We start from the raw sequence: 134392 nt of genomic DNA, 5'->3' as shown, positions 1-134392 counted from the left end.
TGTGGCCTGCCCGCATAGACCGCTGTGGCAGATATCTGTCAAGGCATGGTGGGGGGAGGGGGGGGGGGTTAATGCCTCCTGACGACCCTGTCACACAGAGACCACCCCTGATGAGACATGTATTATTACGCCGATATGCTCACTATATCCCACAATCCCTGTAGGGTACACGCACCAATCCCAAGGCTGTGTGCTACATCGGACCCCTGTGTCGCCGTTATCTTCTTTCGGGCCTTGCTAGTGTGACACGCCCCTTGGTATGGTCCATGTGCCCTGCCACCCGGTCACATGACCTGCTGGGTCAGATATCTCTCCGGGTAACCTTAACAGGTATTTCCCTGCCCACTCAATTACATAAAAAATACCCCCTCTCAGAACACATCTGTGCCAGCCAGTGTGAAGGTCGTGCCCCTTTACCACCTCAATGAACATGCCCCCTATTATATGGAGAGCTCGCTACTAGGGCAGCCTTTCACCTGTGCCCTATCGTCTCTTCCATGCCCAGAGTAAATATTAGTTCCATCCTCACCCACCAGTTGAGAGAGATCTCTACACGGGTTGTGTGCGAGTTGAGTACGCCCCTCACATTATCCCTCACAGACGTCTGCTACCTGGCATCTCTGCTAGGGCAGTGAGTGAGCTGTGTGCCCTGTCATACATATCGCACGTAGACCTCCTTCCTGTAGAGGCAGGTCTGTGCCAGGGCAGTGTGCCAGCCGTGTGATGTGCCCCCTGTCGTGTTTAGCCCCCTACTGTAAAGGCAGAATCTGCTGTGGCAGTGCAGGCGCATTCCTTCCACAGGGGCACAACTCTCATAGGCCAATGTTCGAGATGTCTGACCTGTCCATCCTCTCACACAGACCCTTTCTGATTCGTGTCTTTGCGAGGACGGTGTTAAAGTTGTGCCCACACAGATCTTTTTTCAGTTTTGGCTCCGAGGGCAGAGTGGTGCTTTTGTATCACACCGCACGCACCCAGACCCTGGTTATTGCGAAAGATAGGTGTAAAGGCAGGGTGTGAGATATGTCTCCCCCACCCCATCCCACCCAGAGCCCGTGCTGTGGCGAAAGATCATTCTAGGACAGCCAGCGGGGAAAGGCCACGCCTATGTTGTCACATAGACAACACCCCAGGGAAATCTCTGCTAAGGCAGTGTGAGAGCTGTGCTTCCTGCCCACCCTATCACACCGAGACCTCTTGTTTGTGCAGGGTTTCTGTACTGGGTAGTGTGAGAGCTGCCATGGACTCTCCTGCTGAGGCAGATTTCTGATAGGGTAGTGTGGGTCGTGTGTTTGCTACGCTATCGAAAAAGGACCCTCTGCAGCTGTTACACATATTTGATTGGGCAGTGTGGGAGATGTGTCCCACACACTGTCCCACTCAGGCACCCAGCGGCTAGAACAGATCTCTGTTGGGGCGGTGTGGGAGATGTGTGTCCCACAAACTGTCACAAACACTCCCAGCAGCTAGAACAGATCTCTGATGAGACAGTGTGATAGGTGCGTGTCACACACAGACTCCCAGCGGCTAGAACAGATCTCTTATGAGACAGTGTGGTAGGTGCGTGTCACACACAGACTCCTAGCAGCTAGAACAGATCTCTGATGAGACAGTGTGGTAGGTGCGTGTCACACGCAGACTCCCAGCGGCTAGAACAGATCTTAGATGGGGCAGTGTGGGAGATGTGTGTCCTGCCCACCCTGCCACATATAGACAGATATCCGGTGGGGCAGTGTGGGAGATGAATGTCCCACACACTGTCACACAGACTCCCAGTGGCTAGAACGGAACTCTGATGAGACAGTGTGGGAGATGTGTATCCCATACACTGTCACCCATAGACTCCCAGCGGCTAGAACAGATGACTGATGAGACAGTGTGGGAGATGCGTGTCCCACACAGACTACCAGAGACTAAAACAGATTTCTGATGGGGCAGTGTGGGGGATGTGTGTCACACACACTGTCACACAGAATCCCAGCGACTAGAACAGATCTCTGATGAGACAGTGTGGGAGATGCGTGTCACACATGGACTCCCAGCGGCTAGAACAGATCCCTGATGGGGCAGTGTGGGAGATGCGTGTCACACATGGACTCCCAGCGGCTAGAACAGATCTCTGATGGGGCAGTGTGGGAGATGTGTGTCCTGCCCACCCTGTCAGATATAGACAGATCTCCGGTGGGGCAGTGTGGGAGATGTGTGTCCCACACACTGTCACACACAGACTCCCAGCGGCTACAACAGATCTCTGATGAGACAGTGTGGGAGATGCATGTCACACATGGACTCCCAGCGGCTAGAACAGAACTCTGCTGAGACAGTGTGGGAGATGTGTATCCCACACACTGCCCCGCACAGACTCCCAGCGGCTAGAACAGATATCTAATGAGACAGTGTGGGAGATGTGTGTCCCACACAGACTACCAGAGACTAAAACAGATCTCTGATGGGGCAGTGTGGGAGATGTGTGTCCCACACACTGTCACACACAGACTCCTAACGGCTAGAACAGATCTCTGATGAGACAGTGTGGGAGATGAGTGTCCTACACGGACTCCCAGTGGCTAGAACAGATCTCTGATGGGGCAGTGTGGGAGATGTGTGTCCTGCCCACCCTGCCACATATAGACAGATCGTGGGTGGGGCAGTGTGGGAGATGTGTGTCCCACACACTCTCACACACAGACTCCCAGCGGCTAGAACAGAACTCTGATGAGACAGGGTGGGAGATGTGTATCCCACACACTGTCACGCACAGACTCCCAGCGGCTAGAATAGATGTCTGATGATACAGTGTGGGAGATGTGTGTCCCACACAGACTACCAGAGACTAAAACAGATCTCTGATGGGGCAGTGTGGGAGATGAGTGTCACACACGGACTCCCAGCGGGTAGAACAGATCTCTGATTGGGCAGTGTGGGAGATGTGCCCCACACACTGTCCCACTCAGGCACCCAGCGGCTAGAACAGATATCTGTTGGGGTGGTGTGGGAGATGTGTGTCCCACAAACTGTCACAAACACTCCCAGCAGCTAGAACAGATCTCTGATGAGACAGTGTGGTAGGTGCGTGTCACACACAGACTCCCAGCGGCTAGAACAGATCTCTGATGAGACAGTGTGGTAGGTGCGTGTCACACACAGACTCCTAGCAGCTAGAACAGATCTCTGATGAGACAGTGTGGTAGGTGCGTGTCACACGCAGACTCCCAGCGGCTAGAACAGATCTTTGATGGGGCAGTGTGGGAGATGTGTGTCCTGCCCACCCTGCCACATATAGACAGATATCCGGTGGGGCAGTGTGGGAGATGAATGTCCCACACACTGTCACACAGACTCCCAGTGGCTAGAACGGAACTCTGATGAGACAGTGTGGGAGATGTGTATCCCATACACTGTCACCCATAGACTCCCAGCGGCTAGAACAGATGTCTGATGAGACAGTGTGGGAGATGCGTATCCCACACAGACTACCAGAGACTAAAACAGATCTCTGATGGGGCAGTGTGGGAGATGTGTGTCACACACACTGTCACACAGAATCCCAGCGGCTAGAACAGATCTCTGATGAGACAGTGTGGGAGATGCGTGTCACACATGGACTCCCAGCGGCTAGAACAGATCCCTGATGGGGCAGTGTGGGAGATGCGTGTCACACATGGACTCCCAGTGGCTAGAACAGATCTCTGATGGGGCAGTGTGGGAGATGTGTGTCCTGCCCACCCTGTCAGATATAGACAGATCTCCGGTGGGGCAGTGTGGGAGATGTGTGTCCCACACACTGTCCCGCACAGACTTCCAGCGGCTAGAAAAGATGTCTAATGAGACAGTGTGGGAGATGTGTGTCCCACACAGACTACCGGAGACTAAAACAGATCTCTGATGGGGCAGTGTGGGAGACGCGTTTCACACAAGGAATCCCAGCGGCTAGAACAGATCTCTGATGGGGCAGTGTGGGAGATGTGTGTCCCACACACTGTCACACACAGACTCCTAACGGCTAGAACACAACTCTGCTGAGACAGTGTGGGAGATGTGTATCCCACACACTGTCCCGCACAGACTCCCAGTGGCTAGAACAGATATCTAATGAGACAGTGTGGGAGATGTGTGTCCCACACAGACTACCAGAGACTAAAACAGATCTCTGATGGGGCAGTGTGGGAGATGCGTTTCACACACGGAATCCCAGCGGCTAGAACAGATCTCCGATGGGGCAGTGTGGGAGATGTGTGTCCCACACACTGTCACACACAGACTCCTAACGGCTAGAACAGATCTCTGATGAGAAAGTGTGGGAGATGCGCGTCACACACGGACTCCCAGTGGCTAGAACAGATCTCTGATGGGGCAGTGTGGGAGATGTGTGTCCTGCCCACCCTGCCACATATAGACAGATCATGGGTGGGGCAGTGTGGGAGATGTGTGTCCCACACACTCTCACACACAGACTCCCAGCGGCTAGAACAGAACTCTGATGAGACAGGGTGGCAGATGTGTATCCCACACACTGTCACGCACAGACTCCCAGCGGCTAGGACAGATGTCTGATGATACAGTGTGGGAGATGTGTGTCCCACACAGATTTCCAGAGACTAAAACAGATCTCTGATGGGGCAGTGTGGGAGATGAGTGTCACACACGGACTCGCAGCGGGTAGAACAGATCTCTGATTGGGCAGTGTGGGAGATGTGTGTCCCACACACTGTCACACACAGACTCCCAGCAACTAGAACAGATCTCTGATGAGACAGTGTGGGAGATGCGTGTCACACAGGGACTCCCAGTGGCTGGAACAGATCTCTGATGGGGCAGTGTGGGAGATGTGTGTCCCACACACTCTCACACACAGACTCCCAGCGGCTAGAACAGAACTCTGATGAGACAGGGTGGGAGATGTGTATCCCACACACTGTCACGCACAGACTCCCAGCGGCTAGGACAGATGTCTGATGATACAGTGTGGGAGATGTGTGTCCCACACAGATTTCCAGAGACTAAAACAGATCTCTGATGGGGCAGTGTGGGAGATGAGTGTCACACACGGACTCGCAGCGGGTAGAACAAATCTCTGATTGGGCAGTGTGGGAGATGTGTGTCCCACACACTGTCACACACAGACTCCCAGCAACTAGAACAGATCTCTGATGAGACAGTGTGGGAGATGCGTGTCACACAGGGACTCCCAGTGGCTGGAACAGATCTCTGATGGGGCAGTGTGGGAGATGTGTGTCCCACACACTGTCACACACAGACTCCCAGTGGCTAAAACAGATCTCTGATGAGACAGTGTGGGAGATGTGTGTCCCACACATTGTCACACACAGACTCCCAGTGGCTGGAACAGATCTCTGATGGGGCAGTGTGGGAGATGTGTGTCCCACACACTGTCACACACAGACTCCCAGTGGCTAAAACAGATCTCTGATGAGACAGTGTGGGAGATGTGTGTCCCACACATTGTCACACACAGACTTCCAGCAGCTAAAACAGATCTCTGATGGGGCAGTGTGGGAGATGTGTGTCCCAAAAAGTGTCACACATAGACTCCCAGGGAGTAGAACAGATCTCTGATTTGACAGTGTGGGAGATGCATGTCACACATGGACCCCCAGCGTCTAGAACATATCTCTGATGGGGCGCTGTGGGAGATGTGTGCCCCACACACTGTCACCCACAGACTCCCTGTGGCTAGAACAGATCTCTGATGGGGTAGTGTGGGAGATGTGTGTCATGCCTACCCTGTCACATATAGACAGATCTCCTTTGGGGCAGTGTGGGAGATGTGTGTCCCACACACTGTCACACACAGACTCCCAGCGGCTAGAACAGATCTCTGATGAGACAGTGTGGGGGATGTGTGTCCCACACACTGTCACACAGAGACTCCCAGCGGCTAGAACAGATCTCTGATGAGACAGTGTGGGGGATGTGTGTCCCACACACTGTCACACACAGACTCTCAGCGGCTAGAACAGATCTCTGATGAGACAGTGTGTGAGATGCATGTCACACATGGATTCCCAGTGGCTAGAACAGATCTCTGATGAGGCAGTGTGGGAGATGTGTGTCCCAAAAACTCTCACACACAGACTCCCAGGGACTAGAACAGATCTCTGATTTGACAGTGTGGGAGATGCATGTCACACATGGACCCCCAGTGGCTAGAACACATCTCTGATGGGGCGCTGTGGGAGATGTGTGCCCCACACACTGTCACCCACAGACTCCCTGTGGCTGGAACAGATGTCTGACGGGCCAGTGTGGGAGATGTGTCTCCCAGAAACTGTCACACACAGGCTCCCTGTGGCTAGAACAGAACAGATCTCTGATGGAGCAGTGTGAGAGATGTGTCTCACACACGGACTCCCAGCGGCTAGACCAGATCTCTGATGGGGTGGTGTGGGAGATGTTTGTCCCACACACTGTCACACACAGACTCCCTATGGCTAGAACCAATCTCTGATGTGACAATACAGGTTTTGTGTGTCCTGCCCACCCTGTCACATATAGACAAATCTCGAGTCGGGCAGTGTGGGAGATTTTTGTCCCACACACTGTCACACACAGACTCCCAGCGGCTAGCACAGATCTGTGATGGGGCAGTGTGGGAGATTTGTGTCCCACACACTGTCACACACAGGCTCCCTGCAGATAGAACAGATATTTGATGGGGTGGTGTGGGAAATGTGTGTCCCACACACTGTCACACACAGACTCCCTGTGGCTAGAACAGATCTCTGATGGGGCAGTGTGGAAGATGTGTGACCCACACACTGTCACACACAGACTCCCTGCAGCTAGAACAGATCTCTGATGGGGCAGTGTGGGAGATGCATGTCCCATACACTGTCACACACAGACACCCAGCGACTAGAGCAGATCTCTGATGAGACAGTGTGAGAGATGCGTGTCACACACAGACCTCATGTGGCAAGAAAAGATGTCTGATGGGGCAGTGTGGGAGAGCCAAGCATTCCTACAAAGACGCCCTGACAATATACAAAAAGGCTATCATTGCCCGAAAAAGTGCATTTTTCTCGGCTCAAATCGAGAATGCCAGGAACTCTGCTAGAGAATTGTTTTCAGTGGTCACTACTCTGTCCACCCCCTCTACGGGACCTGGGGTTGAACCCTCTCAGTCTCTTTGTAATGCTCTGTCCAGCTTTTTCACTACTAAGGTGGCAGATATATACTCATCCTTTTCAGGGAACGTAGGGACAAGATCCAGAGTCTGCAGTGGTGAAGAACCAGCCACTGACCATGATCCCTTCTCTTCCTTTGCTCCCATTACGCAAGATCAAATCAGCAGACTCATCTCTACTACCAAGTCTGGCTCCCCCTTAGACCCCTGTCCTCCCTCAGTGATGGCTAACCTCAGTGAGGTGATCTCTCATCCACTTATGAAAATTTGTAACACCGCATTCCAAACTGGTCGCTATCCAGATCCTTGGAAGAAGGCCGTGATCAAACCTCTTCTGAAGAAACCCTCCCTGGACCCCACAGCTCTGGCCAGCTATAGACCAATAGCGGGTCTCCCCTTTCCTGCCAAAATATGCGAATCTCTGATGAACAAACAACTCTCAGAGTTCGTCGATACTTACCAACTTCTCGACGAAACGCAGTTTGGCTTTAGGAAAGGGCATGGAACTGAGACCGCTTTAATAAAGGCCTCAGACGAGATCAGAGCCATTATGGACCAGGGAGGTGCGGCTGTCCTGATCCTTCTGGACTTGTCCGCAGCCTTTGACACGGTCGACCATGCTGTTCTGGTCGACCGTGTCACAGCCCTGGGGATAAACGGTACGGCTAGAGATCTTATTTCATCTTTTCTGGCCAACCGTACCCAGACAGTGAAGTTGGGTAACTTCTATTCTCCAGTCTCCGCACTCCTCTGTGGAGTCCCACAGGGTTCCTCGCTAAGTCCAACGCTATTTAATATCTATGTAGCAGACTTAGCGAGGGTAATAAAGGCCCATGGGTTGCGACTTACATCTTACGCAGACGACACCCAACTGGTTCTGGCGATCCACAAGGACGGCCCAGCGGTGGCAGCTAATTTTCAAAGGGCCATGCTTGCTGTCAGTACCTGGATGTCCTCCAATTGTCTGAGGCTTAACTCAGACAAAACCGAGGTCATGACCTTTGGTAAACTCTCCCCGGACTGGTCTTCCACTTGGTGGCCTAATCAGCTGGGCTCTCCACCTGTCCCAGATGAAAAGGCTAGAAACCTAGGAGTCATTTTTGACAGCAAGCTGTCATTTAACCTTCATGTCAACAAGGTTGTGTCATCTGCGTTCTTTATTCTAAAGAAAATTAGGAAAATACTGCCTTACCTCCCCACCTCAGCTGGGAAGACCCTGGTTTCCACCCTAGTGTTTTCCAAAATCGACTATGGGAATGCCCTCTTCCTTAATACTCAGAAACTCGTTCTATCTAAGTTGCAGTCCATACAGAATGCGGCTGCAAGAATTCTTCTTGACATCCCCCGCCGCCAGCCATTCGTCACCTGCATTGGCTAAGAGTAGAGGGCCGTATTAAATTCAAGGCCCTCTGCATCGCCTATAAGGCAGTGCATGGCGTCGGTCCAAAGTTTCTGATTGAAGCGTTCCAGTTGTATAGCCCCAAGAGACAGCTGAGATCCGCCAACACCTGCCTGCTTCCGGTACCTCGCACGAGAACGGCAACCTGGGGAGACAGGTGCTTCTTGGTTGCCACACCCAAACTTTGGAACCTTCTGCCACTCACCATAAAAACTGCCCCCAATCTGATGAGCTTTCGTAGGCTCTTAAAGACATGGTTGTTCAACCAGTAAGCCTGCTGCTCGGTCTCTCTATCCGCCACATGCGCCGAGACACCTTCGGGTATTTGCTTGCGCAATAAAAATCTCGAAAATAAATAAATAAATGTGTGCCCCCCACACACAGACTCCTAGCAGCTAGAACAGATGTCGGATAGGGCAGTGTGGGAGATGCTTGTCCCACACACTGTCACACACAGACTCCCTGCAGCTAGAACATATTTCTGATGGGGCAGTGTGGGAGATGTGTGTCCCACACATTGTCAAACACAGACTCCCTGTGGCTAGAACAGATCTCTGATGGGGCAATGTGGGAGATGTGGGCCCTGTCACCCTTTCACACACTGACTCGCCGACTGTTGGAGCAATGCTTAATGGGTCACTGTGGGAGATGTATGCCCTAACAAAACCGATGCATAAAAACTACCAGTAACTGTTACACATCCCTGACATGGAAGTGTGGGATGTGTGTTTTCTGCCCTCACTGTCACACAGACATCTTGTTTCAAATCTCTGAAGAGGCAATGTGGGAGATGTATGCCCTGCACACCCTGTTACACACACAGTCCCCTGTAGCATATCTCTACACGTTACTATGGGAGATGTGTGCACGCAACACCCTGCCCGTGCGGCTGTTCCCCATATCTGTTGGGGTAGTGTGGGAGACATGTGTCCTGTGCACCCTGTCACATACAGACAGATCTCCAGTGGTGCAGTGTGGGAGATGTCTGACCTACACCCAGAGTCACACAAAGCGCCCTTGTTGTAGGAACGGATCTAAGATGAGTCAGTGTTGGAGAGAAGTGCCCTTACTACCCTGTCATGCACAGGCCCCCTTGCTTTAGCACTCCATGATCAGTGGTGTGTGAGATGCGTGTGTTGTCCATTCTGTTACTCCCACATACTCGCTGATGTAACATTTCTCTCCTAGGCGTGTGTGAGAGCCCTGTGCCCCCTCTAGCATGCTTCATATAGTCCTCACCCCCGAGTCCAACCTCTGTCAAGGCAGTGCGGTAGGTGTGCCCTTCCAACCCTATTAAAGATTGACCACCCTAGGGACAGATCTCTGCCAAGTTATTCAGTGGGCTGTGTGCCCTGCCCACCCTATTCCAGACATCTTCATCCCTGGGAAAGGTGTCTGCCAAGGTCTTCTGGGAGCTATGCACCCTGTCCACCGTATTCCAGATAGCCCCACTACTGGCACAGATCTCTGTCAAGGCATGCAGGGAACTGTGCATCCTCCCCACCCTATAGATAGGACCACCCCTGGCACAGATGTCTGCCAAAGCAGTGTGGGAGCTTATTGCCCTCCCCATCCTATCTCAGTTGGCCCCTCCCCTGGGTCATAGTTCCTAATAAAAAAAAAAATGAAGGGCCCAAAGTACTCTTAGGAGCTCAACACAAATAATGCTGAAGGCCAGGGTTGCTGGATACCAAGACTGTCCTAGTCTTGTTTCCATCCCCTGCCTCTTTCCCCCTCCTACAGTACCTGTCATTTGATCTTACTTTTATGGGTCCTTTTTTTTTCAGTTTTAAATAGTGCGAACTTGACCTAAATCGGGTATCAGAGTGATTTACATAGCACCAGTTCCATTACATGAGGACACATTCATTTTTGTTAGGCACAGGGAGATTAAGTGATTTGCCCAGAATCACAGGATGTTTAGCGTCATTGCCGAGACTCGAACCCAGTTTCCCAGATTCGAGGTAGGACGCCCTAGCCATTAGGCCAACTCCTCTCCCCTTTGTCATCCCTTCTCTATTCCTTTGTCACTGTTTTCCTGTCTTTCTCTTCTGTTGTTGTTCTCCCTCTCCTTTCCTTTCCAAGGCCAGTGATTGAGACAATAGAAAGCATTGGTTCATTGGTTTTGTCTGGTGCAATAGGTCTGGTCTGTTTATTATGCTATAGCCACTAGGCCTGATTTATTTCCTGCAAAAGTCATATGCGAACGCCAACAGGCCTTTAAAGTTGGATGGATATTTCACTGTGTTGAAAGTTGTAGACAGATATTTTGTTACATTGAATCTCACAGGATACGATCCAAGGCGGTGTATCCTACATTACAGGTCGCGGCCCACTGTGGGTTATAGCCGATTTTAGGTTGGACGTGAATGTCTTGTCATATTTCCTTCACTTCAAAGATAGAGGGACTATGTCAGGGTATGTCTTCTGACAAACAATTGCTTATTTTTTTAACATGGTGTTTGATGTTTACAAACTCCTCTCACTTAGCATTCAGAGAAAGAAAAGTAAAGTGAATTATGTGACAAGCTTGCTAAAATACGGAGAGCGTGAATGGAAATGTTACTGGGGGTCATTTTTTGAAATACACAACAAAATGTAAATACCTGTAAATTAAGTGTGCAATTTAAGGAGTTAAGGTTAGAAAAGCAAAAATGAAGTACACACCTTTGTAATTCTGAAGGGTGATGTAAACAAAGATTTTAATGGGATCAAAACAAATAAAGACACTTCACTTAGTGATCCACAAATAATTACTACTGAAACCCAATTTCCACACATAATCATTTGTGTGCAATAGAGTTTAACCAGTAAAGCGGTATGCCTGTAGAAATTTAGCGGCTATTTCAATAGAAAATGTGCTATTGGTAAATGACAGCGCGCTACCACACGATGCTTTCGTTTCATTAAAAAAATGCCGCCTAATGCCCATTAAAGCTTGTTGGGCTGCGAAAGTTTGTTGTTCTAAAAATCGGGCATTAGAAACCACTGGTCTAAAGCAAGCGTTTTACCCCTCTCATCAAAAACGCTGGGTGTAAAAGAGTTTAACCTTAATAAGAACCACCCTCCCCAGCGCCTGGAGACCCCACTCCACAGCGCCTGGAGACCCCCCTCCACAGCGCCCGGAGACCCCCCTCCCCAGCGCCCGAGACCCCGCTCCCCAGCGCCTGGAGACCCTCCTCCCCAGCGCCCTGAGACCCCTTTCCCCAGCGTCTGGGTGATAACTCATGCTTCAGAAATCCCTCTTTATTTATAATCCTTGTTAGGCCTTCATAGGAGAGGTTGTATATCCATGTGGTAAATATTGGTAATTTTATAACAGTGTTACCAATGGCATCTTTGCACGAAATCTTGTACTCTATACAGTAGGCCTTTGCTGGTTATGCTGACAAACCCATGATGAAGGCTAAAAGCCAGATTTGTTTGTTGGGCAGATTTATGTCAGATAGCATGTCCTGATCTGTTTGTTATGAAAACACAAAGGTAGTAGGCTGACTTATTTATTGTGAAAAGTTTATGTTAAAACCAAAAGGGTCTTAACCCGTTTACCGCGGTGTAAAATCCGCCACGGTGCGTGCATTTTCGTGCGCGGGCGGGGCAGCTTCGGCCAACGGACATGCGCAGCACTACGGAGGTAGTGCTCGCGACGGCCGTTGGCCGACGCACGCATTGAAGGGGTTAAAGGTGGAATATTATTACACTGTGTTAAAGTCTGTAGGCAAGTAATTTTTTACTTGGAATCACACAGATTCATGTATCAGGGAAGGGTTTTGGATGGTTATCCCTCCAAAAAATCTCTTGTTCTTTTAATTGATTTGGCATGTTTGCATGTGTTTTTTTGTGGATGGATGAGTGGGTGAATGCAAGTATAGCAGGTGGATCAATGGATGCATGAGTGGAATGATGAGTGACAGAGTGCATGCATGACAAGTAATATAAGGCCTCATTTATAAGGAAGTGGCGTAGGGTGGTGGCTCAAGTCTGCTTGCTGCTCAGCTGTACGCCAATGTGAAAGGGCAGGAATGCACTATATTAATGAAATACAGTGCATTCCTGTCCTTTCCCTCTGTGCTGGTGCAATTTGAGGCCTAGCACCAATATAGGCACTGTTGCACCATGGTGCAAGGGTGCCTCCATTGCAGACAGGATTCCTGCACAAAAACAATTCCAAGAGGTGTTTTCCTCGTTCTATGTGTTCTGCAGAATGCAGCACACATGCAAAGAGGAAACAACAAGGAGAAATAATATATCTCCTTGTTATGCCTGCTCTGGGGAGGTGTAACATTTTGGCGCTGCCCCAGGTTTACGGGATTAAGCAAATCTGAGGCAGCGTCAAAATCCATGGGTGCTGCGTGGGAAACTGCACCTTGACGCTGAGTACAGCAAGGCAGCGAATTGCGCTGCTTTGTCTTACTCCATATCTAAGAGGCCATGCAAAGCCACGCAGAGGGGCTTTGCGCCGCCTCATGGGTATGGTTGAGAGGCTTGCGCCGCCGGAGGGTCATAAAACGTGATGCCCAGGCAGCGCAAGCCTCTCATTAATAAGACCCTTAGGGGCATATTATCAAGCACGGCGTTAAAATTATCATCGATTTAGCGGCAGAAAACTGCCGCTAAAGCGGCGATAATGGGCTTGATAATATGCCGCAGAGAATTCCAATAGAAGCCCATGTTGACACCAGAACATGGACTTCTATGGGAATTCTCAAGGGCATATTATCAAGCCCATTATCGCCGCTTTAGCGGCAGTTTTCTGCCGCTAAAGCGGCGATAATTTTAACACCGTTTCTTGATAACATGCTCCTATGCGACTAAAGTAAGTGAGGAGATACTTTCAGTCAAAAGCCAGAACTATGGCATTGCCAACGCTCATTTCTAATTAAGCAGAGACGTTACTCCTTTCAATAAATCTGAGCCCTATGGAATGAAACTCTCTTTCAAAGTGTTCACAATAGACAAAAACTATTTCTTGGAATATAATGCCAATTAATATTTTGCGCTTAGAACGATTGGGGAGGAGTCGCTTCTTCAAGCAATAGTTCTCTGACAATGCCAATAAACCGTGCAAGGTGTTGTTTTTTAAGGCGCTGTGTAGATTCAAGAATGCAGTTGAAGGTGCAGTATAAGGAATACGGGGGCATATTATCAAGACAGGCGATAATGGGCTTGATAATATGCTCTATGGAATTCCAATTGAAGCTCAGGTTAGATGTCCTTCATATTGGGGCAATTACATCCCACAGAGATCTGTGTGAAACGTTTGCAGTGGCTATTTCATTTGAATGTTATTTTATAGAGCGCAACAATTACCCGAGGTCATCAATACGCTCAGTTCGAACTCGTGCGGACTCAGCCTTTTATCCTGAGATTGACATCTTTTGAGTTGCACAATAAAAATGCGTTTGTAGTGTGTGTTGTACAATTGCTAAATCTTTACTAGATATATTGACACAAAAATACAGGATGCTTTCTTAGGGTATCACCTGTGATGTAACGCTCAGAGGGGCATTGGACGGGGGTGAAAAAAGATCCAATACTGGATGGCCAAACAGACATGTCACTAGATGAAAAGTCTGTAGACTGAGTGAAAATGCATTGATGAGGCTGAGACTGTCCACTTGAAGACTGGATGTCCCTGGAATATGGACTGCTCAAATTGACAGAAGATTCTGCTCTGCCCATATCAGGATCTTGTTGGCCAGAGCTACAAAAATATGTGAATTTGTACCCCCTTGTCTGTTTAAGTATGCCTTAGCTACTTGATTGTCTGTTCTTATTAGAAGTGGTTTGTTGCACAGTAGTGGGGCAAAGACGGTAAACATTTTCCTATCACTACTAACTCTCTCTAATTCTATGAGTTGTGTACTTCCATTGGTAACCAGCTACCTAGGACCTCCTGATCCCCCCGGATTACCCCCCAACCCCAATGACTGGTGTCTGTTTTTATTATTAGTGCAAGAGGTTCTAAAATCAGAAATCCCCTCAGAATATTCTGAGGAAATAGCCACCATTGTAATTGATGGACCACTGTGGCAGTCATTGGAATGTCTGCTTTGTAGTCCAGAGATGCTTGGGATCAGGAATACTCTGAACTATTGGGTTTTGATGGAGTCGAGACCCTGGAAACCCTGAGGTGCAGGAGGACATTAATCCCTGTATCCTCAACCATTGTCTGGCTGGAGCTACAGACTGGTGAAGTTGCTGGATGGGGCAGCGTGAAGTTGACATTCTCTCCTATGGAAGAAAAACTCTGGGCGGCTCTGAGTTGAATAATGTTCCCATGGAATGTCTGTGGAGATGGAAGAAAATGTGACTTTTCTCTGTTTAGTTTCAACTCTAGAGAGGGCAGGACCTGGATGGTATGCTGGTGATTCGGTAACTGGGTTGTCGCATTTTTTAGTAGGAGATTTTTCACTCCCTGATGCATTTCTTCTTGTTTCAATGAGTCTTTGGGTAGTGGTGTCTGAATAAAATGTGGTTCTTGGGAAGAGGTCTCAAATTGAATTTTATAAACTCAATCAACAATGTCCAGAACCCACTTGTGAGTGGTCAGACAATGCCAGGTGTGAGAAATGAGGCTTCTTCTTCTTCCCACAGTGTCTGACTGTTTGTCATTTATTGAGCTCAGGTTGCTGCTTGGATAGCAATTTCAGTCAGGATTTTCCTCCCACCACAGATCCCCGACCATGAGCGTGACCTCGAAAGGGCTGTTTGTGTTTGAAGGCTTGACTATACTTTTTGTAAACAAAAGATATCTTTGAAGTTTATAGTCTAAAAGGTTGCAATACTTTCTTATTTTTGGCTGCCTTTGCCACCAATCCTCTTGTGATGTGAACAGCCTCCCCCACCCCATAAACTTCCTGTACAAAACCTATGCCAGACTCATGCGCACACCCTAGCACTATGGAGCTAAGGAGCTAAGGAGTGTGCATGGCGCTCGGCAGCTGAAATCAGAACTAGGGAGAGAGGAGTTGAGAGCCATTTCTATACAGTGCTTTAAATGGGAAAAAATAAGTGTAGGTACTCATTAGAATGAGCTAGAGGTGTAGTGAGTGGGCGGGGCTATGGGTGGGGCTAAGGGCAAGAAATGATGATACTTAACTACTTCTATAATAGCTGCAGCACACACCAAAACACATGATAAATGTGTGTATATAAACAAAGCAGGTTAACTCATTACACAAAATGAAAGAGAAATGCGATAATATGTTAACATTTCCTTTTTTTGCAATAGTTGCACCTTCTTAATGCCATACTGTTAATTGCTGTTGTTTGGCACACTACTATATATTTTTGAGCATGTGAGTAGGAAGAAACTGAAAATACCCTCACTTCGAACCAAAGCTCTTATGGCACCAAGCAAATGAAGCAAATCATCATGACCCTCCTCAGAAGATATCTCTTGTCTCTTCCATCGATCTATCAATTCATCCTTTCATCCTACCATTTACCTGCTGATGTCCACCTTTTACCCTTTACATTCTGTCGTCTATCCAGTTTTTCATCCATCATTCAGTTTTTCACCATTCCGTCTGTCCACCCTTCATATCCAAACCTATCCATCCATCTATCCATCCATCCAGCTTTAAACCTATCCATTCATTCTTTCACTAATCCATCTCTTTATCCAGCCTTTCACTCATCCATCAATCCTTTAGCTCATCTATCCATCAACCCTTTCACTCCTTTATCCCATCCACTCTTTCATTCCATTCACCCTTTCACTCAATCCCTCCTTTCACTCATCCATCATCCACCCTTTCATCCATCCTCCCTCCCTTTCATTCATCCATCCAATCTTTCACTTATCCACTCATCATCCGCCCTTTTATCCAATCATCCACCCTCTTTCACCCATCCATCCATTCACTCATCCATCCATTCATCATCTACACATCCACCCTTGCTCACTCATCCATCCACTCACTCACTCATCCACCAACCCTCCCTACTACGTTATTTATGAGCCTTTGTCGCCGAGCAGACATGTACACACAAAGTGCCACCCATTTTCTTTAAAACACCTCCTGAGAGTGTCTTCATTTTCTCTCACGCTTTTTTCTTACAAAAAACAGGCATACAAATGCAAGCAAACACACAAACATAAGCAGACACACAAAAGACTCCTGTATGTTAAAAGCCATGTTATACTCTTCACCATGGCTTTTTTAATGGCCACTGCCAGGGGGCTGCCATCATTCTTGTGTTTGCGCAAATGCAGAGGATAGTGGGAGTGTGGTTGACAGCACAGGGCCTGAATGGACCCCATAGCTGCCAAGGTTTCAGATTGCTGTGTGTGACATTTTCATATTTTCATTGTAATTATGAGTGACATTTCAACGACTATGAGTGACACTTTCTCGCTTGCAAAATTAAGCAACGAAGACGAGGGAATCATATAAATATCAGAAATGACACCCATTTGAGTATAGCTTCTACTGTTTCAGATTGCTTATGTGTGACATTTTCATAGATTCAGTGGATTCACGAGAGTCAGGCAACAACTAGATGTGTAACACTTAGAGTGGCACTCTCTTGCGACCAAAATCATGGAATAAGTCAATGGAAATAGACAAATATCAGAAATCACACTCATTTGAGCAACAAGGAAGTCAAACTCAGCAGCAGGCGCTTTTGCAGCTATTATTTAATTTCTAAAAAAATCAGCACCCTCCACCCCAACCTCAGCTTCAGGTGCGGCCAAATCACATGAAACAAAGAGATCTCTGTGACAAAAACAGCAGCTCACTGAGCTATCCACATACAATACAGTACAATACAATGTGCTTTTTTGAAGGAGGCATGATAACCCTCTACGCTACTTAATGGAGAGAGTAAAAACTGCCAGTAGAGGAAACTCTGACCCCTCTCCAGCGGGAACAATAATCACATGACTTATCTCTGACTTAGCAAGTCTAACTGTGCTGAATAAATAAAGGGTGCTGCTTCGTAGTGTCACTGTCAAGCAGGGATGTTAAACTCTTTGCACTTCTAATAAATCAGCAAAACTGCTAGTTTAGACAAAACGTAGCGCGTTTTCAGCACAGACAGACAACTCCAGTGTGCCCATTTGCAAGGCCCTATGCCGCGCTGGAGCCCCCCAATCATTTTCGTAACAAACATTTCAAATGTCCGCAGCAGGAGATTATTAAATTAATATCGGTCTTACCTGAATCTCTTTACAGCTGTCAGAACGATCCACCGAGAGGAGCTGCTGGCCTGGCAACGCGTGGATCTCTAGCCTGTCTCTTCTTCAGAGAGTCAAACAGCGAGCCCTGCTGCAGTGTCTCAGCCTGTGCCATGTGCTCCCACTATGAGACTCACAATGGCGTGGTGAATCTGGGGCAGAAGTTGGGCTCTGCTGGGCTGGGCACAGCAATAGCACATCGTGTCGAGGTCAGGAAGAGGTGTGTAGGTGATCGATTCTCAAACACCGGCTTCCTCCTTTAACTCCATGCAGCAGGGGAATTCCTGGGTGCCCTGGGGCACGGCTGGCAGGCAGGAAAGGCAAAATCCTGCCACAGCATGGGCACGACAGGACATGGCTCCTCCGCAACAGTGTGCCCATGTGGGACCTGACGTTACCCGGGGAACAGTAGCAGCAAGCAGGGTTGGCGGCGCTAGTTTTGAGCTTCTTTGGCATATAAGAAAGCCTTCTATGCACAGACCGGTAATATGAGGCATTTGGCGTAAGGAAGGTAGGTGCCTCAGTGCAGAAAGCAGTTAGATTAGCGCTCCAGGGGCCTCTTCGATCGCATTGTCTGGGCATTAACCCTCCGATCGAGAGAAAGTACGGGAAGTGGGAGAATCCGCCGCCCTTGCCCTATGTTTAAAGTATTACCCTGCACTGACCTTTCACTACCCGAAGTGCTGCGCTTTGAAAATCACACGCGCACACTAGCAGGTAAAATGAATCTCGACCCTGCTCTGTCAAGCACAGCGTGATGGTGAGCACCGGACATTATTCAGATGAGCCCTGCTGAATAGCTGAGCTGGGGCTCAGATCGAGGCTACAGAAGCTGCGCCTTGGCTACCAGACATGTTCCACTCCTGCTCATTAGCACTCTCAGCCAATGAGCCTGCCCTTTCATGAGTACCGGTACTCTCCTCGGCAGTAGAGAAGTGTGGTACTCAGAGTGATAATTTTAAGAAGTGCCGGTACTCAGTACCGGTAAGTACCGGCCCATTTAAAGCACTGCTTCTATGTGAATATGGAGCCCTCCTGCTCTCTTCCTGTCACACAGTGCAGCATCTTTGGGTGCTGCGCTGCCTTGCGTTAGCTATCAGAATCTGGGCCCAAGAGTTAACTACTGATGGATGATCAGGTTTTACTATAAAGTGATTGTGGTCAATAAATGATCTCCATTTTCCACTTTAAACAATCCCCTAAATGCCTTTCGTCTTTTTGCTGCAGTGCCTTGCAAAAATAAGCTATATGTGCACCCGAAAAACAGAAGCCAACGATCTACATATATATTGAATTAATTTTAGTGACACCACAACATACGTTGCTTGATTAGTCAATACTAGAGATGAATCGAGTAAGACCCAAATAAGCTCAAACCTTTAACCAACGCTTCTGGATGTTTCTCATTGGCATATTATCAAGCACGGCGTTAAAATTATCGCCGCTTTAGTGGCAGAAAACTGCCGCTAAAGCGGCGATAATGGGCTTGACAATATGCCCTGGAGAATTCCCATAGAAGCCCATGTTCTGGTGTCAAGATGGGCTTCTATTGATTATCAAGCCCATTATCGCCGCTTTAGCGGCAGTTTTCTGCCGCTAAACCGGCGATAATTTTAACGCCGTGCTTGATAATATGCCCCAAAGTGCTTAGACTCGAAGGTCTATTTATTTAAAAAGGAGTTATCTAAAAGATGCCTCTAAATAAAATTACGACATTGTGTGGAAGGTTAGGTAGTAATAGTCCCTAGTTAATGTGAGAAAGCGTGCAAATGTTGCATACGGAATAGGAGCTTGACTAGAACTTCACCCTTTGAAGTTATCCAAAAATCCACTAGATGTCGCTACTGCCTCATTAAAACGTCACGGACCGCTTGCAAACCCTCTCTCGGCTAGGAAAGCAGGCTTCAATGTGCTGTCAAATTCAATAATGCAGAAAATAGAATGCACAGTGAAATAAAATATTTGGTCAAGCGGGGTCGCCAGGATTGATCTCAGTTTTTCTGGGTTTCACATTGTTCAATTCAACACCCCCACCCCCGATCCGTGCCGACCGCTCCTGTATTTTACATCAAAGGTTAGTGCTTTGTCTGTGGTTATTGGCACGTGAGGTTAGAGCACGGGTGGCAGGCTAAAGTCATATAAAAGCTCAGCTCGCTTGGGGTTTGAAGGTCCAAGAGGATCTTGGGCTGAGCCAGACATCTGACTCGAGCCTGGCCCGAATCTTTAGTGGCTCGCACAGCTCTAAATATGAGGCAGGTTTGCTTTTTGGTTCAGATTGTTGTTCAGGTGCTAGGCAGGCTGTCCGTGTGTGCAGGGGTTGTGCTATGCTGGTCACATGAAGAAGGTCAAACTAATTTCAGTGACTAGGCAATGAATGCTTTATAGCATGGGTGAAGTGGGATTTTCCAAACTACCCTGGCTTGTGTTCCCTTTATTTTTGTGGAAATTGTCTCATTGGTTCCTAAGGATTGCCGCACACCGGATGTTTCAGTAAACAAGGTTGGCTGCCATGATTGCTTGTGCCATGGAGGGCACCTGTGCTTCTTGTTGGGAGTGTCAAATCCAGAACAGCTTTAGATTGTTCAAGTGTTAACAGTAGCAATGCTTGTAACCCCACTGTTGTAATCCTGTCGTGTTTGTGGTCTGCGAATTTCGAGTCTGTTGTGATTGCATGTTGAGGTTAAACAGTTGATGCAGTGCAGGTTGTTTTTATCCCCCCACCCCCCCCCGCCCGTGCCCACAAACACATTTGCAGTATTTTTCAGAGTGATTAGTGAGCTCTGCATGTTTAGGCCTGGGTTGACTGCACAGCGATGAAATACACCTTGGGGCAGATTTACAAGCCCCTTGCGTCACTTTTGCCCCGTTGTTGCATCACTTTTGTGACGCAGCGGCAGCGTAAAAGTTGCGACCCATTTACAACGTGACGCATCTAGGGAGATGCGTCAAGTTGTGAAACCCTGCGCCACATTAAACCTGCATCAGGTTTAATGTATGCAGGGTGGGCGTTCCGTCGCAGGAAGCCCCGTAAATGTGACGCAGTGAAATCTACAAGATTTCACTGAGTCACTTTTACGTCCATGCTGCGTCAAAACCCTGTGCCTGCTTGAAGCAGGCGTGAGGAGTGACTCAGCATGTTAGGCATAGGGCGCCCCTGAGCATTGCTGGAGTTGCGTCACGCTTGCGACACGACTCCAGCAATGCGTGACTTTTCCGTTAACAGATGCGTCAGAATTTCTGATGCATCTGTCAATCCTTGCGCCATGGTGCGCCGTATTGTAAATGCGGCGCATCCATGGTGACGCAAGGATTTGGCATGTTGGCGCAGGGAAAGTGACGCATCTCTACAGATGCGTCATTTGTAAATCTGCCCCCTTTTGCTTAAAATATTCCAAGAGTGGGTTTTGTTTTCACCCCCAACAACCAAGGGCTTTTTGACCAGCCTCTTTCAGCAACTGGTTTGAGACTTTACCACTCAGATCCTAGCTCATCACAGAAGAGTATTTCTTTCTCATATGATACTTTTGCATGTTATGCTGTATCTTTCCACTGCCAATGCGCTGCTTGCATTGAACGTCATAAGGGAGTAATTTACAGGTACACCTCTCTCTATCCTATCCTGCTGACTCCCTCCAATCCCTGACGTGTGTCTTGCCCTTCATTTCTTCTTCCTGCCGCCTCATTTAATTCCTCCTTCTCATCACTGGCTGCTTCACTTGTGTGCTTCTCATCCCCCTGCCTGACACCCCTAATTGTGCCACCAACCATCCTTCCTTTTCGGGGGCTTATCATTAGTGCCACAGAAACTGATCATTTTATGTACCTTTTGGGCATATTAACAAGAGGGAGAGAGAAAATTATCGCCGCTTTAGCGTCCCTTTTCGGTCGAAAAGCGGCGATAATTTTATCGCAATATTAGCAAGGACACGCTAGCGCCTGTTTCCTTGATTTAGCCTTTGCTTTGCATCGCATCGTTAATGAGATGCAAAGTAGGCGTGCCTCAATAGACTACATGGGAAAATATCGCGAAGGCAGCTTCGCGATATTTACAACAATGCCCCGGCTGGTGTAGCGATAAACAAAATTGCGCAAACCGGCCATTAACGCTGGATTTTAATGTCTGCTAAAATCCAGTGTTAGGCATACTTTGCACGGGAGGTGGAATGTGGGGTTACGACCACAGGGTCATATCAGCAAGGTCATCGCTGTTTCGCAGGGAACATCGCTGGTTTTCCAGCGATGTTGGGACATTTCCCTGCTATCGCTGGAATTTTCTTCGCCAATGCGCTATACGTTGTAAATACAGCTCTAGCTTGGCGATGAATTCCAGCGATAGCCAGTGATAGGGAAACTCGCGCTAGGCGCAGCCAGCGATAATTATCGCTGCCGCTTGTTAAAATGCCCCTTTGTGTTTTGTTTTGTTGAACAAAATGGCTGCCGATATTAAAGGCTCGCCTGCCTTTTATACAGTCCTCATATTGTTTAATGTCATACGAAGGGTCTGTTGGAAGGGAGCTTTAATTATAGCTCTTCTTTTCTTAATCTGTCAAAGAAATGAAACAAGGGCTATAATGAAGGATGTATTCCATGCGAGGTATAAGTAACATAGAAACAAAAGCAGGTCTGTGTTGAAATCAAAGATTGATTCGATCATCCAATTTTATCGCTGAATTTGGCTCTTTTTAAGTTGTCTTTGTAATATTTTAACGGCGTAAGACTGTATCTTGTTTTTATCTATTTTTCTTTTAAACTTCTATCCTTTAATGGAATTGATGTAAAATGATATTGAAATGTATTTTATCAAGAAGTTGATATGGCAAGCAATGGAATTGTTATTAGGTAAATCAATGAATGACTTGCGCTGTACTTTTTTTAATTTGTGTTTTTATGGTCTTAATGGCCGAAATAAAGAATTCTTGACTGACTGACTGAAAGAAAGGAACCCTTTAATATATACAATCTGTTTCTCTGGCTTTAGTATGCTTATCGGTGCTGAAAATGGAATGGGAAACATGCACTACAGGGTCACATCAAATGGGGGTCAATGGGTTGGCAGCACAAAGGGGTGGCCATGTCGGGCAGAGTCATGAGGGGCAGAGTTTGACTGTCAACTTTTTTTTTTAACTCTACCCTAAAGAAATTGGCAACATGAGCAAATGTGATATGTTCTGACTCATTAAATAGGTTGCAAACAGTCTGAATTCTAAATTATCCTATACAATATAGGGGCATATTAACAAGGGCTTTATCTCCGCTTTTTAAAGAAGCGGAGATACAAATATTGCCCTATCAACAACATGGTGCTAACATGCAAAATCGCATGTTAGCACTCTTTTTCACTACGCTTCCCTTTGCATCTCTAATGAGATGCAAAGTGGGCGTTCCAGAGCAAAATAATAGGAGAAATGTCGCTAAGTGACATTTCTCCTATTATCAATCTTCACGCTAACCCTGTTAGAGACAAAAAAGCAGCGCTAACCACGGTTAACGCTGCTTTTTTACGTCTGCTAATTTTCAGACTTAGCCATGTAATCCAATGGGAGGTGGATTACATGGCTAAGTCCACCATGAGCTATCAACAAGGATATCCCTATCCTTGTAGTTTTATCGCTGCATTACCAGCGATAACCTCCCAAAATGCCGCTATCGCTGGATTTTTTATCACCTAGGCGGTTAGCGTTGTTAATAACGCGATAACCAGGCGATATTATCCGGCGATAGCGGGCGTTAAAAAAATTAGCGCTAAGCGCCCTTAGCGTTAATTTTCCCTGTTCCTTGTTAATATGACCCTAAGACGCCTCATGTGGGGATTTTGAGTACCGAGCACGGTCCAGTGTGTAATAACAGTAACATAAGTCTGGTGTTTAATGCTCCTACTGCAGAGTTCTGTTTTTATTGTAGAAAGCCTTACGTTACCTGTAGGTTAAAAGTTACAGGTCTTCTGGTATAGCTTAGTAATTTATGACTCAGTGCCAAGGAGAGCAGGGAAGCAGTGAGGCATAAGGTTGAAACCGTTTTTATAACCAGTCTCCAAATTATAGTTTATTTCTTAAGCACTTGTGAAGTGGCAAGCTGTGTGTCTTCGTTTCAGCAACAGCTCTTGCATCAAACTGTTCAGCTTCAGCTAGCTCCCAGCCAGGGTGGGATTCGAGCATAAGGAGTGCTGGTGGTCCTTTTAGGGAGGCATTTTGTTGGGCTTAGATGGAGGTGAAAACAAGAGTCCTCCCTCACCTCCTGCAGTTTGCTACTCTGGGAACAAAAATGAAAAAAACACAGGACCAGATGTTGCTAAACCAATAACTTTCCAGGGCAAACCTTTTTTTGTGCTGGAAAGTTGTCTAAAATTCATGTAAATAGTGTTTTGTGCTACTTTGTGTTACTCTGCATCAACGTAGTATTCCAGGTGGAATACAGGGTCGTACCCATGAAAGCACCATTATTATTATTGCAAGCCCCTTGAGCAAATAAGATAGCCATTTGCAGTCCAGTTGCTTCAAATTTCAGGGGTTATGCACTCATTCCTTAGTGCCTTGGAAGAGATGCTCATTTTTGGTCCATAATTTGCAGATTAACTTTTTATATAAGAACAAAGAAACCATAAACTTGAGCCCCCCTCACCCAAAAACCCCCAACGACCTCCCTCCCTCCCAACCCTGGTGGTGGTGGTTCATGCCTAATGAGGTGGTGTGTGGTATGAATGTTGTGAGGATGGGTATCTAGGTAAGGATGGACCTGACCAGCCCAGAGGGAACGCTTAGGAGTGCCTGGAGACCCTCACGGAGCTTAGAATTTGAAGAGGTGCATATCCCGAAGGGAGGGTGGACAGACCGCTGATAGGAGGCCTTGGGTCAGATAGGTGACTAGAGGGCCCCATTTATGTTCAAATTTCTTATAGTCATCCCGGAAAATGTCAGCTAGGCGTTCCATGGAGAGTATCTGACATAGGCATGAATGCCATAGTGATAGGGCTGGAGCGTCTTTCTTTTTCCACGCAGCCGCAATTGTACGTTTAGCTGCACCTAGCCCACCCCTAATTATTGCCTTATCGGCTCTCGTTGGATGTTCCGATTCGGGATCCCTAATACCCAATAGGGTCCCTGCTATGGTCGTCGATATGGGATATCCTAGGATGTCTTTAATATGGGAGAGAATTTCCTCCCAGAATGGTCGGATGCTTGGGCAATCCCACCAAGTGTGGCGGAAGTCTCCCTGCATTCCACAGCCCCGCCAGCAGAGATCTGAAGTATCAGGGAAAGTTTGTTTGAACTTAGTAGAGTAGAGATACCAATCTAGGAGTGTCTTATAGTGAGCCTCGCGCAGTGCAATAGAGTGATTGTGACTGGAAATGTCTCCCCAAATGTGTTTCCACTCTTCTCCTGTGATGTCTTGACCTATGACCTGTTCCCAGAAGTGCATGTAGCATGCTCGGGGGGCCTGTAAGGTACTCAATAACAGAGTGTAAAGGGAAGAAATGGCCCCTTTCATGGTACCTGCCTTCCGAACTAATCTCTCTAAGGCCGTCAGTTCTCTAGTGGCCGCCTCCTTTAAAGGTGGTTGCGTGGCCCAGTGTTTAAGCTGGAGGTAGTGGTAGTGTTCGCTGTGAGGTAGCTGGAATTCTCTTTTACAGCTTTCAAACATTAATATATCATAGTTGTGGAAGAGATCTGAGTTTAATGCAGCCGCCCTCCTTCCAATAGTCAAATGGCCCTTCGTGTAAGGCCGGGTTATAATGTATTGGTGTGTAGAGAAAAGTGGTCAATCCCTGTCTTCTTGTAATGTGGTCCCAAACGACGAGAGTGGTATGTGTGGGGGTGCTGAGATACGCCTATGCCGGTCTGTCTTTCTTGGGCTTCCATAGGATGTCCCAGATAGAGGGGCCACTACGGCATGGTCCATATGGAGCCAGTGTTTCTCTGATTCCCTTGCAGTCCATTTCAATACTACTCGTAATTGTGCTGCTTGATAGTATAGTGCGAAATCTGGTAGAGCCACGCCCCCTCCTTCCTCGGATGCCGCAGCACATGGAATGGTAGACGAGACCTCCCTCCTTGCCAAATAAAGTTGGTAGTTATTGAACGTAAACGGGACAATAAATCCCGGGGAAGCTCGATGGGGAGAGCTTGAAAGAGATATAAGAACTTCGGCAGGATTGACATCTTGACAATGTTTATTCGCCCAAGCCAAGAGATGAAGAGTGGATTCCATCTCTGAAAGTCTTGTTGCATCTGGGTCAGTAGGGCTGGGTAATTGGCTTTGTAAAGGTCCCCAATTTTAGGCGTGGGATGAACGCCGAGGTAGAGGAGGGAATGTGTTGCCCATTGAAAGGTCGTTTGGCCCCTTAGTCTCGCTGCTTCTGGCTCAGAGAGTGTAAGGTTGAGAATGGAGGACTTGGTAAGATTAACTTTAAAGCCCGCCACTAGTTCATAACGGGCCAACTCACCTTGCACAGCCGGAAGGGTGGAGGCAGGCTCCCGGAGTATTAGCAAGATATCATCCGCAAATAGGGATGCCTTATGGTCCATGCCACCGAAGCGGATTCCCCGGATCTCCCCATTGGCTCGGAGGCTCTCGGAGGCTCTCGGCCAGAGGTTCGATACTGAGGGAAAATAATAAGGGGGAATGTGGACAGCCTTGTCTAGTGCCCCTGCTAAGGGCAAATGAGAGAGACAAATGACCATTGACCAGCACGCGTGATTTCGGGAGATGATAATTTGTACACACCATGTGGAGGAATTTATCACCGAAGCCAAATTTCCGCATTGTCAAGAAGAGAAACGACTAATCCACCCTGTCAAAGGCCTTCTCGGCATCTAGGCCCACTAGTATTATTAGTTTGTCACCCCGTTATAAAGCCTGATTGATCAGGGTGGATTAGGATGGGCATCAGGTTATTCAGTCTGGCCGCTAGAATTGCCGAGTATAATTTTGTATCTAAGTTGAGTTGGGCTATTGGCCTGTACGAGGCGCATTGCTGGGGATCCTTCCCTGGCTTGGGTATGACCGAGATTACTGCTTCGGCCATAGAGTCCGAGACCGGGGCTTCGGACGCAATTGCGTTGAAGAGGATAACAATGTGTGGGACAAGTTCCGAGGCAAAGCATTTATAAAAGTTGGCTGTGAGCCCATCGGGCCCTGGGGCTTTGTGGGGTCTAACTTGGGCAATGGCACCTCTGACCTCCTCATCGATGATGTGGACATCCAGGGACTCCGCGGTCATGGGTGAGAGATGGGGAAGCTCGACTGTGTCCAAGTATTGTCATTGCAGGGCAATATTGGGTGGGGTGCCCAAGTACAGTTCCCTGTAGAACTTGCCAAAAGCTTTGCCTTACAGTCGTCGGCGTGAGTGGTATGACTCTCCCTGTCTACTATACCCCCTATGAACTCTCGTTCCCTCTTTTCACGCAGTTGGCGTGCTAAGTGTCTCCCCACTTTGTCCCCCTGAGCATATGCTGTGTGCTTCAGTTTGAGCAGAGTGAATTCTGCCCTGTTGTTGTATATAGAGCGCAACTTGCCTCTAAGCGCCGTGAGTTGCCGCTGAAGTGTATGCGTGGGAGACGCCTTGTGAGCTTTTTCCACCGATTCCAACTCCACCTCCAGAGCTACTCGTTTCTTTGCTCTCTGTTGGTTTGAAAGCTGCATTAAGCTGCACGCATATCCCCCTTAGCACAGCTTTGAAGGCATCCCAGTTGTTTTGTGGGGAAGTGGCTTGTGGTCTGTTGAGCGTAAAGTATTCAATGATGGAGGCTCACAGTGCTGAGCAAAGGGTCTCATCTCAGAGGAGCGAGCTTGGGAAGTACCAGCGTTTCGTGTCCAGTTTATTCCCACTCCAAGCAAAGCTGGTAGAAATTAGACTGTGGTCTGAGATCGAAAGGTGTAGTATCTGGGTCGCCCGCAATGAGCATATCAGGACCTGACTGAAAAAATATAATCTATCCTGGAGTAGGACTTGTGGACATGTAAGAAATAGGTGAAGTCCTTGGTGGTAGGATTGAGTGTTCGCCATGAGTCATGAAGACCTAACGTGGACATTTTCTGTTTGACCCCTTTAGAAAAACCAGTGGCTGGGGCCCGATGAGTGTGGGAGCTGTCCAGTGCAGGCTGCCATATTGAGTTAAAATTCCCCAGGAGAAAAACAGGGCTGTCTGTGAAGTTTCCTATCATGTCAAGAGTGGAAGACAAGAACGCTCACTGACCCGAGTTGGGGACATAGAGGGAAATAAACGTGCATAGCTTACCCCTGAGTCTCCCCTTTACCATCACTAGTCTGCCCTCCCGATCGGTTTTGAGAGCCTCAGGTTGGAATTTGGCTGTGCTGCGGAAAAGCAGTGCTACCCCATTGTGCTTGGTACCCGCCGAGGATCTATAGATCAGTGGGTATGTTTTGTGGCGTAGCTGTGTGTCATCTGATTTCTTGAGGTGTGTTTCTTGGAGTGCTACAACATCAAATTGGTGATAATTGAGATATTTCCTTATTTTTTTATGTTATTGGGGCGAATTCAAACCTTTGATATTCCATGATGCAATAAAAACCATTTACACAGTGTTAACCCTCCCCCCTCGCTCACCAAATCTCCCCTTGGACCCGCACATGTCAGTCTTGGTGACCGTCCTGGTGGGAGCCCATCCCCCCCTCCCCACCCTATTGTTGCCAGAGCCCATCCCCCCAGTATGTTTGTGTAAACCTACCCCACACCACCACCGGAAACCCCCTTCCCCCCCCGAAAAACCCCTAGTGAAGTTATGCCGAGCTGCCAACGGGCTCCCAGCAAGAAGCTCTCTTGAAGAGACTACCACTATGATGGGGCCCATCTCCCCCGGTCGCCTTGCTAAAGGAACGGAGAAATCTCCCAAAGATGTCTTTGCAGTTGTATACCCATCTTACTGAAGAGGTCAGTGACACATAGCGGAGTCTGGACTTAACTTCCACCTCCAGCTCATGGCCTCAGCATGTCGTCCCTGCCGGCCTTCAAGAGCCACCCTGGCAATCACGAACAAGATCTATTGTTCCCAGATGAGTGAGAATCACTTACCTGGCGGTTTATTCTTGGTGACAGTCTGCCATGCTCGAGACCCTTTCCGCAGTTGGCTCGCATTCTTTGCTTGACCCGCAGCCTCGTCGGATTCAAGATCTGGCAGGCCCAGAAGGCGGAGGCCCTCCCGGAGATCTGTGATATGCTGCGACTTGTTCCTATATAATAACAATAATAATAATAATAATAATGACATTTGTAAAGCGCAACAAATACCCTGCTGACAAATAGAGAACGGAGAAAAAAGAACCTGCTCATTGAGAGAAAAGCCACGTTTTTATTACTTTCCGAAAGGACAAAAGATCCATTGTATTTGTTCAATGGAATGGCAAATCGTTCCAGGCTTTTGCTGCACCATAAATGAAGCTTTTGCCACCCAATCTGGCTTTGTTTATGCACAGCACCAAAACCAGCTTGGCTCCTTTTGACCGCAGTGTTCTTTCAGAAATATACAATTGACGTCTGTGCTTTAGGTAATCTGGACCTATGCCATGGAGAGCCTTAAAAATCAGGCCAAGAGCCCTGAAAAGTACTCGGCTTTTGACTGGAAGCCAATGTCGTTTTTTAATATCATTGGAAACCAAGGAAAATCTCGACGTTCCTGAAAGCAATCTGACTGCAGTGTTCTGTAGCATCTGCAATTTATTCAGAGATCTTTGTTGAACATTTAAATAGAGCCCGTTGCAACAGTCCAGTCTTGCCATTACAAGGGCCGTAACCACAGTTTGTCTGCTTTCCCAGGGCAAAGAAGGCAACACTTTCCTCAGCATTCTGATAACATACATAGTTTTCGATACCACAGCATTCACTTGAGGCTCTAAAGTGAGTCTTTCATCAAGTATTATGCCCAGGTTTTTTACCTTTCTAGTGGGAACAGGGAGAGTGCCCATCGAGTCCGGCTACCAGTTGAGTGTCCAGAAGTTAATGTTGTTACCAAACAGTATCACCTCGGTTATATCCGAGTTAAGCTTGAGGCAATTCTTAGCCATCCAGCTGCCCACTGCTAACATACACTCCCGAATGCGTCCTTCAATACCAGCCTCTTTCCCAGGTGTCAGAGATACCACAATTTGCGTATCATCCGGAGGTAAGGCCAAATCCAAATGCATCTATGACAGGGGCCAGCGCACTGACATAATGTTAAAAAGAGTTGGACTGAGAGATGATCCCTGAGGGACCCCACAAGGCGATGTGAAAGGTTTGGACTGAAAGTCCCCCAGGGCCACAATTTGTTTTCTGTCCGTAAGGAAAGAATTCAGAAGCGAGGCCAAAAGGGTAGGTCCAACGATAGCGGATCCCCTCCTCACCTAGTTTGGCGGTGACAGGCCGAAGTGCTTGCCTACATGCCAGAGTCGAGGGTGCTAGCTCCTGAAAGAGCATGCACTTATAGCCCTGGAAGGCGATTTCTTCTTTCTTCCGTGCGGCGGAAAGGATAGTTTCTTTTGTTTTGAATGAGTGCAGCTTTACCAAAACATTGCGTATCCTGCGTCATTCCCCCGACAGTAAGGGCCCCACTCTATGGGCTCGGTCGATCTTCACCTTTAATTGACAAGGAGATAGGATGTCTGCGAATAGACCGATCACAAACGTCTCAAGGTCGGGACCCTCCGCGCCCTCTTCCATGTCCCGGATGCGTATGTTTTCCCTCCGGGCCCTGTTTTCCATGTCTTCCGCCTTCAAGATCACTTGCTGCAGTTGCGCCTGGAAGTTTTGCTGTGTTTTGTGCATTTTGGTTGAGCGAGCATCCAAGGTTTGTACCTGCTCTTCTACTTCCTGCACTCGGGAGCGACGCCATTTTCTCTGTGAGGTCGGCCTTAAGTTGGTCCATCGAAGCATGGAGGTCTTTTTTTATTTCCTGGCAGAGCTCCTTCTTAAAATCTCGCAGGGAGGCCAAAAGGTCCGCCGAGGTAAAATATTGAGAGACTTTATTTGATGCCTTTTTGGGTGGCATAGGGGCAATGCAACCCATGGAAACGCCGGGGACCCTCTGCTGGTTGTCTCTGCCCACCTCAGGTCTTCCAGACACAGGCTTGGAGCTGACTCGGGCGCCAGGACCGTGGATAGTTGCAAGTGGCGTGCTTCGGCGGGGGTCTCAGGACAGTGCATGGGGACTCACAGCCTCTCTATTGGATTCGTTGGTGAGGCCGGAGCAATACCGTCATTATTGTCTCATTGAAGCCACCATCTTAGGGTCAGGCAGGCCTACTTGCATTAGACTCCCCCCGGGCTGGTTAAATGCTGCAGACGGTTAGAAAATATGAGGCACTGACCCATTGGGTGTCTTCTTGCGTCGGCCACTCGTAGGGTTCTTGGTGCAAGCAGGAATCAGCTCAGCCGCAACCATCCGCGTTGAGCTGCTGCACATGTCAGGGAGCCCGCTGGTGTCCACTGAATCTCTTTGCTTGGGAATTATGCTCCCTGGGGGCCCAGTGCTGGCAGGGCGAGCATCACGCCGCTGTCTGCCCGTTCTGGTCCGAGAGGAGACCCAAAGCAGCACCACCTTTACATGCTACGGCCGTCGCTTCACCAGGGTGCCATTTCGCCAGTCCCGCTCGGGCATGGCCTCCGCACTTCACCTGCCTGTACTGGGTCCTGGAGGCGATCTCGGAGCCGGGTGCCGTGCGTGCGGTCAGTGCAGGTAGGTGATGTCTATGGCCATGCGAGATCCACTACTCCGTCCGTGTTAGAAAAGGGCGATAACGACCAAGGGGGTCTGGAGCTGACACGGATTACGACCGGTCAGCCATCTTATTTGGCCACGCCCGCACCATTAATTTTTAACGCAAATACCTATCAACTTACATTTAAGGACAGGGCATTACACCAAAGAAATACACCTTCTTGAGGCAGGTGCAAAGTAGGAGAAAAGTTTTTCTTCTCCAAACTTTTTTTACTTTGTACTTGTGATGCACTGTGCGGCACACATTCAAAGTGGAAAATTAAGTATTTCTTACCGTAGTGTTTTTACCCTTCCTATAGAAATTCTATGCTAAACATCACAAGTAGAATCCAACGCACAACAACACTATGGTACATAGGTGTGTGCATGGTGCTAGGCAGCCTGAAAATGCACCAGTGCTTGGGAAGAGAGCAATATCTAGGAAAGGATGTGGCCTAACAGCTAGAGTGGACACACTCGAAGCTGGGGAACCGGGTTTGAGTCTCGGCAGGAACGCTCAACATCCTGTGATTCTGGGCAAATCCCCGTGCCTAACAAAATAAATGTGTCCATGTGTAACGCAACTGGTGCTCATTTCAAGTGCTCTGATACCTTCGGGTCGAGTTTGCGCTATATAAAACTGAAAAAAGAATAGCACCATATCTTAGCAGATATGGTGCTGTCATGCTCTCTCCATCTCATGCAGTACAGTGCACCAACTTCATCGGCTGTGCTGCGTTCTGTGAAATATTTGTAAATATGCCACAGCACTGCTGAATGTGTTTCAGTGTCAGAAATAGCACCGGAAAGACTCAGCACATTTCACAGGGCTGGCCCAGCAGCTGCTGAGTCATACCTGCCAGACCTGTGATCTGAAGGGATGCCTCATTTCCAACTCGGATGCTTATGCTGCTTGTGTTAGCACATTAAACCCAGGCCTGATGGCTTTGTCAATGTTCATTATATGCATGAGCTTTTGCAGTGTGAGTAATGGGCTGTGTGCTGTGCTGTTGAGTGTGGATGGAGTGCTCTCTATGATTTGCTGCTGTAGTGTGGCCGGTGTGCTCTATGCTTTGCTTCTTCAGTTCTGTTGATTGTGGTTGTTTTTACAAGCCACCATAGCACTGTTGTCAGGCCTGACTGTTGTGTGCACTATTTGCATTCTTTTGTTGGTGCATGCACGTGTACTTCTGTTCATTGTTGGTAAGGGCTTAGTCAGGGCGTTAAGTGGGATGAATAAACTGGGGAGGGGTCTCCCCATGTGGCGTGGCCGATGTAATTAAGGGTTTGACTTAAAAACACATAAGCTAAAAATCTGTGCTTTGCAGAGTTTTTTGGGGTTTTTTTTGCTGCTTCTATCATTGCATCCAAATATATGATACAACAAGTAGCATTATACCTACAACAAGCTAGGACTATTGGCTTTTTTCATTGGTTGTTAGTTGCCTAAGATAAATAAGCAACAACTATGGCTTCGTGGTATATAATATTCAAAATGCTTCAGTTCTGAAATGATGAGACTGTGAAAGAACTATAACGAGTCACTTTGAAGTTACATCAAAGGCAGTGAAGGGTGCTACTGCTGCAGAGTTGAGATTTTTTTTCACCCTAAGGGAGAGGGCAGAAATGGTGAGCCTGATAGGGCCCCGTCTCAGCACCAGCTTTTTAGAACTGTCGGTGCTGAGCACCGGCAGGACCCGGCCCATTTAAAGCCCTGGGCTTAGTGAAGTGTGGTTTTCCCTCTCCAAGTTTTCAAACTCCAGCTCTTCGCCAGTGGGGTCGTGTAATGCTTGCCTCCTCAGTATTGCTGTTGTGTGTTTGTTCAGTTCTCCTGTTGTTCCTCACCCTGCTAGGACAGTGAATGATTGTGCCCTGAATCCTCCTGCCGCTGGTTGGAGGTTTATGGTTCTGCCCCTGGCACAAAGCGCCATTGTGACCTCCTTCCTCTGTTTACAGAATATGTTTTGTCAGCTGCATCCTGCGTTTATTCTGAGAGTGGTTTCCTTGGGCTTTGTCTTGTGCTGTGGCGTTGCCTCTGTACCCCCCCCCCCACGCCCCCTCAGCTGCACTGGGGCACAGCGATGAGTGCAGCTCTTGTGTGTACACGCACATTCCTTACACAGTGAAGCGGTGGTGCTGTTAGTTTGCTGCTTTAGCACTCGCCGGCACAGTAAAGCTGACTGCGTGTGTGTTACTGTGAGTGTGGTTGCTGTCACTGTGACATGCACAGCACCCGCTGCCTCAGTGAAGTCACAGTGCATCCGTGCTGCAGTGAGTGTGGTTGCTGTCACTGTGACATGCACAGCACCCACTGCCTCTGTGAAGTCACAGGGCACCCGTGCTGCTGTGAGTGTGGCTGCTGTCACTGTGACATGCACAGCACCCGCCGCCTCTGTGAAGCCACAGGCTACCCGTGCTGCAGTGAGTGTGGCTGCTGTCACTGTGACATGCACAGCACCCGCCGCCTCTGTGAAGTCACGGTGCACCTGTGCTGCTGTGAGTGTGGCTGCTGTCACTGTGACATGCACAGCACCCGCTGCCTCTGTGAAGTCACAGGGCACCCGTGCTGCAGTGAGTGTGGCTGCTGTCACTGTGACATGCACTGCACCCGCTGCCTCTGTGAAGTCACAGTGCACCCGTGCTGCTGTGAGTGTGGCTGCTGTCACTGTGCCATGCACAGCACCTGCTGCCTCTGTGAAGCCACAGGCTACCCGTGCTGCTGTGAGTTTGGCTGCTGTCACTGTGACATGCACAGCACCCGCCGCCTCTGTGAAGTCACAGTGCACCCGTGCTGCTGCGAGTGTGGCTGCTGTCACTGTGACAAGCACAGCACCCGCCGCCTCTGTGAAGTCACAGGGCACCCGTGCTCCTGTGAGTGTGGTTGCTGTCACTGTGACATGCACAGCACCCGCCGCCTCTGTGAAGTCACAGGGCACCCGTGCTGCTGTGAGTGTGGTTGTACTGAGGCTGTGAGTGTGGTTGTTGTTTCTGCACTCCCCAGACTCAGTGAAGTTGTGTTGCAGCTGTGCTGCTGTGAGTGTGGTTGTTGTTTCTGCACTCCCTAGACTGAGGGAAGTTGTGGTGCAGCTGTGATGCTGTGAGTGTGGTTGTTGTTTCTGCACTCCCCAGGCTAAGGGAAGTTGCAGTGCAGCTGTGCTGCTGTGAGTGTGGTTGTTGTTTCTGCACTCCCCAGACTCAGTGAAGTCCCGTTACAGCTGTGCTGCTGTCAGTGTCGTTGTTGTTTCTGCACTCCCCAGACTCAGGGAAGTTGCGGTGCAGCTGTGATGCTGTGAGTGTGGTTGTACTGAGGCTGTGAGTGTGGTTGTTGTTTCTGCACTCCCCAGACTCAGGGAAGTTGCGGTGCAGCTGTGATGCTGTGAGTGTGGTTGTTGTTTCTGCACTCCCCAGACTGAGGGAAGTTGTGGTGCAGCTGTGCTGCTGTCAGTGTGGTTGTTGTTTCTACACTCCCCAGACTCAGTGAAGTCCCGTTGCAGCTGTGCTGCTGTGAGTGTGGTTGTTGTTTCTGCACTCCCCAGACTGAGGGAAGTTGTGGTGCAGCTGTGCTGCTGTCAGTGTGGTTGTTGTTTCTGCACTCCCCAGGCTAAGGGAAGTTGCGGTGCAGCTGTGCTACTGTCAGTGTGGTTGTTGTTTCTGCACTCTTCAGACTCACGGAAGTTGCGGTGCAGCTGTGATGCTGTGAGTGTGGTTGTTTTTTCTGCACTCCCCAGGCTAAGGGAAGTTGCAGTGCAGCTGTGCTGCTGTGAGTGTGGTTGTTGTTTCTGCACTCCCCAGACTCAGTGAAGTCCCGTTGCAGCTGTGCTGCTGTCAGTGTCGTTGTTGTTTCTGCACTCCCCAGACTCAGGGAAGTTGCGGTGCAGCTGTGATGCTGTGAGTGTGGTTGTACTGAGGCTGTGAGTGTGGTTGTTGTTTCTGCACTCCCCAGACTCAGGGAAGTTGCGGTGCAGCTGTGATGCTGTGAGTGTGGTTGTTGTTTCTGCACTCCCCAGACTGAGGGAAGTTGTGGTGCAGCTGTGCTGCTGTCAGTGTGGTTGTTGTTTCTACACTCCCCAGACTCAGTGAAGTCCTGTTGCAGCTGTGCTGCTGTGAGTGTGGTTGTTGTTTCTGCACTCCCCAGACTGAGGGAAGTTGTGGTGCAGCTGTGCTGCTGTCAGTGTGGTTGTTGTTTCTGCACTCCCCAGGCTAAGGGAAGTTGCGGTGCAGCTGTGCTACTGTCAGTGTGGTTGTTGTTTCTGCACTCTTCAGACTCACGGAAGTTGCGGTGCAGCTGTGATGCTGTGAGTGTGGTTGTTGTTTCTGCACTCCCCAGGCTAAGTGAAGTTGTGGTGCAGCTGTGCTGCTGTGAGTGTGGTTGTTGTTTCTGCACTCCCCAGGCTAAGTGAAGTTGCGGTGCAGCTGTGCTGCTGTGAGTGTGGTTGTTGTTTCTGCACTCCCCAGACTGAGGGAAGTTGTGGTGCAGCTGTGCTGCTGTCAGTGTGGTTGTTGTTTCTGCACTCTTCAGACTCACGGACGTTGCGGTGCAGCTGTGATGCTGTGAGTGTGGTTGTTTTTTCTGCACTCCCCAGGCTAAGGGAAGTTGCAGTGCAGCTGTGCTGCTGTCAGTGTCGTTGTTGTTTCTGCACTCCCCAGACTCAGGGAAGTTGCGGTGCAGCTGTGATGCTGTGAGTGTGGTTGTACTGAGGCTGTGAGTGTGGTTGTTGTTTCTGCACTCCCCAGACTCAGGGAAGTTGCGGTGCAGCTGTGATGCTGTGAGTGTGGTTGTTGTTTCTGCACTCCCCAGACTGAGGGAAGTTGTGGTGCAGCTGTGCTGCTGTCAGTGTGGTTGTTGTTTCTACACTCCCCAGACACAGTGAAGTCCCGTTGCAGCTGTGCTGCTGTGAGTGTGGTTGTTGTTTCTGCACTCCCCAGACTGAGGGAAGTTGTGGTGCAGCTGTGCTGCTGTCAGTGTGGTTGTTGTTTCTGCACTCCCCAGACTCAGTGAAGTCCCGTTGCAGCTGTGCTGCTGTGAGTGTGGTTGTTGTTTCTGCACTCCCCAGACTGAGGGAAGTTGTGGTGCAGCTGTGCTGCTGTCAGTGTGGTTGTTGTTTCTGCACTCCCCAGACTGAGGGAAGTTGTGGTGCAGCTGTGCTGCTGTCAGTGTGGTTGTTGTTTCTGCACTCCCCAGACTGAGGGAAGTTGTGGTGCAGCTGTGCTGCTGTCAGTGTGGTTGTTGTTTCTGCACTCCCCAGACTGAGGGAAGTTGTGGTGCAGCTGTGCTGCTGTCAGTGTGGTTGTTGTTTCTGCACTCCCCAGACTGAGGGAAGTTGCGGTGCAGCTGTGCTGCTGTGAGTGTGGTTGTTGTTTCTGCACTCCCCAGACTGAGGGAAGTTGTGGTGCAGCTGTGCTGCTGTGAGTGTGGTTGTTGTTTCTGCACTCCCCAGACTCAGTGAAGTCCCGTTGCAGCTGTGCTGCTGTCAGTGTCGTTGTTGTTTCTGCACTCCCCAGACTCAGGGAAGTTGCGGTGCAGCTGTGATGCTGTGAGTGTGGTTGTACTGAGGCTGTGAGTGTGGTTGTTGTTTCTGCACTCCCCAGACTCAGGGAAGTTGCGGTGCAGCTGTGATGCTGTGAGTGTGGTTGTTGTTTCTGCACTCCCCAGACTGAGGGAAGTTGTGGTGCAGCTGTGCTGCTGTCAGTGTGGTTGTTGTTTCTGCACTCCCCAGACTGAGGGAAGTTGTGGTGCAGCTGTGCTGCTGTCAGTGTGGTTGTTGTTTCTGCACTCCCCAGACTGAGGGAAGTTGTGGTGCAGCTGTGCTGCTGTGAGTGTGGTTGTTGTTTCTGCACTCCCCAGACTGAGGGAAGTTGTGGTGCAGCTGTGCTGCTGTCAGTGTGGTTGTTGTTTCTGCACTCCCCAGACTGAGGGAAGTTGCGGTGCAGCTGTGATGCTGTGAGTGTGGTTGTTGTTTCTGCACTCCCCAGGCTAAGGGAAGTTGCGGTGCAGCTGTGCTACTGTCAGTGTGGTTGTTGTTTCTGCACTCTTCAGACTCACGGAAGTTGCGGTGCAGCTGTGATGCTGTGAGTGTGGTTGTTGTTTCTGCACTCCCCAGGCTAAGTGAAGTTGTGGTGCAGCTGTGCTGCTGTGAGTGTGGTTGTTGTTTCTGCACTCCCCAGGCTAAGTGAAGTTGCGGTGCAGCTGTGCTGCTGTGAGTGTGGTTGTTGTTTCTGCACTCCCCAGACTGAGGGAAGTTGTGGTGCAGCTGTGCTGCTGTCAGTGTGGTTGTTGTTTCTGCACTCTTCAGACTCACGGACGTTGCGGTGCAGCTGTGATGCTGTGAGTGTGGTTGTTTTTTCTGCACTCCCCAGGCTAAGGGAAGTTGCAGTGCAGCTGTGCTGCTGTCAGTGTCGTTGTTGTTTCTGCACTCCCCAGACTCAGGGAAGTTGCGGTGCAGCTGTGATGCTGTGAGTGTGGTTGTACTGAGGCTGTGAGTGTGGTTGTTGTTTCTGCACTCCCCAGACTCAGGGAAGTTGCGGTGCAGCTGTGATGCTGTGAGTGTGGTTGTTGTTTCTGCACTCCCCAGACTGAGGGAAGTTGTGGTGCAGCTGTGCTGCTGTCAGTGTGGTTGTTGTTTCTACACTCCCCAGACACAGTGAAGTCCCGTTGCAGCTGTGCTGCTGTGAGTGTGGTTGTTGTTTCTGCACTCCCCAGACTGAGGGAAGTTGTGGTGCAGCTGTGCTGCTGTCAGTGTGGTTGTTGTTTCTGCACTCCCCAGACTCAGTGAAGTCCCGTTGCAGCTGTGCTGCTGTGAGTGTGGTTGTTGTTTCTGCACTCCCCAGACTGAGGGAAGTTGTGGTGCAGCTGTGCTGCTGTCAGTGTGGTTGTTGTTTCTGCACTCCCCAGACTGAGGGAAGTTGTGGTGCAGCTGTGCTGCTGTCAGTGTGGTTGTTGTTTCTGCACTCCCCAGACTGAGGGAAGTTGTGGTGCAGCTGTGCTGCTGTCAGTGTGGTTGTTGTTTCTGCACTCCCCAGACTGAGGGAAGTTGTGGTGCAGCTGTGCTGCTGTCAGTGTGGTTGTTGTTTCTGCACTCCCCAGACTGAGGGAAGTTGCGGTGCAGCTGTGCTGCTGTGAGTGTGGTTGTTGTTTCTGCACTCCCCAGACTGAGGGAAGTTGTGGTGCAGCTGTGCTGCTGTGAGTGTGGTTGTTGTTTCTGCACTCCCCAGACTCAGTGAAGTCCCGTTGCAGCTGTGCTGCTGTCAGTGTCGTTGTTGTTTCTGCACTCCCCAGACTCAGGGAAGTTGCGGTGCAGCTGTGATGCTGTGAGTGTGGTTGTACTGAGGCTGTGAGTGTGGTTGTTGTTTCTGCACTCCCCAGACTCAGGGAAGTTGCGGTGCAGCTGTGATGCTGTGAGTGTGGTTGTTGTTTCTGCACTCCCCAGACTGAGGGAAGTTGTGGTGCAGCTGTGCTGCTGTCAGTGTGGTTGTTGTTTCTGCACTCCCCAGACTGAGGGAAGTTGTGGTGCAGCTGTGCTGCTGTCAGTGTGGTTGTTGTTTCTGCACTCCCCAGACTGAGGGAAGTTGTGGTGCAGCTGTGCTGCTGTGAGTGTGGTTGTTGTTTCTGCACTCCCCAGACTGAGGGAAGTTGTGGTGCAGCTGTGCTGCTGTCAGTGTGGTTGTTGTTTCTGCACTCCCCAGACTGAGGGAAGTTGCGGTGCAGCTGTGATGCTGTGAGTGTGGTTGTTGTTTCTGCACTCCCCAGGCTAAGGGAAGTTGCGGTGCAGCTGTGCTACTGTCAGTGTGGTTGTTGTTTCTGCACTCTTCAGACTCATGGAAGTTGCGGTGCAGCTGTGATGCTGTGAGTGTGGTTGTTGTTTCTGCACTCCCCAGGCTAAGTGAAGTTGTGGTGCAGCTGTGCTGCTGTGAGTGTGGTTGTTGTTTCTGCACTCCCCAGACTCACGGAAGTTGAGGTGCAGCTGTGCTGCTGTCAGTGTGGTTGTTGTTTCTGCACTCCCCAGACTCACGGAAGTTGCGGTGCAGCTGTGATGCTGTGAGTGTGGTTGTTGTTTCTGCACTCCCCAGACTCACGGAAGTTGCGGTGCAGCTGTGATGCTGTGAGAATGGCTGTTGTTTCTGCACTCTTCAGACTCTGTGATGTTGGACTGTTGCAATGCTGCTGTGCATGGTGCCTCGCAGACAGCACAGCACTCCAAGGACATGGTGAAGTTGTATTGTGTGTGTGTGTGTGTGTGTGCTGTCATCTGACTACCGCTGAAGCAGAGAAATCGCACTCGGTGGCTCCTCTGGAAAAGATGTTCATGAGTGCGACACAACGGGGCTCTGACAAAACCGGTGGGTCCACCTATAATATGAAATTGTGAAAGGTGTGCGTGTAGATATACACACTTTAAAGTTAGTGAGGAGAAAGGGTATCAGGCCTGAAAAGGGGGAAGTATTTGGACTTCTTAAATATTCTCACTGAACAGCGAAGACAAAGGCTGCTCGGTTCTTTTCTTTCCTCCACTGTGCCTCAGAAAGCTAGCAAAGTGAGTCACCAACCCGGACATATCAGCGTTGCCTGACTCTAACAAGTGAGATTCCTGGCGTGGCTACCTCGGACCTTCATCCTCCCAAAGTTGATAAGCTGTGTACTGTCGGATCCTATGGCAGTACAGTTATTTACCGCGTGTGGTAAAACGGCGTCATCAGGCGCTGTATCGTAAACTATGATGTCCCCAGCCTCCTCCTCTCAGACCTTCCTCTTATTTCCTTAAGAAGTTACTACGTCCATCATTCGTCTGGCTCTCCTTCCTTCCACATACTAAGCATGCCTCATTGTTTATTAGCCCTTAGCTAGTCCCTCTACCAGCTTCCTTTTTCCATCACGGGATTCCATACGACTTCCAAACTTTCCTGACTTTTCTTCCTGTCAACTTTTTTCTCTCTTTTCGTCTTCTTCTTTGTCCCTTTCCTCCCTTTTGCTTCAACAATGCCAGAAAATGAACGGCCGATTGGTGTCCCTTCCTGTGATGTCACTTCCTGTGATGTTACTGCTTATGAAAATTAACGGTCCCTCACGTGTTCCTATTCTGACCGTCCTTGCCCCCACAAATTCTAGAACCGGACACTTGTGGCCATTCTCGTCTGGACTCTTCCACTCAGTTGTTTGTTTGCCTTCCTTTTCCTTCCCTGGGGTCTACTTTCCCCCGTTTCTGAATCTCCCGCCCTTTTCTCTACTCAGACAATCTCTCACATTAATCTTCTTTGCTGAAAGTACCCCTGCTCTGAAAGAAAAAGTGATGCAGACCTCCAGGGCGCTGTTGTCTATTTGTCGATCCCCACTCCATAAACTGTCTCCCGAGACCCTCCTGGGAGTCTGTGTCTCTCGCCTCAGTTTTCCTTCAGCAACCTGCCAGGGAATAATTTCCCGCCATTATTAACCAAACTGAGGAGACGGACAGACGCTGATGGCCCTCAGCAAAACGTGGTGAAGGGCCCCTAAGCCACAACTCCTCCTCGCAGATGTTCATAGGGTGTATGCTGAGTAGGGGTCCCTGTAGTGTGCGGGCCCCACTGCCCGGCGGGGGCCTCAGCTAGGCCTCGGCGCAGAAGGAATGCACCGGGCGCACTGCCCCCACGAGGCCCTCCCAGGTCAAGCAATGCTGTCGTATTGCTGATTGCGTTTGGTGGACGCAGTATCGTTGTAGTGCTGTGAGTGCGGTTCATGACCTCTTCAAAGCACTCCGCAGAAATTTGACTTTGGAGCTTTGTTTTGATTTTGGGAGTACGGGGGTGTTGTCTGTACTGCACTCTGTCGACCCGGCTAAGCTGCAGCGCCGTCCTGCTGTGGATTGCCCCTCATTTGTTGCACCTCTGACTTGTCCCATCCGCAGGTCACACATGGAGTGCTGCAAGGAGCCGGGCTCTGACCGTAGAAGCTGCTGCACATACTGGCTAGTTGATACCCTCACTCCCCCTGCCTTCTCCTCATTGGTCGGCAGCACTTTTGGAAGGCCCCGCCTGGAGTAGAGGCGTGCCTGGCTCTCCTCTCCATCCTGTCCCGACGTGAGAGTGTCCAGAGAAGTCGCTGCATCTCCCGCGGAGAGGACCGACGTCTGCTGCTTTCACTGGGAACAGAGAGTGCGTGGACCTTTCATACCAGAAGACCTGGTTACCGCCCGGGGGGCCCATTCTCTGCGCAGCCCCAGCCAGGCCAGGGGACCGAGGCAGAGAGAGAACTCCCCCACAGACTGCTCTAGGGCCCTGGTGCAGAGACTCGCACTGCCCTCTGTTTTACTGCCCTTAGCGCCAGGTGCAGAGACTCGCACTTCTCCCTGCTGTACTGCCCATCGCGCCAGGTGCAGAGACTGGCACTGCCCCCTGCTGTACTGCCCTTAGCGCCAGGTGCAGAGACTCGCACTGCCCCCTGCTGTACTGCCCTTAGCGCCAGGTGCAAAGACAGAGCTGCTCTTTGTTGAACTGCACAGCTCAAACCTACCCTAGGGCCCTGGTGCAGAGTCTGGCACTGCCTTGTGTTGTACTGCACATCCCCAGCCTGACCCCGGTACAGTGGTGTATAGACTCGTACTGCCCTCTGTTGTACTGTCCAGACCCAGCCTTTACTATTCGCTTTAGGGTGCCCCGAGGCCCTGGTGCAGAGACTCGCCCTGCCCCGTGCCCCCTGCTGGGCTGCCAGCTCCAGTCTTGTACTGCAAGCTTCAGCGTGGCCTGAGGCCCTGGTGCAGAGACTCGCACTGCCTTCTGTTGTACTGTCCAGATCCAGCCTTTTACTGTAAGCTTTAGGGTGCCCTGAGGCCCTGGAGCAGAGACTCGCACTGCCCTCTGTTGTACTGTCCAGATCCAGACTTGTACTGCAAGCTTCAGGTGCCGGGGGCCCTGGTGCAGAGACTCACCCTGCCCTTTGCTGCAATACACAGCTCCTGTCGTCCTTTTGGTAGGGACCCGCTGCCCTGCCCTCTCTGACCCCACCGCCCCTCCTGACATGGCGTCCTCGAGCCTGCAGTGTATCGCCTTCTTCTCGAGTGTCATCGGCTGGATCGGGGTCGTGGTCGCCACCGCCACCAACGACTGGATCGTGACGTGTAATTACAGCATCACCACCTGCCGGAAGCTGGACGAGGTGGGCTCCAGGGGGCTGTGGGCGGACTGCGTCATCACCATCGGACTGTACCACTGCAAACCGCTGGCGGACATCCTGCTGCTGCCAGGTAAGATCCAAGCTTCGAGGTCAGAGGTTATGGTCCCCTTCTGACCCTATTACCCGCACAGACCCCCTGCTACAGGGCCACATCTCTGCCAGGGCAGAGTGAGAGGTATACCCCTGCAGACTCCACCATCCACAGACCCCCTGCTGCAGGGCCAGAGCTCTGCCAGGGCAGAGTGAGAGATATACCCTTGCAGACTCTACCATCCACAGACCCCCCTGCCGCAGGGTCAGATCTCTGCCAGGGCAGAGTGAGAGGTATACCCCTGCAGACTCTGCCATCCACAGACCCCCTGCTGCAGGGCCAGAGCTCTGCCAGGGCAGAGTGAGAGATATACCCCTGCAGACTCTACCATCCACAGACCCCTGCTGCAGGGTCAGAGCTCTGCCAGGGCAGAGTGAGAGGTATAGCCCTGCAGACTCTACCATCCACAGACCCCTGCTGCAGGGTCAGATCTCTGCCAGGGCAGAGTGAGAGGTATAGCCCTGCAGACTCTATCATCCACAGACCCCCTGCTGCAGGGCCAGAGCTCTGCCAGGCAGAGTGAGAGGTATACCCCTGCAGACCCTGCTATCCACAGACCCCCTACTGCAGGGTATGTTCTCTGCCAGGGCAGTGTGATCGATATACCCCATGCAGACCCTTTCACCCACAGACCCCCTGCTGCTAGAACAGGTCTCGGTGGGGTTTAACTCGTGTTGGTGGCTGCAGGTGGGGCCCACCAGCACTCATTTTTTGGGGACCAGCGCTTACTTTTCCCCATCGGACTTTGACTCAGAACAAGAGAGAAAAAAAACTCACACGGGGTAAAGAAGGGGGAAGAAAAGACTGAACACCATGGGAATGCGAGAAAGCGGGAACCTGGAGGAGTGAGAGAACGGGGCAGGGAGTGAGTGCCTGGTGTTGGGTTAAAGGGGCCTGAGGTGGAATGAAGGCGACGCAGCCTCTTCAGGGCCACATTCAAGAGATCTGAGCAAAGCTGTGGGTCCCAGGACTTAATTTTTACCCATTAAGGACTACCAGGGCAGTGTGAGCGATATGTCCCTCCAGTTCCGAACATCCAGAGACCCCCTGCCACTGGGATAGCTCGAGCCAGGTCAGGGTGAGAGATGTGTGTCCTACGGACTCCATCCACAGACCTCCTGCGGCTGGGACAGGTCTCTGCCAGGGGAGGGTGAGAGGGATACCCCTGCAGACCCTACCATCCACAGACCTCCTGCGGCCGAGACAGGCCTCTGCCAGGGGAGGGTGAGAGACGTGCCTCTGCCCACCCTCTTGGACAGGCCCCCTTCGGCTTGGATACTTAATTGCCAGAGCAGTGTCAGACATACGACCCTCTGCCAACTCTACCCCCCACGGACCCCCTGACAGAAGGGCAGATATCAGCCGGGGTAGTGAGAGAAAGATGCCCCCGACCCGCTCCGTATACTCGGCCCCCGCTCCTGGGGCGGGTCCCTTCCCGGCTGTGTGAGAGATACAGCCCTCTGCGCAGCCTGTCACCCACAGACCCCCTGGTGGAAGGACATATCTCTCTCAGGCCTCTGTCAGATCGGCGCCTCCTGCCCCCGCTGTGAGGCATGACCCGTGCTCTTGAGCAGACATCTGCCGGGGATGGCACAGAGCTGCCCCTTCCCAGGGCGTTACATGCAGCAGCTGCCGAGAGGGACTCTGTCAAAGAACCCCTCATGCCAAGGCGCACAGCGCCCAGTCCAGTGTGAGCGCTTTCTCACCATACACAGTCTGTTACAGATAGTTCCGAAAGCTGTAACAAATGCCTGCCAGGGCAGAATGAGAGGTGCCCCCCTGCTGACTGGTACACACACATGTACACACACACACACATACACACTCACACAACCTATGCAGTATGAGAGTGGCCCCCCTGCTGACTGGTAGACACATGTACACACACAACTGTGCGCGTGTACACACACTCAGCCTATGCAGTATGAGATCGGTGCCCCCTGCTGACTGGCACACATTAACACCCACACACACTGACACTCACAAACACCTGTGCACAACACACACACACAAACACTCAACCTCCATGCAGTATAAATATTATTCCCCCCTGCTGACTGGTACACACATACACACACACATACGCACCAGTGCGCACAAACAGACACACACACACATACATACACTCAGCCTATGCAATATGAGATCAGTGCCCCCTGCTGACTGTCACACATGCACACCCACACACACACACTCACACTCACAAACACCCGTACACAACCCACACACAGTATGAAAGTGGTGCCCCCTGCTGACTGGTACACACATGCACACACACACATACACACCCGCGCATGCAAACACACACACATGCATACACACACTGAGTCTATGCAGTATGAGATCGGTGCACCCTGCTGACTGGCACACATGCACACACACACACACCCACACACACTCAACCTCCATGCACTATGAAATTGGTGCCCCCCTGCTGACAGGTACACACATGCACACACACACATACACACACACGCATGCAAACACACACACACATGCAAACACACTGAGCCTATACAGTATGAGATCGGTGCCCCCTGCTGACTGGCACACATGCACACCCACACACACCCACACACACTCACACTCACAAACACCCATACACAACACACACACTCAACCTCCATGCAGTAGGAAAGTGGTGCCCCCCTGCTGACTGGTACACACATGCACACACACATACGCACCAATGTGTGCAAACACACACACCCGCATACACACACTAAACCTAGGTAGTATGAGATTGGTGCCCCCTGCTGACTGGCACACATGCACACCCACACACACCCACACACACTCACAAACACCTGTACACAACACACACACACACTCAACCTCCATGCAGTATGAAAGTGGTTCCCCCCTGCTGTCTGGTACACACATGCACACACACACATACACACCAGTGCGCGCAAACACACACACACACATATACACACTCAGCCTATGCAGTATGAGATCAGTGCCCCCTGCTGACTGGCACACATGCACACCCACACACACCCACACACACTCACACTCACAAACACCTGTACACAACCCACACACACATTCAACCTCCATGCAGTATGAAAGTTATTCCCCCCTGCTGACTGGTACACACACACACATACGCACCAGTGCGCACAAACAGACACACACACGCATACACACACTCCGCCTATGCAGTATGAGATCAGTGCCCCCTGCTGATTGGCACACATGCACACCCACACACACCCACACACACTCACACACTCACACTCACAAACACCCGTACACAACACACACACACACTCAACCTCCATGCAGTATGAAAGTGGTGCCCCCTGCTGACTGGTACACACATGCACACATACACACCCACGCATGCAAACACACACGCACATGCATACACACACTGAGCCTATGCAGTATGAGATCGGTGCACCCTGCTGACTGGCACAGATGCACACACATACACACCCACACACACTCAACCTCCATGCAGTATGAAAGTGGTGCCCCCCTACTGACAGGTACACACATGCACACACACACATACACACCCGCACACGCAAACACACACACACATGCAAACACACACTCGGCCTATACAGTATGAGATCGGTGCCCCCTGCTGACTGGCACACATGCACACCTACACACACCCACACACACTCACACTCACAAACACCCATACACAACACACACACTCAACCTCCATGCAGTAGGAAAGTGGTGCCCCCCTGCTGACTGGTACACACATGCACACACACACATACGCACCAGTGCGTGCAAACACACTCACCCACATACACACACTAAGCCTAGGTAGTATGAGATTGGTGCCCCCTGCTGACAGGCACACATGCACACCCCCGCACACTCACAAACACCTGTACACAACACACACACACACACAACCTCCATGCAGTATGAAAGTGGTGCCCCCCTGCTGTCTGGTACACACATGCACACACACACATACACACGCATATACACACTCAGCCTATGCAGTATGAGATCGGTGCACCCTGCTGACAAGCAAACATGCACACACATACACACCCACACACGCCCACACTCACAAACACCCGTACACAACACAACACACTCACACTCACACACACACACACACACACTCAACCTCCATGCAGTATGAAAGTGGTGCCCCATGCAGACTGGTACACATGTGCACACATACGCACTAGTGCATGCAAACACGCTCACACACGCATGCACACACTCAGCCTATGCAGTGTGAGATCGGTGCCCCCTGCTGACTGGCAAACATGCACACACACCCACATACACTCACACACACCCGTACACAGCACACTCACACACACACACTCAACCTCCATGCAGTATGAAAGTGGTGCCCCCTGCTGACTGGTACACACATGCACACACACACATACGCACCAGTGTGTGCAAACACACACACGCATACACACACTCAGCCTATGCAGCATGAGATCAGTGCCTCCTGCTGACTGGCAAACATGCACACCCACACACACTCACACTCACAAACGCCGTACACAACACACTCACACACACACACACACTCAACCTCCATGCAGTATGAAAGTGGTGCCCCCTGCTGACTGGTATATACATGCACACACACAAATACGCACCATTGCGAACAAACACACACACACATGCATACACACACTCAGCCTATGCAGTATGAGATCGGTGCCCCCTGCTGACTGGCAAACATGCACACACATACACACCCACCCACACACACACTCACACTCACAAACACCCATACACAACACGCTCACACACCCTCAACCTCCATTCATTATGAAAGTGGTGCCCCCCTGCTGACTGGTACACACATGCACACACACACATACACACCCGCACATGCAAACACACACACACACACACACTGAGCCCATGCAGTATGAGATCGGTGCCCCCTGATGACTGGCAAACACGCACACCTACACACACACACACTCACTCAACCTATGCAATATGAGGGTGGTGTCCCACCTGCTGACCGGGGCACACATTTACACACAGACACACACAAACACACTCACAAATACACATCCAAACCCACACCGTATGCGACTTGCGCTCCCTGCTGACCCCATCCCACGCAGACCTTAGAGTAGCAGAGACAGATCTGTGCCGGGACGGAGTGTGGGCTGTGTACTTTGTCCACCCTTCCCTTCATCTCCCACTGCTGATGGGGCAGATTATGGGTCGAACTGGGCTATAGGGTAATCAGGCAGTGCCAGAAGGGCTAGTCTGACAGGCCAGTGGGTTGACTAGTTTTGTGGCTGTTTGTGGACCTGTTTGATGGTGGTCTGGTGTTTTTAACTGTTGTTTTTTCTGATATTATCACAAGCATTGTCTGTAGGAAGTAGAAATCCACACAGGCGCCCACGACTTGCAAACACCTGTACAGCGTGTACTTACGAAGCTCAAAATTGCTCGATTTGCAGCATACGGGACACTTTTTTAGCTATCTGGGGCTGTTTTACATAAAGTGCGCAGGGGGTGCAACAGGCATTTGTGCCCGCTTTGCGCACCCCGGGGCACTTTGGTATTACAGAGAAGCCTCAGACGCTTGTGCGGCCCCTTCTGTAATACCGATACCGCTGGCGCACATAAAGCGCCAGCACTATCTGCAGGGGGTGTTCCCTCATTCGCATAAGGGCAGGCCCCATGCAAATGAGGGAATCCCTTTGCCTCTGTGCCCAGCTGTATAACCCATGCAGGCGCAGAGGCAAAGAAGCCCTCAGAAGGCACACAGACAGAGCGCAACCTAAAAGGTGGCGCACTGTGGTGGCACACTGTCAGTGCGCCTCCTGAGAGCAGCACTCTGCAGTGGGTCCCATGGGCCCCCAGACATCCCTTGCAGGAGGGTGCAGTCACTGACTGCCCCCGCCTGCAAGGGGATCTCTATTCCCCTTTGAAAGTGCAGGCGGGTTGCTGCCTGCACAGTGGAATACAGAGCGGGTGTAAAGCAGCTGCTCTGTATTTCACGTTCATGCGCTGCCCCCAGGGCAGCACAAGTTTGCAGCTTCCCTGGGGGCAGCACATTCCCCATAACGCGGCGCTCTTTCTTTCAATGCGCCAGGCGCATCGTTTTAAAGGTGCGCCCGGCTCAATGAAGGAAAGTGCACCAGATGTGTAATGCGGCCCCTTATTCGCTAATGGGACTACTTTTATTTTGGCCCCTGGGCTATTTTGTGTCCCAGTGTGACCCTTGGCACCTTACTACTATGGCAGTGCAAGCCCTGTGCACCCTTCCAGGCTGATGGCACAGACACTGCGCTGCTGCTCGACAGAACACGTGAAGTCAGCGCGTGAGCTGTGCAGCCGCTCCAACCTATTGCCCACAGACCATTTCCGTACATGAATCTCTGCTAGGAAAATACAAGAGCCGTGATCCCTTGTCCATTCTTTCACGCACTGTGCTCTGCTACTGCTGGGGCAGATGTCTGCAAAGACGAAGTGGAGTTTGGACACCCACTGCAAGTGCAGCTAGAATCCCTTCTACTGGAAAGTATATGCCCTAGCGCAGTGTGAGATGTGTGCCTTCCCAGGGCTGTATTACAGAAGTGCCCCGGGGCGCAACGGGCATTTGCGCTCGCTTTGCACACCCACGGGGCTCTTTGGTATTAAATAAGGGGCCGCAGACGCTTGGGCGTCCCCTTCTGAAATACTGAATACGCTGGTGCATATACTCCACCAGCGCTTCAAGAAGGCGCTCCCTCATTTGCTTGGGGACGTGGCCCGATGCAAATGAGGGAATCCCTTTGCATTTGTGCTGCGAAGTACATGGGCGCAGAGGCAACGTACCTTTCAGGAGGCGCACTGACAGTGCGCCACCTAAGGTGTGGCACTGATAGTGCGCCCCCTGATGGCAGCCCTCTGGCGGGGTTCCCATGGCCCCCCCAGATATCCCCTTCAAAATGACAGACATGTTGTCGCCTGCACTCTGAAAACCCGGAGCAGCTTCAAAGCAGCTGCTCCATTTTTCACATGTATGTGCTGCCCTCAGGGCACTGCGAGTTCACCGCTGCCCTGGGTGCAACGCATTCACCATATTGTGGCGCATTTTCCTGGATTACGCTGATGCACCTTTTGAAAGGTGCGCCCAGCGAAATCCAGAAAAATGCACTACATCCTTAACAGAAGACTCCCATCCCATCTCTGCCTGCTCGGCCTTTATATAACTTCATTTGTATTTGATTTACACAGTTCAAACCTAGCTGTAAAGCAACAGGGCACACAGGAGGTGATTATGACAATATAAGGGAAGTAAAGAAAGGGGCTTGCTCTCTCTTCCGGATTACCAAATTGGCAAAGTAGGCACCGGCCTATGGGCCCCCCTCCTTTTAGGGGCCCAGCGACAACGGATCAAAATAATATTGATTTGATCTTGAAAGTAAATTACAATCAAGCTTTCTTAAATATTGTTTTCAAAAGTTAGAAAAAAATGAATCAACTCAAAGAAACATAAACTTTACATTAAAGACTTTTTAGAGAAAATACTGTATTAATGTAATGTACCCATTAACAACTTAAATTACTTAAACCAGAGACATCAGGTTCACATAACAGTTTGTCTCTTAAAAGCTCATCCTCTGCCAGCTGACAGTTTGTAAAAAAACATCCGGTGCATTGGGTATTAGTAGATAATTTGCAAGGGGGGTCCAGAAATTTTGACTGCCTAGGGACCAGTGGCGTAGCAAGGGGAGTTTGGGGGTGATCCGCCTTGGGCGGCACGAGTTTCGGGGCGGCAATCACCAGCACCTTCCCCCCTTCAATGCAGCCGCCGCTAAGCCACTGCCTCCATGGGGTTTAATCCAGCACTGCTTGCTCTCCGCAGTCTGGAAGAGGGCCCCCATTCGGGTGCATTATCACAAACTTGACCTAGACTACAGATGTCCCACAATCCTGTGCAATTGTGAGCTTCATTGTTCAAGACAGTGAGGTATTCCCCCCTCCACCTCCATTTGTAATAATAGAGGGCTGTCCATGCCTGTGTAACTTGCATGCCTTGTAATTCTATGCCTTCTGAAAATTGCTCCACTGCCCTTTAGGGCAATGGACTTCAAACTTCATAATGCAAAATAAAAACACTTCGGACCCTTAGGATGACAAGCATGTTTTCTCATAATTATGCAAACATTGTTAAAATACTGAAAGGAAGTGAAATAGTAGTATAGGGCTAGAGGGCACACCCTCCAATGAACAGGCAAAACTGATTTGCACTAGTGCTTTTCAATTTTTTCACACAAAATGTGTGTATGGTAAAACATACCAATCAAACTTTGCAGTTATGTTCAGTTTTTCCTTTAAAAATGCAACCAAATACTTGACTGCTAGACGGGCTAATGACAGGCAGGTCTCCCTAAAAGTGTCCACAGTGTAGCCCACCATCAGAAACGGAGGGGAGTTATTTGCATGCAGCTGGTACTCTCCCCTTCAAAATAAAGAAGTACAGGTACTCAGTTCCTGAGAGCACCTGCCCATTTAAAGCACTGCTTTACCATCTCAGTTCTGGCTGCCCTTTTCTCTTTTCTAGGTTTCTTTAGGTTTACTGTTGATAATACAGACTGACCATACCTTCATTGCACCTGAGGCTTATCTTAATTCGATTTATAGTAGATGCAGGATTTTCGTTTATTTATTTGAATAAATTGCTCTATTATCACTCCCTAGCACATCCATGTCGTCTGAAAGTTGGGGGAAGAGGGGCACAACGTTGTATGCTCTGTTAGGTTATTTTGACATCAGGGTGTGGATACATATAATTTGGACAAATCTTCCAATGCCTTGATCCGATGGGGTATCTGACCCAAAATTAGAGCATTGATTTTGCTATGGCCTAGTTGAGCTAGGAGGCAATTCTGTTGCCACAACCAGAGGATTCCTCACCCCTGCCATGAAGGATGTGGAAAACCATCTTGATTTAGAGTTTCCACCACTACAGTTGAGCTGAGGCAACACCAGGAGCAGATCTATCACCAAAATGAATGATTTTGCAGGTAGACTTAACGAGTGACTGTCAATTGAATTTTTTTCAATGTTATCTGCTGCAGAATTGAAATTCTGTTGTGCAACCACTGCAGAAGTATCTACAGTGCAACAACAGTGCATTGTAAGTACTCACATCCACCAGCCGTTAGATATGCTCAGGGCTTGCCCACCACATGAGGGAGCCCATACCTACTTTTTATATCCTTTTACTCCATATTTTAAAAAGGTTTTTTAAGATATAATGGAGGATTCTCCTATGTAGACAGAGCAGATTTACCACCACACTCTTTGATGTACTGGTCTTGCCAAGACTATATTGCCAGCAATCCAAACTTGTCTAAATCAGCAGATTTACACAAGCCGCACCACAAAAAAAATGCAAAAAGCACCTTTAACCTGTGCAAACTAAGGTTTGTGAAATGTCCATCCCTCTCTGTGCGGAGCTTGTTTCAAGCAGTTTCCTTCTTTTTGTTTGTTCAAAAGCTGTTGTCACGTGTCTGTCAAACTGAATGATCTATGCACAGATTCTGGCACTGTGTAATACAAAAGGCTCACCCACGCTTTCACATGGATCAGTCTCTCCTTGTTCCTTATTTTTCCCCAGGTGTTCCTGGTGGAAGTTACTTTGTTTCTACTTACATTGGTCTCCTTGGCTGACTCATTGTATCCACAGTGAATACATCTTTGTAAAATGACCTGACTGGGAATGTTGTAATTTCTTCCTGTGGGAGTGGAAGGCCACTCTTGGATGTTTTTTCCTGCTGGGAAACACACTCAGGAAGCAAATAGTGGCAGGCTTCCGCTGTAAACAGCCGCAGAGTGAGAAAGGGAGCCCTGTTGGTATTGTCCGTCATCGCCGTGTCTTTGAGCAGCCACCTCTTCCTGGAATCCAGGGCCTGGTAGCATTGTCCTACCTTTGTTTTGCTGTTATCACTCATAATGCTGCATGTGGAGACAATGGCCTCTTTCGCATTCCTGCTGCTGGTGTCATTTTCGTGCTTGGGACTGTTATGAACAGATAAGTGTCTCTGGGAGATGTTGCTGGTAGAATGGCTTCTTGTTGATCTCTTTGATGGGATGATTAAAAGCTTCTTGCACAGGAAGCTGAGTTGCAGGAGCAGCTGGGCGCGCATGGGACAGGATAGGGATGTTGCGCGTGACTGCTAATCTTGCTGTGTTGGTCTAATTTCTGCTTCCTGTCGTCCTTGACAGCCTACATCCAGGCCTCCAGAGCCCTGATGATCACAGCCTCCATCCTGGGCCTGCCTGCTGTCCTGCTGCTGCTCTCCTCCCTGCCCTGCATCCGGATGGGCCACGACCCGGGTGCGGCCAAGTACAAGCGCTTCCAGGTCGGAGGGATCCTCGTCATGATCCTAGGTAAGGCAGGCAACACACCGACAGCATCTGATGGTAGGGTAGGAACAAGGAATGTTGTGGAAATTGATACAGGATCCCAGTGGTACACCCAGGAGCAGACAAGTATAAGAGCTTCCAGGTCAGAGGCATCCTTGTCAGGACAAGCTAAGGCCAGCAACACACCCACAGCATCTGATGATAGGTTAGCAAACAGGAATGTTGTGCAAATAAATACAGGATCCCAGCAGTAAACCTCCCTCTTTTGATAGATTACAATGCAATCCAGGAAAGTCTAAGATCATTTCCAAGTATACTTCCCAACTCACAGGAACCCAGGAGACAAATTGTGGTTGTTTTTGCAAAAGAATGTGTGTTGGGGAATTGTGTTGCTCTATGTTATGTCATATTAATTTGATTTTATGCAGTAATTGTCTCACATTGCTATGTCCTCGACAGGCTGCGATTTCTCTGGAGGTTGTTATAACTCTTGACCTTAAGGATACCTACAGAATGTCACTTGGATGCAGTGTCCATGCCTTCTTATGCCCAGATCTATATCTCCAACTTTCTGTGTTGCCCCATCTTGGTTTCTCCAGGGGACTTGTTTGACTCCCCTGTCTGTCCATGTCTATTTTGTTATGTTACTTGGTACTTGTATTGCATGCCTCTTCAGTGTGGCCCTTGGTAGGATAAGCCATTGCGGATTCCTGCAGGGCCCAGACTGATTAGCGGGGTGCTGTCTCTCAGTCCATTGCCAGTGTTTGTGTGTAACTATTCTGCGTCAGTGCCTTTCTGTCCAAGAATTGGTGTTAGTGTCTCCCTGTTCTGGGTTTGGTGTCTCCCTCACTCAATGCAGGCTGTCCTTGCCCCAGGGTAACCGCATATGTCTCCTAATGTCAGTGAATGTGGCTATTTATACCAGTGTGTTAATGAATGTTTCCTTGTCTGTGTCACTAATTGTGTCTCTTCCTGCCAGTGAACATGACTAAGTGTGTCATTGAATGTGAGAGAGGTGTGGTGCAGCAGCCACTGCAGCTGACTTCGGAGCACAGGGTTCACGGTTCGATCCCTGGCTCCGGCGGCAGCTCAGCTCAGCACTATGTGACTCTGGGCAATAGCTCACTTAATTTCCACGATGGCCCCCAGCGCCTTGAGACCCGTAAGGGTGAGTAGTTTGCGCTTTACAAATACAGATTCTTTTGGTTCTAGACAAGACACTCAAGACCCGTGGCGCACAATTCCATCATGTCTGCCGAAAAATGAATGTGACTTTAGTATGTAGTTAAATGAGTGCTCTTTTGCACATTGCTCACATATTACGGGGTGTATTTACAAAGGCATTGTTCCACAGTAGCATTACTTTTTACAACTTTCCAGTGGTGCAGTGCCCTGCTCTATATTTACAATGCGGCGCTAAGTCACTTTTCGTAGCTTAACTCCGCATTGCGTAAATATTATACCTTTTCAGACAGTTTTCTGCAACAGTGCTGCATGCAATGGGTGTTGCTGTGGGCGTTCCACTGCAACTCCTATTACATGTTGACGGTGCCCCAGATTTACAAGGATCATTGAAAAGTAGGCGCTATAGGGATGCAACAACGTGAAATACTTTTATTTCTCCTCGTTTTTTCCTCTTTTTATGTGTTCTGCGTTCTGCAGCACACATAGAAGGAGCAAATTGACTTTAAAAATTGTTTATGTGCAAGAAGGTGTCTCTTCCTGCACACAAAAAATCATCCCTGCAACGCAGGCACTCTTGCACCGTGGCGCTGTGTTGGCGCTAGGCAGCTTTTTTAGCACCGGTGCAAGGGACAACACAGGGGTGTGCCGAATTCTTGTGAATACGGCGCATCCCTGCCTTTTTTAAATGACGATGCTCTGCTAAATTGCTTGCAGCGCTGCGTCATTTCTTTGTAAATATGACCCCTCTTCTCCAATATCCCTACGAAGTTTGAGAACATTCCATTCTCCTTGTCAGTTTCCACCCTGTAAAGAGAGTTGCTCCAGCCCTTTGTTGGGATAGATCTCCAGCAATATTTAGTGTAGGGAAAGGTCAGCGAGGAGATTGAGAATAGCAACAAATTTTCAAGCTTGTAGATGTTCCGAGACTCTTAAGGTAACTTTGCTTTGATCAGTCCACTCCTCATCCCATGTCTGAGTTTTACTACTGCCAACCTCTACAGATTCATGGTATATAATGACAGAGTAGTTAAACAGTTTACTCGTCCGGTATTCTTGGAGGATACCAGACATGCTTAATATGAAAATTTCACAAATGGTTTTGCGAAGAAGGACCCCAGTTTTTGGAGTATAGCACTATCAAACTTACTATAAGAGGGCAGGGGGTGGGCTGCTGTATAATTACAAGGTAGAATAAAGACATTTCAGATAGGCTCCAATTTTGACTCCAGAGAAGTAATGGTCCCATAGCAGGTGTCTAACTTCCCTTGATTCTGTTTACCATTCAAGACCCATTGAACTTTACTTAATGCCACTACAAGAGGTAAAATGGCTTTCTGTAGGTCACCAGCCAGAAATAAGAGTGTTAGTCATTACTGCTCACTCTTTCGTGGTTGTGTAGATGTTCCACATTATTAGAGCACATATTTTGTATTCATTTATAACAGCACAATATGTCTATCACATTTATCTTATGTGTGGGCCCTTACTCACGCTGTCCACAATAGACAAATTACCTGTAAAATGACCCTGTGTCACAATGGAAACCATCAGTGAGGGATACCAAATCAGGGGAAGGATACTGGAACAGAGAGACAAAGACATAGCTACAAGGTCCCTGGAAAAGATAGATGTGGTCACTACAATTAGGAGTCACACATGCTACTACATGGGGCTATTTACTTGGATGTGATCACAGACATGGTGACAGGCAGTGGGACAGGGAGACACAGCCCCTGGGACAGTGAATAACATGCAAAGAGACAGAGGGACACAGGTACAGGAGAAATGAACAATATATCACAGAGACTTGAACAAAGAGAGAGATATCCTGGGCTAGGGAGCTGTGGGACAGTACACTCCACATAGATACACAGGGAGCCATGGGCAGGGTAGAAGGGAACTGTAGAAACTACAGCAGAGCGAGGTACACTGGGACAGGGTATCACAGACACACAGGGCCTGATTATGAGTCTGGCAGCCCGCAAACCACCACACTTACAGTGGCACAGCAGTGGCAGTTCAGCCACTACCACGCGGGTGGTCCGACCGCTCCATTACGAGATAGGCAGTTGCACAGACATTGCAATGCCGCAACCGTCAGAGATCCCTGGCGGTAGCGGGCAGTCTTGAGGGTGCAATATGTTTGACGGGACCGTCTTGGGTAGGCAAGAAAGGGGGCCCTACAGAGCACCATGTGCCTCCTCCACTTGGGGATGCATACGGGGGGCACATGTTGTGCCCCTCTGTGTGTATGCACCCCAGTTACTGCATGCCATGGACTTTTTTAAAGGCACAGCTGCAGGATCGCCACACTACCCAGCCACCAGACTACTTTTCAGTCGTAATCTGGCAGATGGGCAGCGGTGAGTTGTGGGTTTAGACTAGAAAACTCAAACCCTGAGACCGGGAGACATGGTCAAAGGACGAGAGAGAGACAGACTTACAGATGCCCGTTGGGACAAGGAGATACTGGCAATGAGACTTGGATACATGGACAAAGGCAAATGAGCAGAGTGCATGGGAAATACCAAAGAAACACTGAGACTCAAAGAAAGCACTCAGCAAGTTAACCCAGACAGCCATTATCACTGCCATTATCACTGAGAAGCCAATCCATTGGCAGTCATTGTTAAATACATATACAAACTCATATGGCATTACTTGATGCAGGAGAGGCAGTGACATTGTTGCTTTAAAAAATCCCTTTGGGGGCTCCAGATGTTGGATTTTGTCCTTCTGGGAAGCAGTGTACTCACTACTTTTGTAAAGTAAAGGAAATACGGTTTTACAAAGGCTATGATGGTGTTATGAGTACATTTCTGTAATAGTTAATCAGTTCCAACAAACAAGCAAAGCGACACACATTCTGTGGGACACTTGACTGAGGCCTCCGGACTATCTCAATAGTTGTGTATGGTGGTGGTATGATCTGATGTCGATTTTACCAGGGAACCTATAATAAGGGTTATATTAGACATTACAACAGAAAACAGAATCTGGCAGGGCAAATGAGAATTGAAAACTGTGGAATTTACCACAGTGCACATTTGGCTACCTAATGGGACATCACCACACTATGGTGCACTCAAGTGCTTGACCTTAGTGTGGTGATGAAATCTGGGGATGAGGATTTGGTCCCTTCCACTTAATCAATGAACTAGGGCTACCTAGCAACAATAGTCCCTAGCAAAAGAAGTGGAACTAGAGCATGAATCTTGCTTGCTCGCTCTCCACTGTACCAATGAACCACATGGCATCCCTACAACTATGTTGTTTTAACTAAAATGGGTGTGTGATGTACAACTGTATCAAAGGGATGCCGAACCTTCATCCACCGCTTGTGGCATCTCTCATCATCTGGTCCTCTTCCGTGTGGAAGTCGACATCCACATCATGGAATCTGGTGATGCATTGGAGTAGCTCAAAAGATAGACAGGGTGTGGGAGGACAAAAAGAATATATTAATGACAAAGACCTCTTTAACTAACCATTCTTCTCCCCCCTAGGCCTGTTCTTCTCACTCCCTAGTGGATGTAGAAGGAATTACTAACCTACTACTGACCACAATCCATCTGTAAAGAACCCTAGAAGCTAACATTTGCTGTGGGTAGGTTATTTAAACTTTATTCTTCACTCCCTTCCACAGACACAAATCAGGGCCATTAAAGTCATGTTCACAGTGGCAATCAAGTGTGCCAACATGTCCCTGCCTGTTAATTGTGTCCAAGTTCACACACATTTATTAGGGCTAATTAAGGATCAAGTATCAGATAGTTACTATCCATAAACGTGTTAGGTAACAGTGGAGTACCATTATGCATTGGATATATACTTGATTATGTAATGTAGGCCATGCCAGACAGTTGGAGGACCACATGGGTCTCAATCCAAAATATTATCAAAGAGACGCAAAGCAACTTCAGTTATATTCCTACAGTTGAGCACTTTGGTAGTTGCCCACCATCAATAAGTGTCCAGTGGATTGCACAATTTCAGAGGGTCAGCCAATGAGGACGTGGGCGCGAATCCCTCTTGAAAGCCTTCGTTATACTACTCTTCCCAGAAACCTTCATGAAGCAGCAGAGTGGAAGAAGGAGTGGGGAATGGGGTTGTTCTCTGTGGAGAACTCTCCTCCCTCATCTTGCAAACTCAATTTAAAACTAAAGTAAATATTCACAGACAGTTATGGTTAGCCCTAAAGGCAGGCACACTGGTAATCTTCGTAAATCTTTGTAATCTAACTCAGTAGTTTTAATGCTTACAAAGGTGCCACCAGCAATGACTTCACATTAAATTTACATTCTCAAGCCTTACATCAGTTTGCCCCTGCAGGTTGGGAGACAACTCCCCAGTGTGCCCCTATTCCTCTCCAGAGAAGGTGAACTGGGTCAGATCCTTGAAACTACATGTAGGAGGAATTAGTGGACTTTCTATCCATTCTCAGTGCATAGCATTGCTGTCCCTTGGAGGCACCAGACCTGCAGGTTTAGGGGCCTAGGGATTAACTCTGCCAAAAAGAAAAATATAGGGGATCACCTAAGAACAAATGGATAGCAGCAAGCAGAACACAGCCGCTTCTTTGGTCCCGAATGTTTGTCGCTACAAAGAGAGTATGGATATCACAGATACTTATGTTCCATATAAGTATACTAGTAACATTGCAAGCATAAACCCCGATGTAGCTTAAATTGACTCTACTTTAGTGAAATAAAAGAGCAAGGTTGGCCCTCAACGCATTGGCCAAGAGTCATTGTTGAGTCAAAAATAGAGCCACAGCAAGACTTTCAAAAAGTTGAGCTTACCATATTTCTACTCTAAAACTATCAACACTTCCTGGATGTAGTTTCTCTTCTGCTTTTATTAGAGTTTACAATTGTTCAGCTTTAATAGAAAGGGCATCACTTCTGGTAGTAGTCACCAAAATCTAGAAGGCCTCTGCTATTATATGGAGTTAAAATGCCTCTTTTCCACCACAGATAATCTATCTCTCTTATGACATTCTTCAATATAACACTAGGGTGTTACCTATTTTTCTAAAATTCGCCATCATCACTTGTGCTTTATCTTGACATGTTCTCGCTGTGATTGCACTCTGTGTTATCTGAGAAATTGCAACATGGACAAGTTTATTTGTAAAAATAATTGCATGAAAGATTCTGTGACCTAAGAAAACATTCCTATCAGTGCTTACCCTAATGGCATGCACCCATTCTTATAGGTGATAAACAAGCAGAGGAAATGGAAATGTTCAGTTCTCATCATAACATTTAACCCTTCTTAGTAGAATGTTTTAAGCACTCCCATTGTTGGTGGATCAAGCAAGTAGGGATAAAGGTTCTAAAGAGATTTGTCGTTGTAGAGTGTGCAGTTTGGAAAATCACAGGTTTTGCGTCCGCACAACATAGAGACCTAATATATAAAAAGTAATTTGGTAATGCAGGTCAGCTATTCCTTTCATGCCTTCTACCTTGCAAACAGAGCAATTCTGTAGGATTTTCAAATGAAATCTTGCCTCATTGATATTAATCAGGCAACATTCTGCGAGGCCCAATGAATGCTAATTTTGTGCTGCAAAGGATTTGTCAAAGCGCAAAATGTAAGTCGAGTCTCACAGTACTCCACGTGGGTAAAGGTACATTGCGCCCATAGAGATGCGCGAAGGATCCAAAAACGTATTCAATTAAAAATCACTTCTGAACTGAATATTTATTTTTCTCACCACGGCAGTAAATATGGATTCGTTTTCTAAACAATTTTTAAGTACATGAAATACAAATATGAAAGTTACTCACATGTGCATGGCTTACGTATGTCGCTCAAATTACAGGCGCCTAGTCACAGAGGTAAATTTACAGGTGTAGATTTCCTCACATGTAATATTACTCTACACCTAAAAATAACTTTGCTACTTTTTGCTATTCACATTTTCCAAATGTAAAGTTACTAAGTTGAACTAAATATTATTATGATAACACTAAAAATGCAATAGCTCATTGATTTATTAATGTAAACATTTAATATGCAATTAAATCAATCAAATATATTAATTTAATTTAAACATTTTATTATTTAAAATAATAAAAACAACTTCATTAGCATATATTATTATTATTTAGTACATTTTATTAAACATTAACTGTAAATAATTAGTTTTTAAATCAAAAGCTTTATTTAATACTTTTTGGGGAAAAATTAAATACTATTTTATTTAATGTAAAAATAATTGTAAATTCAATGTACCTTTCTAACACATAAAGCAATGTGTGTGTGTGTGTGTGTAATTTAAAATTAAAAATAAAATTATATATATATATAATATTATTTCCTATGGATTGTTATTTTAACTCCATACCTCCATTATTGTCTATAGAAGTGTGTTCCAGTACGTGAGTAGCAATGTGTACTGCTGGACTTACTCTGACGCTTGGCTGAAAGTTATTAACATACTGTTTTGAGTCCTTTTTGGCTCTAGTGACTTTGGAAGTACAGTTTGTGAAGAACAATGGACTTACTCTTTTGTGGGTGGGTGTTTGTATTTACCCATATCTCTCTATTCCCTCCCATTTAGCAATACATATTTACCATTTTCTAGCCACTGCCCCGGGTTCTCCCACATTCTCTAAGAAAATGTATACCTATGTGTGTTTGTAGATCGTGACACACATAAAAGATAAAAGAGGCGAAGTCAGAGGTCTCCATCCTTAGGCTTGTGAATAATATTTTGTAATAAGTGAGTGGTACTGTTGTAGCACTTCTAAACATACTACAAAGTGCAATTTGTGACTAGGCCCCATCATTTTTATCCTAAGTTGCATTTGTAGGTTTTTCCAGCTGTGCGTGCAAGAGAGGTCATCAAGGAAATCCCTTGTAAATTGGTTGAATACCCACTCAGGCGTATGAAGTGGTTATTGGAAACCATTTACAAATACCTTTCTCACATCTATGAGCACAGGCAATTTACACTTCTTGTTGTTTGTGTTGGCCTGCGTGATTGTCTTTATATCAGCAAGTGAGTGAGTGTGTGCTTCCAATTGAGACCACACAGATGATTTAAAGGAGGGTGGTCTTGTGAATTCTGTCAAAATACAATCAGATTCCTGCCCACTCTCCATGCTATCCTGCTGCTCATTTAGAAGGTAGATGGCAGCAGAATTCCTCTTGTCATCCCCTATCCTTAGTACATTATTTAGTGTGATTTTGTCAACATATATAAGGTAACACCTTATTCTCTCCTGTGGACCTTTAGGATTGTACCACCAGCTTGTACTGTACCCCCATCTTTATCGGGCAAACCATTGTCCCTGGCTGCATTGAGCCCTTTGCTGCCACAAGTTTTAGCCTCACCTTTCCACTTCCTCAAGCCCACTCTGCATTAATCTCTGTATTATCAGTTTGTGGGCATACACTACCAGCAGCCCCTCAGCAGTATTACTTATAAACCCATTTCAGAGTACAGGACAGGGAAGGTGCATCGGTGTCATCCCAGATGTCACCTGGTTTTCCTTCATTTGAACAGCATTTATTAGAAAGCGGCACCACCTCCAATAATAGGTACTCTTTTCTCAATCCAGTTTTTCAATCTGATTCTCAACAAAAGATCTTCAAAAGATTAAAAAGAGATCTTGTTTGCAATTGATCTGGAAAGTACATCATCAGCTGACTGAGTGTGTGCAAGTTTGCGTGGAAGTCACCCTGATGGGAGGATGTTAAGTAATCTTTCAACTTTGTGTTTGAGCTTTCTGTTCATAATATCAGGTAACAAAACAAGAAATGAATTCTCTATAAATGGAGAGGAATTCAGCCCAGTACTTCTCACTCCCCAGGATTACCTGATATCATAGACATTGGGAAATTAAGGGGCGATGCAGTGGAATTACATCTGATTGGGGAATTGCTTACTGCCCGTTTTGCGCACTGGTATGTAGGGCAGAAATGAAGGACCGCCACTTCTGTCTATCTTGGGCAAGTGTCTGTACAATGCCAAGCTGTGGTTCAGGATCTTCAATTCTGTTTCCACAGTTCACCTCCAGGCACTATATCACAGACACAGGGCATTTTGCTTATTTGTGCCGGGAGCACCTTTTAATCCACTGCCCCAGGACAGCCGAGATCTTGCACTGCCCGGGGGACAGTGCATTTATGTGAAAAACGTAGCGGTTGCTTTGAAGCTGCTCCATGTTTCACAGTGCAGCATGAACCACTTGCACCTTGCAGGGGGATTAAAGATCCCTTTGCAGGTGGGTGTAGTGAGTGACTGCACCCTCCTGCAAGGGGATGTCTGCGGGGTCCATTGGACCCCCTTTCCAACTTCAGAGAGATATCATGAGGGTGCCCACTGAGTGGTGCATCTCCTGACAGCTTCTTTGCCTGTGCACCCTCATCTATAATAAGGTATGGGCACAGAGGCAAAGAGATTACCTCATTTGTATGAGGCCCTGCCCCCATGCAAATGAGGGCAGGCCCTCTGATGATAGCGCTGGCTCTCTATATGCGTCAGCGCTGTTGGTATAACAGAAGGATGCACACGTATTTGTGGCATCTTCTGTAATAACAAAGATACCCGGGGGTGCATTAAGCAGACGCAAATGCCTGTTGCACCCCGGGGCACTTCCGTAATATAGATACAGGTGCGTTTGGACCTGCATCCCTTGCACTTGCCTTCTGGGGTCCAGTGGAGAGATGATCTTGTGATGGTGTCTTGTTCTCATCTGATGGTGTGTCCTATACATCTCAAACGTTTTCACTTTATGATGGTGTCCATACTCCTGTGCTTGTATCTGGTGAGCAGTTCCTTGTTAGAGATGGTACTCAACCAGAAAATGCATGAGATTCTTCTCAGGTTACTGGTGTGGAAGGCTGACACTTTGGCGACGCTGCTTTTTGTCATCCAGCAGCATTTTGATTCATATAAAAGGGTGGAAAGAATGCCGCTCTGGTAAAGCTTCAGATGGATGTTGGTACTGTACTGAGATGGCCTCCAAACATTGTTCAGCATCTTGAAGGCATTTCTGACCAGACTTGTTCAGTCTGCTCTTGGTGTCCCTTTCTGCCTCCCTATCATGTCGGATAGTACTGCCTATGTAGGTGAACTCATCAATCATGGCTAGGTCCTCTCCATCCGCTTCGATTGGCGATGGGGTCAGGATGTTGAGTGTCATGACATCTGATTTCTTCACTTGCTGTGCATAGATGTTGAGATGAGACATCTTTTCCTGCATATGTGGGAGAGCAAGGCTAGGTCATCTGCATAGTAAAGGTTCTCTAGTGTGGAGAATAAGGTCCATCTGATGCTTCTGGCTTGGTCTGCTGTAGTGTGTTGCATCACCCAGTTGATGACTAGGCTGAAGAGGAACGATGACATCATGCATCCTTGTTTCACACTGGTCTTGAATTCAAAGATATAATCACTATCTTCAACCTTGCAGGTAAAATTATTATAGAGGGTCTGGTTTTGAGGAGACGAAGCACGAGCCTCTGGTCCTCCAGGTTGGGAGTTGGGCACATGTCTAACAACCTTGTCCTATAAAAAGTATTTATTATGGAAACAACAGCAAGAACCACTACATTTTCTGGGCAGGAGTGACTTTCACAGCCTCTGCATGAGACTTGGAGGAGTTACTGTAGTCAAATCTGCAAGGAAACTACTGACAGGATGATGTAAGTTCTGAGTGTCAAGTGAGGCCAGAATCATATTCTGGAATGCACAGACTATGTATGACACAGGAAAGCTCGCTCAGGTAACGTCTGGAATGAGTCACTGCAACCTACACATACGGAGGGTCAGTAAAAGTAGGTGGACGTGATGTGGCAGAATGAAAACCATCATAGAAGAGATGGTACTAAACTTGGGAAGGGACAAAGGACAACATCATGACGGAGTAGCCATCTTCCTGAGCAAAGGGGCAGATAAATGCCTAATTGAGTAGAAGCCAGTCTACAACAGAGTGTTGACAGCCAGGTTAAAAACCAGACTCATATACGTCACCATTATCCAATTCTGTGCTCCCACAAATGATGAAGAGAAGCCAGACAAGGACATATTCTACCAACAGATAGAAGCTGAGCTTCACAGGGAAAGGAAGGTTGTGGAACAATGTACAACAATGGAGAAAGACTTGGAATGTTGCTCCACAGGTAATCCGGTCATGGACGACACTCTTTTCCCCACCATGATATCCACAAACTAACTGGGTGCTCACCCAGTGGCAGAGATAGAAACCAAATTTACATTCCCAAGCCTTACATCAGTTTGCCCCTGCAGGTTGGGAGACAACTCCCCAGTGTGCCCCTATTCCTCTCCAGAGAAGGTGAACTGGGTCAGATCCTTGAAACTACATGTAGGAGGAATTAGTGGACTTTCTATCCATTCTCAGTGCATAGCATTGCTGTCCCTTGGAGGCACCAGACCTGCAGGTTTAGGGGCCTAGGGATTAACTCTGCCAAAAAGAAAAATATAGGGGAACACCTAAGAACAAATGGATAGCAGCAAGCAGAACACAGCCGCTTCTTTGGTACTGAATGTTTGTCGCTACAAAGAGAGTATGGATATCACAGATACTTATGATCCATATAAGTACACTAGTAACATTGCGAGCCTAACCCTCGATGTAGCTTACATTGACTCTACTGTAGTGAAATAAAAGAGCAAGGTTGGCCCTCAACGCATTGGCCAAGAGTCACTGTTGAGTCAAAAATAGAGTCACCGCAAGACTTTCAAAAAGTTGAGCTTACCATATTTCTACTCTGAAAGTATCAACACTTCCTGGATGTAGTTTCTCTTCTCCTTTTATTAGAGTTTACAATTGTTCAGCTTTAATAGAAAGGGCATCACTTCTGGTAGTAGTCACCAAAATCTAGAAGGCCTCTACTATTATATGGACTTAAAATGCCTCTTTTCCACCACAGATAATCTATCTCTCTTATGACATTCTTCAATATAACACTAGGGTGTTACCTATTTTTCTAAAATTCGCCATCATCACTTGTGCTTTATCTTGACATGTTCTCGCTGTGATTGCACTCTGTGTTATCTGAGAAATTGCAACATGGACAAGTTTATTTGTAAAAATAGCTGCATGAAAGCTTCTGTGACCTAAGAAAACATTCCTATCAGTGCATACCCTAATGGCATGCACCCATTCTTATAGGTGATAAACAAGCAGAGGAAATGGAAATGTTCAGTTCTCATCATAACATTTAACCCTTCTTAGTAGAATGTTTTAAGCACTCCCATTGTTGGTGGATCAAGCAAGTAGGGATAAAGGTTCTAAAGAGATTTGTCGTTGCAGAGTGTGCAGTTTGGAAAATCACAGGTTTTGCGTCCGCACAACACAGAGACCTAATATATAAAAAGTAATTTGGTAATGCAGGTCAGCTATTCCTTTCATGCCTTCTACCTTGCAAACGAGCAATTTCTATTGGATTTTCAAATGAAATCTTGCCTCATTGATATTAATCAGGCAACATTCTGCGAGGCCCACTGAATGCTAATTTTGTGCTGCAAAGGATTTGTCAAAGCGCAAAATGTAAGTCGAGTCTCACAGTACTCCATGTGGGTAAAGGTACATTGCGCCCATAGAGATGCACGAAGGATCCAAAAACGTATTCAATTAAAGATCACTTCTTTACTGAATATTTATTTTTCTCACCATGGCAGTAAATATGGATTCAATTTCTAAACAATTTTTAAGTACATGAAATACAAATAGGAAAGTTACTCACATGTCTATGGCTTACGCATACCGCTCAAAACACAGGGGCCTAGTCACAGATGTAAATTTACAGGTGTAGATTTGCTCACATGTAATATTACTCTACACCTAAAAAGAACTTTGCTACTTTTTGGTATTCACCATTTCCAAATGTAAAGTTACTAAGTTGAACTACATATTATTATCATAACACTAAAAATGTTACAGCCCATTCATTTATCAATGCAAACATTTAATATGCAATTAAATCAATCAAATATATTAATTTAATTAAAACATTTTATTATTTAAAATAATAAAAAAACTTAATTAGCATATATTATTATTATTTAGTACATTTTATTAAAAATTAACTGTAAATAATTAGTTTTTATTATCAAAAGCTTTATTTAATACTTTTTGGGGAAAATTAAATACTATTTTATTTAATTTAAAAATAATTGTAAATTCAATGTACCTTTCTAACACATAAAGCAATGTGTGTGTGTGTAATTTAAAATTAAAAATAATTTTATATATATATATAATATTATTTCCTATGGATTGTTATTTTAACTCCATACCTCCATTTTTGTCTATAGAAGTGTGTTCCAGTACCTGAGTAGCAATGTGTTCTGCTGGACTTACTCTGACGCTTGGCTGAAAGTTATTAACATACTGTTTTGAGTCCTTTTTGGCTCTAGTGACTTTGGAAGTACAGTTTGTGAAGAACAATGGACTTACTCTTTTGTGGGTGGGTGTTAGTATTTACCCATATCTCTCTATTCCCTCCCATTTAGCAATAAATATTTACCATTTTCTAGCCACTGCCCCGGGTTCTCCCACATTCTCTAAGAAAATGTATACCTATGTGTGTTTGTAGATTGTGACACACATAAAAGATAAAAGAGGCGAAGGCAGAGGTCTCCATCCTTAGGCTTGTGAATAATATTTTGTAATAAGTGAGTTGTACTGTCGTAGCACTTCTAAACATACTACAAAGTGCAATTTGTGACTAGGCCCCATCATTTTTATCCTAAGTTGCATTTGTAGGTTTTCCCAGATGTTCGTGCGAGAGAGGTCATCAAGGAAATCCCTTGTAAATTGGTTGAATACCCACTCAGGCTTATGAAGTGGTTATTGGAAACCATTTACAAATACCTTTCTCACATCTATGAGCACAGGCAATTTACACTTCTTGTTGTTTGTGTTGGCCTGCGTTATTGTCTTTATATCAGCAAGTGAGTGAGTGTGTGCTTCCAATTGAGACCACACAGATGATTTAGAGGAGGGTGAATTCTGTCAAAATACAATCAGATTCCTGCCCACTCTCCGTACTATCCTGCTGCTCATTTAGAAGGTAAATGGCAGCAGAATTCCTCTTGTCATCCCCTATCCTTAGTACATTATTTAGTGTGATTTTGTCAACATATATAAGGTAACACCTTATTCTCTCCTGTATTGGGACCTTTAGGATTGAACCACCAGCGTGTACTGTACCCCCATCTTTATCCCCCATCGGGCAAACCATTGTCCCTGGCTGCATTGAGCCCTTTGCTGCCACAAGTTTTAGCCTCACCTTTCCACTTCCTCAAGCCCACTCTGCATTAATCTCTGTATTATCAGTTTGTGGGCATACCCTACCAGCAGCCCCTCAGCAGTATTACTTATAAACCCATTTCAGAGTACAGGACAGGGAAGGTGCATCGGTGTCATCCCAGATGTCACCTGGTTTTCCTTCATGTGAACAGCATTTATTAGAAAGCGGCACCACCTCCAATAATAGGTACTCTTTTCTCAATCCAGTTTTCCAATCTGATTCTCAACAAAAGATCTTCAAGAGTGAGACAGATTAAAAAGAGATCTTGTTTGCAATTGATCTGGAAAGTACATCATCAGCTGACTGAGTGTGTGCAAGTTTGCGTGGAAGTCACCCTGATGGGAGGATGTTAAGTAATCTTTCAACTTTGTGTTTGAGCTTTCTGTTCATAATATCAGGTAACAAAACAAGATATGAATTGTCTATAAATGGAGAGGAATTCAGCCCAGTACTTCTCACTCCCCGGGGTTACCTGATATCATAGACATTGGGAAATTAAGGGGCGATGCAGTGGAATTACATCTGATTGGGGAATTGCTTACTGCCCGTTTTGCGCACTGGTATGTAGGGCAGAAATGAAGGACCGCCACTTCTGTCTATCTTGGGCAAGTGTCTGTACAATGCCCAGTTGTGGTTCAGGGTCTTCAATTCTGTTTCCACAGTTCACCTCCAGGCACTATATCACAGACACAGTGCATTTTCGTTATTTGCGCCGGGTGCACCTTTTAATTCACTGCCCCAGGGCAGCCGAGAACTTGCACTGCCCTGGGGACAGTGCATTTATGTGAAAAACGTAGCGGTTGCTTTGAAGCTGCTCCATGTTTCACAGTGCAGCATGAACCACTTGCACCTTGCAGGGGGATTAGAGATCCCTTTACAGGTGGGTGCAGTGAGTGACTGCAACCTCCTGCAAGGGGATGTCTACAGGGTCCATTGGACCCCCCTTTCCAATGCCAGAGAGATATCATGAGGGTGCCCACTGAGTGGTGCACTCAGTGCATCTCCAGACAGCTTCTTTGCCTGTGCACCCCTATCTATAATAAGGTGTGGGTGCAGAGGCAAAGAGATTCCCTCATTTGTATGGGGCTATGCCCCCATGCAAATGAGGGCAGGCCCTCTGATGATAACGCTGGCTCTCGATATGCGTCAGCGCTGTTGGTATAACAGAAGGATGCAAAAGTGTTTGTGGCATCTTCTGTAATACCAAAGATACCCGTGGGTGCATAAAGCGGACGTAAATGCCCATTGCACCCCGGGGCACTTCCGTAATATAGATCCAGGTGCTTTTTGGCCTGCATCCCTTGCACTTGCCTTCTGGGGTCCAGTGGAGAGATGATCTTGTGATGGAGTCTTGTTCTCATCTGATGGTGTGTCCTATACATCTCAAACGTTTTCTCTTTATGATGATGTCCATACTCCTGTGCTTGTATCTGGTGAGCAGTTCCTTGTTAGAGATGGTACGCAACCAGAAAAGGCATGAGGTTCTTCTCAGGTTACTGGTATGGAAGGCTGACACTTTGGCGACGCTGCTTTTTGTCAACCACCAGCATTTTGATCCATACAAAAGGGTGGACAGATGCAGCTCTGGTAAAGCCTCAGCTTGATGTTGGTACTGTACTGAGATGGCCTCCGAACATTGTTCAGCATCTTGAAGGCATTTCTTTTTTTTTAAGTTTAAAGAAAGTTTATTGGATATAAGTATAAGATACAACCGTAATACAATACAGTATATAGTATTAATAAAAAATAGAAAATATGCTGTGTACAATAAAGAAAGAAGAAATAAGAAGGAGAGAAGGAAAAAAGAAATAGGAAGGAGAAAAAAGGGGAGGGGGATGGAAAGTAAAAAAATATAGATATCCTATAATAATACAACTGAAGATATTGTTCAAAAATATAACATGTATATCATATTGAACTCACTACTACAAACTCAATTCTATATTGAGAATAAGCACAAAATATGACAATATTTAATTAACTATAATCTAAGGAGGTTTGGAGACTTCTTCTATGATTGAAGGCATTTCTGACCAGACTTGTTCAGTCTGCTCTTGGTATCCCTTTCTGCCTCTCTATCATGTCGAATAGTACTGCCTGAACTCATCAATCATGGCTAGGTCCTCTCCATTCACTTTTATTGGCTAAGGCGTCAGGATTTTGAGTGTCATTCACTTGCTGTGCATAGATGTTGAGGCGAGACATCTTTTCCTGCACATGTGGGTGTGTGTGGGAGAGAAAGGCTAGGTCATCTGCATAGTAAAGGTCCTCCAGTGTGTAGAATAAGGTCCATCTGATGCTTCTGGCTTGGTCTGCTGTAGTGCATTGCATCACCCAGTTGATGACTAGGTTGAAGACGAACAATGACATCATGCATCCTTGTTTCACACTGGTCTTGAATTCAAAGATATATTCACTATCTTCAACCTTGCAGGTAAAATTATTATAGAGGGTCTGGTTTTGAGGAGATGAAGCACGAGCCTCTGGTCCTCCATCTTGGGAGTTGGGCACATGTCTAAAAACCTTGTCCTATAAAAAGTATTTATTATGGAAACAACAGCAAGAACCACTACATTTTCTGGGCAGGAGTGACTTTCACAGCCTCTGCATGAGACTTGTAGGAGTTACTGTAGTCAAATCTGCAAGGAAACTACTGACAAGATGATGTAAGTTCGGAGTGTCAAGTGAGGCCAGAATAAGATTCTGGAATGCACAGACTATGTATGACACAGGAAAGCTCGCTCAGGTAACGTCTGGAATGAGTCACTGCAACCTATACATACGGAGGGTCAGTGAAAGTAGGTGGACGTGATCTGGCAGAATGAAAACCATCATAGAATAGATGATACTAAACTTGGGAAGGGACAAAGGCCAACATCATGAAAGAGTAGCCATCATCCTGAGCAAAGGGGCAGAGAAATGCCTAATTGAGTAGAAGCCAGTCTACAACAGACTGTCCACAGCCAGGTTAAAAACCAGACTCATCAACGTCACCATTATCCAATTCTGTGCTCCCACAAATGATGAAGAGAAGCCAGACAAGGACATATTCTACCAACAGATAGAGGCTGAGCTTCACAGGGGAAGGAAGGTTGTGGAACAATGTACAACAATGGAGAAAGACTTGGAATGTTGCTCCACAGATAATTCGGTCATGGGCGATACTCTCTTCCCCACCATGAGATCCACAAACTAACTGGGTGCTCACCCAGTGGCAGAGATAGAAACCAAATTGACCACTAGATGATAAGTGGCCCCTGATGACACTCACTGCAAGATTTCAGAGTGAGGAGGAGAGTGGATGCCGGCAGCGATCACAATATAGTGACTGCTCTTGTGGAGCTGAAGTTCAGAAAAACTGAAGTTAAGCATCAGGATGATAGCATTTAGATGATGAAAAATTATAGGACCCTAAGACTTAGAAGACATTCGTCTTAAAAATCAAAAACAGGTTGTGACTCTTGGCAGACACAGAAGATCAGTCTGAGCCAACTACAGATGCAATCAACAAAAAAGCGAACAGGTCTCTTCAGTATATATGAAGAGCAATGAATCATGCCTGGGGCCAAGACAAGGAAATAATGGATAAGACAAGACTCATTGACAGCTTTTGAAGAAAAGAGAGGAGCAAGAAAGAAACTCATGGAGGCTAAATTTAACAGGCTGCAGGAGAAATGCAAACTACAGTACATAGACACAAACAGCCCACTGAAAAGAATTACAAGAGCAGACAAGCAGACACACATGGATAATCTTGCCAGCCAGCAAGGCGAAGCAGCCAGTAGAAGAGAATGGGAAAAGGTTTTTAAGATCAAAAAGATAGTCAGTGGTAAATCTCATGCAACATTAAACACTCCTGTCATGGACAAGCAAGGCAGATTTCTCACAACAGAGAAGGAGCAGAAAACAGGCCGGACAGAGCACTTCAACAAAGTCTTGAACTGACGAGTTGCAACAAGTGAAGTAAACATCCAAGAAGCAGAGACAGACTTGGATGTGAACAACGCCCCACCGTCGAAAGGAGAAATCATCACTGCCATCTGATCTCTCTAGAACAGAAAAACTCCTGACCAAGAGAACTTGAATGCAGAAATGTTCAAGGCAGACCCAGAAACACCAGCCAAGAACCTCCAACCACTGTTTATATCAATGTGGGAGGGAAAGGAAGTACTAGATGACTGGAACAAAGGCATCTTCAAGAATCCAAAGAAGGGTGCATTATCAAACTGTAACAATTGCCATGTAATCACCCTTCTGTCAATCCCAAGTAAAATCCTGGTGAAAATCATTATAGAGCGCCCTTCTGATACAGTTAATAAAAAGAACAGGCTGGGTTTTGCAAGGGCAGAGGGTGTATTGATCAGATCCTTACTTTACACAACATCATAGAGCAGTGCACAGAGTGGCAGAGACAACTATACATCAACTGCTTTGATTGTGGGAAAGCCTTTGACAATATCCACCATGACAGACTCTGGTGTACACTGAGAGCCTACAGCATACCGCAGCAGATAGTTCTCCTCACCAAGAGCTTGTATGATTAGGAAATAATCGGTAATAACCTGTGCAAGCATTCTCCCGGCAATGTTCTGGGTAAGAATAAAACGCCAGACCTGTGATGTTCCCACACTTCCAATCCTGATTTGTCTGATAAGTCTTGGGGATGTATGACGTTACAACGCATACATTTACATCGCGGTACATTACATCGCGGATTTTACAACGCAAGTCGTTACAATGACTTGCGTTGGAGGGCGCTGGACTTAGGAGTAGTATAATTTACTATTCCAACTCCAGTCTACGTACAGAAGGGAAGGTGTTGGATAGTAAATTATACTATTCCTTGTCCTAGAGCGCCATCTAGCGCAAGTCGTTGTAACGACTTGCGTTGTAAAAAGCGCGATGTAATCCCCGCTTTGTAAACGATGTTTCCCAAGTCTTGGTAATGACCCTTAGGGATAACTGAAGTCCTGTTAATGAGTCCATGACTGAACATACATAAATAATAATTTTTTGACAATTATTATGTCTGCTCTAAAAAATGCCTTACTATTAAAGTCACTGTAAAGAGCAAGTAGTCAGCTGTAAAATTATTTATTTTATTTAGAATCGTAATTTAATTTATTTCATGAAGAAGGCACAAGCCTCCTTTACATTTATCAGAATACTTATACTCATAAAATAATCAGCAAACACAGCACACAACCCACAGAAGGACTGACAACACTCAAATTAGGCACCTAAACTAATCAAGACCCAGCCAACTAAATTAATACACTTTAAGAAACACAGAGAAAATATGTTAACGTTTTGCTAAATAGGAAGTACCAGGAATAGTAACTAAAGGTGTGAAATGGAACAAGAAGATCGGGTCCACATTATACATGCAGCGCGTGTTCCTTCTTTGCGCTGGGCGCACCTTTTAAAAATGTGCGCCCAGTGCGATGAAGGGAAATGCGCATTTTTATGATGAATGCGCTGCCCTCAGGGCAGCCGTGAACTCGCGCTGACCCAGGCGCAGAACATTCCAGTGAAAAACGGAGCGGCTACTTTGAAGCTGCTCCATGTTTTCACAGTACAGGCAGCAACCCGCCTGCACTTTTAAAGGGGGTTAGAGATCCTCTTGCAGGCAGGTGCAGTGAGTGACTGCACCCACCTGCAAGGGGATATCTGTGGGGGTCTATGGGACTCCCTTCCCCCCTCCATAGGGCTGCTCTAAAGGGGTGCAATCAATCAATCACAGAATTTGTAAAGCGCACTACTTACCCGCGAGGGTCTCAAGGTGCTGGGGAAGAGGAAGGGGGGAGTGCCGCTACTGGTCGAACAGCCAGGTCTTGAGTAGCCTCATCAAGGTCAGCAGGTCTTGAGTCTGACGTAGGCTGAGTGGAAGATGTGTTCCAGGTTTTGGCAGCGAGGTGGGAGAACGATCTGCCGCCGGTGGTAGTTCTTCGGATGCGCGGGATGGTGGCCAGGGAGAGGTCGGCCAGAGGTGCACTGACAGTGTGCCACCTTTTAGATGGAGCACTGTCAGTGCACCTCCTGAGAGATTCTTTGCCTCTGCGCCCGCGTCTGTAATGCAGTGGGGGGCAGAGGCAAAGGGATTCCCTCATCTGCATGGGGCACGCCCCCATGCACATGAGGGAATGCACCCCAAAGATAGCGCTGGTGCTTTATGTGTGCTAGCGCTATCGTTATTATAGAATGGCCCGCAGAAGCGTCTGTGGCCCCTTCTGTAATACCAAAGTGCCCCAAAGGCGCACAAAGTGGGCGCAAACACCCGTTGAGCCCCCGGGGCACTTTGTGTAATACGGCCCCAGAGGTATGGGGGTGAAAAATTATTCAATAGAACAACAAAGAAAACATACTTGTTTTCTGCTGCTAATGTTTTACTGGCAACTCTTTGGCAGAAACACAGATTCACATTTTATCATATATCACAGTTACTCTTCAAGGTCAGACCGTGATGCAGCTGTAACTATCGCATACACACTGTTCCTACAAAGTACAGCACAAATAAATGACTGAGTTGTAAAAGGGAGACAGGGATGGCGCATTGCTTGAACATGGGCTCTTGATTATGTCTTTGGTCTGATTAAACCCCATCTGCAGGAACTAGCCTGAATGATTAATCACACCCTTACTGTCAAAAGAAAATGATATCCTGGCTTGAGATGAAAAATTTGTTTGTTTAAACAAGTTCTAAAGAAGAACAGGTGATTCTGAAGAAAGTTCTTAAACACTGCTCATTTTGGAGATCAGAAAACAGCTGGACTTTACAAATATTTTCACTTTTCCTTTTCGTGGCAGTCCTTCAAGTACGATGCCCTGTGTATATTTAATATAGATAAATGATGGCTCATTCTACCTTCTGTCTGGCATGCATATTTGTCTTTAGATAGTGGAACATACATACAATGATGATGGCAATCTCAGACTGCCTGACAAATACAGAATGCAATGTCTCTGATTACACCTGGCAAACAGACCCTATATGATCTTTATTCTTCCTTTGGCATACTCAATATTCTTGCTAATCGGTACTACGCATGGTCTTCAGGAAGTCATACCCTGATTTTACTTCCGGAACCTCTGCAGGTTTATTCTATTTTCATATATATGACATGTAGCCCGCAATAAGGTGTCCCTTCCTGCACATAAACAGTGACTAATGGCGAATTGTAACTTCTATGTGTGCTGGAGAATGCAGCGCATATAGAAGTTGCAACTCGTAATTTTTTCATGATTGTTCATGAGCAGGAAGAGACACCTTCTTGCACATGAACAATCACTAACGGTGATTTGCTGTTTCTTTGTGTGCTGTAGAATACCACACACAGGGAAACAGCAAAAAGGAGCGAAATTAATAATTTCTCCTTATTTCAGCAGGTTAAGACCAGGTTTTCCCTGGTCTTATTTTGGGCGCTGCCCCATATTTACACCTCATTGTAAATAGGGGGCAGTTTCAAAAAGCAGTAGGTGTTGCGGCGCAACGCCCACCACAACACCCTTTGCCTGCCCCTTTCACGCTAAGCACTGCATGAAAAGGGGCCTTATTTACAAGGCAATGTTAAGGCGAAGGGCTTATCGCCACAGGGACGTCATAAAAAGTGACTTTCCTGTGGTGATACACTCTTGTAAATACGCCCCTCCGTGAGTTGCTAGAGCTGTATCTGGGGCCGAAAAGCACAGGCCCTCGACTAACCCACTCCTGCCGATCCTGTGTTTTTATACCGCAGAGGCAGCACCTATAAGTTCTTTTGTCTTGATACATATTTTTACTTTGTTATCATTCAACTCTTTTTATACACAGCATCTAAATCTTCAATATAACTTTGGATTCATTTTGCCCAAAAGAAGGTTTTCTTTAATATGTAAGCTAACATATTAAAATACGATTTATTCCATACACCCACCACTCGTGGCTGCATTTTACAGCCCACTTTCTGATAAATGTATTCTTCTTGTTGCTGACCTTCTCCAATCGGTTTCCTGTCAGCATTTCTTCATTCACATGTTTCTGAACTTCCTGTTTCCTGTTTCCGCTTCCTCCAGATTGTGGATGTTTGGGTAGCAGTCCTACAAATACTTGAAAGGCTTGCCTCCACTTACATTGAGATACTCCAGTTTGTTTCTTATCTACAATCTCAAAACATTTGTTCTACACAGAATGGTGTGTTGCACATGCAGTTTTATAATAAAATACTTTTTTTTTTTAAATGTACAGTAAATTTTGGGCTTCTTTCTGTAAAGCATAAAAAGGTTGTTAATGTATATTAATGTGCATTGGGAAGTAGTATATCAGTCATTGCATCGAAGATGGTTCATTTATGTTGTTGTTTTTGCAGATAATACCAATTAGACTCTTACAAAGGATGGATACAGTCATCACTTGAACCTGTTCGATTAAAGTATTTTACTACCTGAAGATCACAGTCTTCTTATATTGACCCTACCCAGTGCTTAATTTATAAAATAATAAGTTGCGGTTCCCAAATTTTTCCAAGAAGCCGGCTGGCGCCACAGACAAATGTCGGGGTTGTTTAATACTAAGGCTGTATACTCTTAATTTCACATCAGATGCATGTCTTCCACCAACATACTCTTTCTGTACCTTATCTCCCTCTTGAAGGTTTGTTTTCATTCTTGCTTTCTCCATTTGTCACTATTGCTCCATCCTTCTCTTCCTTCTCCTTTCCCATTTTCTTCCTTTCTCTCTTTTGTTCTTGGTCAAAGTCTTAAGATTAGAAATAAGTTCAGGTACCCAAAAAAGAGTGCTGGTGTGTCCTACCTGCATCCACCGACAAAAATCAAGCACTGGCCATACCGCAAAGCCTGTTTGCCGTTGATCCTATTGATCGAATTGTCCAGTTGCTAATAGTATGGACTGGATCCAGTAGTGGCATGTGGCATTTGGGTATTGGATATTAGGTATTGCAATGCACAAATAAATCTTGTAGAAAAAAAGTGAGAATTTCTAGTGACTAAATTAAAAAACCATTAGAAATCAATGGGCCCAATAAACTACAACTGAAATGAGCGGGAACTTTCTACCTGGCAGCTTTTCATATGTACTATAGCAGGAGATTGACACTCTTCCATTGCCGAAAATTTGAAGAGAGCACAATGTGCGAAGTCCTTAGTAAGAGTGTCTGACCCGCCTATAGCCAACTTACTAGGTTGTTTAGAGCTTTGCAATGTGGATCTACATAGTATTTCATTAGAGGAATCTCTGGATTTACACTAGCTGAAACTCATCTGGTTCTGTTGCGTAAACCCTTAGCCTGGCAGCTTATCTGCCACAGGGCCCTCGGGTCAAATTTATGGCCTTCAAGCCTTATTTAGAGTTGGGCAACTGTTACTAGATTTCCATTCCCACCACCGCTACTCCACCACAATCAGTAAATACCTGGAAGCACCCATCCCCCTAAGTAAGATGTTCTTATAGCCCACTGCTGAGGGATATACCATTTGTTAGGGGCCCTCAACTCGAGTTATATGTCTGACCCACAGACAAGGGCCTATAATGAGGGAGAGGGCCTTTAACAGCTGGTTTAGCCAGAGGCAGACAGGCTTAAAGGCTATTAGAAAATTCAACTCACTGAGGGTAAAATGTTCTAAATTAAAAAGGGAGAAACAGAAAGACAAACTTTGGAATGTTGGAACAGAAGGCTTATGCCAGCCATCACTAACACAGAGTCGCTTCTTTGTCTTCTATGGACCCCTCTTCATTTCAATGTTCTACTATTGCTTAATTAATCTCCTCCATGTCTTCCCATCTTATTATGCATGGGAAATAGCTTTTGTGTGCTATTTATATTTCAATGGAGCTAATGTGTTATAAGATGTGTTCTTATTTAGCTGATACCTCAGTCAATCATCAAAACATCATGTAAACATCTCAAGATAATTGTCTTCATGACATGGGGGTAGTATTGCATTATACTACAGAGCAGTGTTCTTCTCGATGCTCCTTATTCCACCGACATTTCCAGGCTCTCCAAGTAGCATTGATACTGTTTCATATCACCCTGTGGTCATTTATATCATTAAAGCATTAAATATCATGCATCAAGAACATCCCACAAGTCACCATTGACAGAATGTTCTGTTGAAAGGCTTTCCTTTCACAGCCAATTGTGATCTGGAAATTTATGAAAAATAGTTTCATCAATGCAAAACTAGACTACAGCTGCTAGAATGTTTAATCTTAATGAAAGACCTAGGCTGGAGCATTGTCTACCAATTGCTCCACTCCCATACCCTTTTGCATATTAAACTGTTCAGCGATGTGTTTGTTAACAATTCACAATAGCAGAACAAGAACAGTTGTGGTAGACCTCAGCACACTCCGTATAGTTCCCATACAAAGGTGCACACTCCCAGGGTTAATCCTCTAGAAAAATGCCCTGGAGTTTACATATACAACAGCTTTAGGGAGAAGAACGTTTTCAACAGCAGTCCAAATATGTATATAAAAGAGAATGGGGATTTAATATCACCCACCAAAGCAAAACAACTCTCACTAACATTTGTATCAAAATGTCACGATCAGATGTGGTTAAAGAGTTGATTCTTTATTTCTTGCTTGAATATAGCAATTGGACATGGACACAGCCAATGCGTTTCGTCCCTATACGTTGGGACTTCTTCAGGGCATTAATTGCAACTGATGCATCAAGAATATCCATATGAGTAGTTCAATAAAATGTATTCGGTCCTGTATCAGTGGTACAATTTCCGTAAACAAATCATTTGAGCCATATGTTCTGCCAATGATTTCCTACAATGTAGTATTTCAATGATGGGATCACGAGTCCCGGCACCGTTTGTGATCCCATAATTGAAAAACCACATTATACTGAGACTGTTCTTCAAAACCTTTTTAAAGAGCGAATGTTGTTTTTTTTTCACCCTAGATATGATGTACAGGGAGGGCAGCTTCTTGATCTGATAGTGACCGATTTTTTTTTTAATGGTCCAGACTGTTGGTCACATGAAGAGTAAGAGATCCGGTCTGGTGCAGTGGCTCTTCGCAACATATTCTACTATTGCTGGTGAACAAATATCATGTTGACTGATATATTTTCAAAGTCAACGAGGATAGGCGATTCTTTGGCATCAGTGTGGATGCCAATACTGGAGCTGATAAATTAAATCTGATGTCTAACCAGGATAGGTAAGAGGTGTCTGTTAATTTAGCTTCTAATTAGAACAGAATTAAATTAGCAACATTTATTTGGAGATGCTCTGCTGCCCTGACCTTGAGCTAGAAGATTTGGGTGTCAACCAGTCCTACTCACCTTAGCTGGAGATGAAAAACCGAAATTTGACTTGGTTTGTATTATTCTAGAACTCAAAAGCTCAAACCTGGAAAGGTGAAAGAGTCTACTTTTCCTGTTTAGTTTTTTCTTGTACACACTGAGGGGGCTCACCATGTCTTTCTGATCTCATCCATGCCTTAATCTTAGCTGTCCACCAAACTTTAGTATTTGATCCACTGAAATGTTTCTCAAACACGTGGGCTTTAGTTCTCAGTCAAAGAAAATGCCTCCAACCTATTCAGAAATATATTTTTAAAGTTAATTTTGTTTTAGACAGTAATCTATTTTCAGTCTAGACAAGACTAGGCTCTCGAGTAAACAAACATCAGTAGAACAACATAAAAGAAATGGAATTTACTACTAAAGCAACTATTCTGTACGAAGCATTTCAGTCAATTGGTTCAGACAGCCACATATTATCACAGAAAGCCAGGAAAACTCATGTATATATTACATGTTATTTTTCACTTTAATAACCAACCTGGGGAGTTGTAACATCAACAATGCCTGAATGTGGCCCAGCAGGAAGTCTTAGTGCTCTGATGTAAAGAAAACAAACTGTTCATAACTAGTGCTTAAAAGCCCCGAATGTGTTTACATAGGCATTTCCAAACTATTTGTAATATAAATCTGAAGTGAAAGGGTTTACTGGCCATTGCAAAATATTTACAAAGGATTTACAAAACAATTTTAGTTTTCCTGTTTTTTCTTGGCTGATGCTCAGTAAAAGTAACACACTTTCAATTGAGAATTTATTCCTCCTGTATTCCCACTGTATCTAACGAGTTTTGGTCCAGATATGCGCAGTTCTTTTATAGCCACAAAGTATGCGATTTGCAACATAACTGGATTTGAGATCGCAAAAGGGATGATTACAATGTAAAAATCCCCTTTTGAGTCAGTAAAGTCTTTCCAACTCTTGAAGGGGCTTTTGCAAACCTTTCTGGATTTCCAAGAGGAGGGCCGTGAAAGGGAAGTCGCCCTCCTAAGTGCAATTCGGAAAGGTGTTTAGAAAAGATTTGAGACTGCAGATGTAGTCACAAATCATTGATCAGTTTTTGAACGCCAAGTTGGGGTTGTAACTGATTTGCAAAAGGGAAGCTGTGGAAAGTTTTCTTTAAGGGGCTAATGTTGGCAGCCATGGAGGGAGAAGGCACTGGTTTTTGGGCCAATGCCTGCTCCCCCCAGTGGCTTCCTAAATGGAACTTTCTTTTTTAAAGCAGCTGCTGTATGTTTAATAGACATGGGCTGCTTTAAAAAAAATATTTCTCGTTTGGGTATGCAAGCGCAGGGACTGAGGTCTGCTGGTCCATGCAGGTCTCCTTACCCGCATTTGCTCCCAATCAAAGGGCGTCGCCAATTAGTACCGCTCTCATTACTATTCATTCGGCGGCAGGATATTTTGCAACCTCCTGTGTATGATTTCCATTGTGACCAATTAGGACATTGTCAAATCAGGTGTTTGTTAAGCATGACTACTCACCCGTAAGGGTCTCAAGGCGCTGTGGGGTGTGGGGGGGTTCGCAGGTTCCAGTCCATCAAGAGAGGGTCTGTCAAAGAGCCAGGTTTTGAGGTTTCTTGCGAAGATGGGTAGCGATGTTATCTGTCTGAGGTGGAGCGGAAGGTCGTTCCAGGCTCTGGCAGCGCGGAAGGAGAAGGAGCGGCCTCCCAATCTGGTCTTTCTGGTGCAGGGGACCACAGCGTAGGAGAGCTGGGCTGATCATAGGGTCAGGACCGTGAGGATATAGTCCACATCTCAAATTGCATTCCCATTTGTAAACCAGCCAGTGCGCAAATTAATTGCACATCCTTGGTTTGTGAAAGGAAAAGTACTTCTGGTCATATGTTAGGATGTTATTAGTGATGTTCACTCCACATTATATACTATGAGGTACAGCAGTTTTTTGCTGCCCTGGTTGAAAAAGCACAAGTGTGCCACTGATACCTACCTTTTCTCCACATGTACACCTTCACTCATGCACTCACCAAAATGCAGTCACCAAAAACACATAAGGTAACTCGATATCCTTTCCACCTATTGGACATCACATGTATCTCTTTCACATTTGAATGAATATTTGAGCTTTGATCGTTCTGAAATTAAGAACATTTTAAATCACACAGCACGTTCCTATTTTTCAAACTCACTTTTCACTGTCAGTGATTAAATACAATTCGCTGCTTATATTTTTTAATGGTTTGGTGTGTTAAGAGTAAGGGATAGAAGACAAAGCCACTACCATTTTAATTCACTTGTTTTGTATTCAGTATCAATACACTGAAATGCTTCTTAATAGCAGCCTTCATCCAGCTAAATGTCCTTATGTAAGCAGGCACCTACACAATAAAATAATTAATCTCGACTGAAATGACTTCAATGGAAGAAAACAATACCCGCCTCTTATCTCCTGTTGGTCTTGGCAAAATGTCTAGGTGTGTCAGGTTAGAGGACTGATCATGTGTGTCTTCTTTGAGCCGGTGTGGGTATACAGATGGAAATAGTCCCAAATTATTAACTTACTTTTAATGCAAAATTGTGCATCCTTTGTCCAATAAAGCCCTTGCCTATTTAATACAACAAACACCTTTTGGTTTAAATATTATTTTGCAGAAAGTCAATTTGCTGTTCTTTTCAGCCAAGTAACTGTAAAACACCTAGGAAAAGACTAATGATGTATCATCTATTTTTTTTTAAAAGTAAACTTTGTATAAAGTCAATTTGAAGGCATTGTCTTCCACAAAATGTACTTTGTGCAAACCAGCAAACAACAGATGGAGGATGCACCAAGACACCATCAATCGCTGTCACGCTCAGCATCAATGGCTGAAGACCCCTGCATCTGTTCTTCCTTCTCTGTCTACCAGGATCAAAATTGATTGCTTTTAACCTTTGCTAAGACATCATTGCATCATGTCTTGTAGTTGACCAGAGCTGAAATTGAGTGAGAACAATAAAAACATCTAAGTCAGAAGATATCTTTGTCCCCTGGGCAAGTCCACAAGCTTCAGCTGACAGTAGGTTTTCATAAGTCAGTCTATCTTTTGACCCATTCCTTCTGTATTACTTCTAATGATTGCCCCAGAAAAAGATTTGTTTCCATTATCTTCAGTTGCCCACATTCACTTTAACTGAAAAGAGTAAAGCTAATTTCTATTCCTTCCTTCTCAAATGTTTTGTAGTAATAAAATAAATAATTTTTAGGTCGAGCCTATAGTGGTAGCCGCATGCACTGATCGCTTTGCGAGGCATGTAGTATTCAGTATGGAGTGGAAGCTCTGTGGAAGTTCCGCCCACTCTACGCCCATCTTTTGCATTGGCTTGTGTTTTTGTCGTTCCTAAATGCTGCCTTCCGATTGGTTTTAACCTTGTTAGTCCCTCCTTATGACGGCCATGTCGTCATTTGTATCCTTCCATGGTTACTGGCCCCTTTACTTCGAGTGTTGCACAGTATGTTTTATGCTTAGATTGTAAGAACTATTTTCTTCCCGTGCCTTCCCCACCACCCTCTTGTAGTCCGTGTGAGTGAAATTGGAGTCGCTTCATCCCACCCACCCTCTCGGTTCTGCTGGAGATGCTCTAGCCGTTGTGGCAACTCTCTCTATTTCACCTTTCTCTGGTTGCTCTTGTCTGGTAGACGCTCTGTCTCCTGTTTGTACACGCCTCTCCTCTATTGTTTCCACAGCGAGTCTACACTCCTTGACTTGCTCTGCCGGTGCAGTGTACTCCTGGTGTCGCTTGCCATCTGGTGCTGTGTCTGTCGGGTGGGCGCCCTCTGCGTGCCACCGGCTGCCGCTATTATCAGAGGCTCCGCTCTCCTCAGGCTCACCGAGCCCGCAGAGAGGCCTCCTCCCCTAGCCTGTGCCAGGTCCGAACGTCTCTCACAGTCCAGGTGCAGCCCGGGGAGGGGGTCACCTACTGAGGAAGGAGAGTTCATGTGCGTATGAAACACGGGAGGGAGAAGGAGATGGTGACTCTTCAGCATGGGATGCAGAAAGTGGATTGCTGTGGTCCTAGCTTAACCTTAGGAGGCTACAGCACTATGGTCCAGGGCTCCTGGTTGTAGTTGGGTAAGCAAAGCTGCCAAGTGGTTGCCCGAATCACGCTACATAAAGCCACATTTATTATCTATATATGCTATATATATATATAGGTGGTATTAAGTGATTTGCCCAGAGTCACAAGATGTTGACCGTCATTGCTGAGACTCAGACCCAGTTCCCCGGATCCCATAGTGGAGATCGACAGCCCTAGCCCTTAGGCCACCTGCTAAGTCCTGCCCCTGTAGCTTCGTTCCCCTTCCTCCCTGTATCTTCCTGTACGACTATGACTTGCCTCCTCTCCCCTTCTTCCATCAGCGTGTGCCCTTTTCCGTCTCTCTTCTCTCCCTCCCCATCTACTGTGCGTGTGTAGCTGCCGGATGCCATTTCTCATTGAAACCACAAACCTCCCAGAGGCCGCACAATATACACCTATGCCTGTACCAACCCCCTACCCCCCAATTGAGAGGGGTGCCCGTACCATATTCTGCCGCGGGTACCTCGGTGTTCCCAACATAGCAAAACACCGCCTGGGGTACCGATTTATTTTTGGAAATGCTGCATTGTTAATCCTAAAGCGCTTTATCTGAGTGCCCCACATTAACGCCCGACCACAATTGCAGGCACGTGGGGAGCAGTGCTCTACACTGTTTTACAGATGACCGATCTTCTCACAGGTTTGAACCTTGTTTGTTGAACATTAAATAGAGCTATCCCTGGCGATTGCTGCTCACCGTAACTCCTGTAGTAGAGCTCTAATGTACCTGTGACCGATTTGAAGGCGGTATTGTGGAACCTTCCCTAACTACCGGTATCATTATAAGAGTAATCCCAAGGATGGTGCAGCTTATATATACCCACATTGCCGGACTGATGCCTCTATCCCCCCGTGGTGCCCCATGTGCAAATCATTCCCGCCCTCATAAGCAAGGGCTCCAACCAGGATTTCTGATAGTTTCGTCCTGTATTGCCTGGCGCTGCAGCTCCCTTGCTCCCCCCCAAGATGTGGGGGAGCACCCAATAGATCCTAAACAGCCACACTCCATTCTTATCTTCAAACCTCCTCCTGGGCAGCCTTGTTCCCCGCCTTAACCTTGTAATTAGACCCTCTGCTGCCCTTCCTTAAGCAGCCGAAATGAGGGCACCAATGCCCCTTCCCTCAGACTACTCTCACTCAATTGCTTTGTCTCCCTCCTATCCGCCTATGACATTGAAGCGTTTTTTATGCCCCCACCATTGCATCACCCCAGAACAAACTCCTTCATTGTGGTACTCTGGGAGATTAAATCCTCTGCCCAGAATCACAGGGTGTTGAGCCATGCAGAGATTCACACACCACCCCTACTCCAAAGTCGGTAGCTCTGAGCCCAGAGCCCCCTCGCATCATTCCTTATACCCCCCATTTACTACGACTGTCATGCATAAGAACCTTGCGCCCCTACGCCGAATACTAAATAAACCACTCCTAAACTGGGCTTCCTGCATTCCCCATTACTGCTCCCACTCGCGCTCGCTCTATCTGCCCATGAACCCGATTCCTATATTATAACTCAACTCCGCATCGAAGCATTCTACCTGGTCCTCCATGCATCACCCCAGGCCAAAGACCCTGTTTGTGGTACTCCGAGGAGAGTAAATCATCTGCCCAGAATCACAGGATGTTGAGCCGCTCCCAAGTTGGCAGCTCTGGCCATATCGCTTCCCCCTCGGTTCCCGCTATTGCCTACTGTTGTCTAGCGGCCACCCTTGACTAACTTGCAACTCCTAAACTGAGCATCCAGCATCCCGAGACACCGTCCTCCTTCACAAGCGCTACGCCTACCCAAGCCTTTCTGCGCCCCCCCTGCCCTATGAAGTACCGACCATTACCTAACCCCCATCCAAATTTGTTTCCCAGACATTCCTTCACCCCACCTGTCATCCGTGGGCATTTAACCTCCCTGTATTACTCCTCATCACCTCTGCCCGCACCTCATATCTCCCGTACCCATCCATCGCTTTTGAATGGTGCTTCAATCCGAGCTGTGCCATCCCCAGGTGTCTGTACACCTGCTGTGTTGGCGTATAGGCCAGTTCACAGTATAGCAAGGACCCATGGTGTAGGCCGCTGCCTGGTGGTGCCTCCTGACTGCATAAGCCAGGCGATGCTACTGCACATCTCATTTACCTCTGCTCCTATTTATTTTTAGGTCGAGCCTGGGCAGCGCATGTGCTGCTCTGCGAGCCATGCTGTATTGGAGTATGGAATGGAAGCCCCGCCCATATTTGTCATTGGCTTGTGTCATTGTCCTTCATAAATGCTGGCTTCTGATTCGTTAATAGGTTTGTTAGTCACTCCTTAGAACCGCCTTGTCTTCATTTGTAACCTCCCATGAGGACTAGCCCTTTTACTTCTGTTGTTACATGGTATGTCTTATTTAGTCTGTAAGCACTATTTTCTTTAATGATTTTCTCCTACTGCAGGCATGACATGCTTTCCTGCAACATTCAGCGCCATGTGTGCTTTCATTTTCCGAGCAGCCGGGACAATGGCAGCCGCTTCTTTGAGATGAAAAAGGTCTCGGATTTACAAAAGTTTGAGCTATTGGCATTATAATTGACAATGCCTTTTATTTATGTGTTAATTAGCAAAACAGATAAATAAAAGGCATTGTCATTTACAATGCTAAGAGCTTAAACTCTCAAAATAGCAAGACCTATTCCATTGTAAATGCTTGTTAATTTAGCTTATCTTGATTTGGACATTACATTCAATATCATTTTCACTGTGTTGCTATTTTATTTTGGAATACTTGGTCCCTCGGACTCTTCGACCAGAGTATGGGGTGTATTGAATGTAAGGCGGGTGGGTCACCAAACTACTGTGATTAGGGAAGCAACCTACCTCTGCCTGCCTTGGTCATTTCATCTCACATATTGTGACATCCTCTCCAGTATGGCAGGGCATATTCAACAAAAGTGCTGCCAGGGACAGAAAGCGAGAACGTTTGGTGAAAATGCATGGCGGGCTGGCCACCACAACATGGCAGCTTTCTGGCATGTTTTTTCTACTTTAGAAACAACCACCCCCTGTGGGTGATTTTATTCTACAATAGAAAATCAAGTGGTCCTGATACACATAGAATTTTCTTCACATGCACAAGACATTTCTGCTTTTTTCAAGTTCAGGGTCCGCAATGTCTGACAGTAAAATAATAAACATAATTCAAAACCTGAACAGAGAAAACAAAACAAAACAACATAGAACAAAGTGTATGCCTTTTCACTAAGCAACTCACCTATGCAAAAAGCGGTGTAGTTTTTGATGTAGCCCAAAGTTCAAAAGTCTTGCATGTCTGTATGTATGTGTATTTATAAGCTGCAATCCTTACTAAAGCAATGAAGCATTGCATGTGGAAAGCAATGAGAATTCTCATTGCAGAGATTCCGCCCTGAGTGCATACGCACCCCAACAGCTGCGGGTCCTCTACCACAAGTGCGGAACCCCTTTGTGAAGCAGGCCTGTTATGTGTTGGAACAGAGGCATTCTCCATACTGTGCTCATGAGGATGGTCTACTCGCTGCTTCATAATGAGGTGGGCCTTCATAGGGTGGGTCTAGAGTTTTTTTTTATAGAAATAGAAGACAGACATGTCAGGATAGATTTCTAGATCCTGAATGTAATGCAGTAAAAGTTTTTTCTTCTGTTCAGTTTCATCTTTTAATTCTTGGTCTCAAGCTTGGTGATGTAATTGCTGTTTTTTGTATATCAGCACTGGAGATTTTGATCTTGTTTGCCAAGTAGTGTAGCATGTTGGAGGTCACTACCTTGAGGGTGACATGTTAAAAAGGAAAGCAGTTCAGCATCTGTCATGCATACCTTTTAATAATGAGGACTCCTGTAAACATATGCATAATTATCAGCAAAAGTGTTTTAAGGCAGACCTGAAAGAGGAGACACCCTTAAAAAGGATTAAGGATGGAATGCAATGTTCATGTAGCCTCCCCATTCCTGTGTCTGTTTCCAAACTGTAGACTGGCTAATCTCTAGCTTATTACATCTTCTACACATTGATCATTCCTTTATCATGGCATACTATGTACAGATGCATTACGAAAAATGTGTCCAGCAGTATGCCACCCTTACACTTACAAATAAAGTGGATTTATGGTTAATATTGTCATTAATTAAAATATTTCGATTTAAGGCTTTTCGGCTTTTGAAATTGAGCGGTATAGTAGATTTTCCACTGTTATACATGTAGTGGATGAGCATGGGACTTCCCAGTGGTGGGCAGGCGAATGGTTGCCGGGGATGTGATGAACGCTTACATAATCTATAATCAAAAAAATAATGCAATTAATTTATCTGTAACCCATGCATTTGTGTAGCACATTTAACAACCACTTAAAGGTTAAAATAGAAATTTATAGGTCTTGAACTGGAGCCGAAGCTTTGTGAATTTTATAGCCACAGCTAATCCTTTTTGTTAATTTCTAGGTGCCCTCTCTCTCCAATTCAACTCTGTCTCAAATGTTAGTTTGTAATGTTTCAGCTACCAGTTGTTTTACATTTTGGTAGAACATTGGATTTGTTCTAGAATGTCACAGACCTAAATATGGTAAATCTCTGATTCTTTGGGGGGCAGATGTTAACTTCCTGGATTGATGACACAGTGGGCTTAAGAAGCCATGGTCATGCTATTTTCTTCCTCCTAGTTGGCTGCATTTTCTGCATGAAAAATGGGGAGTCAGAGTACTTACTTATGCCTACTACCCCTCCCGGGGTATAATCCAGCAACCAGGACTCTCCAGCCATTTCTGTCCTCTGCTTTTCTTCCAACTGACTCCAGGTGTGACCCATCTGTTTGCAGTCAGCCTTGATGTGGCCTTCCTCTTTTCCTTTTCCCTTGAGGGTTCCAGATGAGGGGTTGGCTGCTAGTGTTCGATGCAGGCTTGCGTAGGGTGTGGCCCATCCAGCCCCAGCGTCCTTTCCTGATTACTTCATGAGCAGGGAGTTGGGAAATCTGGTCGTTGTTGCTGATGGTGTTTGGCCAGCTGATTTGGAGAATTTTCCTCAGACATGGGTTGATGAAGGTCTGGACTCTGTTGATGGTGGCCACTGTTGTCCCCCACAGAAGGACCAATTTTACATTGGTGTTAAAAAGCCCGATCTTGGTTTGCAGCGTTAGGCTCTGGGAGCACCAGATCTTCTTTAGCTGAATGAAGGCAGCCCTTGCTTTGCTGATTCTTGCCTTGACTTTGGTGTCTGTGCCGCCCTGCTTGTATATGACACTGTCCAGATAGGTGAAGGTGTATCACCTGCAAAAGTGACTGCAGTAGTGATGGCCGTGTTAGCATTGAGGAGCCTGGTCTTTTCTCTGTGAATGTTGACGCCTAGTTTTACTGATGTGGGTGCCACATTTTTAGTCTTCACTTGCTTCTGGAGATGTATATCGAAGAGTAGGGCCAGGTCGCCTGCAAAGTCCAGGTTGTAGAGCTGCGTCCAATGTATCCACTGGATCCTATTTCTTTTCCTTACTGTGGATGTCTTCATGATCCAGTCTATGGCCAGCAGCAAGAAAAAATGCGAGAGCACTCAACCCTGGCAGACTCTTGTCCTCACTTTGAGGGCTTCCATTAGTAGTCCTCCAAGAGCTGTCTTGCAGGCCATTCCCTCGTAAGAGTGCCTGCTGTTTCTTATACATTTATCTGGCACACTGTAGCGGCAGAGGAGTTTCCAAAGGGTCTCTCTAACCACGCTGTCAAATTCCTTCGATAAAGTTGACATGGGGGGCGGGGAGCATTCTCCAGACTGCTCAATGATGATGCGCAATCTGCAATCTGATGTGTGCACGATCTAGCTTTGCGTAAGTCAACTTGCTGGCCTCGTACCTGAGCGTCAGCTTGTTCCTTCATTCTGTTACGGATGACTCTGTTGAACACTTTCCCTGGGTTTGATGGAATAGTTATGCTATAAGAGTAGCGGGGATTAAGGCCCTCCAAGTGGATGACCTCATGAACAGGTGAGGAAATCCACCATAGCTCTGAATGCCAGTTTTCTTCCTCGGTTTGTGGCATCTTGGGGGGAATCTAAGTGAAGACTTGTCCTTGTAGAAGGTTGTAATTTGTCCCTATATGTGTACAGAGAATATATATTTTAATACTTCCAAAAAGCTATTATTTTACATAATCATGGTCAGGAGTAATATTACGTTATGCTATGTTATTTTATGTTATGTTAATTTATGTTATGTTATGTTATGCTGGTCCTTTATAATATCTAACTTCTACTGTGGTAGCCTCATGGTCCTTGGACATATCTAGAACTCTCCTGACTTGTTTTGACCTAAAGAACATTAAGAATAGCCTCCTGTGATTCTATTATTACATAGGTTGGCCAATGTACCAATCACATCATTACAACGTATGTACCTTTATGCAGATCCCTGGAGCGTAGATCCATTTCCCAACTGCCTATTACTTGCATTAGAGAACACAGTGCTGTCTCCTTAAATCATCACTCTAGACTATATAGTGACAGATTATAACAACAATTTAATTTCTTTACTCAGCATATAATTTTACTTTTAAGCTGTAAACTGCTCAGAAAATACTGTAGCAATTTATTTCAGAATGTATTTCATATTAAGTTCTTTCTTTTTATTTTGAATCCCAAAAATTTGTTTTATGTTTTCTTTTGATTTGTATCTTAAATCTCTGAACTAATCTTTTCTTTCTTGCCAGCGATTTGTGCCGCCATCGCCACCATTTGGTTTCCAGTATGCGCCCATCAGGAGTCTCAGATAGTGACGTTTGGCTATTCACTGTATTCCGGCTGGATCGGGGCTGCCCTTTCACTATTGGGCGGTTCTATCTCCGCGTGCTGTCTGGGAAGGTCCCAAGACCTCCTTGAAAATCGTTTTTATTATTCCTCACAGGGATCCAGTACCCCAACACACGCTAAGAGTGTGAATGTATAAAGGACAGTCTCACATGGTTGTTATGAGGCAGACTTGGCAATATTTACATTTTTTGGTTCTCCAATGGACAGGTTAGGTTTACTCCTGCAGTTTTATGATTTTATTTTTGCTGTGAAGCGACACACAATGTAGAAAGGATCAAGAAATGTACAATTTTTCTGGATAAAAGTATATTCTGTGTGGTTTTCAATTGAAAGCCTAGAATGTGTGATTTGTAAAATATATTAGTTTGCAGCAATAAGACCAATTATAACAAGAGGTGTTCCTGAATGAATGTATTTGTCAATATTGTCGCAGATGTCTGTGCACATATTTTATTCCTCATCATCTTGGGGAAATAACCACAATAGTGTACCCCTAAATTCATCAGATATATGGTCTAATCTGTTCTCCATAAACAGCAATGCCTAGGCGCTTCCATGCATAGTAACAGGATATATAGTAACGTAATGTAAATTGTAGAGATCAGCTGCAATGTATGGTGATCGGAGACATTTTCACCACAACTGGAATACATTTCCAATAATAGTAGTGAGCACTCAACCAGTTCATGACTAACATTTCCTCATTACAGATATATGTTATATACTGGCAAGCTTCATTAAGGTGAAAAGCTATTCATCTCTGGATCAGACGACTGGGTTTTCCCTCTCTCTTCTGTAAACTGACTTATGAAAGAATATGTTTCTTGGTGACTCAACTGGAAATGAGTGAAAATAGTAGTGATTGTACATAGCATAAAGGGCAAAGTAGTGTTTAAGTCAATTTATTTTCATCATCTCTGGAAAATATCAGGCTAAGAGGAGAATTTTGAGTAGGAAACTGAGTCATGATGGACCATATGCCCTTTTATTTCTGAGACTAAGACAAATTCATGTGCAGAAAAGTTGCATCTTTAAAAATACATTCCAAACCTTGACTCACCAAGTTAGCATCTGCAGGATTTTCTGGACAGAGATGCCAGTTGCATCTTCATCCTATAAACAAGCTGACCTCATATTCCCACAACTGCTACACCTAGAGATGGGTGTTTTTCAGAGGAGTGTAAGGTGTATGGACAATGCAAAAGACATTAATGCAGAGAAAGGTGCAACTATGCGTATTCACAAACATTTACAATGCCTTTCCACTTGTATTTGCACTTTCCAAGTTAATCCTAAAAAGAGCAGGCCTGGGTGGTGCTGTACATGTTGTAAAGTGCATGCAACACTCACAAGATTGTAAGTGTGCAAGGGAAATGAAGCCTTCACATGTACTTTTGTTTTCCAAGTGAAAGAACAAAACTGTAACCACAACCCTATTAGCAGTCCTCCAGATATTGTGCTCCAGGTTGATGTAACACATGTCTTTCTTGAGGAAATATCATCACATCTTGTACAGTCGTATCATAAGGTGTCATAGTCTACAACTTCTACAAATGCATACCATTTGGTTGTTGTTTTCTAGATAAATATTCATGAGAGTTTCAGAAAATCAGGGCTAATATTAAAAATGGCCAGATGGATGGATGTTTGGTGATACATCTTTTTTCTCCAGCTGTGCCTATCAGACACAGAACATGATGGACTCTTAGATATGTTTAAACACTTCTCCACATCTTTAAAAGTTTAGCGGTAAGTTGTCATGCATGATAATACAATAACGTAAGACTGCTTTTTACAAGCATGGTTGCAGTTTTGGTGCAAGAGAATATGCCATGCAATGTTACGTTATGTTACTCGCACTTGTATTGTGCACAACTCACTCCAGAAGAAGTATCCCAGCACTTGCTATTCAGGACAGAAGTGCACTTTAGGATATCCACGTCTTTAAAAACCTCTGGAACGTCATGAAATCATAACAAATGCAAATATAAAAAGGATTTTTTTTCCAATAGACTGGGGCTAGATAGGCGAAAGACCTGCCACCAAATCTGGAGGTGCATATGCGTGGAATCTTTAGAAGGGCTTCATTTGTTGACCTAAGAAATCTGGTGGACTGATAGTGGCAAAGTCTAGAATGTAAATAGGCAGGAGGAGACTTGCTTTATGCCTTATGAGTCAGACAGCATAGCTTGAAGATTGCCCATTTTCTAATGGGAAGCCAATGCAAGGTTTTTAAAATAGGTGCAAAAGAGGAACGTGGGGTAAGGTTACAAATTAGTAATGCAGCCTTATTCTGCACAACTTGAAGTTTGGACAGCAGGGTGTCATTAGCTGCCACTAACAGCGCATTCCCATAGCCAAAGTGAATATAATTAGTGCCTGGACTAAAGTCTTTCATGAGGTGGATAGAAGCCAAGGGAAAACATTTTTTGGAGGCACATTGTTGCAAAGCAGATCACACAGGCTGTGTTGACTTGGCCTTTCATGGATAATGTTTGGTCAAACTTTATACCAAGATAATTGACCACCTGTTTTTGGTCAAGGGGCTGGGAGAAATTCTGCGGACCACCAATGAGCCAACCAGATCTCTTGTGCATTGCCGAATTGCACAATCTCAGTTTTTCCACCACTTAGTTGGAGGCCATTTTTAGTCATCCTATCAGTGATTTCCCTCACACAGCTTGCAAACTTAGACTTCACTTTTACTGTATCAGTCTTGAAAGAGATGAGAAGTTTGGTGTCATCAGTATATGATACGAACTCAAATCCACATGATCTCACCATTTGTGCTAGAGGCACTACGTAGATGTTAAATAGTGATGGGCTCAAGCAGGAACCCTAGGGGCCATCTTTTATGGTCTAAACTGTTCTCAATTTAAAGGACTCTAGACAGATGGTTTGGGTTCGATTGACAAGAAAATCCATGAGCCAATGTTGTGCATTACCGTATACTCCTGCATCATGAAGTCTGCAGATTAAAATTGAGCGATAGAGCGTATGGAAGGCTGTGGATAGGTCCAGTAGTGCTAACAGGACTGGCGTGCCTCCATCTAGTGACAGTTTGATGGAATCAATGACTGCCTCTAGTGCAGTCCCTGTTCTATGTCGCCCTCTCAAACCCAATTGCGAGGGGTCTAGGATCATGTGTTCTTGTAGGAAGGTTGCCAGTTGTTTATTGATGTGAATTTCTAGAGCTTTTCCTAGCAGAGGGGGCAGCGAGATTAGTCGGAAGTTAGAAAATTTGTCAAGATTGGCAGAGTGCTTTGTGAGATTAGGAGGTACTTGGGCACACTTCCACTCGGTCGGACATTTGGCTGAAGCTAGAGGAGGATTATAGAGCACCATTACTGATGGTGCAATGGAATTGGCTAAGCAGGAGGTTATCATAGGGGGGCATAGGTCCAGAGGTGAGCCTAATTTAGCAAGGGCCAACATCTCCTGCTCCTGCTCCAAAGAGCATGGCTCAAATTTATCCACGACATTGATGGCATTCGAGGAGGCCAGCTAAAATCAGGCTCCATCTCCTGCTGTTCCTAGTTGACTGGAAAAGTCTTATAAATAATGTACATTTTTTCTTCAAAAATGTCAGCCAGGGAGTCGTATAATTTTGTATGAGAACGGAATAGTACGACTACAGGCTCGAGAGTTTACAAAATTGTTCAGAAGTTTGTAAAGCTCTTTTGCAGAATTTCCAGCTTGGTTATTTGTTGAGGTTTTGTAATAATTGTGAGCTGTTTTAATCTTATTATTGTAACTGTACAGCAGCGACCTATAGACTTCTTTATCAACAGGGGATTTCATTGTGTACCACCTAAGTTCGAACCATTTGTATTTCCATTTTTCCAAGCACCTATTTTCTGGGGGCCTGGCTTCTAGAGGGAGTGGATGAGTTTTTTTTAAATGAGCTGTATGATCCATCGTTAGCATTAGGAAGTAATGATATGTGACTAAAGCAGCATTATCAATGTGTGAGATGGTTAGGTTAGGCCTGAAGAGCTGGAAAAAATAAGCGGGTGAAACTGTCATCCATGCAAGAGGATCAGTATTTATAAAAACCACAAACATAACACATATATTTTATGCACAATTGTATCCTTGAAAAACAGAAATTCCTATTGTTTATTTTACAAAGAGCACCAAAAATGCGTTTCCAGTATACAGAATAGGTTATCAGCTGATGGAGAATTTGACTAAAAAAGTGTTTGTCTCCATTATTATCATTAGGAAATTTGTTTTTTATTATTTTTTGCACACAATTTAGTTACTATGATTTTGCTCACATTTTGTCCGCAATCACCATCTACCCAGTAATGCATTATGTGATTTGATTAACTATCATGCCTTTTTAATCCCTGAGTTAAATAACATATGATAACGCAATTCCTATAGGTTAATGAATAGCAGCAAAGTCCTTCAGAGAACCAACATGATCTTACCTATTGGATAATTATAGCCTATAAAGATCCTCTACAAAACAAAAACACTTTGCAATCAGTCTGTATACAACATGTACCCATTGTTTATGGACGGAACACATTCACCCAGCAAGTGCCTTTAGAAACCATTGTTAGTACTTCGAGCAGTCTGTCCACCTAGATTTGCCCTACTGTCAATGTTTTATATGGTATTCTACGAACTAAACCTTGCTGGATGGAAAATTGGTTTGCTTAGATCATACCGGAAAGCGTAACAAGAGATACTATTCTCCTTTACCTTGCCTTTATTTTTTATATTGGGTTCCATCTCTAGTTGTGCCTTTTATATTCACCCTGCTCATCATTAAAAAAGAAACATAAAATAACAGACAATACTAGGAATAGTTTTTATATATTGCATTTTTGAAGACTAAATTGGTCACTTTAGTGTAAATAGTTTGTAAAAAATTTGCTATGGCAGCAGTATACTTCGTTTAAATCCTGAGAGACCTTGGTTGTGTGTCTGAGGGGAACGGAAAGAAACTAGAGCTTGCAATGGGCAATATGTACATATTATATTCATTTTCATTATCTATTTTTGTACAGAGTTCCAAATAATTATTAGTTTCAGTTATCAGTTCTAAGCATATTTCTTAATAAGTTTCATTGTTATTTTTCTTTTGCTCACATTAATACTGTTCATTAATTCATATGTTAACAGATATTTTGTGTTCAACTGACCTCTTTTAACCAGATTTGTCCATTTATTTGAAGGCATTCTTATGTAACGTAATGTGTACATTTCTTTTGTCTTGCTTGTATATGAAATATAATAAACAATCATGTCAGCTTTTGCATTTCTTTTATTTTTTTTAAATATGTTTGTTCTTTATGGATATAGTAAAAATTCACTAACTCTAGACAATTTTAGATCACCATCAGAGGTTTATTTCGGTTAAAATAAGCATACAAACAAATATACAATTACAATTATTGCATTAAAGCATCAGTAGCAACACATACATTAACTACAAGAATTTGTTCCCAGTCTAACATAAGCAGTTAAGAAGCAACCCATTGAACCAGCAAATGAAAGTAAGTTCTGTAAGTGCAAGAAAGCTGCCCACCAACTAGTGCAATTTCTGTACCTTAATCAACGTATCTGAAATCTAATGTGAGAGTTCCTATAACATGTGTCAAAACATAAAATGCAACATCGCCTCCAGAGATTTGTTGTCAGAGGGACACAGATGTGCATAGTGTGTCGAAGAACAGTTTAGCAGAAAGGATATTTGCTGAAGTGTTATTTAAACACTGAGGGCTAGATGTAGGTAAAATCAAATTTGCGATTCCTTAATAGCGATTTTTACCGATTCGCTATTAAGGACTCGCAAAATTGAATGTAGGTAGGAATCGCTAAAATATTAGCCATTCCTTAATATTCCTTAATAACGAATTGCAAATTGAGATTAACTAATAAGGAATACCTACCCATTCATCCCTATGGGCTAGGAGGCCCATAGGAATGAATGGGAAGATATCCACAATTTGCGATTCGCTAGTAAAGAATGGCAAATAGCGGGCGTTATTTCAAGGGTGCCAGGGTGTCAAAAGGACACCCTGTTGCACCCCTGAAATGTGCATGTGTGCACATGTGGCGCACATAAATGCCCTAGGGGCATGAATGTGTACCACATGGCACTTTAAAAAAAGCAAAAATGTGCTTTTTTAAAGGAAATCGATAATTACCACCAACTTGAAGTTGATGGTAATTAGCGATTCCTTAAGGCTAAAGTGCACTTTCTTTTGTGCTACTTACATTGCATTTAAGGAATCACAATTTCCTATTCCTTAAATGCAAGAGCAAAATAAGGAATCGCAATTTAGCGATTCCTTATTTTGCTAGTAGGTTTAAACTCACCTACATTGCTCGCAGCCAAATACCGATCGCAAATGCTGAAATTCTGCTAATTTCAGCATTAGCGCTCGCTATTTGGCCACCTACATCTGGCCCCGAATTGTGTCACCAAATTCCTCTAAATAAACATTAGCTACAAGAGGTAGATATGATAGATATGTTTTCAAGCTAACTGTAATTTTTATTGGCGTAAATGATCTAACAATGGATTTGCCCAGCTCATTACTTCCCCTTAAGTTTCACCGTCTCTCTAAAATACTGTTCTTCACCTATAGTTTATCTCCTCTAGGTATATTTAGGAAGTCTTTGATATTTGAGGACATCCCAAATCATTTTGTATGCTTTTAATGTAGTTCAGTCATAATATCCTTTAAGTAGTCTCTAGCTTCAAGCAATCCAGAATAATATTTTGATTTAATATGAAGTCCACAAAAGAACTGGGGCTAATTTATTCTTAAGCTCTATACATCAAACCAGCTCCTAGTGTCATGTAAAATCCAATGAGGAAGTTCCAATAGATGTCAGAATATCCCCAGACACCAGCACCATTAGTGGTTACAGAAATTCACCTGCTGTTGTAAATAATTTTAATATTATGTACTTGTTTATTGTCAAACGTATAGCAAATGTGAAAGTTGCATCCAGAGACTTGGTAAATATAAGCATACTACATTGTAAGAAATGAGACTAAGAATTCATTCTGTTACATTAAATACTTAAATAACAAAATAACTAGGACTGAGGCACTTCATTCTTTTTTATTGAAAAGTTATTTTTCTTCATTGCTTTTGGACCTGTTGTCAAACTACATGTCTTAGAGAAGTTAGTTGTTGGGTCGAGGCCACCCATGAGTGAGAGGTAAGAGTCAACCAAGTTCTTATGATCATTTTCAGTTATCTGCATATTGAGTGTGTCATCTGCATATAACAGCACAGGTAGATATGTATCACCTAGTCTAGGGGCATCCTGGGTTTTTCCCTTCGGGTGCTCTCCAATTGATTTGTGTACAGTACAAAAAAGGTAAGTGCGGGGACGCAACCCTGAATGACTTCTGTTTCTAAATTAAAAATGTCTGTGCACTTGTCCACCTTGACAAATCTAACTAGCTCTTAGGTCACTATGTACACAGCACAGAAAGTTGATAATATGTTTGTATAGGCCCAATAATTCTAAAATAGCCAACAATTTAGTTTGATTTAAGCAGTCAAAATCAGAACTTAAATCCATGATTGCCAAGCATAGTGAACCGTATTCAGAGGATACATATTAACTTAAAATTAGATGTATATTTAGTCATTGTTCTACTGTACCTAACATAGCACTAAACCCAAACTGTGATTCAGGTAAAAGTTCATTAGATTCGGCCCATTCCTCTATTCTAGGTAATAGTGTTCTACCTAGAATTTTTATTGTAGAATTTATAAGAGATAATAGCCAATAACAAGGAAGATCTTCTCTGTTTCCTTTCTTAACCATTGGGTTAATGAGAGACTTTGGCCATGAGGATGACATTTTGGTGGTGCATTCTGCTTTGTTAGCATTGGTAATCATGGGCCCCCATAGGTGAACATTGCATTAAAAAAAGATCCATAGGCACCTCATCAGGCCCGTGCACTGGCCTTGATTGCTTTAATAACCAAGGAGAAATAAAATACAGCTTGTTAAACAGTAGAGAATGACCAGACTCTTCGCTCTTTTTCCACTATACACCAGAAAAATGGTGAACCCATGAATGCAGTGGAATGTGACATTCCATCTTAGATTGAATTGAATCAGTGAACGGCGCATCTTGTTTGTTGGGTCAGATGTTGGATTGTGGTTAGACAAAATATCGGAAACAAAAATAAAGTGTGACAAAATATTGTGTGAAGAATATTGAGGACAAAAATATCATGAAAGTATATTTCTTTCGGTAAGCAAAGTCTATATATAACTCCACATGTATTTACTTTGACAATATTTATCATCAAGGTACGCAGATGTGGAGTTAAGAATAGTAAAGCTATACTTACTTATTTGCACTTACCTTCTTGATATTATGTTCCTTGATATTTTTGACACAATATTCTGTCCAGGGATATTTTTGTTTCCGATATTCTTTTTTTTCTCCTCCAATGACCTCCGTAACTATAGCAACCTCTCGGCCTGATCCACCCCTGCTGCTTATAAATTGGTGGTTCCAATTTCAGCTGATGTTCTTACGGGGACCACCCGCAGCACACATCTTGAGCTGACCAAGAGGTATAATCATTGGAGCTTATCCTGTAAAGTAGTCTGGTCTAATCAAGTTCTAAATCATCCAACAAGTTCCAAAATAACCCAGGGTCTGATCTTTCTCTATATGCATTAACCTTCTTTTCTAAATCTCTATAGTATCCTTCTGAGTTCCACCAGGCACTCCAAGTTGGGGGCATCACCTGACACCATAATTTACAGATCTCTCTCCTAGCTAACAGAATCAGATAAAACATCAATTTATTCTGTAACCCCATGGGGCATATAGAGCCTAATACCCCTTCAGGCGTCAAAACAATGCCAAACAAAATAACCTCGATACCCAGAGCCTTGGAGAGTGTCTTACCCACATTTCCCTAGAGTTCATGGATTTTAGGACAGGAAACAAACACATGGATATCATCCGCCTTCTGGGCACCACATCTCATACTCCTGGCTTCTCCACTGCCTTTAAGTGGGGAACAGTATATTCTGTGGAGCTTAAAAAAGTGGTTTCTCCTAAGTACGGCTGATTTAATCAATGGGTAAAGTGTGTCTACAAATACTTGCCAGAGATCTTTCAGCTCCTTACTTGGCAAGCACTTCTCCCAGACCACGTATGGGTGTTCCAGTTTCCTGTCAACAGCAGCAAGGAGATGATTATAACACTGTGCTACTTTTTTCTTTTTTGGAGTCAGATCTTGTAGCTCATTTCCATAGCGTTGTCTTCTAATAATGGCCAGTGTTGACTCTTACACCATAATGAGATTTGGTAAAATTTAAACCTGGAAAGAGCAACGCTGGTAATATTCCTCCAAAAGTCTCAGGGGAGACAGTTATTACCTACCACTATGTCTTTCCAGTGTTTGACTCCAACTTCTTTTAATGGTTGAACTAAAACGTCAAATAGACATTCCGGTGTTCCATGGGAGTTTCACACTCGGGCCCAGTCACTATAGTAGGAGAGACCCAAACATGCCCAACAGTCCGACCAGAGCTTGGCCGCCGTATAAAACGATTTCAGACGGACTTTTTTTTAGGAGTTTAGGAGTGCCAAATTTATATATAAATCCTACCTCCACTACATCGGATAACATGGCTTTAAACATACTGCCAATCGGCGAACTATCTGGACTAAGAAGTAGCATCCTACAGTTTTTTAATTGGTAGGCCCAACAGCACAACTGAAAATCTGGTAAGCCAATTCCCCCATGTGTAAGTTTACATCTTAATTTCTTCCACGAGAGCCTGATCCCTTTACCTGCCCTAATGAAGGAGGAAATTTTGCCCTGTATTTTAAGCAGGTCACCTTTACCAAACTCCAGAGGAATGTTGTTAAACAGAAAGGCATACTTTGGGAGCACACGCATTTTAGTCTGATTCACCCGCCCATAGTGGGATGGTGGGACATTCTGCCATCTTTTTAATAGAGCATCCACCTCCTTAGAAACTCTTTCCAGGTAAACCTTTTAGAGCTTTCTGAGCTCTTGCGTTATTGTCACTCCGAGGTATCTTAGCTCCTTAGCAAACTTCACCCCATGATCTGTGATGTTCCATGCCATGATCTCGGCTTTTATCACTATTGGCTTTATAGCCGGAAAGTTTCCCAAAAACCTGGACTTCAATAAGGAGCTCAAGTAGTGAGATATTAACATTTGAGGATAGTAAGATTAAATTGTCAGCATATAATGCTAATTTCCTCGTATACCCATTTATTACAAAAGGAGTGATCTTTATGTTCTGCCTTAAACTCTGGGCCAGGGGCTCGATATATAAGTAAAAAAGAATGGGGGAAAGTGGGCAACCCTGCCTAGTACCACACTCTATTGTGACCACAGGGGGAAGGCTGCCCTTAACCAATATCCGAGCCCACTGAGCTTTATATATTTTCCTAAGGACCTCCCTAAAACGGTCGCCAAAACCAAAATCAAAACCTTCAAGGTCCTACTTAAGTATTGCCAATTAACTTGATCGAAGGCTTTAGCTGTGTCGGCGTGGTGATTGAAAGAGGGAGGCCCCGCTTGGTCGCCAAATCCACCGCACCAATTAAGGTGTACACCAAGTCTGGCATCTGTCTGCCCGGAAGGAAGCCCTTTTGATCTTCATGAATTATCGGCCCCACGAACATTCAATAGTTTAATTATGAAATTGGCCGGTATGACTGGCACTGGGTTGAATCCTTCCTGGGCTTCAGAATCAGTGTAATAACAGCCTCACTCCATGAGTCGGGCAGAGGAGAAATACCTCCTAGGATTTCGTTAAACATTTTCACCCAAACCGGAATGATTTCCTCCATCAATAAAATATAAACCTCAGTTGGAATTGCATCGGGTACTGCCGCTTTCCCTTTCTTGGCTTTGTTTAGGACGGACAGTATCTCACTCCCTGTTATATCTTGAGAAAGGATTTTTTGGCTATCCAAATTTTATGTTGGAAGCTGTTTCTCATTAAGCCACCTATCAATGTCCTCTTCCTCGGCCAAGAGATCTTCATGATAAAGCCCCTGAAAGAATTCCGCAAAAGCCTGCTCAATATCCCCTTTATCCGCCATAATTTGGGTGCCCACTTTAATCTTACTGGTATAGTTGCAAGATCCATCAACTCTGCTTTTCATGGAGAGACGTTTGCCACAATTCTCACTCTGATCAAAGTCCCTCATTTTGCTTACCTCCCACTTTTGAAGTAGTATCTCTTCAGACTTAAGTCTAAACTTCAGCTGGAGGTCTTCCACTCTCCTTAGTAAACTTTCATTCCCTACACCCGAGGGCCGCCTTACCTTCAGATCTGCCTCAGCCCCTGCTAGCCGCATCTCTAAATCGGCCATCTCTTTTTTCTCTGATCTGGCCGAACCCATAACTGCTCCTTTTAACGTCCCTCTCAACCAGGCCTTAAAAGAATCACAGACTATATGTAAGGAGACTGACCCCAGATTATACTGGAGGAAAATAGCTGTTTCCCTCTTTATTAGGCCTGGGATAGATGGTTGACGGAGAAGTCTCCTATTCAGAGTCAATCTCCTTAGAGAAAGCTCTGGGGGAAGATTCAAATTCAAGGCTATGGCTCCATGATCGGAGAGGTGAATAGGAAGATATTCAATTAGGCTTACTTCAGCAAGTTCTGGGTGTTCCATAAATATATAATCAATTCTGGAACAATGGGAATTATTTTTACTGTAAAAGGAGTACTCCCTGATTTCCCCCATTTATTTCCTCCAGACATCACAAAGATTAAGATTTTTTAACATTGTCAAGAGATTGGCTTAAACTCGCGGAGCTGCTATCGGAGTTCGGGGGGATGATCTATCCAGCTTATTATTTAGGAGCACATTGAAGTCTCCACCTAATATAAGTGGAGCCTCAAAATCTGCCAATGCAAGACAAAGATTACTCTGAGGAGTAATATCATCCTTGTTAGGTCCATACTAACTAACCAGGGTATATTTAGCATCTTGATATTTAACTTCAGCTATTACCCAACACCCTCTGTCATCTACCTGCGTCTTAATAAGCTCAACTCCTGAATTCACTTTAAGAGTTATGGCGACCCCCTTCGAACAGCATTGTTGATCGGAAGCTACAGTCTTGGCAACCCATCTTTGTTTATCAAACAATGCCTTACATTCTGATTGTAGCAGATGAGTTTCTTGGATCATTAGGATCCTAGCTGGACTATCTTTGAGATTCTGCAGGATCACATGCTGTCTTCTTCTGACTCTAAGACCATTAACATTCCAGCATAATACTTCAAGGAGTCTACTTCCTCCATGGGTAGATCTATCCCCCATCGTTGTCCTTATTCCACCCCGCCTCTGTCTACAGGAATTTATGACGTCACATGAGGACCCTATTACGGATTTTTAAAAATTTTCCCAATGCCCCCCACCAAGACACATGCAACAACCCCCAACCCCCCGGAACCCCCACCCCACCCATGGGAACCCTCCCTGACCTCTTATTGGCAATTAGCAATTGCCACTTCGAGCCGGATCCCACTAACCTCTTAAACAAAAAAACACAGTAACATCTCCACAAGACTGAACTCCCTTCAGACTATAAATTAGGGGTAGAAGGGAACATGGCGGCCAGCTAGGAAGCCGGTCACCAGTCGATTCCCACCAAGCTTTACAGTTTGTTTCCGATATTCCGTCAGTGATCCATGTTGGAGACTAGTTCAGTTATTTAGCAGCAGTTCATTGTGTCTGTTTAATGACAGGGTTTGTTTACAGGTACAGTTACTATTAGCAAACCAGTGGGTTTCCTTAATATCTTGATCACACTGAGCTCCTGAAGTATTTAAACACATCTGTTGAACCCTGCCCCACTTGACTTTTAAGCTAAGAATTTCTCTCTTAATCACTCTGTTGTGTAGTGCACTCAAGCCCATTACCACTTAAAATTATAAACATAATTCCATCACTGCACATGTGCTTTACTGAATGGATCAGCCTATGTCCAAACTTTATCAAGAGGAGGAGATAATCTCCTGAACCATGTCCATGATAGACACTGGGGATCACAATTCTTTTCAATTTGCATAGATGCTAGTTAGGGATGGAACACTCCAAATTAAAAAGACCAAGCAAAACTCATTCGTAGTTCAGAGACACACCTTTCCCTCATGCTGTCTCGGTTCACTGACAAAACATCGACACCCAAAACATCCCCATACCACAATATTGAGTCATAAATATAGATGTCAAGAATATCGACATCTTATATTTATAAAGGTGAGTAAAAAAATATTGAAACAAAAATATCGATGACATAAATATAGATGTAAAAAATATCATTTGTTATATATCTGCAAAATAAACGAATACATATTAAATATATTAAATAATCAACATGATTAAAAATAAATTAATAGATTTAGTATAATTTTTAACAAAAATAACAAATGAACTTAGCCTAAAAAACATAAAAACACATATATGATAATTAATATATATATTTACTTTAAAACAATTAATAAACTATCAATTAACATTTAATTTATAGATATAAATATGTAACAAAAAATATATATATACATATTCAAATAACATAAAATTTATGTTAAAACAAATTCTAGTATCCATTAAAACATTAAACTATTTAAAAATATTTAAACTCAAATTTCCCAATCTAATCAATGCAACAGTAGGGAAAGTGTTGGATAGCGGAGGGGTAAAAATTACTATTCCCACTCCAGTGAGTGCAACAGTAGGGAAAGTGTTGGATAGCGGAGGGGTAAAAACTACTATTCCCACTCCAATAAGTGCAACAGTAGGGAAAGTGTTGGAAAGCGGGGGGGGGCAAAAATTACTATTCCCACTCCAGTTAGTGCAACAGTAGGGAAAGTGGTGGATAGCGGAGGGGTAAAAATTACTTTTCCCACTCCAATAGGTGCAACAGTAGGAAAAGTGTTTCATAGCGGAGGGGTAAAAATTACTGTTCCCACTCCAGTCAGTGCAACAGTAGGGAAAGTGTTGGATAGCGGTGACGTAAAAATTACTATTCCCACTCCAGTGAGTGTAACAGTAGGGAAAGTGTTGGATAGTGGAGGGGTAAAAATTACTATTTCCACTCCAATGAGTGCAACAGTAGGGAAAGTGTTGGATAGCGGAGGGGTGAAAACTTACGATTTCCTCTCCAGTGAGTGTAACAGTAGGCAAAGTGTTGGATAGTGGAGGGGTAAAAATTACTATTTCAACTCCAGTCAGTGCAACAGTAGAGAAAGTGTTGGATAGCGGAGGGGTAAAAATTCCTATTCCCACTCCAGTCAGTGCAACAGTAGGGAAAGTGTTCGATAGCAGAGGGATAGCATTTACTATTCCCACTCCAGTCAGTGCAACAGTAGGGAAAGAGTTGAATAGCGGAGGGGTTAAAAATTACTATTCCCACTCCAATGAGTGCAACAGTAGGGAAAGTGTTGGATAGCGGAGTGTTAAAAAGTACTATTCCCACTCCAGTGTGTGCAACAGTAGAGAAAGTGTTGGATAGCGGAAGGGTAAAATTACTATTCCCACTCCAGTCAGTGCAACAGTAGGAAAATTGGTGGATAGCAGAGTGGTAAAATTATTATTCCCACTACGGTCAGTGCAACTGTAGGGAAAGTGTTGGATAGCGGAGAGGTAAAAATTACTATTCCCACTGAAGTGAGTGTAACAATAGGGAAAGTGTTGGATAGCGGAGGGGTAGAAATTACTGTTCCCACTCCAATGAGTGCAACAATAGGGAAAGTGTTGGAAAGCAGAGGGGGCAAAAAATACTATTCCCACTCCAGTCACTGCAACAGTAGGGAAAGTGTTGGATAGCGGAGGGGTAAAAATTACTATTCCCTCTCCAATCAGTGCAACAGTAGGGAAAGTGTTGGATAGCGGATGGGTAAAAATTACAATTCCCAATTCAGTGAGTGCTACAGTAGGGAAAGTGTTGGATAGTGGAGGGGTAAAAATTACTTTTCCCACTCCAAAGAGTGCAACAGTAGGGAAAGTGTTGGATAGGGGAGGGGTAAAAATTCCAATTCCCACTTCAGTGAGTGTAACAGTAGGGAAAGTGTTGGATAGCGGAGAGGTAAAAATTACTATTCCCACTGAAGTGAGTGTAACAATAGGGAAAGTGTTGGATAGCGGAGGGGTAGAAATTACTGTTCCCACTCCAATGAGTGCAACAATAGGGAAAGTGTTGGAAAGCAGAGGGGGCAAAAAATACTATTCCCACTCCAGTCACTGCATCAGTAGGGAAAGTGTTGGATAGCGGAGGGGTAAAAATTACTATTCCCACTCCAATCAGTGCAACAGTAGGGAAAGTGTTGGATAGCGGTGGGGTAAAAATTACAATTCCCAATTCAGTGAGTGCTACAGTAGGGAAAGTGTTGGATAGTGTAGGGGTAAAAATTACTTTTCCCACTCCAAAGAGTTCAACAGTAGGGAAAGTGTTGGATAGTGGAGGGGTCAAAATTACTATTCGTACTCCAGTCAGTGCAACAGTAGAGAAAGTGCTGGTTGGCAGAGTGGTAAAAATTACTATTCCCACTCCAGTCAGTGCAGCAGTAGGGAAAGTGTTGCATAGCGGAGAGGTAAAAATACGAATACTTCTCCAGTGAGTGTAACAGTAGAGAAAGTGTTGGATTGCGGAGGGGTAAAAATTACTATTCCCACTACAGTCATTTCAAAAGTAGGGAAAGTGTTGTATAGGGGAGAGGTAAAAATTACTATTTCCACTCCAGTGAGTGTAACAGTAGGGAAAGTGTTGGATAGCGGAGTGGTAAAAAATATTTTTCCACTCTAAGAAGTGCAACAGTAGGGAAAGTGTTGGATAGCGGAGGAGGTGAAAATTACTATTCCCACTCCAGTCAGTGCAACAGTAGGGAAAGTGTTGTATAGGGGAGAGGTAAAAATTCCTATTTCCACTCCAGTGAGTGTAACAGTAGGGAAAGTGTTGGATAGCGGAGGGGTAAAACATATTTTTCCACTCTAAGAAGTGCAACAGTAGGGAAAGTGTTGTTTAGCTGAGAGGTACAAATTACTATTTCCACTCCAGTGAGTGTAACAGTAGTGAAAGTGTTGGATAGCGGAGTAGTAAAAATTACTATTCCCACTCCAATAAGTGCAACAGTAGGGAAAGTGTTGGATAGCAGAGGGGTAAAAATTACTATTCCCACTCTAGTCAGTGCAACAGTAGAGAAATTGTTGCATACCTGAGAGGTAAAAATTACGATTCCCACTCCAGTCATTGCAACAGTAGGGAAAGTGTTGGATAATGGAGGGGTAAAAATTAGTATTCCCACTCCAGTTTGTGCAACAGTAGGGAAAGTGTTGTATAGTGGAGAGGCAAAATTTACTATTTCCAATTTAATAAGTGCAACAGTAGGGAAAGTGTTGGATAGCAGAGGGGTAAAAATTACTATTCCCACTACAGTCAATTCAAAATTACAAACAAACAAAATAACAACAAAAAATATTTGAAAAAAAGGTGCTGATTCCGATCCTGTAAAACCCGGGTACAAATGGTCGTACGGAGCGTTTTCTCCGTACGACTCTTACCCGGGAAATCCACCACACAAACCAGCAAGTACGATTCGTACCGAAATACCATTTCCGTGCGAATCGTAAAATCTACGTGCGGTTAACAAATACCCACAATTCTGATCCGGGACATCGCGTACGTGACGTCCGGACGGAGTCAGGCAGCGTTTTACGGACCAGCAAGTACGATTCGTGCCTACGTCACTCCGCACGGCTCATTTTTTACGGCAGCCAAAAACTCCCGGGAAATTGAGGACGACGCGAAGAAGGAGCACCGGTACGCGACGGACAGCCATGGACCCCATCCTATGTGTCATCCCGGCCCTCCTAGCCTACGACCTGGTGCACCGAAACCGCCGCGCACGCCACAGAAGTCCAGAACAACACCCAGGGGCAAAGGGGGGGGTGAGGGGCAGGAAACATAACCTCTACCTAATTTTAAAAATACCATATTCTGTACATACATTACCTCCAGGGTCTGATCACTTTGGGGGGCATGTCCACCAATCCCTGCGTACCGCTACAACGTCAGTGGGCGTGTATGCGTACCCGTCACCACATTGTATTGGTGATGTAGGGGTACGCGTGGTACGGGCCGTACCCACACTCTGAGGGCGTGGGTATGGCCCGTACCACCATTGTATTGGTGATGTAGGGGTACGCGTGGTACGGGCCGTACCCACACTCTGAGGGCGTGGGTACGGTGCGTACATATACGGGTGCTGGGGTGGGGGGTACGGCGCGACCATGCGCGGGTGCTGAGGTGGGGGGTACGGCGCGTACATACGCGGGTGCTGGGGTACGACACGTACCTACGCGGGTGCTGTGGTGGGGGGTACGGCGCATACATATGCGGGTGCTGGGCCTGGGGTGTATGGCGCGTACATACACGGGTGCTGGGGTACGGCGCGTACATACACGGGTGCTGGGGTGTGTGGTACGGCACCTACATACGCGGGTGCTGGGGTACGGCGCGTACATACACTGGGGTGGGGGGTACGGCACGAACATGCACGGGTGCTGGTGTGGGGGGTACGGCGCGTACATACGCGGGTGCTGGGGTATGGCGCGTACATACGCGGGTGCTGGGGTGGGGGGTATGGCGCGGACATGCGCGGGTGGGGTGGGAGGGGCTGTACGACTCGTACCCCGGGCACAAATGTACCCGGGGTAGGGGTCGTGCAAAGTTCGCTCCGTACGGGACGTTTTCCATAAGCTTGTGTATTCGGGATGCCGGTACGGATCGGACTTGTGCGCTCGGACTTCAGTTTTACGACTCGTACGTAAAACTGTCCGGGGACGTCTCGTAGACTTTTCCCGAGATCATTCGTATGTAGTTTTCACATACGAATCATTTGTACGGGACTTGTACGATTCGTACGTAAAAAAATACGGATACGAATCGGATGGTAAATTTCTTTAACGGATCGGAATCGGCACCAAAATGTTTAAAAAATATATATAAATATTTCAAAAATGTAAACACTAATATATTTAATATTATAAATTAAAAAATATAAAAACATTATAATGTTAAATAAATATAACTATTAACTACAACTATATAAATAAGATATAACAATATTTTTTCAAACAAAGAAATATTTTTACTTACAAATTATTTATAAACAAAACATTATTACATACATTCATTTTATTTACATCCTACCCTATAACACCATCCAATTCACAACCCACATCTAAATTAAATATAAAATGTACTCCCATAATTAACATAATTAATTATCAATTAAATAAATAATATTAATTAAAAAAACAAATTAAAACACATAAACATGAATTACCTTCCTATCCTTTACCCCTATAAACCACACATCCGCACCTACAATTAATTACACAATTCCAATATTTAAATTTCAAATAATGAAATATTATTAACTAACAACTAATTATTAATTCATTTAAAAAAAATTACTTCCCACCGTTTACCCCCAAAAAAACCCACGACCTGCACTTAAAAATAATTACACAATTTCCATATTTATTTTTCAATTAAATAATTGATACTAATTAACAATTATGGGGGTAGTTAGGATGGCGGACGGACTGGAGTTGCAGCACCCGCCGCGATGCCAAAAAGGCAGGATGTGCATTTCACTGCACTACGTGGCAGGCACCACACGGTGCCTGCCACGTAGTGCTGTGAAATGTAGGGGTTACCATGGGTACCCCTCAGTGCACCCACACCTCCTCGCAACGGGCCCCCATAACAAATCCCCACCAGCCTTCCATGGTGGTATCGCCGGCATGGAAAGGCCGGCTGTAGCCAGCATCCTGATTTGGTGGATGGTGCCTGCTAGGCACCGCTACCATTTTGGGCTATCTGGACTGTCCGCCAGGCAATCTGTATGATTGCTGGTGGCGGTCCCATGGCAGATGGTCTTTGCGTCCGCCACGGCACGAGTGTGATTCCCTCCACCATCGCAATGTGGCGGGGGGATAATCGTGGTCCGATTGCGGAAGGACTGCCACTGCATGGCTGGCGGTTACGGGCCTTCCGCAATCGTAATCGGCCCCTAAGTTTTAATTAATTAAAAATACATTTCATCCCACCCTTTACCTCTATAAATACCACAACCCGCACCTAAAATTAATTAAACATTTTTCATATTTAATTTTCAATTAATTAATAATAATTAACAAGTAATTATTAATTAATTTAAAAAAAGACTTCCCACCCTTTACCCCTATAAACCCCTCAACACGCACCTAAACTTAATTACACAATTTCCAGATTAAATTTCCAATTAATTAATATTCACAAACATTTTATAATTAATTAAAAATAAATTACTTCCCATAATTAACACTATAAAATATAAATTAAATAAATATTAATAAATACAAATATATATTGATTTATTAGAATTAAATTACATCACACCCTATTTCCCTATAAACCTACAACCCTCTACGGAGCTAAAAAATGCAAAATTCAATTAAAATAAAATTGATAACTACTAACAATTTCACATATTAAAAAATATAAACAATACTTATACAAAAAAATACATCACATACATTTAAAATATATACTAAAATACATAACACTAATTAAAAAATCAACATTTTAAAACAACTCTATTTTTTAAATCAATATTATTGACCTCTGTATTTCTAAAAACGATATTTCTTACCTTAAATTTGATATTCTTGACCATGATATACATGCTATCGATAATTCTCACTGACTATATTTAGGGCTCGATATTCCTGTAGTTCGACATTTCCAACTCGATATTTGATCTGCACACCTGCTGTCTCATGTTTTTAACATTAGTATGAAATGGTGTGATTTATTTGTTTGTAGTTTATGTATGACTTCACATTTTTAATTATACAATTAAATATTGCTATTTATAGTTTACACATATATATGGTAAGCTCTGGATTCTCTGTGAGATCTTGTCATTGGATACCACATGCAACTGAAGACTTACGCTGGTGGCCATGCCTTTTTACTTCTGGCAAGGTACATCTTGCGTATGGATGGTTTCCAGTACCCATGTCTTGGAAAGCATCATTGGAAGGAACTGATGGTCGGATGCTGGTTGGAGTGATGGAGGAAGCTAACCAATTAAGGGGTCGATTCCGATCCTGGAAAAATATCCCCCGTACGAATCGTATCCGGATTTTTTTGCGTACGAATCGTACAAGTCCCGTACAAACTGGCAAGTACGATTCGTATGTAAAAAACACCATACGAATCGCATTGGGAATATACCCCGACATGTCCTCGGGTCGGAAAAAGTGTCCGATACATCCCCGGACGTTTTTACGTACGCGCAAGTACGATCCGTCCCGTCCGTCCGAACCCACAACCGTATGGTAAAAACACCGTACGGAGCGAACCTCCACAGCAACCATGGAGACGTCCAAACATGTGCCTGCATACGCCCCATCCATGTCCGCGACGTACCCCCAGCCCCCCCATGTCTGCGATGTCCCCCCAGCACGCCCATATGTCCGCGACGTCCCCCCAGCCCCCCGTATGTCTGCGACGTCCCCCCAGCCACCCCGTATGTCCGCAACGTCCCCCCAACTATCTATGGTGCGGACCCCCACCCCACCCCCGTATGTACGGTGTGGACCCCCACCCCCGTATGTATGGTGCAGACCCCCACCCCCGTATGTACGGTGCGGACCCCCACCCCCGTATGTACGGTGCGGACCCCCACCCCACCCCGTATGTACGGTGAGGACCCTCAGCGCTACGCGCTGGGGGTCCGCACCGTCCATACGGGGGTGGGGTGGGGGTCCGCACCGTACATAAGGGGGGGCTGAGGGGACGTCGTGGACATACGGGGGGCTGGGGGGACTTCACGGACATACGGGGGGCTGGGGGGGTGTCCGGCGCATACCGGGCCCCCTTTTCCTCACGCTTCACGGCGTACTTAGCTTTACCAGCACTTTTTGTGTGCCGTAAAAATATAGCCGTCCGGAGTGTTGTCGGTACGAATCGTACTTGCTGGTACGTAAAAAGGTGCCTGACTCCGTCCGCATGTCGCGTACGCGCCGTCCCGGATCCCATTTGTATGTGTTTTTATGTCGGTCGGTGTTTTGTACGAATCGTACGGAAATGGTGTTTCCGTACGAATCGTACTTGCATGTTTGTATGGTGTTTTTACCGGGTACGAGTCGGACGGAGAAAACGCTCCGACCGACGGTTCGTACCCGGTTTGTCCAGGATCGGAATCGACCCCTAATTATTGAACAGTTATCAGGGCTTTCAATTGGCTTCTCTCTATTCTGGACCTAGCATTCTTGCCCACAATGTGTTACCACTATAAAAATTTGAAAATTGTGATTGAGAGAAACATGAGCTTTCTCTGATTATGTTGACTAGTACATAAAACAATTAGATATTAAAAATACCTCTCTGATTGAACAGAATCATAATCAAATGTTTGTAATATTAAAGCAATTTAAGCATATTAATTGTTACATTTACATTGAAACTACACATATTGTTTATGCCTCCTCCAGAAAAAGGTTGAATTCTTCAACCTACCATTCGGATTCAGCTTTGTGTCCGTTCCTTTTCCCTATGGGTTAAGAACTCATGGGTTCAGCTCTCCGAGACCAGTGCATCCTTTTGCATTCGACCTCTACAGTGCTTGACAACTTGAAACATGCTTTGGTAATACCTTTGCAAAAATATTCGAAAGGTATGTCAAGAAAACTTTAGCCAACCTAATGCATTATCCTACTCAACTACTTTCAAGCTGACTTTAACATAATACAGAATCAGCACTGTTAACAGTAAAGGAGAAACTTAGGTCTATCATAGATCATGGCGGCTCTGCCAGCTTTAGCATCCTGGACCTATCAGTCGCATTCAACAACATCTCGCATATTATACCGATTTTGTGACTGTATGAGATAGGTATCTCTCATAACACTCTCTCTCGATTTAATCCTATCTAACCAATCAAACACAAATTGTATCTCTTCCTCATTTCACCTCTTCAGGGTCCTCAGGGATCCTCGCTCGGTCCCTTGCTGTTCAATGTAAATGTATCCACACTTGCAGATCTTGTAAGGTCATTGGGTTTCCAAATACTATCATATGCAGATGACACTAAGAAGTCACCTGCATCTCAGAAGTCACCTCCTGGATGCGTTCCGAATGCAAGAAATTGAAAAGTAATAAAATAGGGATTCTTCTCTTGGGTAGATGCCCTCCCTCGTGAGAGCTTGATTTAGTGACTATCTGAACTTGGCTCACCTCCTTTGCAAGTCATCGCCATACAAAATCTTTGGGCCCCATTATGATGGCGGGTGGACTTTGTTTGCCCGCCACCGTAACAGAAAATGGGACCGACCGCCAGAGGTGCAGCGGTCCCACGAGGTAAATTAGGATGCACCCGCCACACTGGCGGGCGCATTCTGGCCTTTAACATTGCGGACAGTGCTGCAGGGTGCAGCTCCGTCCGCAATGTTAAAGGTGCATGCTTTGCATTGCCATGCACAATGTAACAGGCACCGCGCGGTGCCTGCCACCTTGTGTATGGCAATGTAGAGGGGTACCATAGGTACCCCCCAAGTGCAGCCCCCCTAGCCCCGGGGACCCGTAACAGGCCCCCAAAGCAATTTCCGCCAGCCTTGCCATGGCAGCATTGCCGTCGTGGAAAGGCCTTTAGATTTGCACATCATAATATTGATGGTGGTGCCTGCTCGGCAAAGCCACCATATTATTCCCCAGATCTGAACGACAGGCAATTGTAACAATTGCCTGCCGGCGGAAAAGCGGCGGACAGTCTTTCCATCCGCCGGGGTACCCCCGCCATACTAATACGGCAGGGGGTAAATCAGGTACAGATGGCGGGCAGATCCGCCCGCCATCATAATAGGCCCCTTGGTATTTTAAGGTACTTATCAAACACGTCACCTCTTACTGCTTCTTACTACTAACGTTCTTAGGAAAATCACCCCTTTGCTTACTTACTCTTGCTGTAAAACCCGTGTCCAATCCCACATTGCCTCAAGGTTGGACTACAGCAATTCACTATAGCTGGGCCATTCCCACTATTTAATCTCTCGTCTTCAGGTAGTCCAAAATTCCGCTGCTCACCTAAACCTTCTCTTGCTTCCAAGACAGACTGTCTCTTCACATTTGCCCTCCATTCGCTTGCTCTCAGTCAGGGAAAGAACTGTCTTTAAAGCGTGCATGCTTCAGAAACATCACCTGGATTCTAGTCCTTGATTCAGCCACAAAGAAAGACAGTTTCTTGCTGTCCTGCACAAACCCTGAGGTCTTCAAATCTCAATTTGCTGCGGATCCCACTTATCCACCTCTCCCGAATTGCAAGTCACTCTTTTTTCCTTCTGGCAGCCACGTTTTAGAACTCAGTACCTGCCCACATATGGACCATTATGTCTCATGTTCAGTTTGGAAAAAAAGTGAAAATATTCCTTTTCTAATTGAAGCTTTAATTCTGCTTCTATACTCTTATGCCGGTCCTCCAACCTTTTGACATACAGTGTGCATTTAGGGAACGTTTTCTTATGTATGGATTGTCAATTATCTGTATGAAATACAGTTGTTGTGCATTAGCCCTCATACATAAGTCCTCATTCTCACATTATCAAAATTACCAGTTTCCTGAATGAGAAATTTTAATTGGAATCAGTTATTGCACACATGTTCTAGCATTTGTTCCTCCAACATGGTCATTTCCCAGCAGACATTTTAATGGTGCAATTTTTGTACTATACTTATAATTCTGACTCATAAAAGAAAAACTTCCATTTCTATATGATTCAGAATTATGACTGATTAAGTAATGAGAAGGCTTTGGCCGAACTGGGTTATATGTCACAATATCATATATCGAAATATCAGTTGTGATAAATATCGTGTCCTAAATATCTTTTAAAAAATATTGTCCCATTTTGTGTAGATTTTCTAATATTAACTCTAATTTTCTCAACTGTACTGTTTTCCTTTCCAGCAATACCAATTTACCACATAATTTCTTAAGTGCCATCATTCTACTTATGAAAAGATGTTGTGTAATGCCTTCTGTTAAAGCAAGTATGATATGAATCGTAACAACCAAATACAATAGCAACACACCACTTTGACTCCAGTCAACAGGTACCATGGAAACCTAAAGAGTGCCTAGTTTCATAGTGCATGGAACCTTTTTACAAACCCTGGTCCCTGCCTGTAAAATAAACAACTTTCCCCTTCGGTGGACACCATATCCAGACCTGAATCCTTTAATAGGCCTAAACAGAGAAATAAATAAACTAGTGAGGGCACAATTCCTGCTTTTCTCAGTAGAACAAAGCAAATTAATCTACTTAAGAGGAGAAGATGCAGGAAAAAACATACACTAAGAAAAGAAAAGGAAGACCAAAATTGGGTTCATCTAAAAGAGCAAGCTTCCTGCAAATTTGCCACAAGATACTGGGACATAATCGCTAACTTCTGTGGTTCCAGATCAAAGTCTCTTCCAGTTCCCATAAAAGAAGCAGTATGGTGAACACATCTTAGAGAACTTTCTTCTGGAAACACTGATTCTGTCTGGCTGCCTCCTCCCCCTACAGTAACTCCCTCTTCTCCCTCAGTATGTTATGCTCCCTCTATGAGCAAGATCACAGGAATCCCCATGAGCCAGTCATTATAAAGGAGCCCTTGCTGTGGGCCTCCTTTCTTACACCCCTTTTTGCTTACTTTTACCAGCATTGGGTTACTCCCTCTTCCTGGTCTGGAAGCATCTTAATCCCGCTCAAAAGAAAGGGACCTAGGCACCTCCCTGGCAATTATCGCCAAATAGCATTATTAGATGTGGTGTGGAAGGTATTCGCAGGAGCATTCTGGAGCACCTCACCAAGTGGGTATTGGAGGATAAAATCCTCTCTACCGAACAAGCAGGCTTCAGGAAAAACATTGCACATTAGACAAATCTGTATGCAGAAAGTCATAGCTGAAAAGTGCAACTTAATTTGAGTGGTTAATTTCTATGTGGCGTTCATACATTTTTCAACAGCCTGTGATAGGGTAGACCATCCATCACTTTAGGAAAAACAAAAGATTTTGGGTATGCCTGGCACCCTTCTCTCATTAATATTCTACTTGGTGCCAACTGTTATTAGGGGGAGACGGAGGATTATCCTCTGTAATTCCAACAAAAAATGATTTGAAACAAGGGTGTCTGCTGGTCATATTGCTTTTCTCTTTGTACTTCTCCAGCCTCCCTAATTGTTTTGCAGCTAATAGGGGAGATGCTCAGAAGGTAGGTTACAGTCTCTTTCTCTGTCTGATGTATTCAGATGATATTGCAATTTTGAATTTAACACCCAAGGGCTTGAAAAATAGGTTGATGCCCCTCCAACAATGTACTGCCTTCCACTTTTGAAGATCAATTGTTCAAAGCACAAGATATTGACTTAAAAAAGCGGAACGTTTGGAAATATTAGTAACTATGGGGCAGATTACGATGACAGTGAGACCGCCACCAACACCCTGTTGGTTGCGGTCTCACCGCCATTGTTTGCATGTTTTCCACCCACAATATTATAATCGCGGGCGGAAGGATGGCGGTCAGAAAGCCTGACCGCCACACATCCGATAGGCTCCTTGAGCCCGCCAGTGCAGTGGAGGGCCTCGCATTTCCTACAATGGTGGTGGTGCCTACCAGGCACCACCGTAGGGATTACTATGTCCCTTTGCGCCCACCTGTCCATAACGATGTCCCTTTGCGCCCATCTGTCCATGGCGTTTAACCCGCCATGAACAGGCAGGCGGAAAGGGACTGTAGGGGCCCGTAGTGGGCCTCCCTTTCACCCTGGCCCTAAACTGTGGGCACTGGGGAGCCCCTATGGTGCCCCTCTGCAGATCTCTGCACCATGTGGCAGGCACAACATGGTGCCTGCCACGTAGTGCAGGGATATGTACGGTGTCCTTTATTTGCATTGCGACCGCCATGGTGGTGGCTGCATCCTAATACCTACTGCGGAACCACCGACAGCCTTTTGGGCGGTCCCGTCTGCAACATCGGGCCCTTTTTTTGGAGTATAGTTCCAGAGAAACTAAAGATCGTAAAATCATATCTCTATTTAGGGAAAGTTGTAACTGGTAATACATTGGATAAAGCCAATATAGAATATTGTTCCTCCAAGCCCTCCTCGTATGTAAATGGGTTATGTGCCTTTTATAATGCAGTGGGGAGAAGGTACTTTATGATGTTGCTAACTGTTTTCAATGAGAAAGTCATACCAACTCTATTATTTGCCATAGAATCTATCAATGTTGTAAAATGAGACCTTCTAGAGAAAACGGAAGGGGAAATTCTTCTCATATTATACAATTGTAATACATCTGTATGAACTCCAGCAGTTAGTTTGGAATTTGGTCTGACAAGCTCCTATGTGCGAGGATTAGCCAGTGTGATTCGGTGGGGCTAGCAACTGAAGAACAGTGAAAATAATTCCATGAGGGGCTTAGTGAATCATTAAAATATTTGGTTCAGACCTTGGCAAATCCTCTTTCTCTTGAGATTCTACCTTGCCGATGAGTTATTTTGATGTACAGGAAGAGGTTGTGTTCTCCCCTAGAATTAAAAAAACAATTAAAAGGTACCGGTAGCATTATCAATTACCAAAGAGATCTCATGTATTATACGATGAAGAAAAGGTTGGAGGTGATAACCATATCTAGATGCCCTAAAGTTGTCCAGAAGTACCTGGCATGGAATTTGGACCACGGTCCTTGCTGTTTTATTACATTATTTTTTATTAATCTGCTTCAGTTAAATGACTTAATCCCAAATTGATCATCCTCTAGGAAAGACTGCAACATGTGTGATCTTAGGATCCCGGATCTTAACCATGTTCTTTTTATTTGTTCTTCACTATAACTTCTGCAACGCCGACTTCTACAGCTAATATTTTTACAAAACAATGCCAGTTCTGTAGAGGCGGTACAAGAGTTCCTTTTCCACCCAAAGAATGAAAAAATGTGTACAAATATTTTCAAATTTGTTAAAGGTTTCATGATTTTATTTTAATCTGTATCTAGGTTTGTTGCTATGTTGGGAGAGGGAACTCTTTCGCTTGCGCACTACAGAGTAATTTGCACATAATGCCTGCTGCTATATTAGGGAGAGAAGTTCTTTGGAAGTGTATTCTCTGACTTGATTTTGGCCACAAAATCTTTAAATGTTTTAAAGGTTTTATATACCTATTTTAATCTGGATTTAGGATACGCACATAATTTCTGATGCTATGTCGGGTGGAGAACCTGCTTTGATACCTATTATGGAGTAATTTGCTCTTAAGTTAATTATTTCTGAAGGTTATCTTTACCTAGTCTCCTATCTTTTATAATGTAATGTTATTGTATTTTATGCATTGTATTTTTTCGAGATTTTGTGGACCTCTTTTAAGTTCCAAATCATGAATAAAGAATTTAATTGAATTGCCTAGTTTCAGAAAGTGGTATGGGACTATAGAAATGGTAGTATGTGTCTGGGGCAAGATGGCGGGCGAGTTGTCAGCTGTTTAAAGCTCTCCACACGATCAGACCTCCTGTCGTTTATCTGTTCTGTGTTATTTCTGGATGACCCGCATCATGGCTGCAGAGTTACCTGATAGGATCTGGACTGTTCATAGCATTATTTTTTGACGCCGTTTGTATTCACTCTTCCGACTTACCTGGTAACTTTGCTGTAGTTTTCCCTGTACATCTGATTCATACCGACGCCAGACTGCTTCCTAAGAAGCTCTCCTGCCTCCAAAGACCGCGAGAGGAGCCAAGGCTCGCGGGTCAGCAGACTTTTCTGTTTCAATAAAGACCGAAAGCGGAGTGCAGCACGCTGGAGCAACTGTCGTAAACAATATTGGGGCAACATGTTTCACGCCTTTATTGGTCCAGATGGGATCCTTGGTGTTTCATCAGGACCGAGTATAGTCCAAAAGGTAAAAAATGGGAAATCTGTCACTGCCCAGAATTCTAAGAGGGAAATTTAGGTAGTGGGTGTCAATAGATTACCCACCTGTGTCTTAGTCGGGGAGAGACTAGTATTTTAGGTGCTAGAAAAAAGTATTGATGATCAGTCACCTAAAAAATTATCTAACCCTCATTAAGTAAAGAAAATAGCCTCTTAGGTAAGAGCAGGCGTTAGCTGTGTGAGATAGTATTCTCATGTAGCGTTCGGCATAGTCACCTACCCATGTCTGGACTAATAGGGTGTGAAACATGTCGACCCAATCCACTTCACCGGCACTCTTGACCAAACTACATTTACTCATTATTGGAAGTAAGAGTTTGTCTTCAGTTTTTACTTTATCCGATGGACCCAAGAATAAAAACCTTCTTTTATTGGGTACCACTGTGGTATTTTTAACCCACTTACGCACTAGCGCCACTCATTTGCACTCACCATTATAGTGTTTTTTTCTTTAAAAGATCTCGGCCAAAGAATCCTCTCGCGGGGTCCGTGGGATATTGCAGTACCAACCACAGAGGAGCAAAAACACCCAAAGATGAAGCATGTCACCTTCATGGGTGTGTGAGTGCAAGATTTCCAAATAAAAGAACACCTCTCCTACTTGAATACCCAATCTGAAACAACTTTCTCTCCCCCCTCAACTTGGCTTAAGTTTTTTTTGGAACAGCTACCTCATTGTGTTTTACACGGCTATGTAGGGAACACCTTCTGCCAGAATCTGTGCTATGGGCTTAGAATCAGATATAGTACCTATTTTTAGGGGGACAAGACAGGGTTGCTGCTGCTCCCCCCTGTTGTTTGCTCTATATATCAATCCATTTTTAACTATCCTTGTACGCAGCCCTAATATTAAATCTGTTCAACAGTGACATGAAGTTTACCGGGTGTTAGCCTATGCCAAAGATGTGGCCATTGTTACTCCAGAACCGGCAGTGGCTTTTTTGGAAATTGAGCGGTTGGCTCATCAATTTGGGCAATTCGCCGGAGAGTAAATTAAATACAGCCAAAACCCAAATAATTTGCACTAACCAAGCCCTCTTTGATGATCCAAGGATTACTGAGGAAGTAGTATACCTAGGTATTAAAATTGGAGCTTGCTCGGACCAATTGGTGGCTGCTAATTTGTGTCCTCTCCTTGGTAGAATCAAAAGTGAGCTTGAGAGAATTGAATGCATCTCTCGCTGGTCGGAAGGTGCAGTGTCTTAAAAATGAATGTATTGGCTAAAGTACTCTATTCTTTTAGGTCTGTACCTTTGGAGCTCAGTAAAGTCTAGCTGCAGAAACTACAATCGCTCTGTGCTAGTTTTATTTGGAGCCAAAATAAACCTCCCAGAGCAATGACATATATGACTTTACCCAGAAGCCGGGGAGCTGGGCAATTCCTAACTTCGCATTTTATTACTGGGCCTGTCTCTTTACAGCATATGAGGATTTTTCTTACAGGGGAGGAGGATATAGATGCTGCAGTAGCTCCATCTATATACCAAATGCTACTGGGCGCGGAGGCAAAGGGAAGCCTATTAAAGATTGTGGAACCAAGTTATTATAAGAAGACCCGATTTAAGGTTCTGATTGCGGCTTATAAAGTTTGGAAGCAGGTCCAAAGATGTCTTCAGCTTGGTAGGATCTGTTACTATACACCTACGTCTGCATCATTATTACCTCCTATCTTCTGGGATACTGTTATGGTAAGATGGAGACAAAAGGGGATATGTGTACTAGGAGATTTTTTTCATAAAGATCATATTATTTAATTCTCCGAGCTGACAGAAAAATAAGTTTTGTCTAAGGCAGATTTCTTTAAGTTTTTACAGATCTGGGGCTTTTTAGAAAAATAGTGTAACAATGTCAAAAAATAGATTAATTGAGGCAATCAGGCGGAGAGATAGAATCGTTAGTCTATATAATTGGCTTTCAGAATCCCAGACTGACGATTTGGAGATCCAGAATCTTAAATGGAATTCAAGATTGAGTCAGGATGGAGAAATTCTGGAGGAATCAATTGCAATGAGGTAGACAATTTTAATTCCAATGTAATCTGAAAGCACAGTATTATAAAACTATTTTTAATCTTTATTATACCCCAGCTAAAATATTTAAATGGGAGGGACAACTGATGGCAAATGTACTCGGTGTGGGGCTGATCCATCAGGAATCCTTCACATGCTTTTCATGTGCCCTAAGTTACGATAGTTAATTGGGGGAATGGAAGCTTTCTTGACCAATACAATTGATACAGTATTATTATTACACCCATAATTATGCTGTTAGGTCTGTTTGATGAGTCCCTGTATAGCCAGGCCAAGCGGCCTGGCAGGTATTTGATCTTTACGGCAACTGCTGTGACGCGGTTCTGTATAGCCTCACTTTTGTTGCAGAAAGACCCGCCGTCTTTTGAAATGTGGAGAGCCAAATTCTATGCCATTTGTAATCTTGAGTCTAGTCTCAATTCCCTTGAGGGGCCCATGAAGCACAAACCTGGTGAAAGTGTCTGGGGCATGAATCTAGATCAAATTAACTTTTAACTGTGTGGCTAGTATCTCAAACGTTTTATCGCCTCAATATGAAAGCATTTTCTGATTAGCTGGAGATATGGATTAGATAAAATGCTATATGTTGCCTTTTTTTTAATAGATTTAGTCGTCGGCTCATCGGTCTTCGTTCTGCTTTGATAAAGTTAGTAAGTATATTGCTACTTACAGTTAGGTGGCCCGAGATTTATGAGTTTTTTAGTCTTTTTGTTGTATACTTTGTTAAGGTACGTGCATGCTATCAATTTATTGTCAAATTACCAAGACCTCTGTTTATGAATGGGACCTGGGCCTTTTTAACCCCCACTTCTCTCTCCGGATTTTCTAGTCTATAAATCTGTAAGATTCGTTCTTGCAATGCAGTTTGATATGTTGGGGCATTTTGTCTTGCTTTTTGTAGAAGACTCTGTCTAACTTTGTTGCTTACCGGCTTAAATAAAAAAATAATAAAAAATGGTAGTATGTGAAATAAAAACTTACATATCATACTATACCATAAGATGAGCCCTCCTAAAAGGTCCTGTTGCCAAGGCCTCTCCACATGTCAGTATATTTGATATATCATGCAAGTTTTGGAGGGTAGCATTCTAACGAAATTCCCAAATATTTATTTTGCTTATTTTGAATTTAAACTGTGTTATCTCTTCTCACTTTATCCAGGAATATCTTACAAATCTGGAGGTTGTGTAAACAGATGCTATGGGTTTTGAACTGGATGATACACAAATATATAGTCTTATGCATCAGCCTAACTATATTAAATTGGCAATTTCTCCAAATGGACAGCTACTCTTGCTTCTCCAAGACTTGTTAGATGCAATCATGTGAAAGTAATCATGGTGGTCTCATTTTATCAGGTGTTCATGGAAATCTTCACCAGTCTTTCCAGCTATAATTGATAAACTGCTTTTCTGTAGTCTCTCTGCAGAGAGTATATGGATGACCATAATTAAGTCCAGTTCAGACCCTGGTTTCTGCGCCGGTGGTGGAGGGGAGTCCTTATTAGAAAGCCCTAAATTGGATCTCTGAGCCTTCAGTGCATTCTTTGTTGGGGCAGATGCACTGAAGACACCTATGAATAATGAGCATGTGCCATGTTTGATTGGCATGCTCAGCCCTATTTGTTTGTTTTTATGACATAAACTCTCATAGCTGGAGTTGGCTTCTTTTCAGATATGTCCTTGATGTGCAGGGAACTTTCTTTAAGCACCTCCAGGCCTGATCTGATTTCCCTGCCTGGGTCCTATGTGCATCACATGTTGACCCTCACAGAGGACAGTAGTGATGGGAGGTCTACCATAATAGGGCAGAATAACCACCATTGTTGCACTGTGGAGGATGGCCGCCAGGGCCAAGGTTGTTTAACAGCAGAGTCAGTTGAGTCAGTGGAGGCTTCGCTGTTAGAAACTCAACGGTTGCCGATGAGGTGGGGGAAGCACAGTATAGGAGCTCCACCAATTATGGTGGGGCTGCCACTTCTTCAAACACTCAATAAGATGCTTTTTAATTTTAGGAGGCATATTTGTCTGATGACTATAGCACTGATTTTCTATTGTTAGGAAAGAATCAACACTGCCTCACAAATAATCTACCTTTGAAAACAGAAGTATTTTTGCACAATGTTGTGTGAATATCCTTCCCATGCCCAATGCTAAACAAAGCAACACAAATTCTATCTAGTTATGTCAGTGCAAGCATCACATTACCTGAAACACTATTTGTGGAGTAAAACACTGTATAAGTTACAGTCAATGAGTATTTCCTGTCAGGTGCTTCAATCGCAAGGTGTGAAATAACATAGACTAGCAGCGATAGACTGATTTTACAGCAGCAGTAATTGCAAGCTTTGATGGGGAAAACACAAGCATAAAAGCACAATTTATTAATTTCTTCACCTGCATCTCAAAAAAACTCTCCACGTTGAAACCCAGACGACGAAGTTAACTCATCTAGCCTCTCTCAGTAACACAATGGTACCTAACCGTGTGTTTCCCGAATGAACCTTACAAACAATTAAGGGGCATATCAACAACAACACGCAATAAGTATTGCTAAACGCGTTTAGCGCGTTTGTCATTATCGCTGTCTATCGCAGGATCACATCGCCGTGTTAGTGGAGTATTAGCAACGCTTTGCTAACAGGCGATGTGCAATCCGGTGATAGACGGTGAAAATGAGCATTAGCGTGCGAAATCCCTTGATAAGGGAACTGCGCTAATGAAAATGTAGATAATAGGGAGATGTGGACTTAACCTTGCGATCCACCTCCCATTATACAGATAGCTAAGTCGGAAAAAAAGGAAACGTTAGAAACCAGCGATAACCACGGTTAGTGTGGCTTTTATTATCGCTTTGCTTGTCCGGGGCCGGCTTGCAAATATTGCGATGTCTTGTTAGCGAGTTTTTCCCTGTTGTTTCTGGGAAGCAATGCCTACTTCGCATCTCATTAGCGATGCGGGCCGAGGTGTTAATGTTACGGCTGCTAACATGCGCTAATGCATGTTAGCGGTGCTTTTAATGATAATGAGTTAAAATAATCGCAGCTTTTCCGGCGCTTTGTGCCGGAAAAGCGGCATTATGTCTCTTGTTGATATGCCCCTTAGTACTATATGCCCATTGTGCCTCTCTTTCCCATGACATCGAGAACACATGACTGATCCAAATTTTATTTTGTTTTAAAAAACAATGTTTATTGGTGTACTTTATGTAGTGGTTTTTATTAACTACGCATATAAACAAATACAATTTAAATTGAAATTTACAGCAGAATTTCACAGTCATTACGTTTATGGAACTCCTGTCTGCTGTATCAACATAGCTAGTTTAAAAATGAATTAAACTTTTTCTGAATGAAACAATCAGACACACAACACCCCAGTGTCATTGCCCCTAAATGTTACATTGCAAGTATGATCCTCAAAGAATACTAAGTCAATGTCTATTTCTCTTGAACCCATGCAACCACTTCAAATATTTCTGGTGCATACCTCATGCACCTTCACTAGCCAGCTGGTACTCTAGAATACTTTCTCAAAGGAAGAGTATTCGGTAATTTAAGTTTTCATACATGAACAAAACACAGGTGTTGGAAACTTATACTCAAAAGTGGTTTGAAAGTTTATAAAGTGTCTAATCTAATGTGCATAGTGTACATTTGTTGTGAATGTTTTCTAAATATGCACTGAGAGAAATGGGTGAAGACTGTGAAAAATGTCATAGTATTTGTTATGGCTGGAATGCAATAAGATCTATGTGAGAAATAAAGATCAATGGATAAGAAACATAACACAAATTCAGTGTGCAATGCTCCAGAAAATATTAAATGAAACAAACTACAAGTGGATTGTGACACAGTGTGTTAGGTTTTCACATACTAGAAACCTACAGATCTCCTATTTTATGTATAGGAAAAATACTAGTGGCCTCAATTGAGTTTGGTGGAAATTGAACATCCTCCAGTTTCAATTTAAATGCATAGTAGAATTGTCTCCATAGTGCTAGAATTGTGGAGGAAGTATAGCCAGTGGATTCTAACCCATATTTAGAATTTCCTCTAGAAATTTGAGGATGAATTTGAGCCCCTGCCAAACACTGGGGTCCTATGTATTTATATTTTCTTTGGTTGGAAATACTTCCTAAAATTGATGCACACAATAACTGATTTTCTTCTCTCTCCGTATCATCTTACTTTTGCACAGATCTTTTAAATTTGGTTGAATTTTAAATTATTATTTAACAATTGATGATAAAATCTTTCCTACAGTTCACCCTTTTTAAGCCAGAACCATCGTCATACTTTTCAAATTCAATATTGTGCTTTACAATAAAAAGATATAAACAATCTCAGAATGTTTTTGTAAGATGTTTTTATTACAGAATCATGCATTCTGATTGTACTTATGATTTATTAAACATATTGCCCAGTGGTATTTTATTTTCCTCCAAAATTCACTTAAATAATTTCTTTATTTCTTGACAGCTCTTTGTGCCATTATTGCCACCATCTGGTACCCTGTGGGAGCCCATCGCGAGTCTGCAATTGTGACATTTGGCTATTCCCTATATTCTGGCTGGATGGGTGCCGCTCTATCCCTCCTGGGAGGCTCTATTGCTGCATGTTGCATGGGAGATTCTGATGCCTTCATTGATAACCCCTTAGCCTACTCCCGAAGATCTGGATCACCAACCCACGCTAAGAGTGCAAATGTATAAAAAGCCATAGTATGTACAATTAAGAATGCAGATTTTGGCAAATTTCAGCTTTATGTTTTACAAATGATGGACAACTTAATTTATGTGCCTGCAGTTTTATGTTGTTTGTTAAGGTGTAACACACAATGTCCCCATGCTCTGAAGCAGAGAATCAAGAAATGTGCCTTTTCAAAGAAATCAAAACCATTTTGCATTAAATTTTAAGATAAACCCAACCACGTGGTTTTTGAAACTGGACCTATTTGAAAATAAAATTAGGACAACAGATAAAACTTTGAGGATTACTTTTCTCTTATAGTGAAATGTTATCCGCAATGTCACAAATTGACCAAGTATACGATCCGAGTAGTTCTTTTGAAAATCAGTTTTCAGATTCCCTGTCAAACTTGATGGAGGATGTCCCTTGGATAAGAAGTGTTAGCAACAGTATGCATGCAACAAGAAAGCGCACACAATATTGAATCACTGGCAGGTTGTTAGAAGAACTTCATGTCTTATTGGAAATCTGCTATGTTCTTCCAGGCTTTACAGAGGATGAGGACGCTGTATCTTTGGGACAACCAAATGAATCCTCCAGTGCACTGCATTCTTCCCTTGTTTTTGGAACTTTGCCAAGCCTGGACTATGCATAAACACATTAAAATGTCCACTTCTTCAAGAGTAAAATCTAACATAAAAATGACATTAATCATATTGTCTAAAAAAAACTGCACAATTCCATATAACAAATTAGCTTTGGAGACCCTCCTAGTGGGAAAGCATTATTTTGAATGGCAAACATACACATAAGGACATACAAATCTTATTGTGAATATGTGTGCACATTGTTACAATTCCTTTTTTTGCACAATATTATTCTGCATGTTAAATTGTATGTTCATCATTGACTTATGTGCATTTGTAATATTACTCAATGGCTGCAGCAAAGTAGCAGATTTCTCCCTAAAAACAATTGTATCTGAAATGTGAATGGTATATTAGTGTGTGCCACTTTTGATGACTGTAGGCATTATCTTACATATATCCCTAATGAATAGGTGTGGACCTTTCTGGTAGGCACAATTTCTTTTTGCATTTAGATAGACTGTTAATTATGTTCAAATGCATCATCGTCTTCAGAAATACATCGGAGAAAGTAGTTTGCCAGAATAACAATACAATAAAAATGGATTTGTGTTTGTCTAGTAAATTTCTTAGCTCAGAGTAGGGGATTATATGTCATGGAAAGTGGTGTGGCTACCTAAAAAACCCACTTCATGTTCATTTGTACACAGACTATCAAACACCAATCTCTGTTTCCAGGTGAAAGTGTCAAGAGGTTGGACTTGATATGACATGTTAGTCAAAATAAGTCTATATAAATGTCTCTTTAATTCACTCCCCCAGCCCCAGATAGAATGTTACGTGATTGATGGCAAAAGTAATAGCATTTAACCTATGTGTCTATGTAAATGTTCTAATGTGCCCTTAGATGAGTAACATAAAAGCAAACAGTGTTCGAGGCATGAAAAAGTAATCCCCATTACCATTGTTTTTGTGCAAAAAAAGTGCTAAGCACTGTGTACTTGCACATGTTTAGCCAACAGGTGCATCACATACCAAATGCATGATCTCCACCCAGATGTGCTTTACTTGCAACGTCACGTATGGCTTAATTGTGAGTTGCCCGGCAAATTGGTGCAGCAATACTGCACCCCAAAATTCTGATACCGATGGGTGCTTTACTTACCAGGTGTGATATTACTGCACAATTATGAGTTTGGGGTCTCAAAACAAGGATTAACCTTGTAAATTGGTGTTACCTTCCTCCTATGTCTTCCTCTTCACAGTCCTGACCATTGACCACTGTGTCCACCCAATATAGAGTTAACAGGAAGGGAGTTCCTGTCACATGACCCGTTGAGGTGGGGCGAACCCAGATCGCATTCTGTTTTTTATTTTGTGTTCCTGTGTATTGATTCACCATAGAAGCAAGTTCTGTTTGTTGTGTTAAAATTTAATTGTTATATTTGCTTAATTCTTAGTTCTAGTGGTTGGGTTGTGTTTCTGTAGTTTAGACAGCCACTAAATTATTATCAAGCATTTGTTTGAAGATTGAGCCAGTTATGTACCGCGTTGGTACCCATCCCACTGAACATTGGGTTTGGTAATCAATTTCATGAAGTACATAGGTATCCGTCCCAGTTAGGTAGCGGGTCCTAGGGCAGTGCGTGTCACTGTTGCTGAGCAACAACTTAGACGGTGGAAGCATCCTCTTAATGGGGCCAATCGCATTACTCTCCATGTCAACTCTTGGAATAGAGACATGGAGTGGAAGCGAGTGTCAAAGTACAGGTACTCTCCTGAGTCTAGCTCACATTTGGAGGCTTTGACTAATCCATGCACATCATGGGAGCCTGTTGGAATGCATTTAGAATGATGTCCTTCAGGCCATGATTAGTAAAACAGTCAATTCTGCATATGCTGCAAGGGAAGGACAGCTGCTGCAAAAGTTTCTAAGCTCTCTTCACTGCAGAACCAAATACTGACAGATCAGATGAGGAACAAAGAAGGCGAGTTATTAAGGGGGAAGAATTAAAGGATGTTTTAAACCACTTTAAGGACAATTTCTCTTTTTCTGCTGTGGTTCCTCAAGAGGAGGAGTTAGATTTCTTCTATTAATATCTCAATATCAGTGTAAAGAACCAGATGCCCTTCCTCTCCACAAGGCTATTCAAGGTTTTTTCACTAGGGAATGGGCCGAGTTGGAGACATCTGATTTTCCTAGATTCCTAACTCAAAAATTTCCACTCATGAACTTTCAAAAAGAGCTCCCCTCTCATGTTAAGGTTGACTCTCTTATGGCTGGTCTTGCTGCTAGTGGTTTCAAAACTGAGGATGCCTCCCCTAGTGACCAGATTGATAAAAAGGTGGACACTGTGGCTAAATGAGCCCATTCCGCATCAGATTTTATCATCAGGGCAGGTACATAAGCTACATATACAGTTCAGTCCCTCCTGCATGACTTTCAAGCCTTGTCAGATAAACTACAGCAAGGAGAAGACAAGATTGTCCATTGTGGAACAGCAAGTTACTTTTGACTTCCTATTGGCAGCAGCAGCTGTGTCTGGGTCTACTATCAAAGGCAGATGCCAAATTTGAATGAAGACTTAGAAGGCCTTTGAGGGTTCCCATGCTTATAATGCAGCATTATTTACAGGCTGCATGTGCGCCGTTTTGAATGGATGCAGTGTAGTCAACTTAAATGCAATACAGAGAAAATGGAAATTATTCCCTTTAGCTCACATGAGGCCAATCGGTGGGAAGATCTATGGCCCTCTGTGTTTCCAGCCCCATTACCTTCATCTCTGATCTTCCTGCACATACACAATCATTACACCCAGCGCTAGGGGAAATGCAGGGGTGCACTGCATTCATGTGAATACTATGCATACCTGCATTTCAGAATGGCGGAGTGTCGCGTTAGCAATTTTTGCTTTATGCCATACTTCACCATTCTGTTGTAAATATGCCCCATAGGGTTGAAGCTGGATACTACTCTTTCCATGAGACTGCTGATCTCTGTGGTGATTGGCCGATGCTTTGTGTTGCTCTGTATTCTCAAGACGTTTCTCCCCTTCCCGCTTCTGGAGGTGAGAAGAGTGGTGATCCATGCTTTGATTACCGTACGTGAACACTCTCTAACTTGGTGCAGGAGAAGCTCTGGTGAATCACCTGCAGGTGGTTCAAAATGTTGCCACGTGGCTTCTTCTTGCATCTACCGCGGCAAACCTTGACTGCATCGGCACTGAAAGTGCTGCATTGGTTACCCGTTAAGAACCAGTTCTTGTTTAAGGCCTTAGCTCTGGTTCCCAGGGCAGTGCATCTTTATAGCCCTGGCTACTTGGCAAAGTATTTCGTCCAGTATCTTCATTCCAGAGCGTTGCTCTCTGCCTCTACCTCTGCCTCACTTCCGTCAATCCGGTGCTTTAGGCGTGTCCAAAGGGAAGGCAAAACTTTTTGCTTTCTTGCTGCTAAGGCCTTTAATGAGCTCCCTTATGGACTTTGTTCTATCCCCTCTGAGACCTTATTGAAAAAAAACTGTCAGGCACATGCATCAAGAAAAGCTTTTGCAAGTCCTTAATTTCGATTATTAAGGAATCGCAATTAAGGACTCTCAAAAGCCTATGCATGTAGGAATTGCTATTAAAATAGCGATTCCTAAACATTCCTTATTTGCGACTCGCAAATTGCGAGTCGCAATTAAGGAATAGCATCCCATTAATTCCTATGGGCCTACAGGCCCATAGCAATGAATGGGAAATTGCATGCCCAATTTGCGAGTACCAATAGGTACTCGCAAATTGCGCATGCAATTTCAAGGGCGCAAAGGTGTCAAAATGACACCCTGTTGCACCCCTGAAATTGTGATGGGTACCCATGTTGCACACACACATGCCCCAAGGGCATGTGTGTGTGTAACCTGAAACCTTGAAAAAGCACTTTAGTGCATTTTTCAAGGTTTTTGCAAAATACAGACCACAGTCATTTTTCTGTATTTTGCGGACCCAAATAGCGAATTCGCTATTTCTAAGTGCTTCTAGCATTGCATTTAAAGAATCGCAAATTGCGATTCCTTAAATGCAATCGCAATTTAAGAAATCACAAAAAATTGCGATTTCTTAATTTGCGAGTGCCTAGCACTTTAATGCATCGCAAAAGGCCTTTTTGCGGGCGCAAACGGCAGATTTTTGCGAATCGCACCGTTTGCGCTTGAAAAACCTTTGATGCAGTGCCCGTCTCTTTTCCATAGGGCAGTAAGTTTTCTGTTGGTGGGTCTGTACCTGGGCTCTGCCCGTTAGCGCCAGACACTCCTGGGGGTAGCCACGAGCTGTACAAATCCTTCATTCATTCATTCAATTCATTTAGATCTTAGAAGGTGCTTCTGTATGATCGTTGTTCAATGGAGTAAAACATTTTGGGCCTCAACTTGAGGATTATTGATCAAATTTGTGGAGGACTCCAAACTTCTTATTCTACTGAAACCTTCATCCAGAGACAGAGGATTTCTATTCAGGCATGATTTTTGGAAAACCTCCATGGCTGAGAAGGAGCAGGTTCCGCCCTTTCATGGGAGGGGGAGAGGCTGTGGCATTTGCTCCATTGACAAGTCCAGGCAACAGCCTGCAATTAGCCCCTCCATCACACACGCTCCACAAGCATGTCTATCAGAGAGTGGGTGGTCAAATCATAGGCTTTTTCTCAGTCTGGGAGGATGCCACTGACGCTTGGGTTCTTCATTTGGAAACAGCTGGTTATTCTATCACTTTTCTTCCTGTCCAACATATGTTTTTGTACCAACTCCAATCCTTCAGAACCCCCAGAAGTACCTAGGGCTGCAGAAAGGGATCTTTGATCTTCTCTAGAAAGGAGCCATCATTCCGGGGGCCAGAGTCAAAGATTGTTCTAGGCCTTTATTTTCTGATGTTTCTAGGCTAGAAACCAACAGTGGACTATTGTCTGGATCTGAATTTAAAGACTGTCGATCTTCATGTTCCCTACCAGAAGTTGAAGATGGTTATTTGCAGCAGATATTACCCATCATCAATCAATCAATCAATAAATATCTTTATTCTGTCAAATAGTTGACCATAAAAGCATGTTAAAACACATGGGATCACAACCTATTAAAGTCATTAAAAATAGGATATTAATGTACACATTTATAACCCAGCATATAAATTCATGATGCATATTTTTTCCTTAAAATCAGTGCCTGGGTTATAACATTTTACACTACAAAACAGAACACAGGGACTCGAGGCGTTGTAAAAAAAATCAGGCCCTCTTGGTGTATTTTAAAAGGTCTTCCACTAAGAATAGGACAAAGAAAAAAGGAACAGTGATCTAGGGAACTAGAAGAGTGTGCAAAATAATGGAAAGTGCTTAGTTGATTGGCAGAAGACTCCATCACAGGGGCGGCTCGGTAAAGAACAAACCAAGATCCTGTGACAGGAAAGGCCCCTAAAAGTGAACCATATAAACTCTACACTGGGATAGATAAAACCTGGGTTCCGGTGCCTTTATCCATGATATTATCTCATTTGTCCTGGTTAATTTCTTGCTTCATTGGACCTTTTGGATGTCTATTTTGATGTTCCAGTTCATCCACTTTCACAGAGGTTCTTGATGTTCTTTGCTCTAGGCAGAATTTTCAATTCTGTTTGCTTCCTTTTGGTCTTGCTTCAACCCCTGGGGTATTCGCTATGACCCTGCTCCTCAAGTGGTACTCTTACATTTTTTGGGTGTTTTGTCATTCCCTTATTTGGATGATTGGTTATTCTCTTCCTTACCTTTACTTAAAGTGCAAGAAACTGTACAGATGGTTTGCATCTGCCTGGAGCATCTGAATTCATCATCAATCTCAACAAATTTAATCTAGTCCTTACCAAAGAACTCCAGTTTACAGTGGCAATTTTTAATACAAGAATGTGGAAAGTATTCCTCCCTCCTGTGCATCAACAATGCCTCACATCTCAACTACAGAATCTCCTGTAGATTCCGGCAGACCCAGCAGGTGGCGACTGGTTGAGGGCTCAAGGGGACATTTCTGTTTCCTTGAATCTCATTCTTTGGGTTCACAGGCACCTTTGCTATCTCATCTATCACCTTCTAGCACACTTGAGCCCAAATTCCCAGTACTACAATGCTTTGGTTCGAGTTTCTGAACAGATCATTCAGCATCTCCAGTGGTGTCTACAACTTGTGAATCTTGCACAGGGGATGCCTTTGGATCTGCCTGCAGCTTTAACGTTGACAACCAATGCGAGTCCTTGGGATTGGGATGCAACTCTGGAGAATCATTTTGCTCAGGGATTCTGGTCAGCTGCACAACGGATGATGACTTAAAACTGGAAAGAGCTTGTGGCTGTCTTCACAGCTCTTCTGACTTTTGCTCACTTTCTCAAGGACACATTTGTCTAGATCAGGACAGACAATCAGGTGGCATGGGCCTATCTAAATCATTTGGGTGCTTCTCGGTCTCCTGTACTATCATTTCTCGGAGATCGGCTATAGGTTTGGGCGGAAGACAACTTGTTGGGTCTGGCGGCAGTGTATCTTCCGGGGAGAGAGAATAGGTGTGCGGATCAGCTGAATCGCCAACTCTCTCCCTCTGTGACGGTGTGCCTGTCCCTTCTAGCATTCCGGGAGATTGTGGAGAAGTTTGGGTCTCCATGGCTATACCTCTTTGCTTCCCTTTAGGAGGCCCTTCTGCAAAAACGCCTGCTCTCTCCTTGAGTGTCAAAAGGCAAGGAATGTGGACACACTGAGTTTTCTCTGGCCTCAGGGTTTTCTTTTTGCCATTCCCCCCTTTGCCCTTGTCAGCAGGTTTTGGCCAAGATCAGTAGGGAGAGGGCAGAAATTCTGATGCTGACAACCAATGTACCCTCTTCTTCATAGTCTATCCTTTGCTTCCCTGCGGCGGTTTTCACTGTCACCATCCTCTCTCAGGTTTCTTCTTCCATTCCACAACTCTCTCAAGCAGCTGTTGTTGTAAGATTGGAACTTGAAAGGAAAAGGATAGTGAGCTTGGGTTGTTCCTGTGAAGTCACCCTTTCAATACAGAATTTTCAGAAGGTGAGCACTCTTTGAATTTATGAATGACCTTGGAAGAATTGTTCTACCTGGTGTTCTTTTCGAGACATCTGTGCAGTTGGTATTATCTTAGTATTTCTAAGAAATGGGTTCTTGTTGGGCCTTTCAGTCTCTACCTTACATAGTAGTGGGTGGCAATAAAACATATTGGGGTCCCTCCATTCTCTGCTTTGAATACTTAGCCTAAGGAGACCAGTGGCTTGTTCACCTGTTAATCCGTGGAATTTACCTCTGCTACTTAATGCCTTGCAAAAGTCTCCATTTGGGCCCCTCTGTAGAGTGTCCCTTGAGTTCCTGACCTTTAAGTTTTTTTCTCTTGTAGCCATTACTTTGGGTAGAAGGGGCATTGCTTTCTCACCATCCATATTTGAGTTTGTTTCAGGACAATGCAGTTCTGTGACCTGACCCGTCTTTGCTGCACAAGGTTCCTTCCCCTTTCTATCTATTGCAGGATATTGTTCTTCCCGACTTAATTGCTTCCCCTTATACAGAGGAGAAATTGTTGTTTCTTTCTGTTGATCTAACAAGGGCTCTTAATATTTATCTTGAGAGAACTACCCCTTTTGAGAACGTTGATTTTCTTTTTGTACTTTTGGAGTTGTAAATAAAGGCCACCATCCTACTAATTTGACTTTGTCCCTTTGGGTTAGATCTGCAATTTAAATTGTATATCCATGCATCTTTGTGTCTCTTCCTTCTATGGTTCAGGGTTGTTTACACCAGGGGGTTGCTTCATCTTGTATAGCCTTTTAGGATGCTTTGTTGATAGACATTTATGCAGGAGCCATTTGATCTTCTCCCCATATGTTCATCCCTCATTACAAATTAAGGATGCAGTTTTCAGTTCTCCAGTTCTTGCTTCTGTTCACTACTCTTTTTCTTTGTTTCTGAAATAAATTATGTTCCATCTTTATATATGGTGTCATTTTTCCCAAGTGGGTTTGGTTTACGCTAAATGGTCAGGACTGTGATGAGGAAAAGGGAGGAAGAAGGTAATGGCTTGGTTACTCATCAGTAACTTTCATTACTCCAAGTCATAGTCTTCCTCGTCAAAGTGCTGTGTCCCTCCCTCCTACCCATGGGAGTTAGATAGGGAAAAAATGCTTTCTAGTGTGCTTGCTTTAACAGGATGTCATGTGGGTTCGCTCCACCATTACGGGTCTTGTGACAAAAACTTCCTGTTAGACTCCTTATTGGGTGGGGATGTTTTCTTTTATAGATGGATTCTATGACCTGAACACAGAGTGCTCAATGGTGAGGACTGTGACATGAAACACTATGACTTGGAGTAATGAAGTTACTGGTAAGTAACCAAGTCATTTTTGCACTGATTTCAACACATTTTTTACCAGTTCCAAAGACTTTTATCCATACTTTGTCTCTCTGCTGGGAGTGATTGGAAAAATGTGTCGGAGGAAAACATTTTACCGGCAAAACTTGTTATCCCAATGCCACATGAAATTGCACTTACCTGGAAACTTGAAGAAGGGCCACACTATTTAGAAAATGTTGAGCCTTAAAAGCTGGAAATTGCTGTTTGCTGTGACTTCGCCATTAGTCCACAAGCTCAGGATCAAAAGCTTTGAATTGTAAATTAACGTTCATCCTTAGTATTTTAATAAAAGCATGAAATGACAAAAAATAACAAATGAAATACTACAAAGTATAAGTTTACCTTTGTGAACCAGGTCCTTTGTATGTATTAAACTACATTTTCTAGCTCAATTTATGATGAATCCTGAGATGGTGATATTAAGGAGGCAGAAAAAATAGGCAAATTGTACGTACCACAGTCATTTCTATGTTACATTTTTTAACAGAGTGCAAATAATTCCTAACTTTAATTTTATGATTCCCTCATCTTCTGTGTAACTCCTGTATTTACCCATATTGCATTTTGCATTGATCTAAATTTCATTAGATACCCTGTACTTAAGTATTCCCCTTGTTTTGTCGATTTATTTGAAGATCTTCTTTGTATCACATAATGAGTAAATTGCAATGAATTGTTATGTAATGCTTGAACCTTAAGGGAAATACATTAAAATAAGAACTGGTTCATTTCCTTAACGTTTGTACTATTTTTGGATGCAGTGTGCATTGTCTGTCTATTTCTAGTGAACATTGACCATTATTACATTGTAAACAAATTTTATTACTTACGTATTACATAGCTTGCAGTTTTTTTTTAAATAGCTTTGCAGACTTGTACCACAAAATAAGTGAACCGACAATATACTGCCTTATAAAGTATTAGTTCCGCATAATTTAATCTACAACTTCAGCACACCTCCCAGTTACTGGCTAGGGCACCCATAAATATCATTT

At 44.8% G+C, this 134392-nt stretch overlaps 1 protein-coding gene across 2 annotated transcripts; it reads left to right on the top strand.

Moving 5' to 3' along the window:
* The first annotated feature begins 41457 nt into the window (after positions 1-41457).
* CLDN11 (claudin 11) lies at positions 41458-134134 on the top strand. 2 transcript variants are annotated; one of them, XM_085635472.1, is made up of 3 exons: positions 41458-42635; positions 52851-53015; positions 124197-134134. In XM_085635472.1, exons 1-3 carry the CDS (start codon positions 42410-42412, stop codon positions 124427-124429), a joined length of 624 nt encoding a protein of 207 aa, XP_085491598.1. In that variant the 5' UTR covers positions 41458-42409; the 3' UTR covers positions 124430-134134. The 2 variants fall into 2 exon arrangements, with proteins under 2 accessions (XP_085491598.1, XP_085491597.1); XM_085635471.1 differs by lacking the exon at positions 124197-134134 and adding an exon at positions 89552-94921 and having other exon boundaries at positions 41462-42635.
* Positions 134135-134392: the final 258 nt, after the last annotated feature.

This window comes from Triturus cristatus, chromosome 11 (genome assembly GCF_964204655.1).
Source record: "Triturus cristatus chromosome 11, aTriCri1.1, whole genome shotgun sequence".
NCBI lineage: Eukaryota > Metazoa > Chordata > Amphibia > Caudata > Salamandridae > Triturus > Triturus cristatus.
Note: the sequence above shows the minus strand (reverse complement) of the source record. Positions and strands in the feature narration are given on the sequence as shown.

Coding starts and splice junctions, on each gene's coding strand:
- CLDN11 (XM_085635471.1), top strand. CDS start 42,410: ATGGCGTCCTCGAGCCTGCAGTGTATCGCCTTCTTCTCGAGTGTCATC. Junction 42,636..52,850: donor GGACATCCTGCTGCTGCCAG/GTAAGATCCAAG, acceptor CGTCCTTGACAG/CCTACATCCAGGCCTCCAGA. Junction 53,016..89,551: donor GATCCTCGTCATGATCCTAG/GTAAGGCAGGCA, acceptor CTTTCTTGCCAG/CGATTTGTGCCGCCATCGCC.